Source organism: Mustela erminea, chromosome 12 (genome assembly GCF_009829155.1).
Source record: "Mustela erminea isolate mMusErm1 chromosome 12, mMusErm1.Pri, whole genome shotgun sequence".
NCBI classification, from domain to species: domain Eukaryota; kingdom Metazoa; phylum Chordata; class Mammalia; order Carnivora; family Mustelidae; genus Mustela; species Mustela erminea.
This window is the reverse complement of record NC_045625.1, coordinates 60,759,593-60,903,771: the sequence shown is the minus strand read 5'-3', so window position 1 is coordinate 60,903,771 and position 144,179 is coordinate 60,759,593. Positions and strand designations below refer to the sequence as shown.

The following is a 144,179-nucleotide window of genomic DNA, read 5'->3' as shown; positions in this document are numbered from 1 at the left end:
TTTTCTTTATGCTCATTGTTGCTGGAATGAACATGTGAGATGTTTCCCTAAACTATAAGTCCATCCTTCACTTAGCATAGTGTCCTCTAGTTTCATCCATGTTGTTGCATATGGAAGGATTTCTTCCTTTTCTTGTTTTTATGATTTTATTTATTTATTTGACAGAGAGAGATACAATGAGAGAGGGAACATGAGCAGGGGGAATGGAAGAGGGAGAAGCAGGCTTGCCAATGAGCAGGGAGCCTGATGTGAGGCTGGATCCCATGGTGCAGGATCGTGACCGAACGGAAGGCATCTACTTAATGACTGAGCCACCCAGGCACTCCTCCTTTTTTATTTTTAAACCCAAATACATTCCATTGCATATATATACCACATTTGCTTTTTCATTCATCCATTGATGGACATGCTAAACGCAACAAGCTAGTTACAAAAACAGAAGGACAGATACTGCATGATTCACTTGTATCAGGTGTCTAAAATAGTTAAAGTCATAGAAACAGAGGGTTGAATGGTGGTTGCCAGAGTAGCTAAGGGGAGGGAGAAATGAGGAGTTGCTTTTCAACAAGTATAAAGTTTCAGTTATGCAAGATGAATACATTCTAGAGATCTTTTGTACAGTATTATGCCTAGACTTAACAATACTGTATTGTGTACTTAACAGTTTGTTAAGAGGGTAGATCTCATGTGTTTTTACTATAATAATAAAAATGTACATATGGAACAAATAATGAAAACATTCAAAAAAAGTGTGCCAACAAAAGCTCACCTTAGGAAAACTATCTGGTACCCCTTGGGGAAGAGGAGGTTTGAGGTTTGGAGAGTAAAGAAATACAATTTTCAAAAAGAAATTGCCTAGTTTTATACATGTTTATCTTCAGCCTTGGATCTTGGCTAATGAGTCACTGGTAGGCTCCCATCCCCTTAGGCTTGTGGATTACTCTAAGCATCCTGGAGCTTCTGCCTTCTTCCTGAGTTCTTACTGCCACATGACTTGCTGTGGCTCCCCACTGCAGGCAATAAATAAACCCTCCTGGTTATTGGGATGGTTGACTTGGATGGATGTGATTGCTTCCCATGTGAAGAGTTAAGAACTCGGCATTATAAAAACTGCAGAGAAGTAGAAGGGCAGAGACAGAAGGGTTTAAACCTCTTTGTTGGACCTTTTCAATTATTCATGGAAAATCTATAATCTCTGTTATTGGCTTTAAGTAAAGCAACTTTGTTGTTTCTATTGATCATGCAATTTATTATCTTTATTTAAACTCTTCAGGCAATAAATAAATAAAAAGCAGTTGGAGGGAAAGAAGCTTTTCAGAGAAAGCAATTTCCTAGGCAAGTAGTTTAATCCTTTTAAAATTAGGCTTATAAACTTAAAGATGGCATCTGATTATTCTATTTGACTCCCCTTTAAAAAGAACTTTGGTCTTGGTTTCTCTGTTTTAGCTGAGATCTTTCAATTTTCACCTCTTTTTTCACCAAAGTCTCTTTCCATTATACTCATAAATTAATATACAAAGAAAAAAATAGAAAATGTATTACAGCTGGAAATAAGAAAGCTTCTATCTGAGTAATAGTCTCATTTCTCTATCATCTACTGGTGAATACAGTTTATTTAACCTCTTTAAGCCCAATTTCTATCATTGGCAAAATTAGGACACTAACATTTGCCCTTTCTTCTTTGTGGTCAAATGAAGATTGACAAGATAACCATGGTGATGAAAACACTTTTGTATAGTAATTCACTGTTTATTAAATTATTTACCACTTTTATTTTCTCTAGGTCTTCTGATATCAAATCTAGTTGCTTTTTTTTTTACAATATAGAATTTACACTATTATAAAATTAGAATGTTTGAGACATTCTTGAATTTTTTTATTTAAAATTCTGTGATTTTATTATAGCTTTTCATATAGAATTTCTATCAAGCCAGAGATTCTCTATAATTTCTGTTGCACTTTCTCCTTGAATCCTGGGTAAAATTGTCATTGGTTGAGTCTACTTCTTGGGCAAGTGAACATTTTATCATCTTCACATGTTCTTCTTCCTCTGCCTTTAGGTCCCTGACTGTGTTTTTTGGGGAAGTGCTTCCCTTTTCTTCTCTGACTCAGTCCTGCCAAGATGAACAGCCTCTCCTGTGCTCTGTGTTGTATTACTGTGCCTCTTTTGGAGCCATATTGATAGTTTCCTTTTTCATTTTATCTGTGCCTCCTGGCCTTACTGTTCATTACTATAGTGGAGTTCCTTAGATTTACTCTGTCCTTTGCCCTTGCTGGATAAATGTCTCCAAGTTATCTTATCTGTGAGAAATTCTCATTTTCTGGATTGAATCTCTTTTGCTTAAAAACAAAAACAACCAAAATGTGTCTCTTCTTGAAGATAAACATTGGCTTATTCTGTATAGTAATTTACAGGAACTTCAATAGGCTCTATGTGGGCTTGAAAAAAATCAACAGGTGATGATCTGGTTCTTTTCTTGGGGTGTGTTTATAATTATAATTATGTTCTTTCCCCTTAGGAATGTAACACAATATCCCCCAAGATAGGTTTAATATCCTCTAGAAACCCCCTGATTATTATCTAAAGCAGCAGAGGTGTTTTGGAATTTAAATGCATCTTAAAACAAAATCCTCTGAAGATTATTATAAATGATACTACTGAACCACAAAGAGGCCATAGTTCTGTTCCATGCATCAGCAGCATGGTACTGGTGAATGCTGACACGTTTTGGGGTTAGATAGGCTTAGGTTTGCCTCTTGTCTCAGAAACTTACTAGCTTTACAAGCTTGGGAATGTTATTTGGCCTCTCTGTGCTTTAATCTCCTTATCTCTAAAATTGGGTGATGATAATAATACCAACCTCATTTGTTTGTTGTGATGGTCAAGAGATTGTAGCCATGAGTGGGCAATCCCAGCTAGACTCATGGAGGAAGAGAATTAATTGCCTTATTAATGCCTGAGTAGATTGCAAACAAGAGGAAGAGAGGAAAGGGATGGGGAGATGAAGGACAAAGGCACTGAAGAAATTACCAAGCCTTACAGAATTTAGCAAAGAAAGAGCAACAGCAGGGACAGCTCAGGAAGAATAGATTATGGCGGTTTTTTACTCTGAGCATTGGGCCAGCTAATTGGAAGAGAACTTCCAAGAAGAAAGAGAGGGACAAGTTGAAAAGGACAAAATTGAGGAGAAAAAAGGAAAAAACAATGAAAACAGATGAGAAGAGAGGAAATAGGGGCCAAGAAATTCTCTGTGGCCTTTTGGGTCCAGAAGAGGGAGCTGGAGGCAGAAAAAAGTAAGATATTTATTGAAATGAGGAAGTTGTCTTACAGTTTTCCAGGAATAGATTGTGGTGAATCCAAGGAATCTCAATGCATGAATCAAATATTGAAGAAATCAAGAGTTTAGGTGAGTGTCAGTTTAGCAGAAAAACAGCTTATTTTTAGAATATCTCAATGAGAAAGATTGACTGTTGAGGGGATAGTATGAAAATGTGACCTGTGCTAATGATCTAAACAATCTATATAGTATCTTCAGGGATATGTCAACAACCTGCTATTTTTTTTTTTTTTTTTTAAAGAATGGAATGGAGGATAGATGTAGCAGATTATGTGACCTGATTACTGTTGTAACAAATACGATGCATATGGTTAGCATTCCTTCTAAGAAGTGTGAAAGAGGATTTTGATAAGTGAAAGGTGAGAATGATCATATGCTAAGTGTCCTTCATTCATGAATAGCACCAAGTTTTAACCAGTACAAGGAATAGCCAAAAAATCTCACCCATATGGATTATGTCATTTCCTATACATGGTGTGCAGTTTGAGAGACTTCTTCTGCAAAGTGAAATAGAATACCTGCTTAGGGGTCTCTGGTGGGCAAAGAACTTGAATTACTAATGTGAATAATCTTTGGCCTGAAGTGAGATTGCAAAATACCCCATTGTTGTATGTTCCTATTTTTTCCTTCAGCCACAAGAAAGAAGATAGAGTACAAAATAAGATTGCTTTAAAATCAGTATGTTTAGTTATATCAGGCATTCTACTAATTCTGTCTTTGGAAGAAATTTCTTCTGAAGACCTGAACCTATTCTAATTTGGAATGTATTCTCTGCTGACATTTATCCTTATTACCATACTGTGGATTTCCTTCATCTTTCTCTTTGCTGATCCTAGATTTTGTAATGACATTTCCTTTTGCTTTTCTAACTTATGTTCTGTTTCTGGTGGCACACATGCCCCAGGAGTGTCCCGAAAAAGGGTACTTAGAAGGAAAATTTTTTGAACCCCTCCATGTCCCCAAATATCTTTCTCCTGATAGCCTAATTGATAGTTGACTGAGTATAGAGTTCTGGTTTGAAAGTAATTTTCCCTCAGACTTTTGAATGTGTTGCTCCTTTATCAGTTGGCTGCCAGTATTGCTGTTGAGTACACTAAAGTCAGCAAACGATGTCCCAGTGGCTTGTTTTGTATGTTCCATGAACTGAGAATAGGTTTTATGTTTACAAAGTGTTGTAAAAATCAACCAACCAACCATGTCTTGGGATAGATTCTTCAGAGAAAATTCTCTCAAGGTATTGTCTAGAGAGTAATGGACTTATTACCACTGTTCTGGGAACAGTGAGGGAAAAGAACTCTGGGTTTCAAAATTCAACATATAAAAATTCCCTTAGCCCTGTTTTCAATATGATTCCTCCTATACTGGATGTCTTCTAGTAGAAGGACCCTCTGTTTTACCTTTCTCAGGGAATTAATTTAACAGTTCTCAAGTGAGAAGAGAAGGGCATTAACTCCAGCTCCTTGAAGAAATTTGTATGGAATCAGAAGAGACCCCAAATCGCTAAGGAAATGTTGAAAAACAAAAATAAAACTGGGGGCTTCACATTACCTGATTTCAAGCTTTATTACAAAGCTGTGATCACCAAGAAAGACACATAGACCAGTGGAACAGAGTAGAGAGCCCAACCCAATATGAACCCTCAACTCTATGGTCAATTAATCTTCGACAAAACAGGAAAAAATATACAGTGGAAAAAAGTCTCTTCAATAAATGGTGCTGGGAAAACTGTACAGCTATATGTAGAAGAATGAAACTTGACCATTCTCTTACACCATACACAAAGATAAACTCAAAATGGATAAAAGACCTCAATGTGAGACAGGAATCCATCAGAATCCTAGAGGAGAACATAGGCAGTAATCTCTTTGATATCAGCCACAGCAACTTCTTTCAAGATATGTCTCCAAGGGCAAAGGCAACAAAAGCGAAAATAAACTTTTGAGACTTCATCAAAATCAAAAGCTTCTGCACAGCAAAGGAAACAATCAAAAAAACAAAGAGGCAACCCACGGAATGGGAGAAGATATTTGCCAATGACAGTACAGACAAAAGGTTGATATCCAGGATCTATAAAGAACTCCTCAAACTCAACACACACAAAACAGACAATCATATCAAAAAATGGGCAGAAGATATGGACAGACACTTCTCCAATGAAGACATACAAATGACTGTCAGACACATGAAAAAATGTTCATCATCACTAGCCATTAGGGAGATTCAAATTAAAACCACATTGAGATATCACCTTACACCAGTTAGAATGGCCAAAATTAACAAGACAGGAAACAGCATGTGTTGGAGGTGATGTGGAGAAAGGGGAAGCCTCCTACACTGTTGGTGGGAATGCAAGTTGGCACAGCCTCTTTGGAGAACAGTGTGGAGATTCCTCAAGAAATTAAAAATAGAACTTCCCTATGACCCTGCAATTGCACTCCTGGGTATTTACCCCAAAGATACAGAAGTCGTGAAAAGAAGGGCCATCTGTACCCCAATGTTTATAGCAGCAATGGTCACGGTCGCCAAACTGTGGAAAGAACCAAGATGCCCTACAACGGACAAATGGATAAGGAAGATGTGGTCCATATGGAGTATTATGCCTCCATCAGAAAGGACGAATACCCAACTTCTGTAGCAACATGGATGGGACTGGAAGAGATTATGCTGAGTGAAATAAGTCAAGCAGAGAGAGTCAATTATCATATAGTTTCACTTATTTGTGGAGCATAACAAATAGCTTGGAGGACATAGGGAGATGGAGAGGAGAAGGGAGTTGGGGGAAATTGGAAGGGGAGGTGAACCACGAGAGACTATGGACTCTGAAAAACAATCTGAGGGGTTTGAAGTGGCAGGGGGGTAGGAGGTTGGGGCACCAGGTGGTGGGTAATATAGAGGGCACGGATTGCATGGAGCACTGGGTGTGGTGAAAAAATAATGAATACTGTTATTTGAAAATAAAAAAATAAAAAAAAAAGGGCATTCACTAAGCTGCTCAGAGAGGGATAGGAATCTAATTTTCTCTTTGCCTTTAAAACAGACTTTCAGCCCATCATCGTACTTTAGCTCCACTTTGACCAACACTTCCAGTGTTTCCTATCACCGTGTTTGAACATTTTGGGGGCTTAAAGTAAAAATCAAATTGTTTTTCTCCTTCCCTACTGTCAGCCTAGGATTCCCTTTTCTCAGTTCTCTGAAGTCAGACATGCCACCTGCTTTCCAGCTTCCCAAATTTGTTTCTATTGTTTTCTTTCTTATTATCTTTATCCTTTTAGATTTATGCCTCAAAAATACATTTATTATCATTTTAGTGAACTTCAGGAGGGAAAAAAAGTAAATATGTGTTCTCAATCTGCTATCACCCAGTTTAAACAAATCTTAACATTTTGCCATAGTTGCTTAAGAATTCTCTTTCTTAAAAAACAAAACATTACACAATCAGTTCAAACTCCTTTTGGCCTCTTTCCAGTCTCATTTCTCTTCCTCCCTTCACCAAGAAAACCATCATCTTGAAGTAAGCTTATACTTTCTCTTCCTTAGCTGTCTACCTTCATTGCACATGGGTGTTTCCATTAAAATGCAGGCTGTTGTTCCAATGTCTTAAAGTTTGGATAATTGGTGTTATATTATGTGTAACTTTATGCAATTTTCTTCACTCAACCTTAACTGAGATATAAGCATGGTGATAGAGTTAGCTCTAGTTCATTCATTTTTACTATTTAAGGATATTCATTGGATAAATACTGCCAAATTGCACTCCTGTGTTTCTACTAATTTATATACCCACTAGCAATATATAGGAGTTCCCATTTCTCCAAATATCCCAATATCTGATATTATAACCTGATCTTCAAATGTTGGGTAGTGATAACATGGCTTGTGTTTTGTGTATGAAAATATCACATTGGAACTCTATCTTTTCAAGAGACACACAGACTAAAGCAAAAATATAATATAAGGTCTGGGGACGCCTGAATTCTATTTGGTCTGACTTCTTTGTACCTTAATTTCCTACAGTTCTCTTTGATCATGACTACTGCTATTCATGAGAATACTATGCTTTTACTTAAGTGAACAGAGTTTGAGATGTGATAATTTTGGGATTTGGGTACATAATGTAGAATGTAGGGGAAGTGTAAAAGTAGTAGTCTTCGGACAGATGGTGATGCTGGTTCTAGCAGTTCTACTGTCTCTTACTATCTTTCAGCTTTCAGATTCTGATGCCAAGGGACTCATTAATCAGTGACACAGGGCTAGGAGACTAGTGCTCTTAAGAGGCTCTCTGTTTGACTTGTGTTATTCCTGGTGTGAGCACGTCTCCAGAGAGACAGTGCAATCTGGCTGCTGTGATAACAAAGTTGGTGTGTAACCTTTATTAACACAATCAAATCACCATTGCTAAGGTGGAAGTACTTTTCCTTCACTTTCCTCATCTTAAGCAGTGCTTTGCCCGCAGAATGTAACAGAAAGTCTGACATGGCTCACCCATACTTCATCCCTTTCCTTGCTAATAGCAATGAAGTTTCAAGGCCTCTAGATATTTTGCTAATATGTTTTTTCTTTCCAGAGATCACTGAAAAAGCATCTTTTAAATTTAATGTATATCTGAAAACATGTAAGAAAGTGAAATATAGGGAACTTAAACAACAGGCACACCTTGTAAGGGAATCACAGTCATAAAGCAAAAAATACTTTCAAACTTCCTAATTACATTTTTCCTTTTTAATATGATCTTCAGTATTACATTCCCAGCATTATTTATTTATATGTTCTTTCCTTTTTGTTATTTTCCTTTGTAACTGAACTCACGATCAGCTGGCTCATGTCCAGCAGGAATGCAATTCAGGTAAATGATTTTCTGCCATTGACATGTCTGATGAGTTCCCTCTTTGTCTCAACTGAATTAAATTTATGAGAACAGTACCTTTTACAGCTAATGTCAGCTGTTTAATTATTTTTTTTTGTTTACCCTTACTTATAAAATAATATGGAAAAATACACAGGTTGTGGGGTTGGATCCCAGGATCTTGAGATCATGACTAGAGCTGAAGGCAGACACTTAACCAATTGAGCCATCCAGGAACCCCCACAAATTTTTGAATAATTGCATAAATAGTGTTGTGTACACAAATATTACAAGGCTTATGAAATGGAAACTTTAGCTGAGAAGCGACTTGAAGAAGTTTTTTGTCACCTGAGTTATGAACATCCAAGTTTGGCAATAGGATTACGATATATGTACACACACACACAAACACACACAGACAAACACAAATACGTGAGATGTTTGAAAACTGAATGCATGAACATTGAAACCATCAGGACTACCTTTCTTTTACCCTTTTGTTCCCTTTTGATCTTCTTAAGCCCTAAGTATTTCCCTTTCCAATCCTTGATATCCAGTTTCACCCATTTCATTTCCATGAAAAAATGTATTCTTGTCTCTGCTCTTCCAGGTGCCTTTTACATAGAAGCCCAGTTGACTATCCCATATTGGTCTTTCCAGTCACCCCCCTTGTGAACTTCAGGAAAAAGTGAGAGACTCACAAATACCCATGTGAGATCATCAGTGCACCTTGCGTTCCAAAGGCTTAAGATAGGCTGTTGACCTTAATTTTCTCTGACTCTTGGATGCAAAACATCAAGCATAGGAAGGCTGAAAGGATGCCAAGGGTCTTAAATGCCCAAAACAGCACAAACAGATAGCATTTCAAGTTCCAATATGTATAATAAGGCATCCTCCAAGAATCTAGAAATAAAAGAAATAAGATTGCTGTCTGAAGATTAAACATGTAAGACAAACAGGTAATGAATCTTTCTAAAAGAAAGAGAATATCTCTTTGTCTATAAGACCAGACAAAAAATTTACTGAAACTAACATATCAAAAGAAAGTCTATACCAAGGTGTGAAAATGACTAAAGCTATTTTAGAAGAGAGAGGGAGGGAGAATGAGGAGGTGCATGCTCACACAGGTGAGGGGAAAGGAGAGGGGAAGAGGATGGGAGAGTAGGAGAGAGAGAATCTGCCCAGCGATTTCATATATCTGGTCTCATGATCTTCCTATTATAGAGATAAAAACATATCATTTCAAGCTGATGCTATTAAGCATCCATTTTGATTTTATGTTCACCAAGTTACTTTGTTACTGCTATTTAGTTCCCTTGGTAGTTAGTGTATCTATAGGAAGAGAATACTTGGCCCGGTGGACTGATGTATAAGCCTTTTGGCATTTTGTTTCACTATAAATAAATAAATTGGTATTCTGGTTTCATATATTCTGGTTTTAGACTTAGAGTTCAGTCAATGTAAGCCCAGCTCTGAGTAGTGGATTTTGGAAATTCATTAGGACAATGCCACTCTGTGAGGTCACTTCCAAAATGGTTGACTGATGACACACCCCTCAGATCATGATTATAGTTGAGCAAGCATACCTATTGAGCACAATAACTTCAACCCTGAAGGAAGAAAATACAGCAAGGGAAACAAATTGCCTTTGAGGAATCAAGATTTAGCTCTTTTTTCAACAGGACCAAGATGTGCTGTATACATGCAGTCTCATTGTCACATCTCCACTCTTCATTCTTCCATGTTTTCCCTACTCTATTTTGGTTATTGCAGTCATTTCCATGTGACAGGCTCTCTCAATACTGTCTTCTTTTCCTTCCCTGAAAGCAGTTGTTAAGGTAACCACTGATTTCCATAAAGGACCTCTATTCAAAAGGCAAATATCAACTCCAGGGAGTTCTAGCTTTCCCTTTCATAAGAATTAAGGCTTCTTGGGATTCAAGGAAGCCTAATTCCTTTTCTGAGGCAGGGTGTAAAGGTCTGAGAATGTGGCAAAGTTCTGCCGTTGATTGGCTTTTCTGGAGTAAAAGGGAAGGCTGGAGGCAGTGAGAACCTCCGGGCAGCCTAAGGCAACAGCTGCTCCGTTCCAGTCAGCTTTTTGGGAGAACCATGCATGTGGGGCCAGATCAGTGAGAAGGATTCTTTCAAGACAAATGAATATCTACTGATTTCTTCCTACCTTGATTCTAGCATCATTAGTACCCCTACAGATATTTTTGAAAACCTAAACAAAGGGAGAAAGAAAATAAAGGTAAGAAAAAGTTCCCAGGATAATAACAATAATCATTAAAGAAGATCAGAAAACACAACCTTCCCCCAAAATAATAAAAGAAAACAAATTACATGTCAAAAATATGCCAGACATTAAAATTAGGTAATTTTTACCCTGAGTGTTGAAAATAGCCCATTTTCCTAGGCTCTATGTCTATCAGAGTTTTGGTGTGTTTTTCTTTGAACTTTTAGGGAAGATCACAAAAGTAGAAAGCTCAGACTGAAAGTCCAGGTGTCACACCCGGGTAATGAATCTCAAGTGCAGTTGTGATGCTGGTTCTGGGGCAAAGTGCTGACCACTCGGCTTGGGGGCTGTAATTTCATATTTTCATCATACAAGGTACTCTAGCCTTCATTGGCAAAATCTCAGGGTCTTTTAATAATAAAGCAAAAGCTTCTGTGTCTCAGTTTATTAGTAATCGAAAGAGCAAAACTGTATGGATGCTAGTCTTACAAATGCTACCATTCATTCAAAGGATGTGTTCGTGGATGGTATGACATCCAAGTTTGATGCCTGAAACTTAGTGCTGCTGTGAACAACTGTCCATCCTCAGGAGGTCATCTAAACATATAGTAATTAAAAAAAAATAATTTAATTTTATTTTTTTCAGTGTTCCAGAACTCATTGTTTATGCACCACACCCAGTGCTCCATGCAATACGTGCCTTCCATAATACCTACCACCAGGCTTATCCAATCCCCCACCCCTCTCCCCTCCAAACCCCTAAGTTTGTTTCTCAGGGTCCATAGTCTCTCATGGTTTGTCTCCCATTCCGATTTCCCCCAACTCCCTTCTCCTCTCCTTCTCCCTGCAATTGCAGGGTCATAGGGTAGTTCTATTTTTAATTTTTTGAGAATCTCCACACTGTTTTCCAAAGAGGCTGCACCAACTTGCATTCCCACCAACAGTGGAAGAGGGTTCCCCGTTCTCTACATCCTCTCCAACACACGTTGTTTACTGTCTTGTTGATTTTGGCCATTCTAACTGGTGTAAGGTGGTATTTCAATGTGTAAACATATAGTCATTTGCTTGTTTCTCAAGCTCTGCATCTGGGTTGTGTGAGCTGCCGGGCAGAGAAAGCAGCTTTGAATTTAGAGAGAGTTCTGGACATGAGCTTGGGGGACAGACTGCCTAGCCTGTGAGCCGCTATCTCCTTTGTGAGATTATGTCCCCCTGCTTTGCATTCACATGGTAGGTCCTTGGAACCATATCTATATATGTTGTCCAACTTCCCCTACTCCTCTCCCCTCATACCCAAGACATAAGGGACATTTAACTTAGAAAATAAAATTTCTTTCCTGGTAATGGGGGCATTTGAATCTAGAGAAGTAAACTTTATAGTGGTGGTCTAATACTGACATATGGATGAGAAAGAAAGAAGCTTGTCTCCAGAAAAAGGCAAGGATAAAGAAGTTCTGCAGAAAAGGGCAGTCACAAGAAATGAAGAGAGGGTACTTCCTCAGATTCTCCAATTTTCCAGTTGCTAGCTTCTGTCTCATTAAGATCTGGCTATGTTTTTGTCTTTGGATTTAATGAGACATCTCTATATATCCTTATAATAAAATCTTCCTTTGGTTTAATGCTTAAATTAGTTACTTGTAATGCAAAGTCTTAATTAATAAAAAAGAATAAACAGAAAATGACAGACTATCAATGTTTTTAGCCTTTCTCAGTAAAGTCATTTGGGTTGACTCTAAGAGAAGTTTTTTTTTTTTTTTTTTTTTTTTTTTTTAATGTTTTATCTTCAGGAATTTGGAGTCCATTTTAAAAGCAACATGTTCATTTGAAATGTTTCTTTTGTTTGTTTGTTTCTATGAGAAGCTGTTAATAACCCCAAGAGGCATCTGATAATCAATAATATCTCAGAATCAAGGAAATGCTGCATATTACTGCAACATACTTCATGTCTTTCTTTTTTATACAAACATTCCTAGATTTCCAGATTCTTAGACTATAAGAAATGGCTGACCTACTTCGAAGACTCCTGTCAAAATGATTGTGCTTGTGGAATGGTTTGTTTTATTTCCCCAAAATACCTTATTTGACCTGGACAAAGTTTTCTTGTTGTATTATTTACTTCTTGTAAAGTGAAGGCAAAAAAAAAGGAAGACACCTGGCTTGAGAATCTTTACCCATCGCCAGAGTCACTGCTGCTGAGAGAGAGTCAGTTGCCTTCCTGGACCTCTCGTAAGGTTTCCCACTTAGTGACTCCCTTCTTACATAGTACACCTGCATTTTCATTTTTGCCTGGCCCACAGATGGTAACAAAAAAACCTGTGGCTTTTCAGTGTCACTTTCCTTAAAATTAAAAAAAAAATCAGAAAACTTCAAATATGATATTGTTTAACAAATACAATGACAATTCTTTGAAATCTGACTGCTTTGGTCCTTAAATAGATACCACTTACCTCTCATTACTTAGAACTGCCTCTGAAGATGGTTTGCAATTTAAATACATAAAACCACTAGAATGAGTAATAAGAAAATCAATCTTTATTCTTTCAGATTAAATAAACTTGCTCATGAAAAATTTCTTATGTGGACACCAAAATGTATCAAGAGCTGTGTTTTTGGAGGTCATTAGACATCAGTAGATTAATCTTTTAAAGTGGTTGATTCCTTTCTATGGGAAGGCTGATCATCAGGACCCTGGAAATTCTTGGGTCTAAGTCTGCTTTCCATTTCAAAGTGTTACAGTGCGGAGGTGGTGGGCTTGGGAAGCAGAGAGGCATTTTATGAAGCTGGGCCTCTGCATTAACTGGCTATATGTTTTTACACAATTCACTTAACCTTGAAACTTCAGATTTCTCAACTGTAGAGTGGTAGTAATATTGCTTATTTTTCAGGGTGCTCATAGAAAATAGAGAAAATGAGAAAAACTGACCAGGGTACCACTTATTCTACATTCTATCTCCTCAGATCACTCTCTTACATGTGGGTCTGTGTGGTAGGACCTAAACCACAAGTCTGTTCTCTGATAGAAAATGATATTAGGACAGGAGTTTTTAAAATTCTATGTTGAGAAGGTAGGTTTCACAATGTGGAGAATTATCAAGATTTTGGCAGCCACAGATAGATGTCCATTATTTTAGGTATGTTAGAAATCTCTTACTTCTATCTCACCAAGCCATCTGGGCATGAAGGCACTCCTCGTAATAACAGTAATGGCCACTGTCATCAAGATTTCCAGGGTCTATTTTCATCATGTTGTCACCCAAATTACCAAGACATAAAATGAAAATATAACACATGTTTTATGTGTGTTATGATTTATGAAAGTCTTTTCACATTATTGCACCTTTTTCCCTTTAGAAAACCCTGGAAAATAGTCATTATTATTAGTTCCACTTACATATAAGGAAGTTGATCACCAATGAAAGTATATTTTGCCAAAGGACATCCAGCTAATGATTGCTTGATCTAAGGGTGCTATAGAGGTTTTATCTTAACTTGCTGTTTCTAACTAAAAATTTACAAATGGTTAAGAAAACAGACTTTTGGATATGACACATGTGGGGTTCAGATCCTAGTCCTAATATTTATGTTTGCCACTTAACCTTCTTGAGCTCAAGTTTTCTCATTTGTGATTGATGGTAGCAGCTACCTTGTAAAATTATTGTGAAGATTAAATAAGATACCATAACCAGAGCATCTGTACAGTGTCATGGTAGGAAGTGAGTGACTTCTGTGTGATATTATTTTTGACATCAGGATAATCATCATTTGTATTGTCCCACATCACCTGAAGAGATTTGTATGTGTTTATCTCTCATTTTCTCATGAATGTGTACTCTAAACAGTCTTAGATAGAGGGAGAAAGCTTGTTCATAAAGTGTCCAGGCATACAGGACTGGAGCTCTACTTACTTTTATATAGCTGTCATTTTAGAGTTGTAAGCAGTTTTGTTTCCCTAGGAGAGAAAATTTGTTCACTCTTGGTCAGATTCACTTGGTTCTGGGATGGGCTGCCAATTGACTCCTTTAAGGTATTTAGACATCTGGCAAAACCCTATTCTATTTGTATGTCTCCACCAATTTACAAGGCTTCCCAGGAGACTATGAAGTTCTGATGGACTGTGGTAAGGCCCTTCTAGTTTAGAGCTCCAGAAATGTTGGCAAGAACTTTAAGAAGAAATTGTCCTAAGGGAGGAAGAAATGTGAATACACAGTCCCAAGTCAGCACGAAGGCAGTGACTCTTGGTGAGTGAACTCCTGGGTACAGTTCCTGATTCATGCCAGAAACTGCTCCAGGATACAGTCTGCACTGGGGAAAGATGAGATGAGAGAACTAGGAGTATAACAATTGGAACTCCTGAGTCAAGATGGCGGAGAAGTAGCAGGCTGAGACTGCTTCAGCTAGCCGGAGATCAGCTAGATAGCTTATCTAAAGATTGCAAACACCTGAAAATCCATCGGCAGATCGAAGAGAAGAAGAACAGCAATTCTGGAAACAGAAAAACAACCACTTTCTGAAAGGTAGGACCGGCGGAGAAGTGAATCCAAAGCGACGGGAAGATAGACCCCGGGGGGAGGGGCCGGCTCCCGGCAAGCGGCGGAGCAACTGCGCACAAAATCAGGACTTTTAAAAGTCTGTTCCGCTGAGGGACATCGCTCCAGAGGCTAAACCGGGGCAAAGCCCACGCGGGTTCAGCGTGGCCTCAGGTCCCGCAGGGTCACAGAAGGACCAGGGGTGTCTGAGTGTCGCAGAGCTTGCGGGTATTGGAACGGGAAAGCCGGCTACAGAGACAGAGCCGACAGTAAGCTCGCAGCTCGGGGTTACCTTGAACCGGCCACAGGCTTGGCGAGCTCGGAGCGCGGCCGGAGGTCAGGCAGACGGGAGTAACCGGGCGCTGTTCTCTAAGGGCGCACTGAGGAGTGGGGCCCCGGGCTCTCGGCTCCTCCGGGCCGGAGACCAGGAGGCCGCCATTTGTATTCCCGTCCTCTGGAACTCTACGGAAAGCGCTCAGGGAACAAAAGCTCCTGAAAGCAAACCCGAGCGGATTACTCACCCCGGCCCCGGGTAAGGGCGGTGTAATTCCGCCTGGGGCAAAGACACTTGAGAATCACTACAACAGGCCCCTCCCCCAGAAGATCAACAAGAAATCCAGCCCAGACCAAGTTCACCTACCAAGGAGTGCGGTTCAATACCAAGAAGAGCAGCAGAATTCCAGAGGAGGAGAAAGCCAGCACGGAACTCATGGCTTTTTCCCTGTGATTTTTTTTTTAGTCTTGCAGTTAATTTAATTTTTTTCTTTTTCATTTTTTTTTTTTTTTCCTCGCCTTCGGGTAAAAATTTTTTTTTTTAACTGTAACCTTTTTCTTTTTTAACGATTTTTTACTAGTTTATCTAATATATATATTTTTTCTTTTTTACATTTTTCTTAGGTGTTTTCCTTTTTTTTTTTTTAATTCTTTTCTTTTCTTTTTTTTTTTTTTCTTTTTTCTTTTTTTTTTCTTTCTTCCTTTTTGAACCTCTTTTTATCCCCTTTCTCCCCCCTCACGATTTTGGATCTCTTCTAATTTGGTTAAAGCATTTTTTCCTGGGGTTGTTGCCACCCTTTTAGTATTTTACTTGCCCCTTCATATACTCTTATCTGAACAAAATGACAAGACGGAAAAATTCAACACAAAAAAAAGAACAAGAGGCAGTACCGAAGGCTAGGGACCTAATCAATACAGACATTGGTAATATGTCAGATCTAGAGTTCAGAATGACAATTCTCAAGGTTCTAGCCGGGCTCGAAAAAGGCATGGAAGATATTAGAGAAACCCTCTCGAGAGATATAAAAGCCCTTTCTGGAGAAATAAAAGAACTAAAATCTAACCAAGTTGAAATAAAAAAAGCTATTAATGAAGTGCAATCAAAAATGGAGGCTCTCACTGCTAGGATAAATGAGGCAGAAGAAAGAATTAGTGATATAGAAGACCAAATGACAGAGAATAAAGAAGCTGAGCAAAAGAGGGACAAACAGCTACTGGACCACGAGGGGAGAATTCGAGAGATAAGTGACACCATAAGACGAAACAACATTAGAATAATTGGGATTCCAGAAGAAGAAGAAAGAGAGAGGGGAGAAGAAGGTATACTGGAGAGAATTATTGGGGAGAATTTCCCCAATATGGCAAAGGGAACGAGCATCAAAATTCAGGAGGTTCAGAGAACACCCCTCAAAATCAATAGGAATAGGCCCACACCCCGTCACCTAATAGTAAAATTTATAAGTCTCAGTGACAAAGAGAAAATCCTGAAAGCAGCCCGGGAAAAGAAGTCTGTAACATACAATGGTAAAAATATTAGATTGGCAGCTGACTTATCCACAGAGACCTGGCAGGCCAGAAAGAGCTGGCATGATATTTTCAGAGCACTAAACGAGAAAAACATGCAGCCAAGAATACTATATCCAGCTAGGCTATCATTGAAAATAGAAGGAGAGATTAAAAGCTTCCAGGACAAACAAAAACTGAAAGAATTTGCAAATACCAAACCAGCTCTACAGGAAATATTGAAAGGGGTCCTCTAAGCAAAGAGAGAGCCTACAAGTGGTAGATCAGAAAGGAACAGAGACCATATACAGTAACAGTCACCTTACAGGCAATACAATGGCACTAAATTCATATCTCTCAATAGTTACCCTGAATGTTAATGGGCTAAATGCCCCTGTCAAAAGACACAGGGTATCAGAATGGATTAAAAAAACAAAACCCATCTATATGTTGCCTCCAAGAAACTCATTTTAAGCCCGAAGACACCTCCAGATTTAAAGTGAGGGGGTGGAAAAGAATTTACCATGCTAATGGACATCAGAAGAAAGCAGGAGTGGCAATCCTTATATCAGATCAATTAGATTTTAAGCCAAAGACTATAATAAGAGATGAGGAAGGACACTATATCATACTCAAAGGGTCTGTCCAACAAGAAGATTTAACAATTTTAAATATCTATGCCCCCAACGTGGGAGCAGCCAACTATATAAACCAATTAATAACAAAATCAAAGAAACACATCAACAATAATACAATAATAGTAGGGGACTTTAACACTCCCCTCACTGAAATGGACAGATCATCCAAACAAAAGATCAGCAAGGAAATAAAGGCCTTAAACGACACACTGGACCAGATGGACATCACAGATATTTTCAGAATATTTCATCCCAAAGCAACAGAATACACATTCTTCTCTAGTGCACATGGAACATTCTCCAGAATAGATCACATCCTCGGTCCTAAATCAGGACTCAACCGGTATCAAAAGATTGGGATCATTCCCTGCATATTTTCAGACCACAATGCTCTAAAGCTAGAACTCAACCACAAAAGGAAGTTTGGAAAGAACCCAAATACATGGAGACTAAACAGCATCCTTCTAAAGAATGAATGGGTCAACCGGGAAATTAAAGAAGAATTGAAAAAAATCATGGAAACAAATGATAATGAAAATACAACGGTTCAAAATCTGTGGGACACAACAAAGGCAGTCCTGAGAGGAAAATATATAGCGGTACAAGCCTTTCTCAAGAAACAAGAAAGGTCTCAGGTACACAACCTAACCCTACACCTAAAGGAGCTGGAGAAAGAACAAGAAAGAAACCCTAAGCCCAGCAGGAGAAGAGAAATCATAAAGATCAGAGCAGAAATCAATGAAATAGAAACCAAAAAAACAATAGAACAAATCAACGAAACTAGGAGCTGGTTCTTTGAAAGAATTAATAAAATTGATAAACCCCTGGCCAGACTTATCAAAAAGAAAAGAGAAAGGACCCAAATAAATAAAATCATGAATGAAAGAGGAGAGATCACAACTAACACCAAAGAAATACAAACTATTATAAGAACATACTATGAGCAACTCTACGCCAATAGATTTGACAATCTGGAAGAAATGGATGCATTCCTAGAAACATATAAACTACCACAACTGAACCAGGAAGAAATAGAAAGCCTGAACAGACCCATAACCAGTAAGGAGATTGAAACAGTCATTAAAAATCTCCAAACAAACAAAAGCCCAGGGCCAGACGGCTTCCCAGGGGAATTCTACCAAACATTTAAAGAAGAACTAATTCCTATTCTCCTGAAACTGTTCCAAAAAATAGAAATGGAAGGAAAACTTCCAAACTCATTTTATGAGGCCAGCATCACCTTGATCCTAAAACCAGACAAGGATCCCACCAAAAAAGAGAGCTATAGACCGATATCCTTGATGAACACAGATGCGAAAATACTCAACAAAATACTAGCCAATAGGATGCAACAGTACATTAAAAAGATTATTCACCACGACCAAGTGGGATTTATTCCAGGGCTGCAATGTTGGTTCAACATCCGCAAATCAGTCAATGTGATACAACACATCAATAAAAGAAAGAACAAGAACCATATGATACTCTCAATAGATGCTGAAAAAGCATTTGACAAAGTACAGCATCCCTTCCTGATCAAAACTCTTCAAAGTGTAGGGATAGAGGGCACATACCTCAATATCATCAAAGCCATCTATGAAAAACCCACCGCAAATATCATTCTCAATGGAGAAAAACTGAAAGCTTTTCCGCTAAGGTCAGGAACACGGCAGGGATGTCCATTATCACCACTGCTATTCAACATAGTACTAGAGGTCCTAGCCTCAGCAATCAGACAACAAAAGGAAATTAAAGGCATCCAAATCGGCAAAGAAGAAGTCAAATTATCACTCTTCGCAGATGATATGATACTATATGTGGAAAACCCAAAAGACTCCACTCCAAAACTGCTAGAACTTATACAGGAATTCAGTAAAGTGTCAGGATATAAAATCAATGCACAGAAATCAGTTGCATTTCTCTACACCAACAGCAAGACAGAAGAAAGAGAAATTAAGGAGTCCATCCCATTTACAATTGCACCCAAAACCATAAGATACCTAGGAATAAACCTAACCAAAGAGACACAGAATCTATACTCAGAAAACTATAAAGTACTCATGAAAGAAATTGAGGAAGACACAAAGAAATGGAAAAATGTTCCATGCTCCTGGATTGGAAGAATAAATATTGTGAAAATGTCTATGCTACCTAAAGCAATCTACACATTTAATGCAATTCCTATCAAAGTACCATCCATCTTTTTCAAAGAAATGGAACAAATAATGCTAAAATTTATATGGAACCAGAAAAGACCTCGAATAGCCAAAGGGATATTGAAAAAGAAAGCCAACGTTGGTGGCATCACAATTCCGGACTTCAAGCTCTATTACAAAGCTGTCGTCATCAAGACAGCATGGTACTGGCACAAAAACAGACACATAGATCAATGGAACAGAATAGAGAGCCCAGAAATAGACCCTCAACTCTATGGTCAACTAATCTTCGACAAAGCAGGAAAGAATGTCCAATGGCAAAAAGACAGCCTCTTCAATAAATGGTGCTGGGAAATTGGACAGCCACATGCAGAAAAATGAAATTGGACCATTTCCTTACACCACACACAAAAATAGACTCAAAATGGATGAAGGACCTCAATGTGCGAAAGGAATCCATCAAAATCCTTGAGGAGAACACAGGCAGCAACCTCTTTGACCTCAACCGTAGCAACATCTTCCTAGGAACAATGCAAAAGGCAAGGGAAGCAAGGGCAAAAATGAACTATTGGGATTTCATCAAGATCAAAAGCTTTTGCACAGCAAAGGAAACAGTTAACAAAATCAAAAGACAACTGACAGAATGGGAGAAGATATTTGCAAATGACGTATCAGATAAAGGACTAGTGTCCAGAATCTATAAAGAACTTAGCAAACTCAACACCCAAAGAACAAATAATCCAATCAAGAAATGGGCAGAGGACATGAACAGACATTTCTGCAAAGAAGACATCCAGATGGCCAACAGACACATGAAAAAGTGCTCCATATCACTCGGCATCAGGGAAATACAAATCAAAACCACAATGAGATATCACCTCACACCAGTCAGAATGGCTAAAATAAACAAGTCAGGAAATGACAGATGCTGGCGAAGATGCGGAGAAAGGGGAACCCTCCTACACTGTTGGTGGGAATGCAAGCTGGTGCAGCCACTCTGGAAAACAGCATGGAGGTTCCTCAAAATGTTGAAAATAGAACTGCCCTATGACCCAGCAATTGCACTATTGGGTATTTACCTTAAGGATACAAACGTAGTGATCCAAAGGGGCACATGCACCCGAATGTTTATAGCAGCAATGTCCACAATAGCCAAACTATGGAAAGAACCTAGATGTCCATCAACAGATGAATGGATCAAGAAGATGTGGTATATATACACAATGGAATACTATGCAGCCATCAAAAGAAATGAAATCTTGCCATTTGCGACAACATGGATGGAACTAGAGCGTATCATGCTTAGCGAAATAAGTCAAGCAGAGAAAGACAACTATCATATGATCTCCCTGATATGAGGAAGTGGTGATGCAACATGGGGGCTTAAGTGGGTAGGAGAAGAATCAATGAAACAAGATGGGATTGGGAGGGAGACAAACCATAAGTGACTTTTAATCTCACAAAACAAACTGAGGGTTGCTGGGGGGAGGGGGTTTGGGAGAAGGGGGTGGGATTATGGACATTGGGGAGGGTATGTGCTTTGGTGAGTGCTGTGAAGTGTGTAAACCTGGTGATTCACAGACCTGTACCCCTGGGGATAGAGTATTATGCCTCCATCAGAAAGGATGAATACCCAACTTTTGTAGCAACATGGACGGGACTGGAAGAGATTATGCTGAGTGAAATAAGTCAAGCAGAGAGAGTCAATTATCATATGGTTTCACTTATTTGTGGAGCATAACAAATAGCATGGAGGACATGGGGACTTAGAGTGGAGAAGGGAGTTGGGGGAAATTGGAAGCGGAGGTGAACCATGAGAGACTATGGACTCTGAAAAACAATCTGAGGGTTTTGAAGGGACGGGGGGTGGGAGGTTGGGGTACCAGGTGGTGGGTATTATAGAGGGCACGGATTGCATGGAGCACGGGGTGTGGTGCAAAAATAATGAATACTGTTATGCTGGAAATTAAAAAAAAAAATTGGAACTCCAGGTTGAGTTTGGATGGGGACATCCATGGTTGAACCTGATAGTGGGGTCTAAGGAGACCCTGTAGGGGATGGCACTGTGGCCATCAACTTTAAGAACCTCTCTGATTTGGGTGATGACATAGTATTCTAGAAACAACAGTGACAGTGGGAGGAAACGGGCATTGCTTCTAATTCCCAAGTTTTTCTAGTGCCAGTTCAAATGAACAAACCTTTTGTTTCATCGTAGCGCCTTCCTGGTTTGGTAATAGTGTCAACATTGACAGTGAACAAGGCAATTCTTGGTTTGATTAGGCCATCACTTTCACTCTTACAGCAAGAGAATCCAGACTGAATCTAAAGACTGAGTAAGCTTATTTGGGAATTCTGATCACACACAGGAGGGAGGTTCTTTGTATGAATGTAGAAAACTTAGATTTTCTGCTAATCTGGGTATGTGGAGAATCAGTGGCACTGTATGTAATTTGTATATGAAAGAAAAACATAATTTCTTGTTTTGAGCCCAGTTTGGTAAAGTCTGGGTTACATATATGAATAATGATTGTGACTATGCTTGGTAAACAATCAAGTGCTATTAATATTGAAGACAGTGGTGTATCAAAAACCAAAGAAAGTTTGCAGACTTACAGTAAATAGTGAAAGTGATGCTTTTCAGCACACACAGGCTAAGTGTCACCTGGAATTCAGAAAGTGGCTAAATTATCTTTTTAAGGCTCAGCTGCTAAAGGGAAGGCTCACAAGGTGAAAGGGATCACACTGCCCTACCTCTCTGCATTCCTGGTAGAGCCCACAGCTTGTGGGGTCTACTAAAAAAAACATGGAATTGTAGTCTGGATTCCACCTAACATTTATGAGCCTCACATAACTCTTCTTAGTCCCATCTGCAGAATGGGAATAAACAAACTACTTCCTCCCCCTCCCCCTCCCCCTCCCCTCCCCCTCCGCCTCCTCCTCCTTCTCCTCCTCCTCCTTTCTTCTTTTGAGAGAGGGAGACTGCTGAGGGAGGAGCAGAGAGGAGACGGGCAAAGGAAGAGGAAGAGAGAGAATCTTAAAATCTTAAGCAGACTCCACATCCTTCATGGAGCCTGACACAGGCCTTGGTCTCATGACCCTGAGATTGTGACTTGAGCAGAAATCAAGAGTCGGACACTTAACCAACAGAGCCACCCAGGCACCCCTAAATATACCTATTTTATGGTGCTGTTATGACCCTGGTGTAGCATAAGACAGGAAGGGAGTCTAGTATGGTATCTAGCACAATTTGATATCTTTCATCCTTTTCCTCTTTACTGTGGTCAGTGAGTGTGAGGGAAAGGAGTGGGCCAGAGACCAGCGAATGTTTTCTTCATGCTGCTGTCAGATCTCTGACAGACTTTTCTGTTGATGATTTGATAATTTCCCCCAACTTTAAAAAAGTACCTACTCGTTTGGTGGTTGTATCATTTGAAAGTAGCTAGTGAAATTTTGGTGATTTGGATTAATTTATTGTTGTGTTGTAGGACAGGGCTAATGAGATCATGGGCTCCATTTCCACATTGGCAGTTTGCTTGTCATAAAACAAAATCTGTTTCAGGCCATTGTCTGCCTTCTTCATTCTTGACAGCTGTGGGCCTAGAGTCAGTTGGTGGGGGCACTGCAGTGAACTTGCTGCATGCAGTGAAATTTCATTTACCTTAAAGGGGAAGTCTGGGGAACAGTGAGTCTGCATAGCGAGGCCAGGCATGGGGCAGCCTGCCATTACCAACAGACTAAGTGAACCATGACAGGCCCTCTAAACCTGTCATTAAATGCCAATCCAGGAGGAGGGATTTTTCAGCTCCATTTTGTAAAAGAAAAAGCTGAAGCTCAGTGTGGTTAAATGACCTGTTGAAGAAAATCAGGAGCAGAAATAGATATAATTCCATGGCTTTGGATTCAGAGAGTTGTCTACAAGGCAAGAGCACAAGGCCACACCTCCCTCTTTTCCATTAAGGCACACTCTTTCACTGCTAAATTTGTCTTGCTTCTTTAGACTTGCACTGAAATTAATAAAGGTCTACTTTCCTAATTGCACAATCAAAATAAATTATGTCCACAAATTAGAAGGCAAGGAAATTGCATGTGCATTTTGGGTGCTCTGATAATGTCCTGTAGTAAATTGTTTTCATATAAATTGCATGCTTAATTAATCGCTTTCAATAGTGCCCATGTATTTTCCTGCAAATACATCTCTGCCTGCAATTCATAAAATACAAAGACAAATTAAATTGCTGATCCCCATATAAAAGTGTCGCCCTTGGTGTATCCTGGCTGTGCTCAGTCATTCTGCCCTTTTTCCAGGGAATGCAATAAACCTGGTGAGCCTCTTCCTTTCTGAGTTGCCCCTGGGTATCTGATTCAACAGATTTGAGGTCTATCTTAAATTACAGCCAGACAAGGCAATAAAGCTAACGTGTGCTCCATAACTGGTTGCGTTGAAAATCTGGCTGGCTCAGGTGACTCTTGAGACCTCTCTCAGCCTGAAAGACAGCTCGAGACAGTAAGCTTTGGGACATGTAGCCACACTAAAAGTAAAAATAAATAAAATGCCCCCCAACATCCAAAATTAAACAAAACAAAACAAAACAAAACAAACCTTTCTACAAAAATGCATGCACTGTTTTTTTGATAAAATTAGAAAAGTATGAAAAAAAGTTGCCTTCTGTAATCCCAACACCCAGATAAAATCACAGATCACCATGTCTTCTTTGAAAAGAACACTAAATGTTAGAAAAATGAAAATGATCATTCTGATTGAGTTGATTTGTTTAGGAAATTACTTTTAGGGATGAGTTTAGGCTTGCGCAGTTTTCATTAGTTAGAGAATATGTCCTCTATTTCAAACTCCCACATATGGTATGCCTCAGCAGGTAAAAGTGAATGTTTAGAAATGACCCTGGTGTGGCCTGCTTGCTACAAATCCTCTACTCTGATTTCTAGAAAGGAATTGTGCTAACAGAAAGTGAAGGCAATGCTTTGCTAGATATTAGAATTTATTTGTCAAAAAGAATTAAATGCTGGAAAGTTTTGTTTTTAAAATATTTCACTGCATGTTTTTGATACAGAAGCCCTTCCTCTGGCTTCCTCTTCAGGTGACTGCTTGGCCAGTGTTATCTCAGGTGAGAGGTGACCTAGCAGAGCCACCCTCATCAGCCAGCACAGCTTGCCTTCAGCTGATAATTCTTGCAGTTGGGACTAAAGGGCTTGTCTTTGAAAAGCAAAGAAAACACAAGTCATAAGGTGCTGAGATGATTCAGTTTGTGGTCGTTGGGGCTTAGGTGCCTATTCATTCTTATGGAGTCATGACCTGTTGAGCAAAATTGTAATGGAAGAGTCAAAATAAGGGTTGATATCCACTGAAGTGTTATTTCCAGTGATGGCCAAAACCAACAATCAAAACAAAACTGGATACACTCCACGGATATGTTTTTGTAGATATTGTGAGCTTGGCTGTACTTCTGACTCCAGTGCTAATTCTGGATGCATCATGGGAAATTCAGCTTCTACAGGGGCTCTCTCAAAAGGCAGCATCTGAGCTGTGGTTTGCAGTTAAGAAGCTGCCATCTCCCCACACCCTGCCAGGGCTCTACTGAGTGGCTGACTCAAGCACCTATGGAGGTAGAGATCCTCTCAGGCTCTACTAAGGCCTGAAAAGGAAGTTGTTTTCAAGCTAATTCTGCTGTGGGCCCTACAAATGTACCGAAGTGAGGAAAAATGTGACCAGAGGACATGTGTGACCAAGTTACATGTAATTCTCATCCCTTCTCATTGTTGCACATCAGAAAAAGAACAAAATGAAAAGCCAAATCATTTAGTACTATTTCGGTAAATTATGTTGTCATAAGATGTTAAAGAGTATAAAGAGATATTCATTTGAGATTTATGCATGTGGCATGTGCCTAAACATGAGTACACACATATACTGAAGGGAGTGTTAATTCTTAAAAAATTTTACATTGAAGTATCGTTGTCACACAATGTTACATTAATTTCAGGTATATCATGATTTGACAACTCTGTATGCTATGCTCTGCTCACAAGTGTAGTTACCATCTGTCACCAGAGTGTTAATTCTTGATAAGCTTATGAAATCAGCAAAATTTGTGTTGGGTATTTTTCTAAATCATCTTTTTTTTGTCATTCCTTGCTTTTCTTAGCCTGTTAAACCCCATATCCCTATTTCCTTCTCCAACCATAATTTCCCACTGAGGCTTATTTTTTGTTTGGTGCCGGTGAGTACCCTGTAGATGAAACGGGTGTTGAATGAAAATGCGCTCTTCTTTGGAAATTTAAAATTTGTAAGCATGATGTTTTATAAATAATCTGTGTAAAACATCCAGCACAGAAGCACACTAATGCCCATATAAATCCAGTGATTTCCAACTTGGTAATATAGGTCCTTTTTACAATCTAAACCCTCAGGCCTCATAAGATAAAATGATGAAATTTTCTTTGACTCCTCAAAGGTGGAGGAGGTGACTCTCTTTTCATTTTCCCTTTCTTAGGGTGTCTCCTTGAAAACATAATAGGCTCAACAAGAGGCTTGACCTTTTGATTTTACAATGCAAAATCATGGGCCTTCTGACCTTTGGAACTGTAAATACATACCTCTGAAATTACTCCCTCCCAAGGTGTACAGGAGAAAATGACAAGGTGCATTCATTTACCTTTCAAGGAGAGAGAAGAAATTGTTAATGTTCTTTTCCTTTCCCTTCACTGTATAAATTTGTGTGAAATTCTATCTATACTTTGTAGTCACTTTTATCCTATTTTACATATGTGTGATTCTGATAATGCCTACTTTTTAATAATTATGACTATTCTCTTTCATATTGATATGGACAAGTCTTTTGTCGGCAGGATTGTTTTACTTCCCCCAAAGCCTGTAGCTTCTTTCTAAGTATAGCTATGCCTGTGGGCCTCTGGGTACTTCTTTAGAAAAGAGATGTTCAAGTGTGGAATGATTAATATTACATGCATTCAGATGGTGATATAGCTGGAAATATAACCCTGTGGTTACCCGTGACTGCTGGCAGACTCTTACGCTTTGGAAGGAGGGATGATGCCTAGGATTTGTAGAGCGTGTAAAGAGAACCAGTGCTTTAGAAAGCTGAATTTCACTTATTTTTTGTGCACAGTACATACTCAGTAAGAATTTGTCAAGTGAATGACTGGTGAGTATGAGGTGGTTTGCTAGAACTCTGCTGGGGGACCTCTTGGGGAAAAAGGCACTGGTGTGAAGAGCGTGGCTTTGTTGTACTCAAGCGTTGGTTGTCAGAGGAAAGGGATGTTCCAGGTAAAATCTGAAGGCTGCCAAATCAAATCTATCTCTTTCTGGCCCAATTTCAGGAATTTATTTCTGGTTCATTGGAGATAGAGGGATGTAGGTGAAATGGAACAAATTTATTCCACTAAAAACACCACAAGGCAGAGGAGCAGGAGAGATACTGTTTACTGGCTCTTCTGAGTGGGTCTTGCATAGCAGAGACATATGTGTCATCTTTTCCTTCAGTTACCATAGGCCAAGGTGTAGCAAGCTGAAGGCTCTGGTGTGGTGACAGAGGTGACAGAGCTTCCTGGAAGGAGTGTACTAATTTGTGAGCACATGTAAGACCTTCCCTGGGACTCCTAGAGATAGATGGGATAATAAGGGATTATTTCATAGAGGACTCTGGCCCTGTAGCAACAAGTGAAGTGTGGTGACTTGAGTTGTCATTGTCACAGTAGCTGTTATAATACTTTCAGATGGATAAGCCCTAGGTGAATTTTTATTTTAAAAATAAATATCACATTTCTTCCATTATTATCTATTACACAGAAAACCTTACACCTGAACTCAGATTCCCTCATATCAGTTTAGAACTGCTATAACAAGATAAAAATTCAGGTTTTTCTCAATCCCAAGACCATTATGAGCACAACAGTGTAGTCTTCCTGCACTGAAAAATAATATATGTGTACCCTTTTCCTTAGACCTTTAGATTTCACTGTTTTTAACAGGGACAAAGGAATATGATATCACTGTGATTCTCTACTGCTTCCAAACCAGAAACTCAAGGCAGCTAGTTTATGGCCTTTTCCTCTATCTCTCCTGCTCCTACTATCCACTCCCATTCCTTGTTAAAATTTCTTAACTCCACTACCAGATACCATATGAAACTGAGGCTCCATGCATCTGTTTTTTGTCATCCCAGTGACAGTGTATTTTCAGAACTCTGGAATTTCTCTCATTGCTTAATCTTATATCTGGAAGCAGAATCTATGAAGCTAGGGCAGGAAGCAAAGTCTGTATACTCTCTGGGATCCTGTCTTAAATTTTCCCTTTTGGAGGGGTGGGGCAACTGTCAAGTATCTGTCTGTCAGACAAAGCCTGGGACTTCCAGCAAAATGGAACAGTGACTTGTTAGGTCTCTGAAGGTGGTTGAGACTAGAAAGCTGGGCGAAACCAACAAAGAAGGTGTCTGGTTTTGAGTGAGTCTAGGTTTTGAAACAGGAAGTAGAAAATCAGAACCAGATAATAGTGGAAATGCAGGAAGCATGGCACAAGTGTAAAATTAATTGCAGGAGTTTTAGTTGCTCAGTTGTGTAAGTCAGCTTTCTGAGGCCCATAAATTATTGCTCAGAGAACACAGAAGAGAAGGCAAATTATTATCAGGCAGGCATATAGCTCTTCAGACATATAATCAATTTAAATTGTATTTTCTGAACAATATGCAATGCTGTCCTTCATTCTCCAAGAGGGTATTTCTTACTGGGAGTGGGAGTGGGTTGTAGAGTGCAAAGCATAGGCTTCAGTGTCAGAAGTTCCAGGTTTTGTCGTGATTATGCTGGCTCATGGAAAAATCTTAATTTTTCCTGGCCTCGGCTTCCTGATCGACAAGATGGGATTGAAAACCACCATATTATCTATTTTCCAGGATTGCCATGAGGATCAAATAAATTCTTATGTGAAGGAGACAGATGGCAGCAAAATAGCTGACCTACCAGACTTGGTCAGGTCACACCTAGCTCCGTACCCCCCACCACATTTGGAGGCCTCAGGAATCATTGTTTTACTATTACCAGGAAGTTCCAGGGAGACTGGTGCATGACAGATGGAGACTTAACAATTTCTCCTGCCCTGGTGCAAAGCAAAATTTCAGATAAGAATTCAGAGAGTTCATAGGCTTTGCTTCCTGTTTCATAGACTTTGCTCCTGGATGTCAGAATAAACACCAGCAGAAATAGTAAAATGCTTCTCTAAATGTGGTTCTGTGATATGTTGTGCTCATGCATAGAGCCCAAATAGTACTCAGATGCCATCTACTCACTTCTGGTATCAGCTTCTTGAAGAATGTGGTATTGTTGTTGGCTTTGCACCTTTCAGGCCTTTGACCAAATAAAGAAGAGTTTTGTGGCACGTGTCAACTTGTCATCAAATAAACTGTCCATGAAATTGCTTATTGTTCTGATCATTCTATTTCCCAGAGCCTGTTTCCTCACTTGTAAAATAGGCGGGGTAATGACCACATGGCAGGCTTACTAGGAGCATTAAAAGAGGTGCTTGGCAGGTAAGTATGTTCTGTAAGTATTGGTTTCAGTTTGAATATCTACGTAACTTTTTTCCCTTAGCACTAAATTTTTGTTATGCTTTATTTTCAGTAGTTAATGAGTGTTTGTAACTCCTTATGTCTGTAGCTCAAAGCTAGATTATAGGTTAGTTGTGATAAATATACTTACCCTAGATTTTCTGCTACAGTGATCTCTCCTCCCAATATTATCTTGGTTCCACATCTCCTGTTCTTTTTTTCCTTGTTTTAATGATTCTGCTGTATGTACCATGGGGATTTATTTTTTTCTTAGAAGCCAGCACAAGCGTTAATAGAATCAAGGACATAAAAGTAGCAAGTAAAATGAAGGAAGGAGAAAAGGAAGGACAGAATGGAAGGAGGGAGAGGAAGAAAGGAAGGAAGGAGGGAAGGGGGAGTGGAAGGAAGGAAGATAGACTGATCTGTCTTTTTGGCTCCCTGTGGTCCTGAAGTCTTAGGAATATTTTTCAGTGAATGTTTATACTTTTCTTAAAAAATTTATTTATTTTCAGCATAACAGTATCATTATTTTTTCACCACACCCAGTGGTTCATGCAATCTGTGCCCTCTCTAATACCTACCACCTGGTACCCCGACCTCCCACACCCCCGCCACTTCAAACCCCTCAGACGGTTTTTCAGAGTCCATAGTCTCTCATGGTTCACCTGCCCTTCCAATTTCCCCCAACTCCCTTCTCCTCTCTAACTCCCCATGTCCTCCATGCTTTTTGTTATGCTCCATAAATAAGTGAAACCGTATGATAATTGACTCTCTCTGCTTGACTTATTAGTGAATGTTTATACTTGTAATCAGCTGCTGGGTCCCTTGACAGTGGCCTCTGACTCCATGTGTGGCTGTTTTCTTGGACAGTGTGTTGGAAGGTGGGCTTTCAGCTCTCACTAATAGGATTTTTCCTGTCCTTCTACCTTGGGCTCCCTTTCCCTCAGCCAGGCAGGCTTCTCTGTCAGTTGCTTTGAGGGCAGTCTGTCCTTGGGCCTTGTCCAGCCTGGCAACTCCAAGTTAAGATTACCAATCTTTCCATCTCCCTGCCCCCTCACACTATTTGTTGATGGATAAGTGGACTGACTGATACAAAATTAGATTTGAATATAGCCTTAAGTACAGATTAATATATGAGATCAGATATTCTCTGCTAAAGGTAAATGACTCTTTTTAGCCAAAAGATGTCTATTATTTCGTTCTTAAAGTGGGATGTCTGTCCTTGAGAAAGGGACAGGAACAACTATTTGGCTTTGTTGTAAGCCAGTGAACTCAGAGAAAGAGACTTCTCTCTTCTTCTCAAACTCAAATAAGGTGATTGTGAAAGGAAAGGATAATGCGTTTTTCCTTATATGGACACATAACTCATTCTACAGTTTGTAAATGTTGCATTCATTTCTCCTTTTATTTTTTTTTTTCCAGTATAAGTATTGAATGGATGGGTCTTGGCAGGAAGAGGGAACCAAGGTGGCAGATTTTTCTGGCTGCCAGTATCAGGCTTCTTAATGATGGAAATGGATTAGGGAGAAGCATATCAATACACAAATGCTGAGTCTAATATAGAAACTGGAGCAAGTTGCCAGAGCGCCCTGGGTTGTGTACTCTTGGAACAGAGCTGCCAAGCCCTGAGGGGCTTCCTAAAGGAAGAGTCAGAAATAGAAGCAGACACGCTCTCTGTTGGAAGGCACAGAGTTCTCTGGGGAATGCTGAAAGCAGCAAGCAGGGCAACCTATTTTTTCCACTTTGTTTCAGGTCTTCTGGTAAGGGTCCTGGGATTCTTGTCCTAAATCCACTTGCCATTTGATTAGAAGTGGGCAGGGGTGGAATGGTGGGGATAAATACATGTGTGTGTGTGTGTGTGTGGAGAGAGAGAGAGAGAGAGAGAGAGAGAGAGAGAGACAAGAGATTTGTGTTCTATACTTCCTTAGTGACTGTTAATGTTTCACATTCTTCATTTTGCCTTAAGGATACTGTGTGTTTGCAGGAAGACCATTAACTACCCAAGGACCATCTCCATTAATCTCCTTATGAAAGTATGGCTAGCAGGAAATACCACTTACAAAGAACGTAGTATCTTAAAGGCAAAATGAAGAATGCGAAACATAACAGCCATTAGAGAAGTAGAACACACAAATCTCCTGCTGTCAAACACACACACACACACACACACACACACACACACACGTTGTTAAAGTTAGGGTCTGTTTATATATATTATTTCATTGTGAAATAAAAAAACGGTGGCTACGTAGTGACTTGAGCTTGAACACAGCATGTCCTGCCTATTTTTCTACTTGTGGTCTCCTCCATAATTAGCCCCACTAATAGCCATATTATGCTCTCAGTCAAAGAAGATTCACTAACTGTCCATTATATATTACCATGTACAGGTCCATACACACATACACTTAGCCAGTCACAGAATCACCTGCTCATTCATGTCAGAAATTCCTTTAATAAGACACAAAACCTGAAGGGGTTATGCATTAACTTCTATCTACCTTGTGTGAATGTGTGAAATAAGCAGCTTTCCTGAGAGCAGTTCCTAATGGGGAGAGATGGGCATTTGAGTAGTAATAATGCCTTCCATTCAAATAGCATTTTATAATGTACAGAACATATTCACATTTCTCACTTACCGTCAACTGCTAGATTGGGTCTTTTTGGAGGCTCTTCCCATCTTCCACTAGACTCACAGAAGCCCTTCAGGAATTGCTGTGATTCTTGAAAGGTCCTCCATCCTGGAAGGAGACTTCATTGTTTTTAATTCCATAAAGCTGCTTTAGCCTTTGTCCATTTGTTGGGTGTTTTTTCTTTCTAATCCAGACTACTAAAACGCCTTCACATTGACCCTCTCCACTAAAACCATGGTGAAAGCTCCCTCCCTCCCCCAAGTCTTAGACCATAGCATCAGTGTAGGCCAACATTTTAGGAAGAGGTAGAGGGATTACTTTTTCAGTTTTTTTTAAGTGCCTTTTAGAGAAACCAATGCAAGATAAGAATTATCTCAATAGTTTTTCCTACCACAACCCTGAAAAGGTAGTCATGGTAGGCATGGAGAAATTCCTTCAAGTTAAATCAAGTATCAGAGGATAGCAATGAAAGGCTATGACTCTGCAGGCTTAGCCTGCAAGAAACAAAAATGTCCATGTTGCCCGCATTATGTGGGCCCAGAAAATGATTCTATAAACTCCATTGCTAGACTTTATACACACACTGTACCCAAGAGAGTGCAAACTAGATTCTCAAGACTGAGGCCTCAATTTCTAAATGTCATCTGGATAGCATCAAGTGGATAGAGTAAGGGACTTTATATTCATTTTGAACTGAACTAATTTCCCTCCCAAATTTGCTTCTTTATGCTGCTTTATCATGGTGATGGCATCATTCCTTATTCAGAAAATTGATATAAAAGCTGCGGCATCACCTCTGTCATTTTACTTTTCTTCCAAGTATCCTTTGAAAACCCAACTTGAATTTCATCTTCTCCGTGAAGTTTTCCATTAGTACACCAAGAAGTTTTTATACTCCCATTAACAGGTTTGTTAACGAGGCTGCTATGTATATCTTGATTTCTCTTTCCCTATTGTCTTCCTTCCACTTGAGCTCCTTTGGTACAAGTCTTAATTCCTTCTTCACTTTTGTATTCTTCTGCCACCAAGTCCTTAACACAGTGTCTTATACATAGCATGGGATCATGAACTTTTCTGCTGTTCCAGCAGCAGGTGTTAAGATAAATAAAACCGTTCTCATTGTTATCTTGGCAACACTCTGAAATGGTTTTCTTTGATAATCCAGCCTCTCAAAATGAAATACTTTCTGTAGAGTTTAGGTTGAGGGTGCCCCCATGATGACCAGTGCTCCATGTTCACACTGTCCCCTCCCTGCTGTATTGGTTTCTCACTTTCTTCTCAAGAGTTGTGAGGTTTACAGCAAAGGGAGGAGAGAGATAGGAAGGGCATGACTCATTAGTTGTCACAGTTGTACAATGATTCCACGAAATGTGTTGTAGGGCTTCCTGTGTTACCTTACAGGAGGTGGCTTCCATTACATGCCACCCCCCCGGATAAACTGTTTGCTGTCTTGTAGACACACGTTTTAAAGAATTGTATTGTACATTCTTAAAGGTATTTATACAAGATGGCCTTCTGGATCCTCAAGATCATGTTAAATGTGCCATCTTTGAGCTCAACTCAGCTGGGAAATCTTTTCTTTTGTACAAAGTTGGAAAAATCAATATAAATGGCTGTGAGATACTGAAATGAATCCCCACTCACCCATGCTGTTTCTTTACATGCCATCTGATTGCTCCTGAAATAAAAACGGTTTTCACTTTCATGGAACATTTTACAACACTAGCTACAATGGGAACAATTATTTTTCTCTTGGAGGAAAGTGAATGATAATTTGTGAATTATTCAGATAATGAAGGTGAAAACTTAGTTTCTGGAAGGCCTAAGAGCTGTGGGGTTTGGGTAAAAGGATTCCCTGGTAGGTATCTGGTGACATCTTCCCACCCACCTGGAATGTGAGGGATGCGGGTGGGAAAGTCATGGGCTTCTCACAAAATAATGAGACTCTGTAAGCATTGACGTCTAATACAGCTCACTGAAAAAAATTCCTTTTCACAGAATGTTTACACAGAGAGTACTTGGCTGTTAAGCAAATACAGTATTTAATAGGCCCAGAGTGATCTGATTACATGGGAGCCTATAACGATCACAGAGAGACCATGCCAGAACATTAAGAAATTAATACGTGGCTTAGACAAGCAATGATCCTTGAAGAGAACAACAGTTTGTGGAAGTCAAGACAAATGCCACCTGCCACAGTGACTCCAGGGGAAGATCCAGGGTATGGTCTCCTCTGGAGCAAAAGCAGTTTTCCAGTACCTTGAACAGCCAGCTGAGGTGGAACACTGGAAGAAAGAGTCAACTATTTGGTTGTTCCCTGGGTAGTCATTTCTTATATCATTGGAGATGGTATTGTGCAAGTTGTAGCAGCTGGTGTTTTCATGCCACCCAGCACACTTCCAGTTCTGTAGCACCCTATAGATCTATGTGGAACCTCAGAGATCTGTGAGAACCACATTTCTCATTTGTTATGTACTTACTTTGTGCCAGCCCCAGCACTCATGTTCTTTATGTACGTTATTCCATTTAGTTCAATGAGAGGTATGCATATCTGTAATCTCCATTTTATAGATAAGAAAATGGTAGCCCACAGAGGATAAGACACTTGTCTGAAGTCTCACAGCTTTTCAATGGTGGAACTAAGACTCAAACACTGAATTTTTTTTTTTTTTTTTCTAGTTTAAAGGAGCTCTCACTCCATGGTGATCAGAGCAAGGTCAGAATCGCTGGATTAGCACCTTCATATGAACGAGTCACTGTGGGTGTACAGATGTGCTAGTGAGATTGAAGAGCATCAGCTTTGGTGATCCCCTGGGATGTAGCCTTTCTGAGTTGATGTGAATTTCCCTGACCCTTGCCACCACCACGGTGACATAGAACAGCAGATACTTCAGCAAGCATTTGTTGATTTGAGATGTTTGCCTTCTAGCCCTACTCCCATGTGACCCACTACTCACATGAAACAGTGGAAATTTATAATATATTATTGCATTCTAAGGCTAGAAATAACAGTGAGGGGCAAAAAATTAACATAAATTTCCCCAGGTGTGATACCCTTCTGTTAATTTGTTCAGGTCCCAGACTTTGTTTTGCTAGTGGGAATAATGGATGAAGGGGAAACAAACTAAACTTGAAGAGAGTATTTGAGAAGAGGCCAGGATAGGTGGTCTGAAGCTTGGTGGGATGAAGACAGCAGGTTTGGAGCGGTGATGATGGTGCATGGTGGGGCCTTGGAGAGGAAAAGAGAACCTTTTAGACATCAGTTATCTCATGACCATCTAAGGATTTTTTTTAATTGATTTTAGTTTCTCTTGGATATGGAATTCCTACAATTTGCCTGTGAGGCATCCAGGTTATGGTTATTTAAGCTTGATTATTAAAAATGCTACCCTCAGGGTGCCTGGGTGGTTCAGTCGGTTAAGTGTCTGCCTTTGGCTTAGGTCATGATCTTGGGGTCCTGTGCTCAAGCCCCATGTTGGGCTCCCTGCTCAGCAAGAAACCTGCTTCTTCCTCTCCCTCTGCTCCTCTCCCTGCTTGTGATCTCTTTCTCAAATAAATAAATAAAATATTTTAAAATGTTACCCTTACCTGTGCACAGTCCTTTATAATTTAGTAAACATTATCACACTTGATTTTCACAGTAAGACTAGGATGTCAGGAGGAGCAATACAAGCAAGCTCATTTCATCGGGATTTGTGGAGGTTTTAGAGACATTCCTGCAATCACACAGCTTTTAAGAAGCCAGGCCTGTACGAGAGTCCAGTTCTCTGATACCTCTGCCAATGCGTGCCTCTGAAGGCCTCCTTTAAGAATAAAAGAGCAAAAGAGAGACCATATAGGGTCAGTTCAATGGTTCGCTCCACCATTTGAACAGGCTGGACACAGGGATGCTTTGCAAAGGAGGATGGCAGCTGCCTTTGTAATATCAAAAGTTGGGAGTGCACCCAGACACCTCAAAACTCTCTTCAACAACCAGTAAGATATTGGGCATCATAAGTTTTCCAAACCCTTCTTGAGCCTATTTACATTTCTTGGCTTGTTCAAGTCTTTGGGAGTAACAAGTTCCACATGTTTACCACCTGCTGGGTGAAGAAGTACTTCCTTTTGTTATTATTTTAAATGACTGCTTTCCAGGCTTAAATGCTCCTGTACCCAAATTCCTTTCCCAACCAGTTATAGTCCCCAGGATGCAATGTGTGTCTGGCTCACAACTCCTGGCATGCACTCTTCTGCTGCTGTTGAGGTGCATGTGGTGGTTTTATCGGAAGTATCACAGCATGAGGAGGTATGTGTCCATGGGCTTGCTTTTCGGGTGCAAGTACTGTCTATGTGCAGGAGTAAAAGTTGGAATGTGACTCTCCCCCATAGTGTCCTGACAACTTGAAAAGGTAAAAGAAAGATGACTGTTTTGAAACTTTCCCCTTTCTGTGACTGTGTCCTTCTGAAAACCTTTCACTGTTCTAAGGAATTCCATGCTACTCCAAATGAAATAACTACAAAATCTGCTTGAGTGAATGTGCTATTCCGGTTTGAATCCTTTCTAGCGACTGACCTTGCTAATGCGAACATGTTCATATGGTTAAGATTAATGAGTCAATTATTTTTATACAAGCTATCCCTCATGTAGGCTGTTTTCCTTGACTTGACTATGTTAATTAATAAAAAGCATTCAATCCTCCTTCCGTTGCAGTTTGTGGTTAATCAGGTGCAATTATCAATAAGGTTATGGTGAATGTCTATGTGCTGAGGCAACTCTAATGAAAATAAGATATATTTGGCTATGAAAAGAAGTACTTAAAGTTTCTCCTCAGTGAGTGCTTCCAGAAGGAAATAAGGCTATGGATCTTGGAAGGCACAGGCTGCCATTATAAATATAGCTGTGTTTTTAATTAAATAAATACTGAAACAAATGTGATTGAATATGAGATAATCCATTCATGTGGATATTATTTCATGTCATGCCTTAAATTAATACTTCCTAGGGCTTGGCCTGGCTCTTGCTAGTTGAAGAGTGGAGTGTGCAATAAATACATAAACACACAAAGGCTTGCATGCTCTCAGTCTACCTGCACCAGAGCTGTGAAATGACAACCTTGCTTTAGAAAAGTCCAAGACAAAATTTCAAAGTTGCAGAGAAATTTGAGTAGCAATTATTTATGTCATCAAAGGTTTCCTTGCTCTGTGGTTGGTTGTAAAGGAGTAAATTTACATAAAGCAATTTCCTTAGTGACTGGCATATAGTAAGCAGTTAGAATGTTAATCATTTTATTTTTATTACCAATGTGGGGGTTTTTTTGCTTCACAAAAATTTAAAATTTATTTCTCACAGTTTTGGAGGGTGGGAATTCCAAAGTCAAGGTGTTGCCCAATTTGGTTCCTGGTGAGGGGCTTCTTCCTGGTTTGCAGATGGTCATCTTCTCCTTGTATCCTCCCATGGTGGAGAGAACGATCGCCTCTTTGATGTCTCTTCTACAAGGCCACTAATCCCACTCATGAGAGCTCCATCTTCATGACCTCCCAAAAGCCTCACCTCCAATAGCATCACATGGAGGATTAAGATTTCAACATATGAATTTCACTGGGACACAAACACTCAGTCCATTACACAATTATTACCAATGTTCCTTCCTACCACTCTTAATATGTGACTTGATTATCAGATCATTTGTCAAGGACACATCTCTTATATGAAATGAAACATGCTTGAGGATGGTTTTATTTTTAGGATGAGATAGTTAAAATAAGAGTTTCAAGATCCCTGTGTGGTTGGTAGATACCAGAGCTTTAAAAAAGGAGCAAGTTGAATTAGTGTATTTCTGGACTGGTGCATTTTAGGATGGAAGGTGATTTCAGTGAGTGGTCAGTTTGTCTTAGTTTACAGAAAAATGCTATGGATTTCAAAATGTCATTAGCTTTTGAGACTTCAAAAATATTTGCAGGGCGCCTGGGTGGCTCAGTGGGTTAAGCCGCTGCCTTCGGCTCAGGTCATGATCCCAGGGTCCTGGGATCGAGTCCCGCATTGGGTTCTCTGCTCAGTGGGGAGCCTGCATCCTCCTCTCTCTCTGCCTGCCTCTCTGCCTGCTTGTGATTTCTCTCTCTGTCAAATAAATAAATAAATAAAATCTTTAAAAAAAAATAGTTGCAAATACTAAATTGATATTTTTCAGGAGAGATATTTCTTTAAGGTTATTTCTATATGCATGCAAAATGAATGGCTGCCACTAAATTTTTACTCCTGTTTCCTGCCATTGAAATTATCCTAATTAAGGACAATGATTCATTGTCCAGGGAGAGCTAAGGCAGGGCATGTTTGGAAACAAGACATTCAATCCATTCAGAGGTATAAATGACTGCTGCTAGAACATTTCCTGGTTGCCCTTCATGATGGAAGAGCAGGAAAGATAAAAAGGACATAGGAAGTTAAAGAAGAGTTTGGGCAGCTAAGGCCAAACTTCATGAACTTAATAAGACCAGTTCCTTATATCTCCAAGACTGCAGGATTGCCAAAAAGGATGGAAAGCTTCCTATGACATCACTCACTCAAAAGGCATTCACTGAAGACCTACTCTGGGCTAAGGTGTATGCTGCATGCTGGAGTTACAATAATAAAGCATTGGTAGAGTTCCTGCCTTGAAGTAACTTGCAGTTTATTGGAGGCAGATGGGATAGACATCTATTTAAATGCTGCATTGGATAGGGCAGTGCCAAGTGTAGTAAGACACAAGTGAAAGAATTGTTGATTTGACATGAGGTCACAGTGGTGTGTTGCAGTCAGCTTCTATCACCTCATGAGAGCTGACTGTGCAAATCTTTTCCCAACTATGTGTTCAGTGCTGTCATGTAGGTAACTTAAAGTCAGCCTTGGAAGGAATATTAGCACTATATCAGCTGGGAAACACTACAAATTAGGGTTCCCCCTCCACGATCTTCAGAGAACTAGTTGTTAAACATTTATTAGCATACTACTGCCTGGGGGTGTGGAGGGGGTATATAAGGAGAGGTATTACAGAAAAGGGGATTCTTGGGCTGAATTTTGTAGAGCAATTAGACAAATAGCCATTATTAGATTTTTAAAGAGGAGTTTGAGATTTTTTTGTGGGGGTGTGGGAAGGGGTAGGTTTTTTGTTTTTGTTTTTTTTTGTTTTTGTTTTTGAGGATTTCTATCAATACATTTCTGATGATTATAAACTGTAGCCAATTTTTTTTTTAATTTTTCTTTTGTTTCAATTTTTTATTTAAACTCTAGTTAGTTAACATAAATTGCAATAATGGTTTCAGGAGTAGAATTCAGTGGTTTATCACTTACATATACCACCCAATTGTAGCCAATGTTTTAATCATCAACTGATCCCTGAGGTCAGATTCTAGGTCTTATTTACCTTTGTGTATATATGTGTGTACAACCTTGCACACAATAAGCAGACAATAAATGTGTCTTGCATGAAGGGAATACATGTTGATATTCCTTAAGCCTTCTTAATTACCCTTTCTGGATAGGCTCAACCATTTTCCCTCACTATATGCCAAACAGTGTGCTAGGCACTTTATATAACTTTATGTATACATTTTAGAGAAGAAACAAAGCACTGGAGAGGTTAAGAAATTTGTTCAAGGACATAGAACTAACAGCAATAAAAACAGCATATAAACTTAGGTTTTTTGCTCCCAAACCCCAGTTTTTTCAGCTGTCCCATATTTCCTTTCAACTCAGGAGCCATTTGTTATGTGTGGATGACAATAAGTACTTTGGGAGTGAGAGATCATCAGGGACTGTGGACATGAAGTAGATGGTCTTTAGCTTAAAAATTATTGGTTTAGGGGATATTGCATCCTCTGTATTTGACTCCTTTGGTGACATTTATGTTAGCACCTTGGCTGATCTATGATAACCTTTTCCATGGACTCCTAATCTGAAATGCAGCTTGACACACTTATATAGTACACCAGAAGGCTGAAGAATGAGGTTTGGATTTCTTTTCCTATCCCACCTTCAATTCAGTTACCAAGAAAAGATCTTTTAGATCAAAACACTGTATTTCCCCACCCGCAGAAAAGATGTCAGACAAAAGTGTTGGAAGATAATTTTGGATGTGGTGCACTTGAATACTGCATCCATGGACCAAATATGACAGATATAGAGTTTAGGATTATCTATAAGACAAAAAAATGGAATACTAAATTTTGGTACTTCAACAGCTTGCTTCATGCTACTTAGCCCATCTTATGACCTCTGAGTTAGACTGTACCCTATTTTTGTTTCCATTTTTCAGACTAGGAAATTAACTCTACTTCTTAAATCATAACTTGAAGTGATTCACTCACCACTTGGGTATATTGCATCCAAAATTCTCATAGTGGTGGAAAATAATAGAGAATAAAATCTGCACAGAGTTTCATTTTGCAAGTGAGGGATTAGAAGCTGGAGAAGGTATAGAGATAATATTAGATATTACCATAATATAAAAATATGAATTGTATAAGGACCTTGTGGGTAATTTCTGGTTAACTAGTAGTTAAAGGAGCAACAATTGGATCCCCTTATATCACCCTGCACTAATAGAGTTCTTGGTTGGAAACCATAGAAGACTACTTTGTTTACATTAAGGAAAAGAAGAGTTTCTTGGGAGGCAATGACGATAGCTTATGGAATCCAGCAGGTTGGATAACAGGTTCAGGTGTAATCAAGGGGCACAAGGCATGGCTGAAGCACTATCTTGGAAGGATCCTGCTGAGGACACTTGTTTGCCAGCTGGAGACTCTCTACTACTTCTGGCACCATAGTCAGTGGACACTTACCATGCTGTGGGTTATGTCTCTCTTAGACACATGTTTCACTGTTTCTGGATCCTCTAATCTACCACAGCCACCACGAAAAATCCCTGGACAGATTCCACACTCTTATTCACCCATCCATCCATCCATCCATCCAGTATTCATTCATTTTTTACATTCTTCTCTTAAAGACATATGAAAGCATGGGGTGGGAGCATCTGTTTGGCGAAGTCAAGTCACGCAGCCACACTCTAGCTTCCTGGGAGGAGAAAGCAGGATTATCTTTCTCTAATTTCCCCAATAGGAATTGAACTCTGTCTCCTATCAATTCTGTGATTTACCCAAATCAGAGTGGAGTTTTGATGCTGGGCAATCCTAAATGAGTGATATTTCCTCTACATATCTTAATTTTTGCCTAGAAATGTGCTTAAGAGAAGCTGAGACAACTTTATTTACATGGAGCACTGTTCAAACAAAGCATGCTGTTATACTAATGGCAATGAATCTAATTATGACATATTTATTTCCCTAAATCCACAGCCCTCTTGAACCTATTATGTACACAAAGTGAATTTGTCCAGGCTCTGTATTTGTCTGATTCAAGCACAAATGCTCACATGCAGGCTAACTTCTTTTTCACTGTGTGGCTTTGCAATTCAGAAGATGTAAAGAGGTTTTCTCTGGCTTTATGCCTCCCTATCTATTTTGATCATGGAGGTTAATAATGCTGAAAGACACTCAGAGTATATAAGGCTGCTGAGGAAATGAGAGCTCTATGGTTTATAGCTGGGATATGACTAATTATGTATCTGCCAAGAAAGTTGCCATTCAGAATTCAGCAATGAATATTGGATTCCATCAGTACTTTACCAGTTCTCACTTCCCCCATCTCACCCCACCTCTTTGCTTCCCACTTGGGAAGGGAGCATTCGGAACCCATATCTGAGCATCCTGGGAACTTCTGTCTTTGTAGGGCTCTGGCAGTGTTGCACAGTCACTTACCATCTTGGTTGAGCATTGGGGTCACCTGGGAATTATTAAAAAGCCTTATGCTCAGGTGTTACCATAAACTAATCAAATTAGAACAACTGGGGGGAATCCCAGTTGTCAGTTTTTTAAAGCTCCGCAGGCTGTTCCAGTGGGCATGAAGGATTGAAAACCACTGTGTAGCACAAGCCCCTAATGTCTAAATGAACCAGGCTGACTTCAGAACAAAGGCAGTAGAAATGGACACCCTCCACACACAGTTCCTTCCCTCCGTCCGTCCTTCCTTCCTTCCTTCCTTCCTTTCTTTTTCTTTTTTTGTGACAGGATTGAAGTGGCCATTCCTGAAACAAGTACTATGCAGCAGGACAACAAACATGATTGCATTCCTGTTTACTAACTGTGTGGTGCTGGGCAGGTTATTTTAGTATGCTTGCTTTCAGCTGTTTCACTTGTGGTAATTTCTGCCTCACAGTTATTTGGGGGAGGATTATATAAGAAACTTCATTTCAATTTCTTAGTGTAGTACCTGGAACACAGTAAGGGTTTAATAAATCCTAGGTTGCTTTATTATGGTACAGCACTTAGAGTCTTCAGTGCATTCCCATATCTACTCTTTCCCTAGAGTTTAGGCATCATCTTTGTTATAAGCTAATGTGGGATTTATGGCCCCATTTTAGAGATGAAGGCACAGTGATCCAGAAGTGTGAGTCAATTGCTCACATTCATTCAAGTGGCATCATGATAAAGTGACCTCACGTTAGGTGCTAAAATGCTAAGGAACTTAGGTGCTACATCTAAGAATCAGCACTTTTGTATATCATGAGTCATCTTGCAGAAGTGGTCAAATGAGAAGGAAAATGAGGATAACGTGGAATAAGTGAGGGGTCTGTGTGGGACGTCTGTTGACTTAGTTGGCAGGAGAAGAGACTGATATAGGGAAGCTCCCATATCTTGGATTTAGCTTCCATGTGTTGATGTTATAATAGCTGTAGAATTTATTCAAGCAACTCCTTGATTTGACTCATGATTCACTCTTGGCACATTTAGAGTTTAGGAGTTGAGGGGAGGGTAATAGAGAGCAGCCATACCTCACCTCTGGGAATAGGACAGGAGTGGGAGAGTAACTAAAAAGTCCATTATGTTACTTTTAGCTTGAATCAGTGAATGTGCCTATGATCTGGGGTGTGAGAGTGTGTGTGTGTGTGTGTATGTGTGTGTGTGATAGCCTTATACAAGCTTAAGAAAAAAGAGGAAAAGAAAAAATAGGAAGTTTAGGGACAGTTGTCAGAATAGCTAAAGTTCAGTCTTCAGAATCAGTCAGAGCTAGATGATTCATTAGCTATGCTTGAGAAAATTACCTAATTGCTTTGACACTTGGTTTCCTCATCTGTAAATTGGGATAATAATAACATTAGCCATAATATTTTATGAAAGGTTAAATGAGTGAAGTATGTTAAGCACTTGGTCTAGTATAAGATGCATGGTTAACACTCAATACACGTTGGCATAATCAGTCAATCAATCAACCAAGCCATCAGTCAGTTAGGGATTGGAGTTCTAAGACTGGGTACCTGGACACTGGTCCCTGTTTCACATAGTTTTGAGACCTCATCAATGTCAGGTTGACCTGATCTCTATCAGTTTCCCCACCCATGTGGCCATTAAAACTTACCATTGTTAGAAATCGTTTCACTTTTCTTAAATGCCACTTGAGAAAGAAAAGTTTAAGGTGAAGTTATCTTTGTAGGAGAGAGGAAGATCTCAGGAGTTATTAGAGTTATTATTTAAACACAAATTCTATAGCCCATAAAATGGCCTGAAACCAGACATTTCTTTTTTACAGTTAGAGGTTTTTCTTCAGTTTAGTTTCCCATCTATTCAGTTAAAAAGCACAATTTTTTAGGAAAAAAATATGTGATATTTGTGGAAGACTATAAGGTCATATTGACATACTGTTCATTTCTGGGCTTTCCAGACCTGTTGTTTTATTCACTCTGTTGCAACGTCTCTTGGCCTTGTAGCTCTTTCACAAAGTATGCTAATGGCAGACAGCACTCTATGGGATGGACTCCAAATGTAACATCTTTTTCTATCAGCCTGCATGCTAGACAGTGGTAAGAGCACCCTGAGAGTGAGGAAAAAGAGATGGTCGACAGTGAATTATGACCACCTCCATGTTAAGGGTTATTTCGAGGAGGAGGTTGAGTTAGGTGTACATGGATAAGGGTGAGGGCCTTGAAGTTAGCTTTCTCTGGACCTTGTATCCTGGCATTGCCACTTACCAGCTGTGGGGACTGGACTAAGATACTTCTCTACACCCCAAATTTCTCATCTCTAATATGGGAAAATAATAGTGAAATCCTTGTTGAAAATTAGATGAGTGAATCCTTTTAAAGTGCCTAATGAATTTCTTGATAAATAGAGAGTATTTGCAAAGTTGCTTAATTGTTAACACATCTAGAAAGTGATAACTTGTTCTTTGTTTTCTGGCACAGAATCAGAACAGAGGTGGGGGGATCTAATATTTACTGGCCATCTTTTAGGTTTTAGGAACTTTACTTATTATTTCTTCAAATAGTCCCCCAAATATTGTGTGATACAGATTCTTAGTCCTATTTTACAGATGAGCAAATTGAGACTCGGAGAGGTCAATCCACTTGTTCAGGGTCAACACAATTAGTAAGCTGTAGACTCTAGCTTTAAACTCGATATATGTGACCTTAAGGCCCATGGTTTTTTTTTTTTTTTTTCTCCGTAATTGAATAGCATGTATTGAATGAGACTAGAAAAACCCATCTACCATTATGTACCAAATTGAAGACATAGCTGATAATTTTATTGAATAAACCAATGATAGGGATCATGTAGATGAGTAATGATCCCACCAAAAAAGTGCTTACTTCTCCTTGAAATTGAACAGCCTACCTAGAAAGGTAGTAGAATCGTCTATAAAAATTCTCTAAAACATGGACAGGTGATTTGTCTCTGCCTGTTTTATCACTGGCCTTTGAGAGGACAATGGAAGAAAAGAACCTCTTGGAATTTCTTCCTTGTCTACTCTATCTTTGCAATATTTTGCAAAAGGCATTTCTGGGAGTAACTCAGTACATAAAACAGTATAATTGAAAGGAGTCAAAAGAAATAACTAACATTTGCATAAGTATTTTAGAACTTCCAGAGGCTGCTTGAAACTCATATCAGCTATGGGAAGGAAAGACGGACAAGTAGTATTTACTATTTGCCTTACTTTTCATGTAAAAACAGAGGCCTCAGAAATTAAAGAATTTATGTAATATGCTAAGGGGAATAAGTCACCAAATTCAAACCTGAATCTGTCCAACTCCAAAGCCAGAGCTCTCAACCCAAGACCTCTTTATTTGCTTCATGTATGGTCTCTGGACTAGGAGTACCCACTTCTCATGGGGGCTTGCCAGGAATGCAGAATCTTTTTTTTTTTTTTTAATTTTTTTATTTTTTATAAACATATATTTTTATCCCCAGGGGTACAGGTCTGTGAATCGCCAGGTTTACACACTTCACAGCACTCACCAAAGCACATACCCTCCCCAATGTCCATAACCCCCCCCCTTCTCCCAACCCCCCTCCGCCCAGCAACCCTCAGTTTGTTTTGTGAGATTAAGAGTCACTTATGGTTTGTCTCCCTCCCAATCCCATCTTGTTTCATTGATTCTTCTCCTACCCACTTAAGCCCCCATGTTGCATCACCACTTCCTCATATCAGGGAGATCATATGATAGTTGTCTTTCTCTGCTTAGTGAAATAAGTCAAGCAGAATCTTTGATTTCACCTCAGACTCATGGAATCCAACTCTATAGTTTGGTAAGACCGCCATATGATTGGAATATTTGAATAATCTTCTCTAAATCGAGCTGATTCTTGGTCAATACCACTCCCACATTTGTGACATTAGTATTAATCATATTATCTTGAAAACACAAAGCTGGCCATAAGAAAGCTTTCCTCTGAACATTGCCCTCTCTCCACCCTTTATGTAATAGGAAGTGATTTACTTTTAAGCATAAGGCAATCTTGGTTTTATTTTCTCTTGCATGTCTTTGAGTCATGTTTTGGAAGTTTAAAATGACTAAGTTTGGGTGATATGGTAGAGGTTGCTCAGATACAGAGTTTGCTTGACACTGGTGGAAAGGGAGCCCAGGCTACTGGGTATGGAATCAGGAAGTACTCTGCTCCTGCAAAGCATAACCTGGGAGGGAACACAATCCCATAGCTGGATTTATCTGAGAACCTTCTCCAGGTTTCAAAGAAGTTATTTCTGGCTCACTTAGAAACAGGATGTACTGAGGCAGATGCCCTGCATGAGGGGGACCTCTTCAAATAGTATCTGGCTAGCATCATTCGACCCCAGTAAAACCCAGAGAGCCTGAGCTGGTCTTTCCTTTCCCAATGTCTGCCTGGGATTTCTTTTCTTTAAAGAGCCAGCTGTGTTTCTAAGAAACGTGTGCTGTCCAGATGGGCTCCCTCAGTTAAATAGCACTACCCCTACTCCTGGGAGATGTATCCAAGGATGGCCCAGCAGCCTGCTGGCATTGTGACCCTAGTCAGCAGGCTGTTTTCTTTCAGAGAGGATGCCTCTCCATCCTCTACCAAGATTATGTTGCTGAGTGAGGAAGAGCATGCTTTTGCACATTTTTTGCCCTCGCTGTAAAACAAGGAATTTATGATCATGGTGGTTTGAAAAGAGGGCCTGGGGAATCATTACTGAAAACATAAAAGACTAATTTTCCCCATAAAGTGGCAGCAATAAATGTCCTGTAAATATAGGCCTCCACTGACTCCTTCTTCAAAAGCATATTTTTACCCTCAGTCCAGTAGAGTCTATTTCATGTTTAAGCAGAGTAAATGACATAATCTCAGTGACTACTTTCACACACCCAAAGTGAAGGCATATATACTAAAGCAATGGAGAATAACCCAGGGGGGCACAACTGCTCTGGCTGCTTCCAGTCTGGGAAAGAAGGAAGGGAAGAAGCAACATGAGGAGGAGAGGCTGTCGAAGGAGTAGAGAAGTGTGTGCAAGTCCAGAAAAGTAGCAATGGCATTACCCTCCTGAAATTCTAGGAATCTAGAGGATTCCTCTGATTCAGGGAGGATTTTTCTGATTTTCAAACATCAGGAAAAACAGTATTTTCATAATATCCATTTATGAAAATTAAGCCAAATTAAGCAAGAATGTAAGTTCTGTAGATTCTTGCCATCCCCCAGTGTGTGGATTTGACAAAGTATTTGAAATTGTTTTGGAAAACTTTAAAATTTTCACTTATGTTTTCATGGTCAGCTGATCAATGAACAGATGCTGAGGTTTTTGGGATGTTGGGCCGGAAGAGGATCCTTGCTTTCTGAGCTCTTGAGAGATTTCAGTGGGTCCATGGGGAAGAGATACTTTCTCATAGGCCACATCCCTGGGAGGTGAGGGTAGGGAGTGAATGCTTTGCCAGCTTGGTGGACAAGGAGAAGAAGGAGAAACATGTCTTTCATTGCCAGTAAGAGGATCTCTATCAGCAGTAATAATGATTTAAAAAAGAGTTAGCATGGAGAATGTTCAAGATTATTTATCTACACTATGCCAATAAACCTATAAAATTCTTTCTCATATTTTGCTTTCTGGGAGTAGGACATAGAGTTGACTAAGGAGTTCCAGATTGAGATGACCCAGGGAACTAGGCTCTGGATGTTGGTTGTTGGGTTAGGGGACATAAATGGCAAATAAACTGCTGCTGCTGTTGTCATCTCTACGTCACCTGGCTATAAATTCCACTTGATAAGCAAAATGACACCGGGTTGGGAAGAAACAGCTAAGACTAAGTACTGTGGAGTCAGACATGCTGGGTTCAAATCTTGGTCCCATCTGGGTGACATTAGGAGAGACATTTACTTTGCCAGTGCTTTAGATTCCTCATTTGTAAAGTGGGGCTAATCACAGGGTTGGTGTGAGTTAAGGAGTCAATATTTGCAAATGACTTACAACAGTGCCTGGCACATTGTAACTTCATAGGCTATTGAAGCTGGCTTCATATACATGTAGGCTAATAAGTTATTATTGGCTAATAAGTTATGATGGGTAATATAATATACAATGAGTTATTTACAAGTTATGTATCCTACTTGCTATGCATCATCTACAGGAGAATACCTCTTATAATAAATGGGATGTGTTTTTTTCCACACATAATTTGGAGGCATTGATGACACAGATTGTGTTTATTTTTTAATTTACTTTTTAAAAAAGGTTTTATTTATTTATTTGACAGAGAGAGGGATCACAAGTAGGCAGAGAGTCAGGCAGAGAGAGAGGGGGAAGCAGGCTCCCTGCTGAGCAGAGAGACTGACACGGGGCTCGATCCCAGGACCCTAAGATCATGACCTGAGCCAAAGACAGTGGCTTAACCCACTGAGCCACCCAGGTACCCTTATTTTTTAACCAATGACAAACACATTTTTTAGATGAATCAATGACTGATAATATGATTCTGGAAAATTGGCTTCTTCCTCCCTTACTCTATCATACTTGTGCTTTTAAGGTGACACGACTTGAAATGACTATGGATCAGGCATGTCCTACTTCATGGGTTTCTGGTGACTGTTCTTAAATTCCTGATGCTTGAATTTTGATTTCTTCTACTTTCCAATTTTCTAATGTCCAAACTATGATCTGTCCTCTTCTCTAGGTGCCTTCATTCATGGGCACTCTTCCAGCTGTCTTGCAGATTGTCCTTGCCCTGTGGGAGTCACGTTTCCTCTTTCCACAGTGGGAACACGTCTTAGCCTCCACATTCTTTGTCACTATCTTTTTCCTCTTCTTCCTCTGTGACTCCCTGAGGCTGGAGTCTTGCTTGGTCTCCTGTGTTCTTGCAGGACGAATCTCTGAAAGACTGTCTCTGAGAGATAGATGAGATGTTAAGAGGTGAAGTAGGGCCGAACCAGGCATGGTGGAGGTTAGTTCGATGCTGGGGCAAGTTACTTTCCTTTCAGGAACTGCCACACCCACACTTGCTTCTAGGTGTGAAGGAGGGAGAGATAAGCCTGCCACTCTGGAGTCCTGGGAAACAGGCTGTGTTAGTGTTAACAAAAGTTTCTAACTGTTTTTTAGGATTATAAGGGGTTAAATAAAGGGTAGGAGATGTCCCTCAGCTGCAAGAATGTAAACAATCACAAACTGTTTTGTTAAGAATGAAAAAATTAGTAAAATCATGTTCTAAATTATTAGTCATGGTCTATAAGAATAATAGGAGCTTAGAGTTGGAGTGAGGGCTGGTGACTTTCAAAGAGAATGAGATTTGAAGGATGAACTTGGTTTAGGTACGGGGACTTGGGTGGAGAAGAAGAAATGTTCTAGGTGGACAATGGAATGTGTAGGGTGTTTAGAACAGTGTCCCTGCTGGTCTGAAGGGCTCCAGGGGGTGTGAATGGTTATAATAATAGCAAAAACTACTTAGAGAAATATAGTACTTCCCTGTTTCCTAGAAAATTCACATGCAGTATCTACTTGGAAATGGAATTGATTCAGTTGGAGATCACAGAGTTGTGCTTAAGTGAGATCACAGATCTTGAGAAATGGAGAGCTCTACCTATCCCCAGGGGGGTCAGGAGATTGGTCTGTCTGGGTCTCTCACCCTGAATTAATGGATTTTTCACCAGAGGGACTGGTCCTAGTTGAACTATTCTTTAGTTATCTGGGATTCCAGACTCAGTTTATTGGCTCTATGTTTCTTTTTTCCCTTCCAATGGATAACCCAGACTTCCTTTTGCTTTGCATCCGGTAACTCACCTTGAGTCCAAATGTGAGCTCTTGTGGAGAATAGGAAAGAGCTGTACCAGTGCTTTTTTTTTTTTTTTTTTTACTTGCTTAAAAGAAGATAGGCCCATCTTTTTATAGACCATTGGAAAAAATGAACACTTTTCTTTTTCTAGGTAGAAGCACCTGCTAGTATAATGGGCCTTTTTAAAGAAAAAAAAAAGAAAGAAGAAAGATAAAGAAGAGAAAGAAAGAAAGAAATGCATGTATTAGTTTAACTCCATGCGTTATTATTAGCCATCATTTTCAACTTCTCAGAGTGCTGTCACCCACCCCTGAGGACCTTCATTGGGCTGATATTGGCACTGATTCAGATTACATTAGTGTAAATTTGGGTTTTCCACTGCCTGCTGCTTAATAACTATCAGCAGTTCTGTCCCCATAGTATCATTAGCACCTTCTTTCCTCCAGGTGCTGACTAGGGGCTGCAGAAAGCCCCCAAGCCTACAGCAATTTACACCTATTGACTCTCCCTGCAGCTAATTCATCTTCATGATCTGTCAAATTCTTCACTCAACTCTTAACTCTCTCACTACTCTTATGGAGTTGGCTTGTCCAGAATCCATTGATTTTTGAGATTTGTAATAAGGTTAGGGAGGCAAGGGGACTTTGCAGACCATCTTGTTGACATCTGCTTTCTGGATGATATAAGTGAAGGCCAAAGAAGTTAAGTGATTTCTCTAAAGTCACACAGGAGGGAGTAGAAGCAGAGCTGGGCCTATACTCTGTTCGCCCTAATCCTCATTGCATATTCTTCCAATTGCCTTGACTGTAGCTTGGGACTCTGCAGGCACTTCCCTGACCCAGTCAGCTCTTGGACATGTGATCCCATGAGATGGAGGCCACAGCATGAAGGATAGTCTATAGATTGAACTGTCACATTTTATTTTTTTTAGTTTTTATTTTATTTTTTTGAACTGTCACATTTTAAAAAAGCTACCATCAATGGTTGTAGAAATTTTTATAATGTTGTAACATGTGTTATCCTCACCAGACTGTACACATATTAATATTTTTAAAGGAATTTATTTATTTATTTGACAGAGAGAGATAGTGGAAGAGGGAACACAAGCAGGGGAGTGGGAGAGGGAGAAGCAGGCTTCCTGCTGAGCAAGGATCCCGATGTGGGGCATGATCCCAGGATCCTGGGATCATGACTCAAGCTGAAGGCAGACGCTTAACTGACTGAGCCACCCAGGCGCCCCCCATATTAAATTTCTATAGAGTATGTTTATTTATCATAATGGGTTAAAACGGTCAGTCTTTACTTTTTCTTTCCTTTTCTCTCTTCATCTGGTCAGTCATCAGTCCAGCTGAGCACTGACCTTTGAAAGTATTTCTCAGATTCTTTCTCAGTTCCTGCTCTAAAATTTCCCTCCTATTTCAGATCCCGCGACTGCAATGTTGTCTTAGCTGGTATCCCTGAACCCTCCACTCTTGACCCCATAAATCTGTCTTCCATACTCATTCCAGAGTTATGGTTTAGAACCAGTGCTGTTCTTTCACAGCTATCTTATAGGTGATGACTTCCCACTTAGAGAAGAGTCTCCAAATGCGGTTACACAGACTCACAAAAGGGTACATGTGCATGGATGGATTTTAGTTTACTTGTTTATTTTTTACTTATTTATTTTTTAAAGGACTTATTTACTTATTTAGAGAGAGAGAGAGCATGAAGGGGAGGGGCAGAGGGAGAGGGAGAGAGAATCTCAAGCAGACTCCCTGCTGAGCATGGAGCCTGCTGCGAGGCTTGGTCTCATGACCCTAAGATCATGACCTGAGCCAATATCAGGAGTTGGACACATCAACTGAGCTACCCAGACACCCTGAATGGATTTAAAAAAAATCAGTTTCTAGGTCTTTAATATACAAATGAGCCTGCAATCACAAGATTCTTCTACCTCTTATAAAAGAAAGATAGGTTTTTTTTTTTTTTTTTTTTTTTTTAACCCACCCTGAATCTTACTTTGGTACATTGTCCTAGGATGTAAAAACCTCTGAAGATCAAATAAAGGAAAAAATTGAAATATTGGTTTTTAGAAAAGACTTCCTTTAATGGTTAATCACTGTATTTTTATCATCAGCTGAAACAGTAGAAGGTTTAATGATGTTAACTCTTCTGAAGGAAACTGGAAAGCCATGGGGGCTATCACATTTTCCCAGACAATAGTATACAAACTAAGGATGCATATTTTATGTGATTTGTTTCAGATTTAGTATGCTTTATCAACAGGGTAGTTAAAAATTATTTATCAAATCATAAGGTATAATATTTGTTTCATAAATAGTCATTTCTCACTTCATTTTATATGATGTTTAACATTTTCTATGTCCTTTTATTTAAAAATAAATCTATGTTGAAAAGTTTAAATATGTGTGAGGGGCAATATGGATTTTTCTTTCCACAAATTTTTATTGTGACAAAATTTTAAACCCAAAGGACTTCAAAGAATTATTATATAGGGGTACTGGGAAGATCAATCATTAAGCACCTACCTTCAGCTCAGATCTTGATCCTGGGGTTCTGGGATCAAGCCCTGCAATTCAAACTAAATTGCAGACATGAGGCGCACAGTTTTTAAGTTATTTTAGTGGGCATATAAACAGATAAAGTTTGAAGGCCATGGAATCATGAAGAGAGCCCAAACTCTTTAGCTGACTATCCATGGAGGGCAGGACTGAGCCTGTTGGCAGACAGTGGTTTTCTTGTGCTTCTCTTTTGTGCTTTTTTCTTGGCATTTGCTGCATCCAGTGCTCCAGTAACATGAAGCTGGTTGAAGTTCCTCTGCACCAAGCTGATTAATAACTCTGTTGTGGTAACATAGACTGTTCTCTCTGCCTGCGGTTTCTTCCCTGCCTCCAGGCTTCCCTGTCTCACGTCAGTGTATTCTTTAGGACTCAGCCCATGGGGTACCTTCTACATCATAGAGGCTTAAAAAAAATTAGTAAAAGCTTGTTGAATTCTATTGAATATGGTACGTTGAAAATTGTTTCCTGTGTGACATATCAGATGATCCAAGAGTAAAACATTTCCCTTAAAGTTTTTTTGGTGCGTCTTTATATTTTGTTCCAGTGTATTTCTCCTCTTTCTCTTATTAGCATGTAAGAACTACCCATGGCCTGAATCCCTTGTAATTAATATTTGTATTTAATTAAATATATTAATTATTATTAAATATATTTAACATGTTTGTATTGTATATTGTTATGTTCCTGGTCTTTTTTGGGAAGGGAATCCAAAGTCCAGGTCCCATCAACACCAACTGTGTGGCTTTCCAAGGTCACTTTATCTTGCTGGATCTTAGTTTGCTTATCTATTAAATGGAGGTAGAAATACCTGCTCTACCTAGCTCATGAGTATTTCTTGAGTATCAGATATATGTGAAATCATGTTTCCAAGTTTTTGGAAATAGGAAGTGGTAGATGAGTGTATGATAGTCCAGGTGTTTACATGCCATATGCCAGGAGGAGACATTGCTGCTGAGGGTCAGGGGTTTAGACACCATGGTTTTGTTCATCATCCTGTGCAATCATTCTGGCCACCACTTCACCTCTCTTTTCTTCTCAGTTCTCCTACATGGTGGCCCTTTTCTGTCTAAGCTCAGTGCCAGCTGAATTCCGTGTGAGAGTCCTCCATATCCATAAACCTGTAGACAAATGACAGGTGAGAGATGGCAGAGAAGAGTGTGGAGGACTCTGATTATAACCAAATTTGGGCCTCAGTGAGAAGTTGGTGACAGTGAACCATATCCTAGAGATATGAACAGATCAAACAGATCAAAGATATAAATCCTGGTATCAGTTAGGATTCCCTCAGTAGAAGTAACAGAAATGTGGAGCACCTGGCCGAAGTGGTAAGAACATTTATTTTCTCATACAGCATGAAGTGGAGAGGAGGGACTCCAGGGTGGGTTAGTTCATTGGTGAAGTTGTGAGTCCGCCTTCTTATATTTCCTGCTCTACAAGGAGCTCCAAGTATCAAATCCCGACAAGATGATATTCACAGAAAGGGAAAATAATGGTCTCTTCTGTTGCTCCAATTCCTGTAGTATCATTGACCAGAATTGTGTCACATGTTCATTCTTGAACAAACCACTGGTTGGGGGAGGGCTGAGGCAACTTGAAAGGCTGGGCCAATCAGAATCACTCCTGTGGGTCTGGATGAGGCGGCTGTGTTAAGGGTCAGAGCTACTTGAACAAAACAGGAAGGAAGAGGACAGATGTAGGAGAGTTAACCAACAGTGTCTGCTAAACCTCCTCTCTCTCTAAATTGGCGAGTAACCTGAGGGTAATTGAGGAGATTCATACTGCCTAAGCTTGGTGCAGCTAATTGGTGCAAGTATGTTTTGCTAATCTATTTTTTTCTTCCCTCCTTTCCTCTGTCCTTACCCTCTTCTTCCTTTCTTTCTGTTTCTCTCTCCTTCTTTCTCTCTCCCTCTCTCTTTCTATCTTTCTGCCCCCCTCTCTTTTCTCCTTTGCCTCCTCTTCCTTCTTCTATGGCTGGGCATTTTAACCAATTATTGGTGTTTTAGTTACCCAAATAACTAATCTCTTGCAATTTCATCAATTTGTGGTTATCCTTTCATTTTATCATCTTAAAATAATTCTCTTCAGTCTGCTCTCTCAGATTTCTCAAAATTAATGTCTGTCCCCTATGTACTTCCATAGCATGTTTTGATAACTCTCAATATAGACTCCCTTCTGCAAAGCTATTTTGGTTTTCCCAGTGCATAGTGAACAAATAAAGCACAGGGGTTATCTATTCTCATTTCATTTCCCTGAGAACCTTTCCACTGTTTCATATGTAGCAAGTGCTTATAAACGAGTTCATTTGAGAAAAGGGCTTGTGTCTGTGGGCCTCTTGTAGATGTGGTCAAGAAGTAGTCTCTTCATGTCTGTTTAAATGAACTTAACCATGATATGGTTACTTTGCTTCTAGAGGCTTTTGTCAAAGCTTTTTTTTTTTCTTTTTTATTTATTAGCCTACAACTCTTCTAAGGATTAAAACCAAAGATTAAAATGCTCTGTTATTTTCTTTGGCCTAAGGGGAGATTATCTTCATTCATCCCTTTCTAACAGTGCGTTTCAACCAGATCCATCCTTCATGATAGTCTCCTCCAGTGGCTCTAGGCTCCAGTTTCTTAAAAAGCTTTCTTTGAGATGAAAACAACCATTTTCTTTAGTTTGGGTGTTGTTTTACTGCTTCCTTTTTCTTTTTTTTCTCTCATTGAAGAGTGGTCTCCCTTGCAGGAGTTAGGGCTACCTTGACTCAAAAGGCAGTGACACATGTCAGTGGAAAAGTTTTCCATTTCTCTTTGCTTTAGCTTCTATTTTCTTCAGAATGCTCATGACTGCAAACACTTGACACCTGATATATCCTTTCCAAGTAAAGATTTGGTTTGTGATATAGTGGAAGAGTAATGGATTTATTATGGGGCCCTAGAGGATCAGGAGGGTCCTTTGAACTGGTATGTTTTCTTTTTTGATCCTAAAATTTGGTCAGTACCTGTTGAGTTCATTCTTTCTTGGAATGTAGCCTCATTCTTTTCTTGGCTGGACACTCCTATAGGTCATATGGAAGAAAAAGGAAGAAACAGAGAGAGGAAGTTATATTCCTTGATACCCTAACATAGTGTGGTCTGCATAGAAAGTGTACATAATGGTTAGGTTCAGAGATTAATCCAGAAAATTCTTCTTAATCCATAAAATACCCAAAATTGTAAAGTATCCCCAAACAGTGTAAAACGATAGTTATGGAATGCTTTTGTGTATAGTATGTGTATAGTACTTATATAGTACTTTATTTGACCTTAATAATACTGTATGCTATATTACTATCCCCTTTTATGGATGAGGAACTTCCTAGCTCACAGTATCCAGCACATAGTAAGTGTTCATTAAATGTCTATTGGATAAATAAGCAATCAGAGATAGTATGGTCAGTGTCACATGGTATGTGATGAAGCTGGGCCTTTCACAGTTCTTCAAAGTGTCCATTCTGTCCAGGGATCTTGCCATCTCCATATTTTTCAGGCTTGCTCATGGAAAGACTTCAGTGTTGGAGGGGAGCCAATGAATCGACTGTGTCTGGGGATACAGCCTGAATTTGTTCTGTGAGAGATTTCTTAGAGAAATTTCTTAGATAAAATAGTTATTGACTTAAAATTGTATTTTTCCCCCAAATAAATGTAGACATATTTTTTGGGAAAATCAACTCAAACAGTACAAATTTATATAAAGAAATCATGGTAAACTGCTATTTATAGTTTTTGTGCACCTGCAGGTTTTATTTTAAAGGTTCATGTGAATTTAACCTTCCATCTCATATACCATATATCATGTTTGAAAATAATTATCAAGTACAACAGATTCAGGGAAGACATCCATGTGTATCCCATGACTCTAGAGTCTTGGTACTTTATGGCTTGTTCCTGTGGGGACAGAGAGTATCTTGTTTTGAGATCAATGGAGTTCTGCTACTGCTTCTGCTTCTCAGGATTGAACATGGATTATGAAGTCCAGTCTGGAATTAACTATACAAAGGACACTGTTCTTACGGGAAAATATATATATTCAGTTCTCAACAAATGAATGTTTAGAACACTAGCTGGGGACTCTGAGTCTGTGAGGTTATTGTTGATCTTAGAGTAATTTCTTTCTTTTTTTTTTTTTCATTTTATTTTATATTTTATTTTATTTCTTTTCAGTGTTCCAGCCTTCATTGTTTATGCACCACACCCAGTGTTCCATGTAATACATGCCCTCCATAATACCCACCACCAGGCTCACCCAATACCCACCCCCACCCCTCCAAAACCCTCAGTTGATTTATCAGAATCCCCAGTCTCTCATGGTTTGTCTCCCCTTCCAATTTCCGCCAACTCACTTCTCTGTTCCATCTCTCAATGTCCTCCATGTTATTCCTTATGCTCCACAAGTAGTGAAATTTTTGTGAATTCAGATTCCACAGGCAAGCTATAAATTCCAACTTTCCTACCTGTCTCTCACTGACCATCTCTGAAGATCAGAAGAGTAAGCATGTGGTGGTGCCCTTGTGATGGCCATAACACCACAGGCTCATGGCTCTGAAAGCTGCATGCTACCATTCCATGCCTTGATTCTCTTACCAAACCTCTCCTTCAGCTTCTTTGAGTTTGAATCAGCTTTGGTGATTCCACCCTCATCTTCTTCTGCCTGCAACTGCCTTTAAGGTAGAAGGTAAAGTTTTACAGAAAGCAAAGAGGGTTATTAGCTGTTTCCAGTCACAGTCGTGTGGTCAGAACAAGAGGCTCTGGCTTTGAGTCAGGAGCCAGTGACAGTGGAGCTTCCTCCTTTTCTCCCCACTTTGTTCTTACCTGCTCTAGCTGAGAGTCAGCTTTCTGAGGACAGAGCTCACATTTTCTCATCCCTCATTTTCTCCCCCACATCATCCCTCAAACCGCATGTAGCAAACGGATGGTCTGACTTCACTGGGAGAGGAAACCACTCTTATTTAGATTTTGAAAGGGGTGGAGGGAATGGGAAATAAATTGAGAAACATCCCCTCATTCCTGACTCAAGAAGATAAGTATTGTGCTCATGATGGAATTTTGGATAATTCCCCTGCTTGATTATGTTCCTGCAGATTTCAGGAAATGGCTTATTTGTCTAGTCAGAGCCTCCCTATTGTGTTAGGCCCATCACCCAGGCATGACTTGGATGATTAAAAGCAGCACATGTACCAGGTCAACAATAATACAGCTCTTCTAAAAATATGCATGCATCCACTATGGTGTCATTGTATTGGGAGCCAGGAAAATGAACTCGACTCCCAGGAGAAATAAAAGGGAAAAAGAAGCAACAGTGTGATTATAACTCACTTTCCTGTTAGTCCCTCTTGTATGCTTTAGTTTCTGGCAAATATTTTTCCTTCTTTACACTGTCTTGGTGTTTTTCATTAAGAAAAGCCAGTACCTGCTGAATGGTGGTCCTGTGATTAGAAGAGTACAATTTCCTCTCATCTGTTTTACAAGGAAGCTTTTGAAGACAGGATAATTTGTGTTTAAATTAAGATGTCAGTGACAGGCATGAGAAAGTATTTAACTAATGTAATGACCTTCTGTTAATAAGGGGAAATATGACCTAAGAGTCATTGGAAGAAGCTACCTGAAACATAGTGAAGTCCACTAAGCAAGCTGGCTCAGAAATAGTTACTGAACTGGAAGGAGAAGAATCAAGAGTACATCTAACATTCACTGAGCACTTAGTACATGTGAGGCACTGGATTTATTTAAGGATAAAGTAAACCATTAAAGTTAACCATTAAGTCTGTAACTCATCCTGTGAGGGAGGCACTTTATAGATTAAGAACTGATACTAGGATAGTTCAATGACTTGCCCAAATCACATAGCTTAAAGAGAACAGAGTTGAGTTCTGTCTTACTATTCCCATTATAACACATAGAAAGGCAAGTGTTATTTTAGTATTTGTGATAACTTGAACATCTATAGACAAATTTTATGTGATGTAATTTGAGGATTCACAGGAGAAGCCATGTTACAAAATACCTTTTCTATTTTTTCCAGTTTTAGTATTAACTCTGGCTTAAATGTTAACTCTTTAAAATAACTGGTGAAAAAAAAAAAAGCCTTGATGATTTGAAGTTTGATGCTTAGTGCTCTTTTAAGAAAAGACTAGATCTTGAGAAAATTAGGAGCTGACAGTAGGCTGTGATGGGGTGTGAAGATGGTTGGTATTGGCAAGGCTGTGCCAACCAGTGATAAGCAGGGGAAGGGACCAGCCATGTCACTTCACTTAGCCACTGGAAGTCACAGTAAATCTGTAAGAAACATGGAGGTAGAAGTTTTATAACTACTTATCACGAAATTCCAGGAGCTCAGAGTCCTCAAAGATGTGCCTTAAATGCTGACAAAAAGAGTTGAGAATTTTTCCCACTAGGGGCTGAGACTAAGTGTGTTGGTGGAAATGGAAGACAGGGTTAGGGTGCGCTCACCCTTTCTCCTAAAGCCCTCTTCTGAATTCCCCAGTGTCTGTCACCAGTACTCTTCCAGCCACCTTCAGGTCCAGAATTCTAATCACTTTTTTCTCCTGGTCTGTCACTTGCTCCTTCCCCCAGTAAGCTCAGGCACGTGTGCATGTGGTGGGGTGCGTGCACGCGTGTGCGTGCGTGCACATACACACACACTCCTTCTTTGCCAGTGATACTTTGAGATCTACTAGAATTTTGTAAAAGTGGCTAGAAATGGCTTTCTTCAGATTTTCTAATACACATTTAGCACTAAAGTGTCTGTAGGTGGCACTCTTAGCTCTAATCACAATTCTCCCAACAGGAATTTAAGCTGGCTGTGGATAAAGTACAGCTGAAAGCTCAGTTTGGCCAGTTGGCTCTAGGACAATGAGGCCAAAGTAGGGCTCAGTATCCCATTGGCACCCAGAGGGGATTTCATCAACCAGTTGGTATTCCCTCAGGCTAGACTTCCTTCACCTAATCTCATTTATCAATATAGCCTCTTCTGCTCCCAATTTCTGAATCATTAGTTAACAGTTGTGTGTTATTGTGGTTTAATCTTAGGGCTCACCCTACTAAGCTATCCCTTGGTAGAAATTCCTCAGTGTTCTAATACACTGTGATTGTGGTTTCCCAAGGAGATCCTATAGGTGGGGCTGCAACCCCTTGGGTACACCTCCCTCTCTGAGAAAAAAGTTGAGTAAGCACAATCACTATGGATCTGTACCATGCTCCTGATGCCATTGGTGACTTAGTGGAGTTTCTAAGCCAAATCTTGTGGAGAGTAGCTCTCCACCTCCCTTTTAAAAACCAACCAACCAACAAGCAAACAGCAACAAGGAACCTCAGAAAGGAGTAGAGGGGGAAAAATCCTCAATTCTCTCAACTGCCTTTGTGGTTCAAATAGAAGCAGGGAATGCTGTAAATGTTCTGACAAGGATTGAAAGTATTTTTTATGTTGACAAGATGCGCATGTGGAACCACCTGTGGCACCACTTTTGAAGGAAGACTCCCAGTTGCCCAGGTCATTAAAGCCAGGTGTTCTTTCTTGCTTGAGTCTTAATCTACATTTGGGGAGAAACCTTATATTCTGCTCAGACCTGCAGACCTGTAAGAAAAGGATTATGATTTTCTGGAAAGAAAGACTATCCAGGTTTCCAGGTTTTTTTTTTTTTTTTTTTTTTTTTTTTTTTTAAGCCTGGTGTTTTATTGTGAGCTGATGTCACATTGTTAGGTGATGTCAATGGATGTGGCTTAGACCCCTAGTTCTGCTTCTGTGAGCCCAGAAGACCTGGAAATGACCGTTAGAGTTTACAAACTGCCAGAGGCCCAGTGGTCCAATTTGGGGCAAGTAACTGGAATACTGAGCAAGATGATGCATAACAAGAGAGAGTAGTATTGTGAATTCAAGTTCAACACAGGAAAAAAAAATGAACATTTCTTCTCCATACCTTTCACTGTTCTGATTGTTTTGTTTCTGTTTATGCTACTAGCATTTCCCCAAGGCCATACATCTCAATTTCCTGTATCCTCGTTCACCTTCATCTTTTTTATCTGATCAGCAGGCACATCTTGACAGCTTTATTTTGTCCTGTAAATGCGTGCGTGTGTACACACACACACACTCTCACACACATCCCTTTCCATTCCCCATCATCACCACTCTAGTGAAGGCCCTTTTTAAATGTCTTTTCATGTCAAATATCTCTGCCAGTCCATGGCACTCACCACTATGAGACTGATGGTCCGGTCAGGTTACTTACCTCCTCATAAGTTTTTTTTTTTTTTTTTTTTTTTTTTTTTTTTTTTTTCCAGCATAACAGTATTCATTATTTTTGCACCACACCCCGTGCTCCATGCAATCCGTGTCCTCTATAATACCCACCACCTGGTACCCCAACCTCCCACCCCCCGTCCCTTCAAAACCCTCAGATTGTTTTTCAGAGTCCATAGTCTCTCATGGTTCACCTCCGCTTCCAATTTTCCCCCAACTCCCTTCTCCACTCTAAGTCCCCATGTCCTCCATGCTATTTGTTATGCTCCCCAAATAAGTGAAACCATATGATAATTGACTCTCTCTGCTTGACTTATTTCACTCAGCATAATCTCTTCCAGTCCCGTCCATGTTGCTACAAAAGTTGGGTATTCATCCTTTCTGATGGAGGCATAATACTCTATCCCCAGGGGTACAGGTCTGTGAATCACCAGGTTTACACACTTCACAGCACTCACCAAAGCACATACCCTCCCCAATGTCCATAATCCCACCCCCTTCTCCCAAACCCCCTCCCCCCAGCAACCCTCAGTTTGTTTTGTGAGATTAAAAGTCACTTATGGTTTGTCTCCCTCCCAATCCCATCTTGTTTCATTGATTCTTCTCCTACCCACTTAAGCCCCCATGTTGCAATCACCACTTCCTCATATCAGGGAGATCATATGATAGTTGTCTTTCTCTGCTTGACTTATTTCGCTAAGCATGATACGCTCTAGTTCCATCCATGTTGTCCGCAAATGGCAAGATTTCATTTCTTTTGATGGCTGCATAGTATTCCATTGTGTATATATACCACATCTTCTTGATCCATTCATCTGTTGATGGACATCTAGGTTCTTTCCATAGTTTGGCTATTGTGGACATTGCTGCTATAAACATTCGGGTGCATGTGCCCCTTTGGATCACTACGTTTGTATCCTTAGGGTAAATACCCAATAGTGCAATTGCTGGGTCATAGGGCAGTTCTATTTTCAACATTTTGAGGAACCTCCCGTGCTGTTTTCCAGAGTGGCTGCACCAGCTTGCATTCCCACCAACAGTGTAGGAGGGTTCCCCTTTCTCCGCATCCTCGCCAGCATCTGTCATTTCCTGACTTGTTGATTTTAGCCATTCTGACTGGTGTGAGGTGATATCTCATTGTGGTTTTGATTTGTATTTTCCTGATGCCGAGTGATATGGAGCACTTTTTCATGTGTCTGTTGGCCATCTGGATGTCTTCTTTGCAGAAATGTCTGTTCATGTCCTCTGCCCATTTCTTGATTGGATTATTTGTTCTTTGGGTGTTGAGTTTGCTAAGTTCTTTATAGATTCTGGACACTAGTCCTTTATCTGATATGTCATTTGCAAATATCTTCTCCCATTCTGTCAGTTGTCTTTGAATTTGGTAACTGTTTCCTTTGCTGTGCAAAAGCTTTTGATCTTGATGAAATCCCAATAGTTCATTTTTGCCCTTGCTTCCCTTGCCTTTTGCATTGTTCCTAGGAAGATGTTGCTGCGGTTGAGGTCAAAGAGGTTGCTGCCTGTGTTCTCCTCAAGGATTTTTGATGGATTCCTTTCGCACATTGAGGTCCTTCATCCATTTTGAGTCTATTTTTGTGTGTGGTGTAAGGAAATGGTCCAATTTCATTTTTCTGCATGTGGCTGTCCAATTTTCCCAGCACCATTTATTGAAGAGGCTGTCTTTTTGCCATTGGACATTCTTCCTGCTTTGTCGAAGATTAGTTGACCATAGAGTTGAGGGTCTATTTCTGGGCTCTCTATTCTGTTCCATTGATCTATGTGTCTGTTTTTGTGCCAGTACCATGCTGTCTTGATGACGACAGCTTTGTAATAGAGCTTGAAGTCCGGAATTGTGATGCCACCAACGTTGGCTTTCTTTTTCAATATCCCTTTGGCTATTCGAGGTCTTTTCTGGTTCCATATAAATTTTAGCATTATTTGTTCCATTTCTTTGAAAAAGATGGATGGTACTTTGATAGGAATTGCATTAAATGTGTAGATTGCTTTAGGTAGCATAGACATTTTCACAATATTTATTCTTCCAATCCAGGAGCATGGAACATTTTTCCATTTCTTTGTGTCTTCCTCAATTTCTTTCATGAGTACTTTATAGTTTTCTGAGTATAGATTCTGTGTCTCTTTGGTTAGGTTTATTCCTAGGTATCTTATGGTTTTGGGTGCAATTGTAAATGGGATTGACTCCTTAATTTCTCTTTCTTCTGTCTTGCTGTTGGTGTAGAGAAATGCAACTTGATTTCTGTGCATTGATTTTATATCCTGACACTTTACTGAATTCCTGTATAAGTTCTAGCAGTTTTGGAGTGGAGTCTTTTGGGTTTTCCACATATAGTATCATATCATCTGCGAAGAGTGATAATTTGACTTCTTCTTTGCCGATTTGGATGCCTTTAATTTCCTTTTGTTGTCTGATTGCTGAGGCTAGGACCTCTAGTACTATGTTGAATAGCAGTGGTGATAATGGACATCCCTGCCGTGTTCCTGACCTTAGCGGAAAAGCTTTCAGTTTTTCTCCATTGAGAATGATATTTGCGGTGGGTTTTTCATAGATGGCTTTGACTGATATTGAGGTATGTGCCCTCTATCCCTACACTTTGAAGAGTTTTGATCAGGAAGGGATGCTGTACTTTGTCAAATGCTTTTTCAGCATCTATTGAGAGTATCATATGGTTCTTGTTCTTTCTTTTATTGATGTGTTGTATCACATTGACTGATTTGCGGATGTTGAACCAACCTTGCAGCCCTGGAATAAATCCCACTTGGTCGTGGTGAATAATCTTTTTAATGTACTGTTACATCCTATTGGCTAGTATTTTGTTGAGTATTTTCGCATCCTGTGTTCATCAAGGATATCGGTCTATAGCTCTCTTTTTTGGTGGGATCCTTGTCTGGTTTTAGGATCAAGGTGATGCTGGGCCTCATAAAATGAGTTTGGAAGTTTTCCTTCCATTTCTATTTTTTGGAACAGTTTCAGGAGAATAGGAATTAGTTCTTCTTTAAATGTTTGGTAGAATTCCCCCGGGAAGCCGTCTGGCCCTGGGCTTTTGTTTGTTGGAGATTTTTAATGACTGTTTCAATCTCCTTACTGGTTATGGGTCTGTTCAGGCTTTCTATTTCTTCCTGGTTCAGTTGTGGTAGTTTATATGTTTCTAGGAATGCATCCATTTCTTCCAGATTGTCAAATCTATTGGCGTAGAGTTGCTCATAGTATGTTCTTATAATAGTTTGTATTTCTTTGGTGTTAGTTGTGATCTCTCCTCTTTCATTCATGATTTTATTATTTGGGTCCTTTCTCTTTTCTTTTTGATAAGTCTGGCCAGGGGTTTATCAATTTTATTAATTCTTTCAAAGAACCAGCTCCTAGTTTCGTTGATTTGTTCTATTGTTTTTTGGTTTCTATTTCATTGATTTCTGCTCTGATCTTTATGATTTCTCTTCTCCTGCTGGGCTTAGGGTTTCTTTCTTGTTCTTTCTCCCAGCTCCTTTAGGTGTAGGGTTAGGTTGTGTACCTGAGACCTTTCTTGTTTCTTGAGAAAGGCTTGTACCGCTATATATTTTCCTCTCAGGACTGCCTTTGTTGTGTCCCACAGATTTTGAACCGTTGTATTTTCATTATCATTTGTTTCCATGATTTTTTTCAATTCTTCTTTAATTTCCCGGTTGACCCATTCATTCTTTAGAAGGATGCTGTTTAGTCTCCATGTATTTGGGTTCTTTCCAAACTTCCTTTTGTGGTTGAGTTCTAGCTTTAGAGCATTGTGGTCTGAAAATATGCAGGGAATGATCCCAATCTTTTGATACCGGTTGAGTCCTGATTTAGGACCGAGGATGTGATCTATTCTGGAGAATGTTCCATGTGCACTAGAGAAGAATGTGTATTCTGTTGCTTTGGGATGAAATATTCTGAAAATATCTGTGATGTCCATCTGGTCCAGTGTGCGTTTAAGGCCTTTATTTCCTTGCTGATCTTTTGTTTGGATGATCTGTCCATTTCAGTGAGGGGAGTGTTAAAGTCCCCTACTATTATTGTATTATTGTTGATGTGTTTCTTTGATTTTGTTATTAATTGGTTTATATAGTTGGCTGCTCCCACGTTGGGGGCATAGATATTTAAATTGTTAAATCTTCTTGTTGGACAGACCCTTTGAGTATGATATAGTGTCCTTCCTCATCTCTTATTATAGTCTTTGGCTTAAATCTAATTGATCTGATATAAGATTGCCACTCCTGCTTTCTTCTGATGTCCATTAGCATGGTAAATTCTTTTCCACCCCCTCACTTTAAATCTGGAGGTGTCTTCGGGCTTAAAATGAGTTTCTTGGAGGCAACATATAGATGGGTTTTGTTTTTTTTATCCATTCTGATACCCTGTGTCTTTTGACAGGGGCATTTAGCCCATTAACATTCAGGGTAACTATTGAGAGATATGAATTTAGTGCCATTGTATTGCCTGTAAGGTGACTGTTACTGTATATGGTCTCTGTTCCTTTCTGATCTACCACTTGTAGGCTCTCTCTTTGCTTAGAGGACCCCTTTCAATATTTCCTGTAGAGCTGGTTTGGTATTTGCAAATTCTTTCAGTTTTTGTTTGTCCTGGAAGCTTTTAATCTCTCCTTCTATTTTCAATGATAGCCTAGCTGGATATAGTATTCTTGGCTGCATGTTTTTCTCGTTTAGTGCTCTGAAAATATCATGCCAGCTCTTTCTGGCCTGCCAGGTCTCTGTGGATAAGTCAGCTGCCAATCTAATATTTTTACCATTGTATGTTACAGACTTCTTTTCCCGGGCTGTTTTCAGGATTTTCTCTTTGTCACTGAGACTTGTAAATTTTACTATTAGGTGACGGGGTGTGGGCCTATTCTTATTGATTTTGAGGGGCGTTCTCTGAACCTCCTGAATTTTGATGCTCCGTTCCCTTTGCCATATTGGGAAAATTCTCCCCAATAATTCTCTCCAGTATACTTCTGCTCCCCTCTCTCTTTCTTCTTCTTTGGAATCCCAATTATTCTAATGTTGTTTCGTCTTATGGTGTCACTTATCTCTCGAATTCTCCCCTCGTGGTCCAGTAGCTGTTTGTCCCTCTTTTGCTCAGCTTCTTTATTCTCTGTCATTTTGGTCTTCTATATCACTAATTCTTTCTTCTGCCTCATTTATCCTAGCAGTTAGAGCCTCCATTTTTGATTGCACTTCATTAATAGCTTTTTTGATTTCAACTTGGTTAGATTTTAGTTTCTTTTATTTCTCCAGAAAGGGCTTTTATATCTCTCGAGAGGGTTTCTCTAATATCTTCCATGCCTTTTCGAGCCCCGGCTAGAACCTTGAGAATTGTCATTTCTGAACTCTAGATCTGACATATTACCAATGTCTGTATTGATTAGGTCCCTAGCCTTCAGTACTGCCTCCTTGTTCTTTTTTTTTGTGTTGAATTTTCCGTCTTGTCATTTTGTCCAGATAAGAGTATATGAAGGGGCAAGTAAATACTAAAAGGGTGGCAACAACCCCAGGAAAAAATGCTTTAACCAAATTAGAAGAGATCACACATCGTGAGGGGGGAGAAGGGGATAAAAAGAGGTTCAAAAAGGAAGAAAGAAAAAAAAAGAAAAAGAAAAAAAAAAAAGAAATGAAAAGAATTAAAAAAAAAAAAAAGGAAAACACCTAAGAAAAATGTAAAAAGAAAAAATATATATATTAGATAAACTAGTATAAAATCGTTTAAAGAAGAAAAAGGTAACAGTTAAAAAAAAAAATTTTTACCCGAAGGCGAGAAAACAAAAAGAAACAAACAAAAAAAAAACAAAAAAATGAAAAAGAAAAAAAATTAAATTAACTGCAAGACTAAAAAAAAATCACAGGGAAAAAGCCATGAGTTCCGTGCTTGGCTTTCTCCTCCTCTGGAATTCTGCTGCTCTCCTTGGTATTGAAACCGCACTCCTTGGTAGGTGAACTTGGTCTCGGCTGGATTTCTTGTTGATCTTCTGGGGGAGGGGCCTGGTGTAGTGATTCTCAAGTGTCTTTGCCCCAGGCGGAATTTCACCGCCCTTACCCGGGGCCGGGGTGAGTAATCCGCTCGGGTTTGCTTTCAGGAGCTTTTGTTCCCTGAGCGCTTTCGTAGAGTTCCGGAGGACGGGAATACAAATTGTGGCCTCCTGGTCTCCGGCCCGGAGGAGCCGAGAGCCCAGGGCCGCACTCCTCAGTGCGCCCTCAGAGAACAGCGCCCAGTTACTCCCGTCTGCCTGACTTCCGGCCGCACTCCGAGTTCTCCGAGCCTGCGACCAGTTCAAGGTAACACTGAGCTGTGAGCTTACTGTCGGCTCTGTCTCTGTAGCCGGCTTTCCCGTTCCAATACCCGCAAGCTCTGCGACACTCAGACACCCCTGGTCCTTCTGTGACCCTGCGGGACCTGAGGCCACGCTGAACCCGCGTGGGCTTCGCCCCGGTTTAGCCTCTGGAGCGATGTCCCTCAGCGGAACAGACTTTTAAAAGTCCTGATTTTGTGCACCGTTGCTCCGCCGCTTGCCCGGAGCCGGCCCCTCCCCCCGGGGTCTATCTTCCCGTCGCTTTGGATTCACTTCTCCGCGGGTCCTACCTTTCAGAAAGTGGTTGTTTTTCTGTTTCCAGAATTGCTGTTCTTCTTCTCTTCGATCTGCCGATGGATTTTCAGGTGTTTGCAATCTTTAGATAAGCTATCTAGCTGATCTCTGGCTAGCTGAAGCAGTCTCAGCCTGCTACTTCTCCGCCATCTTGACTCCTCCTCTCCTCATAAGTTTTTGGTGGCTACACATGAGACAGTAAAGCCAGACTCTTCTTAAGAAATGTATCATAGTTAATTCATTTTTTCCTTTCAGAATTTTTTCCATTCAGATGAATGGAATACAAGGTCTTTGGTGTTGCTTCATTATTTGGTGTTTTAGCTATACTCCCTGTAGCAGATTCTATTAGTGGCTCTCCCTTGTAGGGTCATCTACAGCTTCAGTAGATCATTCACTCTACACCAAAAAGGCTTCTTGTCTCAACCCCTCATGTCTCATTACCTGAGGGCTTTCCAAGCTGCAGGAACATGCTTAGCTGTAAGTGCCATGGAGTTAACATCCCTGAAAGATTAACCCTCAACCACTGAGAGAAGGGAATTGGTGGATAGCTATCTCAGCTTCCTTGTCACTTGTGAGGACAATTCTGACCAATGTTCTACATGGTCTTTCAGTAGGTCTTTAGATGGAACATGTTCCAGTTGTCCACCGTGACAAATGATAAGGACACCCTTCATTGTCTTTCCCTCCCTGTTCTGGCTGGCTTCACTACTCCCTCTCCTGAGTTTCCTGGAATCACTCCAAATTAAGCTATATTAACCCAAATTCTTGTCTCAGGTTATCATGTAGGAGAAATCATGCTTCCACACACAGCTCTAACATTGCCCCCCAGCCCAGTGGATTACAGAGTGTAGTCTGAACAAATCCTGTACTTTTCCACCTCTTCTGAGTTGTTCTGAGGAGTGCACCTTACTTTCCCTTCTGTGGATAAAAAAATCCATTATCTTTTAAGACCTCACAATTTATACTTCTAAGATCTAAATATATCCTCCCTTACATTATTTATTTTTTTTAAAGATTTTATTTATTTATTTGACAGACAGAGATCACAAGTAGGCAGAGAGGCAGACAGAGAGGGAGAGAGAGAGGAGGAAGCAGGCTCCCTGCAGAGCAGAGAGCCCGATGTGGGGCTCGATCCCAGGACCCTGGATCATGACCTGAGCTGAAGGCAAAGGCTTTAACCCACTGAGCCACCCAGGCGCCCCCCTCCCTTACATTATAATCTTTATGTATTTCCTTCATTTCTTCTAGAAGGCTAAGAGCTCACTGGAAGCCCACTGTCTTTATCTTTGCATTTATCATAGTGCCTGGCACTAGGAGGTGCTCAATAAACACATGTCGACTAATACTTAAGTGAGTGGTCAGGGATGGATGCTGTTCAGTCTGCACATGTCTGGCACCTTACTGCCTGACACACTGGAGGTAGAAATTTCTAATTTTCAAGACTCCAGCATACCCAGCCGTGATTCTCATTCAGTTGGTTTAAGGATTTCAAGTATTTTATGGATGCTTTTGTAATTCTAAAAGCAGAGAAACAGTGTCTGATTATTTTGGGGCATCTTGAAACCAAGAAGTTGCTACACCTGTAGTATCCAGAGCCCCTTGTGTTACGGCTGGAGCTGACCTTTGGCAAATGTATTTTTCATGATCTTAGAACCCATTACAACCTTAACTTTCAACTGTAATTCTTTCACACCATCTTGAATGAACCAGACTGGTTACTACAGCTATTACAGAGAGAAACCTCAGTGGGGTTAGATAGAAAGGACTGATGGAATATGTGTGACTACTGTGCATGTCCTTAAGGGGCCAGTCATCCCACAGATTGTCCTCACTTCTAAAGGCTAGAATCACTGAGATGGTCCAAGCCCTGATTGCCAAGACTGCAGACCTGCGACATTAGAGTATCTCTTGCCTGAGTTGGGCATTATTATTCTTGCTTTTCAGCTTGTGCTAACGTTCATAAAAAATGATTGACTGGAGGCCAGGCTTCTTCGGGTGATTTTAAAACACCACAGTGAGATGTTCATAGGGTTCCCAGATTCCTCAAGTTGGGAATAGGAGACAAACTTGAACTTGGACTTTTAACACCCCTATCTCCAACTTTTGGTGTCTTATCTACCTAAAGTGAGACTTTATGTATGTGTGTGTGTTTATATGGTATATGATGCTAAAGCCTCTTGGGACATAATAGGATTATAGTTTCTAAATATCCTCAAGAGAAATAAAATGATGTATCTAATAATCTTAGTCCATACATACACATATCAGAGCCAAATGGAGGCAGTTTTATTTTCCCTCTATTATTACTATTATTTATTTTTCACTGCTGCCAACCTTTGTATGCTTCTGGGGAAGTGAAACTTGATTCCCAGTAGGACTAGAAGTTCTATTTCTTTCCTCAATCTAGACCTTCAATTATGTAGCCAAAAGGAGACTTCATATTTAGAATCATGGGTCTGTTTCCTTCTCTTTGAATTGTTACACTTTAATTTATAAGATCCAGTTACTGGGTTGTGATCTACACAGCTAGTGTTCCTTCCCCCCTTTAGCTTTATTTAAGATATAATTGACATATAATAATGTATAAGTTTAATGTATACAATGTGATGATTATTCATCATGTGATAATGCAAAATGATTACCACAATAAGGTTAGTTAACACATCCATTACCTTAAATAGTAACAGTTTTTCTTTTTTTGTGGTGAGAAATTCTAAATCTACTATCTCTCAGCAACTTCCAGGTATATAATACAATATTATTAACTTTAATCACCGTGTTGTACATTAGCTCCCCAGAATTTATTTCATTTTGTGACTTTGTACCATGAGCAGCAACATCTTCCCTTTTCTCCTACCCACCACCCATCACCCCTGGTAATGACTCTGTTTCAATGAGTTTGATTTTTTTAGATTCCACATATAAGTGATACCTTACTGTATTTGCTTTTCTTTGAACTTATTTCAGTTCGCAAAATAACCTCAAGTTTTATTCATGTTGTTACAAATGGCAGAATCCATTGTGACTTAACAATAATCCATTGTGTGCATGTGTGTGTGTATGTGTGTATCAGTCATTGTTTTTTTTTATCCATTCATCTGTGGATGGACACTTAGGTTTTTCCACAGCTTAGCTATTATAAATAGTGTTGTAATAAACATGGGAGTGTATGTATCTTTTTCGAGACAGTGATTTCATTTTTCTTTGGATATATATTGAGAAGTAGAATTTTCAGATCATATAGTAGTTTATCTTCCATTTTTTAAAAAAAGATTTTATTTATTTACTTGACAGACAGAGATCATAAGTAGTAGAGAGGCAGGCAGAGAGAGAGAGGGAGGAAGGCAGGCTCCCTGCTGAGCAGAGACCCTGATGCGGGGCTTGATCCCAGGACCCTGAGATCATGACCTGAGCCGAAGGCAGAGGCCCTAACCCACTGAACCACCCAGGCGCCCCCTTATCTTCCATTTTTAAAGGACCCTCCATAATTTCTTCTAGAAGTATTTATGGTTTCAGTTCTTATGTTCAAGTCTTTAATCTGTTTTGAGTTAACTTTTGTGTCTGGTGGAAGATAGTGGTCTAGTTTTATTCTTTGCACATGGCTTTCCAGTTTGAAGAGACTGTCCTTTTCCCTATAATATATCTTAAATCCTTTGTTGTAGATTAATTGACCATATATGTATGTGTTTATTTCTGGCCTTCTATTCTGTTCCATTGATCTATGCAGTTTTTTAAAATGCCAATACCACACTGCTTTGATTATTATAGCTTCGTAATATAATTTGAAATCAGGGAGCATGATGTGTTTCAGCTTTGTTCTTCTTTCTCAGGATATGCTTTGGCTATTCAGAGTGTTTCATGGTCCATATGAATTTAGGATTATTTTTCCTATTTCTGTAACAAATGCTATTGAAATCTTGATAGGGATTGCATTGACTCTATAGATTATTTGGATAGTTTGGATGTTTTAACAGTGTTAATTCTTTCAAGCCATGAACATGGGATATCTTTACAGTTATTTGTGTCTTCTTCAATTTCTCCCATCAGTTTCCACTAGTTTTTAGCATATAGATTCTTTCACCTGTTGGTTAAATTTTTTCTTGAGCACTTTACTATTTTTGATGTTATTGTAAATGAAATTATTTTCATTTCTTTTTCAAGAAAAGAAATTTCTAATTCATTGCTAGTGCATGCAAATGATTCTTATGTATTGATGTTGTGTTCTTCAACTTTACTAAATTTATTATAAGTTCTAATAATTTTTTTTAGGAGTGTGTGGAATCTAGAATTTTCTAGTAATATAAGTTCATATCATCTACAAACAGAGACAATTTAACTTTTTCTTTTCTTATTTAGATGTTTTTGTTTCTATTTCTTGCTTGATTGCTCTGGTTAGGACTTCCAGTACTGTGTTGAATAGAAGTGGTGAAAGTGGGTGCCCCTTGTCTTGTTTCTGATCTTAGAGTGAATGTATTACTTAGAGTAAATATTTACTTATTTGGAGATAATATATAAATGGAGAGAAGCAGACTCCCTGCTGAGCATGAAGCCTGACTCAGGACTTGATCCCAGGACCCTAGGATTATGACTTGAGCTGAAATCAAGAGTCAGATGCTTAACCCACTGAGCCACCCAGGCACCCCTTTCTGTATCATTAAAGATGATCTTCTGACTTTTATCTTTCATTCTATTAATGTGATATATCATATTTATTGATTTGTGTATGTTGAGCCATCCTTGAATCACAGGGATAAATTCTATTGATCATGGTATATAATCCTTCTAATTTGCTGTCAGATTTAGTTTTACTAGTATTTTGTTGAAATTTATCCATCTATATTTTTAAAATAATTAAAAAATTTTTAATAAACATATAATGTATTATTAGGACCAGGGGTACAGTGTCTGTGAATAGCACATTTACATACTTCACAGCACTCACCATAGCACATACCCTCCCCAATGCCCATACACCCACCACCCTCTCCCTTCCTGCCTGTCACCCTCAGTTTGTTTTGTGACATCCAGATCCCATCTTGTTTCATTATTCTTTTCCTACCCCCAAACCACACACATTGCATCTCCACTTCCTCCATATCAGGGAGATCATATGATAGTTGTCTTTCTCTGATTGACTTATTTTGCTAAGCATAATACTCTCTAGTTCCATCCACGTCGTCGCAAATGGCAATATTTCATTTCTTTTGATGGCTGCATAGTATTCCATTGTATATATATACCACATCTTCTTTATCCATTCATCTGTTGATGGACATCTAGGTTCTTTCCATAGTTTGGCTATTGTAGACATGGCTGCTATAAACATTTTGGTACACGTGCCCCTTTGGATCACTACATTTGTATCTTTAGGGTAAATACCCAGTAGTGCAATTGCTGGGTCATAAGGTAGCTCTATTTTCAACTTTTTGAGGAACCTTCATGCTGTTTTCCAGAGTGGTTGCACCAGCTTGCATTCCCACCAACAGGGTAGGAGGGTTCCCTTTTCCCAGCATCCTTGCCAGTATCTACCATTCCCTGACTTGTTAATTTTTAGCCATTCTGACTGGTGTGAGGTGGTATCTCATTGTGGTTTTGATTTGTATTTCCCTGATGCGGAGTAATGTGGAGCACTTTTTCATGTGCCTGTCTGTGGATATCTGGATGTCTTTGCAGAAATGTCTGTTCATGTCCTCTGCCCATTTCTTGATTGGATTATTTGTTCTTTGGGTGTTGAGTTTGCTAAACTCTTTATAGATTTTGGATACTAGACCTTTATCTGATATGTTGTTTGCAAATATCTTCTCCCATTCTGTCAGTTGTCTTTTGGTTTTGTTAACAGTTCCCTTTGCTGTGCAAAAGCTTTTGATCTTGATGAAATCCCAATAGTTCATTTTGCCCTTGCTTCCCTTGTCTTTGGCAATGTTCCTAGGAAGAGGTTGCTGTGGCTAAGGTCAGAGAGGTTGCTTCCTGTATTATCCTCAAGGGTTTTGATGGATTCCTGTCTCACATTGACGTCCCTCATCCATTTTGAGTCTATTTTCGTGTGTGTTGTAAGGAAATGCTCCAATTTCATTTTTCTGCATGTGGCTGTCCAATTTTCCCAACACCATTTGTTGAAGAGGCTGTATTTTTTCCATTGGACATTCTTTCCTGCTTTGTCGAAGATTAGTTGACCATAGAATTGAGGGTTTATTCCTGGCTCTCTATTCTGTTCCATTGATCTATGTGTGTGTTTTTGTGCCAGTACCATACTGTCTTGATGAGGACAGCTTTGTAATAGAGCTTGAAGTCCGGAATTGTGATGCCACCAACTTTGGCTTTCTTTTTCAATATTCCTTTAGCTATTTGAGGTCTTTTCTGGTTCTGTATAAATTTTAGGATTATTATAAATAATAATTATTTATTATTATTCAAAGAAATTGTTCCATTTCTTTGAAAAAAAAAAAAGGATAGGATTTTGATAGGAATTGGATTAAATGTGTAGAATGCTTTAGGTAGAATAGACATTTTCACAATATTTGTTCTTCCAATCTGTGAGCATGGAACATTTTTCCATTTCTTTATGTCTTCCTCAATTTCTTTCATGAGTATTTTATAGTTTTCTGAGTATAGATTCTTAGCCTCTTTGGTTAGGTTTATTCCTAGGTATCTTATGGTCCTGGGTGAAATTGTAAATGGGATTGACTCCTTGATTTCTCTTTCTTCTGTCTTGTTTTTGGTGTAAAAAAATGCAACTGATTTCTGTGCATTGATTTTATATCCTGACACTTTCCTGAATTCCTTTATAAGTTCTAGCAGACTTGGAGTGGAGTCTTTTGGGTTTTCCACATATAGTATCATATCATCTGCGAAGAGTGATAATTTGACTTCTTCTTTGCTGATTTGGATGCCTTTAATTACTTTTTGTTATCTGATTGCTGAGGCTAGGATTTCTAGTACTATGTTGAATAAAAGTGGTGATAATGGACATCCCTGCCATGTTCCTAACCTTAGCGGAAAAGCTCTCAGTTTTTCTCCATTGAGAATGATATTTGTGGTGGGTTGTTCATAGATGGCTTTGATAATATTGAGGTATGTGCCCTCTATCCTTATACTTTGAAGAGTTTTGATCAAGAAGTGATGCTGTACTGTATCAAATGCTTTTTCAGCATCTATTGAGAGTATCATATGGTTCTTGTTCTTTCTTTTATTAATGTATTATATCACATTGATTGATTTGTGGATGTTGAGCCACCCTTTCAGCTCAGTAATAAATCCCACTTTGTCGTGGTAAATAATCCTTTTAATGTACTGTTGGATCCTATTGGTTAGTATTTTGGTGAGAATTTTTGCATCTGTGTTCATCAAGGATATTGGTCTGTAATTCTCTTTTCTGATGGGATCCTTGCCTGGTTGTGGGATCAAGGTGATGCTGGCCTTCTAAAATGAGTTTGGAAGTTTTCCTTCCATTTCTATTTTTTGGAACAGTTTCAGGAGAATAGGAATTAATTTTTCTTTAATTGTTTGGTAGAATTCTTCTGGGAAGCCATCTGGCCCTGGGCATTTGTTTGTTTGGAGATTTTTTATGACTGTTTCAATCTCCTTAGTGGTTATGGGTCTATTCAGGTTTTCTATTTCTTCCTGGTTCAGTTGTGGTAGTTTATATGTCTCTAGAAATGCATCCATTTCTTCCAGATTGTCAAATTTGCTGGCTCATAATATGTTCTTATAATTGTTTGTATTTCTTTGGTGTTGGTTGTGATTTTTTTCTCTTTCATTCATGACTTTATTTATTTGGGTCCTTTCTCTTCTTTTTGATAAGTCTGGCCAGGGGTTTATCAATCTTATTAATTCTTTCAAAGGACCAGCTCCTAGTTTCATTGATTTGTTCTATTGTTTTTGTTTGTTTGTTTGTTTTTGGTTTCTATTTCATTGATTTCTGCTCTGATCTTTATGATTTATCTTCTCCTTCTGGGTTTAGGCTTTCTTTCTTGTTCTTTCTCCAGCTCCTTCAGGTGTAGGGTTAGGTTGTGTACCTGAGATCGTTCTTGTTTCTTGAGAAAAGCTTGTACCGCTATATATTTTCGTCTCAGGACTGAGTTTGCTGAGTTTGTTTGTCCCACAGATTTTGAACCACTGTGTTTTCATTATCATTTGTTTCCATGATTTTTTTAAGTTCTTCTTTAATTTCCTGGTTGACCCATTCATTCTTTAGAAGGCTGTTTAGTCTCCATGTATTTGGGTTCTTTCCAAATTTCCTCTTGTGATTGAGTTCTAGCTTCAGAGAATTGTGATCTGAAAATATGCAGGGAATGATCCCAGTCTTTTGATACCGGTTGAGACCTGATTTATGACCCAGGATGACCTAGTCTGGAGGATGTTCCATGTGTACTAGAGAATAATGTGTATTCTGTTGCTTTGGGATGGAATGTTCTGAATACATCTGTGATGTCTATCTGGTCTAGCGTGTCATTTAAGGTCTTTATTTCCTTGTTGATCTTTTGGTTGGATGATCTGTCCATTTCAGTGAGGGGAGTGTTAAAGTCCCCTACTATTATTGTATTTTTGTTGATGTATTTCTTTGATTTTGTTATTAATTTGTTTATATAGTTGGCTGCTCCCACGTTAGGGGAATAGATAATTAAAATTGTTAGATCTTCTTGTTGGACAGACCTTTTGAGTATGATATAGTGTCCTTCCTCATCTCTTATTATAGTCTTTGGCTTAAAATCTAATTGATCTGATATAAGGATTGCCATCCCAGCTTTCTTCTGATGTCCATTAGCATGGTAAATTGTATTCCACCACCTTACTTTAAATTTGGAGGTGACTTTGGGTCTAAAATGAGTTTCTTATAGGTAGCATATTGATTTTTTTTTAATCCATTCTGATAATGGATTATCAGAATCCCCCCCTTTTTTTTTTTTTTTGATTGGGGCATTGAGCTCATTTGATTGGGGCATTGTGTCTTTTGATTGGGGGGCATTGAGCTCATTTACATTCAGGGTAACTATTGAGAGATATGAATTTAGTGCCATTGATTTGCCTGTAAGGTGACGGTTACTGTATATTGTCTCTGTTCCTTTCTGGTCTATTACTTTTAGGGTGTCTCTTTGATTAGAGTACCCCTTTCAATAGTTTCTGTAGAGTTGGTTTGGTGTTTGCAAATTCTTTCAGTTTTTGTTTGTCCTGGAAGCTTTTTATCTCTCCTTCTATTTTCAATGATAGCCCTAGCTGGATATAGTATCTTGGCTGCCTGTTTTTCTCATTTAGTGCTCTGAATATATCATGCCAGTTCTTTCTGGCCTGCCAGGTCTCTGTGGATAAGTCCACTGCCAATCTAATATTTTTACCATTGTATGTTACAGACTTCTTTTCCCGGGCTGCTTTCAGGATTTTCTCTTTGTCGCTAAGACTTGTAAATTTTACTATTAGCTGATGGGGTATGGACCTATTCTTATTGATTTTAGGAGGGTTCTCTGCACCTCCTGAATTTTGAGGCTTGTTCCTTTGCCATATTAGGGAAATTCTCTCCAATAATTCTCTCCAATATACCTTCTGCTCCCCTCTCTCTTTCTTCTTCTTCTGGAATCCCAATTATTCTAATGTTGTTTCATCTTATGTCTCAAATTCTCCCCTCATGGTCCAGTAGTTGTTTGTCTCTCTTTTACTCATCTTCTTTATTCTCTGTCATTTGGTCTTCTATATCACTAATTCTTTCTTCTGCCTCATTTATCCTAGCAGTAAGAGCCTCCATTTTTGATTGCACCTCATTAATAGCTTTTTTAAATTTCAACTTGGTTAGATTTTATTTCTTTTTTCTCCAAAAAGGGCTTTAATTTCCCTGGAGAGGGTTTCTCTATTATCTTCCATTCCTTTTTGAGCCCAGCTAAAGCCTTTAAAATCATCATTCTGAATTCTAGATCTGACATATTACCCATGTCCAAATTAATTAGGTCCCTAGCCTTCAGTACTGCCTTTTGTTCTTTTCTTTCTTTTTTTTTGTGGTGAATTTTTCCATCTTGTCATTTTTTCCAGACAAGAATATATGAAGGAGCAAATAAAATACTAAAAAGGTGGCAAAGACCTCAGGAAAATGTGCTTTAACCAAATCAGAAGAGACCCCTAATCATGGGGGAGCGGGGGAGAAGAAAGGCGGTAAAAAGAACTTCAGAGAAAAAAAAATAAAAAAGAAAACAAATAAAACATACACAGAATAATATATATATATATATATATATATATATATATATATATATATGACTGGTGACTAGAACTAGGTCACCCACTTAATTTGGGGAATATTTTGGTCTTTTAGAAGAAACTATTTCCCAAAATTTTAAAGAATGAAAAACATATATAAGGGTAAACACAATGAAGGGATGGAATATTACTATAAAGATAAATTTTTTTTTAAATTTCTAAAAAAGGAATTGATAAGGTAAGTTGGTTAGGAGAATAAAGAAAAAGAAGGTGGAGATAATTTGCTTGGGCTGGAGACCAGAGCAAGCCCAGTGTGAGATTTAGGGTATATTTTGATCTATTAGAAGAAGTGGTACCCTAAATTTTTTAGAAGAAAAAACCCTATGTGTATATAAAAAATGAAGTCAGATACAATGAAGGATAAAATATGACTCTAATAATGAAGGTTCAAAAAAGATTATTTTTTTAAATGAAAGGTATTGTTAAGATAAACTAATTAAAAAATGTTAAAAGAGGAAAGGGTAAAAGTTAAAAAAAATTAGCAGAAGAAAAAAATAAAATTAAAAAAATTAATTAACTTTACAAGACTAAAGAATCATGGAGAGGAAAGCCTTGAATTCCATGCTTTGCTTTCTCCTTCTCTGGAATTCTGATGTTCTCCTTGGTAAGTGAACTTGGTCTTGGCTGGTTTCTTGTTGATCTTCTGGGGGAGGGGCCTGTTGTAGTGATTCTCAGGTGTCTTTGCCTGAGGCAGAATTGCACTGCCCTTACCAGGGGCCAGGCTTAGTAATCCGCTTGGGTTTGCTTTCTGGAGCTTTTGTTCCCTGAACGCTTTCCGTAGAGTTCTGGAAGACGGAAATGAAAATGGCAGCCTCCCAATCTCCAGCCTGAAGGAGCCAAGAGCTGGGGCCCCAGTCCTTAGTGGGCCTTTAGAGAAAAGCGCTCAATCACTCCTGACTCTCCGGCGTCTGGTCCTGCTTGGAGAAAGTGGCTCAGTCACTCTCGTCTCTCTGGTTGAGCTCACCCAGCCTGTGACCAACTGTCTCTGTCTCTGGCACACCGCTCTGCCTGGAGTCTCTGAACCCCAGAGATCCCTGAGCTCTTCTGTGGGGGGTCTCCCCGAATCTTGTGGGGACCCCACTCACAGAGCAGGGGTCTGTGCCACAGATTACAGTTCAAGGTAACCCCGAGTTGAGAGCTCACTCCTCAGCTCTGTCTCTAGCTAGCTTCCCCTCTCTAATACCTGCAAGCTCTGCAACACTCAGACACCCCGATCCTTCTGTGACCCCGTGGGACCTGAGGCCACACTGTCCCCATGTGGGCTTCACCCTGGTTTAGCCTCTGGAACAATGTCCCTCAGTGGAGCAGACTTTTAAAAGTCCTGATTTTGTGCTCCCTTTTTCCACTGCTTGCTGGGAGCCGTCCCCTCCCCCCTGTGGTCTATCTTCCTGTTGCTTTGGATTCACTTCTCTGAGGGTCCTACCTTTCAGAAAGTGGTCAGTTTTGTTTCTAGAATTGTTGCTCTTCTTCTCTTCGATCTCCTGTTGGATTTGTAGGTGTTCACAATGGTTTGATAAGCTATCTAGCTGATCTCCTTCTACCTGATGTCCTCTCAGCCTGCTACTTTACTCCTCCTTATCAATCTATATTAATCATGGATATTGGCCTGTGGTTTTCCTTTTCTTGTAATACCCTTATCTGGCCATGGTATAAGGGTGATGTTGGCCTCATAAAATGAGTTTAGTAGTATTCCCTGCTCTTTAATTTTTGGGAAGAGCTTGAGAAGGATTGGCATTAATTAATTCTTTATAAATGTTTGGTAGAATTCACCAGTGAAACCATCTGGTCCTGGACTCTTTTTGGTGGGGGATGAGATAGGTTTTTGGTTACTGATTCATTTTCCTTACTTAGTCTTTTTATATTTTGTATTTCTTCCTGATTCACTCTTGGTTGGTTATGTTTCTAGGAATTAGCCATTTCTTCTAGATTTTGAGTATAGTTGTTTATAGTAGTCTCTTATAATCCTTCATTATAGGTTGTAACGTCTCCTTTCTTTCTTTTTTTTATTATGTTCAGTTCACCACTGTATAATTTTACTTATTTGGTGCTTTCTTTCTCTCTTAATTAGTCTAGCTAATGGCTTTTATCTTTTCAAAGAATCAACAGTTGGTTTTTAATCTTTTATGTTGTTTTTTGATTCTTGATTTTTTTTATTCTGATCTTTATTATTTCACTATTTTTGTTCGTTTGTTTGACACTCAATGAATGCTAGCTCTATTCTTATTACATCTTGGGCATGAAGGTGACAAAACCTTGATAAAACATGACTATACTCTGACATCATGGAGAATTTTGGAAGTCATTTGAAGATTAACCTTTCCTAAAAACCTCAAAATAATCTTACATAGTAAAATAATAAACAACTTTATATTCCAACTGCCAAATGCTGTTTCAGGCCCCAAAACTATCAGAGAAGATATGTTGAAATTTATAACAGAGTTCTCTCATTGAGCCTGAAGCCCAATTTTTTTTTTAATAATGTCCAAAAGCAGGAAAAAGCTGGAATTCTGAAGGTTTCAGCAAGATTTCTGCTTCTCTAGAGGTTTGCATTCACATTTGAGAGCAGATATCGTTATTGTTTGGGGAAAACAACAGCCAAAACAACAAAGATAGACATTTTCTGAAACTTGATTGTGAAAAGGTAAATAAAAGATCCTTTTAAGATATGGGAGACTCCAGGTCAGAGATCTCAAACAGTTTACTCCCATCAATATGTTTGATCAATTAGTGTTGTTTAAAAACATCTAACATACAAAAAATGGGAGATGTCACATAAAGCTTTACATTTTCCACGAAAAGCCAGAACAATCTGGCCACATATCCTCATGCTTTCACATGGAATCAATGACCTTGAAGCTAGATAGGGGCCACTCCCTCTTTGGTTGCCTTCTTGAGTTGCATGGGCATCACTGAGCCTGTGTCACTGGTTTGTATTATCTGTCCTGGATTTGTAAGAATGTGAGGTAGCTTCTACATCTACACAAGAAGCAGGTAAAATATGTTGTACAATAACATAAAACATTATAGATTATATCTCCTGAAGTACATCTCAGAACCCTCTGAAAGCCCTATAAGTCTCTCCATTGCCTACCAAATAAGGCTCCAAATCCAGTGCTCCATGATCTGGATACTATTCTTTTATTTTTTTTTTCATTTCCTTTTCCCCTCTATTGTTTTCATGATTTACAATCCCTCTTATACACCTCTGAATTTCCCCACATCCATGACTTTATTAAAAATTAATAGCAGCCAGAACAATTGTTACTGGGTGCTTATATACCATGCTTAAAGACTAGGGCTTGCCTTATTCCATTCAGGCTACTATAACAAAACATCACAGTCTGGGTAGCTTATGAACAGCAGAATTTCTTACAGTTCTGGAGGCTGAAAGTCTAAGATCAGGGTGCCAGCACAGTCGAATGAGGGCCCTTCAGGGTATAGACTTCTCACTGTGCCTCCATATGGCAGAAGGTTGGAAGAGACCTCTCCAGAGCCTCTTTTGTGAAGCATTAATCCTACTCATAATCTAATCAACCCAAAGGCCCCACCCCTGAATACCATCACATTAAGCCTTAGGATTTCAATATATGAATTTGGGGGGCAACACAAATATTCAGATGATTATAGGGCTAGTATTCCCATGTTACATATCATAAAATTGAGAGCAAGAGGAGTGAGATAAATTGCCAGGATCACACAGTATAAAGTAGTGGTGTAGGGATTTTAAGTTTGATATGTCTGATACCACAGCTTACTCCATTTCTTTCTTACTTTTTTTTTTAAGATTTTATTTATTTATTTGACAGACAAAGATCACAAATAGGCAGAGAAGCAGGCAGAGAGGGAAGAGGAAACAGGCTCCCTGCTGAGCAGAGAGCTTAATTCAGGGATCATGACCTGAGTTGAAGGCAGAGGCTTTAACCCACTGAGCCACCCAGGTGCCCCAAACTTACTCCATTTCTAAGATACCATATTGTTTCATTCTGTTTTCTGTTAGGACAATCTTCCTCCTTGCCACTGCGTTCTTGCTAATGTATCAGCTTTCTAATTTGGGTCAAATGCCAGTTTTTTCACGAAGCCTTCTTGATTTTTTCTACTTTTCCCACTTGCTACATCCATCCTCCCACTGCCACCACCATACTTCCAAACTAGGCTCAGCTTAGTTGTGTCTTCCTTTCCTAAATAACCAGAGAAATTGGTATTTATCTTATGGTGCTAATTACATTTGGTAATGTATTGTTTTGTTTTTAAAGAACAATATCTGTGTCCATGTAATCCCCAAATACTTAGTGCTGTGTTTTGTAGGTAGCAGGGCTCCAGTATATGTTGGGAAAAAAAAAAAAAAAAAAGGTTGAAGGTGTTGTTACTCTCTTCTATGTCTATTGATTTTGTCTGGTAAATGTCCTAAATTATGGGCAGCTCAGTTTGTTTGCCACAGCCCAAAAGAGCTTATTGGAAATGATAGCCAATTCTTCTGGATATTCACCATACCAACAATTAGGCACAGAGTTCACCTGCTTTAAAGGAAGGCAACTCCATAGTGAATAGTCTAAGTTAACAATGACTTAAAGTTGTTATAGCAATTATATCAAACAAGGCTCTTTGTATCTTTTGTGGAAACATGCCTGTGTCCTTTGCCCTAGAAGTACAAGATACCTAATCCCTTCTCTTTACCTCCAACAAAACAACAAGGCAACCCATTGCTGTCCCTATGGATTTTCCAGGCAGTAAAATATCACCTGTTAGGAATATTTTCACCATTTTCCCAAGCTACAAAGCCCATGTCCTTGAGATAGGGGGCAGGCACCTTTCTACCTCTGCATTGTTTGGGGGTTGAGGGTGAGAGTAGTTGGAAGTAGAACTGACCAACCTTTATCTTTACAAACTATTTCTGAATAACTTTTGTGAGGACTCTCTTACAAGGTTAGGATGCAACATTTCTTTTTTCTTTTCTTTTCTTTTCTTTTTTTTTTTGCAACATTTCTTTATATCCACCTCTCTCACAAGAAGAAAATGTAAACCATGTAGAATTTCTCTCTCCAAAAGAAAATAACTTACCCCAAATAACTTTTTCTCCCATAGTTTTCTATTTAAAGCTTCCATTCCCTTTTATATGTCCTAAATGTGATGAGGAGTTTTGGAATCATGAAGTTAGTTTGTGCTTATATCCTGTGTAGATCCTGTGTCATCTCTTTTTTTTTTTTTTTTTAAAGATTTTATTTATTTATTTGACAGACAGAGATCACAAGTAGGCTGAGAGGCAGAAGAGAGAGAGAGAGGTGGAAGCAGGCTCCCTGCTGAGCAGAGAGCCCGATGCGGGGCTCCATTCCAGGACCCTGGGATCATGACCTGAGCCGAAGGCAGAGGCTTTAACCCACTGAGCCACCCAGGCACCCCATCCTGTGTCATCTCTTATGTGTGTATGCAATAACCCTTATGTTAGGTGGTTGTACAATAGAACTCAGATGCTCAGTTCATACTTTGTTTTGTATTTCAGTTTGGATAATTTTTATTTACTTGTAGTCAAGTACAACAATTCTGGTATTTAGCTCTTAGAATAAGTTCTTCCTTTCTTTTCTTGTGTTTTCTTATTTTTGGTGTTTCCATTTTTCAAATATAATCTCCATGCATCTTCTGAAATTCTTATCTTTTAATTCATTTTTTTCACATTTCCCCACATATTCTTTTAAATATATAACATAACTATTTAAAAATTGCCTGGGTGGCTCAGTGGGTTAAGCCACTGCCTTTGGCTCAGGTCATGATCTCAGGGTCCTGGGATTGAGTCCCGCATCGGGCTCTCTGCTCAGCAAGGGAGCCTGCTTCCTCCTCTCTCTCTCTCTGCCTGTCTCTCTGCCTACTTGTGATCTCTCTCTGTCAAATTAATAAATAAAATCTTTAAAAAAAAAAAGATGTATCAGTCTTTAAAAAAATATATTATTTCCTGGTAATTCCAAATCTTTATTATTTGGGAAACTGCTTCTAATGACTATTTCCTCTCTTAACCACGAGTCAAATTTATCCTTTGTTTATATGTCTTATAATATTTGATTATATGATGGATATTATAAGAAAAAGAATAGTAGAGACTGAATTAAATAATATTTACTGCCCCTCCCAAAGGTACCTCCTTTTTTTGTCAGTTTTCTAGGATGGGAAGTTGAATAAATCCACTGTGTAATTGTCCAGTTTTACCTATCTAGGCCTGGGACTTGTGGCAACTTTAGTTAAATTCAGTTTCTCATTGGCTTCAAATGTTTTGAAGACATTTAAAAACTTATTGTCAGATCCTGAGACCTGAGTATTAATAAGATTCTAGTGACTTTCCTCTGCTTTGGAAACAGTACCAGATTTCTGAACTGTGATTAATATCTCTATTTTACCTACCTAAAGCAGATTTTTGCATCATTGGAGGATTCCCTTTGTTCTTTAGTCCCATTCCTGGCTTTTTGAATTCTGGAGAGCTCTCTCTCTTTCTTTACCTGTTCCTAGCTTTAGGGGGATTGAGGGTACTAGCAAAGGCTTGGATTGCCTCTTGAAGCATCTTGAAATACTTCTGTTAGCTCTCCTGCCTATTTATAGCCTTCAGTAAGCCACCAACTTGGACCTAAGAAATGTCCCATGTGCCTCATGTAGGATTTAACTTAGCTCTATCTCCCTCACTCCAGCTATCAGCATAGTAAATCTTTGGTTTTGAGAAGGCTGGTAAAAGAGTTGGCAGCTGGGTATGGCCTTACTCTGTGGCTGGTACTTCATCAGGACTTTAATTTTTCATGGTAGCTCACATGCAGCCATTAAGCTTGTTAAAAATACAGCTTGTGTCTCCTCACCCTCATGTAAGATAGCTTCCTATTCTTCCTGCATCTCTGCAAGGATGAATGCAGCTGTAGGCCTCTCTCTATTCTTGTAGAAAAGGCCATTGCTTTCTAACATTTAGTGCATTTTAGTTTCTTTTTAAATATTTTAAGTTCTTTAATACATTTTTCAAAACTATGATTTTGTAGTTTATCTGTTTATTTCTTGTTAGAGTAAGAACTAAGCTCTTTTCACTTTTTGTATTTGAATGGGAGGCCAAATGTGAATATTATTCTGGTCTATAACTCTACCATGATTAATTTAACCGTTCTCCAAGAGGTGAGTATTTAGAATTATTCTAATTATTCACTATAATAAATAACTTTGTAATAAACATATCCATCTGTAAGTCACTATCTTTCTTTCTGAATATTTCCTTAGCATTGATTCCTACAAGTGCTGATTAGAAGGGGAATGAAGGGAACTTTGGAAGTGCTGGTAATGTTCTGTTTCTTAATCATTGAGGTGGCTTTTTGAGAGTCTTTATTCTGTGAAAATTCCTTTAGCTATATGGTTATGATTTCTTTCCTATTTTTCTTTTTAAGCCTAAATAAAAATTTTTAAAATATTATTGGGTTGAAATTTTTTATTAAATTGTGTTCTTTCTGAGAATTATCTATCAGTGTTTTATAGATTAGTGATTTAGACCAAATCATTGAACATTTTTATACATCATTTACCTCATCTATAAAATGGAACAATGAACTTTATCATATATACATTTGAAAGCACTTAAAAATGCTTTGAAGACTTGGAAGTTACATAGAAATCTACGAAGCATTTTTATACTTAACTATTTACCGATGTGATTCATACACAATTCTGTGTAACGTGGAACGTCTGTGAAAAGAGAAGTGCCCCAAAAGAGTGATTGTATGTAAACTTTGGGAAAATCCAGAAATAAATAGATCAGTATTAACTCTTTGCACAACTTTGCAGTCATTGAAATCTGTATTTAGTACATTGTCTATCCTGGAAACTCCATCTGCCTTCAAAGCCAACGTTTCTCCCATGCCTCCTTGCTCCTCATCTCTAGTAGAGAGAGAAGTCCCTCTGCAATAGTGTCTGCCCTGACTCCAGATTGTAAAGTGCTACCATTTTGCTCATTATGAGCTTGTACACTCCTTGCAAAATGGTGGTTTCACTTGACTCATTTACACTGAGAGAGGGAAAGACTGGTTAATGGAACCAAATGCATATAAAATAAAATCCTAGTAAAGGGAGATACAGAGCAGTAGATTAGTCTGTCTTATAGAGTATTTTAGTAGTAATTTATGAGGAATTAAGTTATAATGAGTCAAACCAGGTGAAAATATCAAGTATTACATGTGGCACACCTTAAGCCTTCAGTCAATGGGAATGCTCTTCTTTATTTTCCTAGGACCATGGTTACTTTTTTGTCAGTGGAAATGTGCTTCTTAGAGTTCTCTTCCTAGCCTACTTGCCCTAAAAAGCATTCCTGCTGATTAACTAACCATGGAGGAAGGGCAAAGCAGAGGAGGCCAGACAGTACACCCTGCTAGGAAAGGACTGTGTTCTACAAGCTGGTAAAGTACTTTCAAGCACACTCTTCAGAATGCACAGGGCTGAGTGTAAGGTATCATTACTGTAAACTCAAGCAAAGTGCAGCCTAATCATAGTTTGCAAAGGAAAGAGGACAAGAAGGCTGCAATTCACTTTTTAAAAATTGATGGTGTTTTCTCTGAATAACACGTTTTTCCTTCCAGGTTTTTGTCTTAACTACACCTTCTCAGTTGCTGCCACCAACTTTATAAACTATCAGAATCTTTGCACTAGGTGAGTATTTAAAAGTCCTTTAGGTCAGTTGACTGAATATCTGTCTTTACTAATGGAGATGATATGGTCTCCATTTGGGGACTTGACAATATTTATGAACCTTCTAAACTGAAACTGCTTCTTGGAATCATAACCAGAAGAGTTAGAAAGAAGTCTTTGAGATAATTTAATTCAGTGTCCTAATTCTCTGGATGCTGTACCTAAAGCTCAGAAAGGTCAAGATATGGGTCCAATGTTTCTGAATTAGTCTGGGCCCAGGGATAGAACCCAGTTCTAAACACTCCTGATCCTGGGCATTTTCCAGAACTGGCAAAGAAATCCTGTTACTTGGTGATTATAATTGTCAGCTTGGGCTGACATAATAGATTACCACAGACTGGGTGACTTAAGCAATAGCAGTTTATTTTCTCATAATTCTGGAGGCTAGATGCCCATGATCAATGTACTGGAAGATTCAGTTTTTTGTAAGATCTTTCTTTTGGGTTTGTGGATGGTCACCTTCTTGGTGTATCTTCACATGACCTTTCCTCTTTTTGTGTGTGAAGAGAGAGTGGGATGGGGGTCTTTCTGGTGTCTCCTCCACCTTTTATAAGGACATGAATGCCATTGAATTGGGGTATCGACCTTATGACCTTATTTAACACTAATTACCTTCCAAAGATTCCATCTCCAAATACCATCATACAGAGGGTTAAGGCTTCAATGTTAGAAACACTGAAAAGGATGGGGAAGCAACTCTGTAGAAAGCAGAAAGACTATAAAAAATAGAAAAAAAAAAGATTAAAAGAGGAATGTACCATATGTCTAGCCAATGATGGAAGAAGACCAGTGGCTAGCTCTGACTTGAATTCTGACATTTTCTGGACAGAACTGCTTCACTCCCCTTGCCTTCCTTCCTGTCCTACTTCTCACTTATTTTCCACACTTAGAGAACTGAGGTTGCCCAGAGGAACCTCTCAAACCTCCTTTCCTATTTTCAAATGTTTCTGTCTATTTTCTGAGTGGGCCTCCTTCTTGCCAAGGTTAACACCTCCACCTATATGCTATTTTTACACTCACTTGCATTTCCAATTTTTCTGTAAATTAGCCCACTTCTTTTGTCTGTTCCATTTAATCAAATATTTATTCCCTTTGCTTCACATTCCCTTGTAAGCCTAGGATTTACAAGAGTTGCATATTGCATATTGAGTTGCATATTGGGAGCCCAAAGGTAGAGAGAACATGGCCAAAGTTCTTGAAACATTCAGAGATGAGGGTGAAATATGCAAGTAAAGGCACAGATCAGAATGTTATGTTATAACAGAACTCATAGAAAGTAGCATTAAATCTTTCTAACCACCCAATTAAGTTACCCTTTCATTCTATGATTTTATTTTTGCTAAAAATTCTCTGAAATGTCACTAGATACTCAGATCACCTCATGGAGCAGGCCTTTCTCCGTCTTCATTCTACTTAAACTTTGCGCAGCATAATATACTTTACCTTACAGCCTCATCTGGGAATGTTTGCAATAGGTCCTGTTGTTCTTCTGCTGCTCTGTCCTCTCAGTCACTTCAGCTAACTCCTAGTCCATGCTTAGCCATAGGATGCAGAAGTCACCTGAGGTTGTGTGTTGGGCCCGTTTGTTATCTCCACTGGTCTCTCCCTCTCTCTATGGCAAGCTCCCATTGATTCAATTTTCACCTCTCTACCACTCTCAGACCTGAATTCTGACTATGTGCTAGAAGTCTCCATATAATGCCTTAGAATTTTAAAACTGATTAATCTCTCTCCTCAATATATTCTGATAAACTCCCACTTATGTCTGAGATTCTGAGTTATTTTCAAGTTTGCCTTTATTTCCTACTTGCATCCAATCACTCAGAAAGTCCCTTAGACTCTACCTCTTCAATGTTTATATTATTATTTTTCTTCCCCTACCTATAATTACTCAATTAAACTTAGGGCTTTAGTGCATTTAATCTTGCATAATATATTAGTCATCTAAATGATCTTTTTTCACTCCAAACTGTTCTAAAAATGATTTCTAAAGTAATTTTCTGATTGTCTCTTTCTTGTTAAAAAACGCCACAACTTTCAAAAATCCCCATTGACTAACACTAGTTATCTTACCTTGATGCTCAAGTCCTTTTAATAATGTCAACCAAATCCATCATTACAACTTTTTCTCTCCCTGCTTTGTATATCTCCTTGTGTATATTCCAGGCTAAAGGCGACTCAGATGCTCACACTTTGAGTTCTCCTTTCTTTATGCTTTTATTCTTGCTCTTCTCTCTATTAAGATTGTCTCATCTCCTAGCTTTTCTTGTGAAAGCCTATTAAAAAGGTGGTGTTTTTGACACCCTAGCATCCCATTCACCTTATTGTATAACGACAGAACATTATATATTATATAGGAAGGATGGAATGGATGAATGGTGATTGGTTCATGGACCAAAGTGACCAGAGTGGGTATGATGTGACCCACTTTGGTATAATAAGGAAGAAAAGAAGTAATTCTCACCTATCATTGGAATAGAGGTACTTATTTCCCACTGTGAACAAGGAAGCTCCAGTTGTTATCATCTTATGGGCAATGCACTTAGAAAGCAGGTGGTAGTGAGGGCAGTGGAATAGAAATATTATTTTAATGTAATAGTTGACACTGTTGAGCCACTGAGCCAACCAACTGAGAAGTCTTCTTTACCTCTGGAATTTTGTTGATGAACAAAAAATTTTCTACATACTTAAACCAGATTGAATAGGACTTTTTTGTTGTTTGCAATTAAGAATAACATTAAAAAAAACTATCTAATCTAGTCTTAAATGCATCTTTGTCCATGGAACATCTAACCAAACTGAGCTCTTTTAATACCCACAATAGTATTTACCTTTTTTTGTGTGAGATGGCATTTATCTTACCATACTTTTAATTATACTATGTAAGTTATTGATTTATCCATATATGAGACCCTGATATTTAGGGAATGTGTTTTCCATATTGTTTCCCCTGAACACCTATTGCAGAACACTGTGAAGGTTGTTGAATGGGAGAGATTTTGGTGTAGTGAAAGGATCTCTGTCATTCACTAGCTGTTTAACCTTGGGAAAGTCAACCTAATATCTCTAGGTCCTAGTTTCTTTGTATGTAAAATTAAAGAATTATGAAATAATCTCCAGTGACCAAGATTTTCTCCTTCAATGAAAATTTGTAAGCAAAGACAAAAAAGAACAAGAGGAGTTGATTTTTTTTTCTCATTCTTCACCCAGACTAGACTATAGCTATACATTTAATAAACACAGGTTCCCCATGAAAAGAACATTTTTTTCTTCAAGGGAAATTCTGCTGTCCTCTGAGAGCATCTGGCTCAAATAGCAGCCAACTTTTAAAATAGCATTTCCCCTGCATAACACAAGGAAGATAATTCTTATAATGTGGATTCAGTCTAAGGATTCCATGAGATATCATTACTTAGTCCAAGTATGGAAGCAGGTTATATGGCCATATGGAATTAGCACATGGGTTAATGAGACTCTACCTGGGATTAAGATCACAAGAGAAGTACCAGTGACTCTTCATTAAGTCTCTACAGATCCACTATATACCTTGTGTGTGTGTGTGTGTGTGTGTGTGTTTGTGCATAAGCACTCATGCACAACTTACAAATTATTGATAACTTTCCACAGTTTTCTCTTTTTCAAAACAGAGATTTTGCCTCCTGAGAAATGTTGTGAGGATTAGATGAAATAATTAATATGGAGTGTCTACCATGTCTGGATAAGTCGTGATTACCTTTGGTCATTTTTTTTTTTTTTTTTACCTTTGGTCATTTTTAATGCGTTTATACTCAAAAGGGAAAAAAATGGAAGGTTGCAGTGGACCTTATGAGATTCAGAAAGTAGAGCCAGTACTTTGCCAAGAAACCACACAAATGGATCGTCCAGACTTCAATCTATTTCAAGGAAAGGGACAAGAAACAGAGCATTGGGAAAATCTGTTTTAGGATCCACTTCAGGGAATCATGGTGGCCAAAGTCTTTGTACTTAGAAGTGAAATGGAAATTTTTGCTAGGTTAGGCAAATGGGAAAGCACAGCCTGAAACCCTGCAGTCACCCAACTACCGTGCAACTAATGAAGAAACCAGCCTTATGCTTTGCATGGGAAAGAGTAATGTTAATGAACACATGTGGCTCATTCGACAGTTTACAGAGCTCTTCCTTATTTCATTTTGAGTTTCACTCAGCCTTGTGAAGTAGATACAGCAGGAATAAATACCTTCCCTTTACCATGTGATAAAAAGGACAATGTGAGGATAGGGGATTTGGTAATTCCCAGATGTTGGTGAAATATGTTTGATCTTGACTATCATCTTATAATTCACTGGCTGAAGCTATTCTTCATCAGTTCTGGTTTCTATGACTTGCCTATTTTGAAGAAATAAGGGAAACCCAATTGTTGTCTTCTTATTTATTTTCCTTCCCTTGACTACTTTAAGTTCTGGTTGAATTTATAACAGCTTTTGGGTGTGGAGTGTCTGTGTGTGTGTGATTTAGAGATAAGATATGTTATTACTTCCTGTAGATGCTAACCTAATCCATGTGTTTCTTCTTATTTTCTCCTGAGCATAGGGACTCTTTTTCATGTCATGGACTTTAAATCTTTAAGCAATAGCAAAACTGTATTTTCCACTATTCTTTCCAGGAATCTTCCTAGTCATTTTTAGGAGAAAATGTGTAGTTCCTAATCATAGACTTGCCTTCCATATGGAGGAACCTCCATTCTTTGTATCCCTTCTGGACTCTCCTCCTGCCTCCTTCACTGACTTCTCACATGATAATGTGGAGAAGGGGTGACTTATAAGACCAGTGATTTTAGAAAGTGAAACTGAGCATGTGTAGCCCAGGCTTTCTAGTAGAAATCTTATTGTAGGAAGGACACATTTCACTTTCCCCTCTAAACAGCTACCTAAGCCTGCTGAAAACACTTCCCTACACAGGCTGCAGCATGAATATGAGTCATTCAGGTATAACTGAAACCAATTCAAGAATATAGTGAGAAGTGTCTTTTCAAATACAGACTTTTTAGGCACTGGAAGCAAAACAGTATCTGCTGTTTGTAAAGAAAAGCCAGCTGAGTTCTGTATGTATTTTAGAATACCAAAGAAGCTGCCTTTAATCTACCAGTGCCTTATGTTTAGATAGACAGCATATCACTGCCCACAGTTCCATTCTGAAGTCAGGGCTGAGGAGGTTGATGTGAGAATGCTACAGTTGGGTTGGAGTGGTTTGTATGCAGTCTCAAGAGTCATCAACCACCATTTTGTCCCAGGTTGACTCTATGTTAATCAATTACAAATAAGGGAAACACATTAGCTGGGAGTTTGTTTCTTAGGCCTTAGGAATTCTTTTTTTTTTAAGAGTCAGAAAAAGAAAAAGCAATACTGTGGTATAAAACTGAAAATGACTACTCATAAGAGAGCACAGATTCTGTGTTATTAGATAGAACCTCTATTCAGTCCATTGCTGGAATGCCAGAATATGAAGCTTCAAAGGGAAAAAGGAAATTAGGAGACTTTGAATATACCAGATAGAAAAGAAACCTTCTTCAAGTAACATCTGGTGGGTGCCTGGGTTAAATCTCTGCCTTCAGCTCAGGTCATGATCTCAGGGTCCTGGGATCAAGCTCCACATTGGGCTCTCTGCTCAGCATGGAGACTACTTCCCCCTCTCTCTCTGCCTGCCTCTCTGCCTATTTGTGATCTCAGTCTGTCAAATAAGTAAATAAAATCTTTAAAGAATAAAAAAATAAAAACAAACAAATAACATCTGGTGACAGTAGTTGCAGTTTTTCAGAGAAAACTGTTATATCCCCTAAGGGAAAAGACAATGTATTTTTCAAGATATGGTTGAATATATCGTGCCAAATGTATAGTGTCAAAATTAATCTCTTGATGAATTTAATGTCCAAATGAATTTAAGTTCATAGATCACATATTTCAGACACCTGGCATATATTTGTCAGCATCTTGGCAAGACTAAAACCGGTAAGGAGAGCATGGTGGGTAGAAGTGCATAAGGGCAGCCTGCAAAAGATTTTCATCTTGGTGCTGCTCTTGACTAGCTAGTTAGATGACCTTGGATAAATTCCTGGAGGGGGCTGGCTTTTTTTCTAAACATGGTGGGTATAAAGCCAGTGCATGGCCTACTTTGAGAATTCAGGTCCAATAAAGACTTAGCATTGAATTAATATAAAGTTGGAGGTCCTGAAGAAACTACATCTATTTCAGTGAGAGTCACCATGCTGTCAGTATTAAGGGGCTCTTAACTCTACCCAGGCATTGAGAACTCCCATGCAACTCAACTGATCAGTAGAGGAAATAGAGGGACACCTCGGTGGTTCAGTTGGTTTACAGTCTGCCTTTGGCTCGGTCATGATCCCAAGGCCCTGGAATTGAGTCCCCCAGCAGGTTCCTTGCTCAGTGGGGAGCCTTCTTCTCCTTCTGTTCCGCTCCCGTCCCTCCCCTCACCCCTGCAGTTGTACTCATTCTCTCTCTGTCTCCTCTCTCTCTCTCTAGCTCTCTCTCTCTAGTAAATAAATAAATAAAATCTTTAAAAAAAAAGAAAGAAAGAAAGAAAAGGAAATAGGGGAGAATGAATTACAACTAGTATAGTTTTCAAGGACCTTTACCTCATAAGGGAAAAGTAATATAACTTCAAGCTTAATTATTTGAGGTTTTAACTTCCATGGAAATTTGATTTTTGGACTTTAATTACTTTTTAAAACTTGGCAATGGGAATTTATATTAAAATTTGGGGCATATTATTGCTGAAGTTTTAATATTGTGGTATCTTATTTGTTTTAGTTTTGTAGTATCATGTTAATTGGACTTGGGGAACAGGAAGTAGAGGGTATTCTGGATGGTTTGGTAAGACACATGCACACAGTTGGATGGGAGATAAACTCTACCCAAATCAAGTGTACCACCTACCTCTAAGATCTAGGCATGAACTTGGTAGGCAGATTTTGAAGACAGCACAGACCAGATTTTGAAATGTTCCAATGCATTTGTCATGCAATTCATGAGGTTGCCAGTTTTGAATAGGGTGCAAAGAAAAAGGGGTCTCTATAGTAGTATCAGTTTTTAGTACAAGTGTAGCTGATTGGACCATATGACTCAACAGATCCCAAATTATTAGAGGTATCTCTGACAAGGTCTCTGGCAAGTCACAATAGGAGAGTCACAGCACAGAACCCTGGAGCTAAGCCATGCCATCTGCAGTAGAAAAGTATTCATTGTTTGAGATGCAGTTCCTGGCATGCTTCTCAGCCTTATGGAGGACATTTAATGATTATGTAATTGGAGCTTCTCATGATGAGTTGGATATTGTCAGAACTATTAGGTAATAATGTCAGGAAAACACAACAGCAAACCATTGTATAATGGAAATTATATACTCAGGATCAGGCCCGAGAATGTCCAGCAGACACAGCTGAGTGTACAGGTGGCCCAGACCCCCATGTTACCTAGTACTGATGTCTCTTTAACTCATGCTTATGGCTTCAGGAGTTCACAATAACCAACTAATATAGGAAGAGAGTATACAGGCCTCAATTTGGTATGGACTGTTGCTGCACTACAGCCACATTCAGGTATAGTCCTGGAAGACAGTGCTGAGGGGAAAGTCTCTCAGTGGGCAGAACTTTGAACACTACATCTGGTTATTAAATTGGTGGACAGAGATAAATGTCCTGAAGTAAGGATCATAAATTCCTGGAAAAATTATCAGTGTTTTTTGTAGATTAGTCAGGAGCCTAGAAGGAGCAAGATTTGAAAACTAGGGACAAAGAGATGTAGAAAAGAGGCATGTAGATAGTTCAATGAGAGTAGCACAAAGTGTTCAAAACTTTGTGCCTTGTATCAATGCCTACCAGACAGTGTCCATCATAGAGGTGGCACTAAATAACTTGGTTGAATAGATGTCCATTAGAAGTAAGCAAAATTTTGTTTTTGTGGCCATTCATACTTGCATAATATACAAAAGTAGTGATGGTGGCAGAGATGGAGTTTGTGGGTTGGCCCAACAAAATGAGCTCCTTTTACCTAGCCTGATCTGACTGGTAGTGCAGATTGTCCAAATTGTCAGTAGTAGAGACCAAAGCTGAACTCTCATATGGTACCATTCTCTGAATAATTCAATTAGCCACTTATTGGAAATTTGACTACATTGGACCTCCTTCCAACTGGAGAGTATAGAAATTCATTCTTCTGTGGTATGGTATTATATTGGTATATGTTATAAATATAGGTTTGCCCTTTGTCAGTATAGGCATCTGTAACAAAATACACATTAGGTATCTTATAAACAACAGGAATTTATTGCTCACAGTTCTGGAGGCTGAAAGTCCAAGATCATGACTGCAGCATGGTCAAGTGAGGGCCTTTTTAGTTCATAGTTGGCAGCTTCTTGCTTTGTCTTCAGATTGTGGAAGGAGCTAGTGACATCTGTGGAATCTCGTTAACAAAAGCACTCATCCTAATCATGAGGACTCCACCCTAATGACTTAAGTATCTCCTGAAGGTCTCAACTACAAATACCATTACTTTTGGGGTTTAGTAGTTCAATATATACATTTTTGGGGGACACACTTAGACTATGGATCTTTTCTGCTATAGTGGCTTGGTTACCACTTTTGTCTGAAGACTAAGAGGGATCATGTACTTACTGTCTGATTTACCATCATAAGATCCTTCATTCCCTTGAATCGAATAATCCATTTTAAAGGGAAGATGTAACAATGAGCAAATGACCACCATAGGATCCACTGGCCTTAAAATAGATCACCTCACTCAAGAGATACTATCTGGTAGAATTGTTGCAGTGCCATTTTAATACATAGCTGAAGAGCCACCTTGATGAATACACACTTCAGTACTGGGTTACTGTCTTTCATGATGTGATACATATTTTGAACTAGTGTTTGTTATATGGTGTTGTGTCCTTGATAACTAATGAACATGAGTCTGGGAAACAAGATGTGGAAGTAGGCATGGTTCATTCCCATCCATTCCCAGTGACCTTTGTGGGGAATTTGTGCTTCTCATCCTCACAAATTTGGTCTCTAGTGAATTAGAGGGCCTGGTTTCCAGTGGGAGTAGATAAATGACACTTCTTCTGGGAGACACATTAACTGTTCTACTAATCTTAAAGCTATGATTGCACCCTGGATACTGTGGGCTCTTCATGCATGTAGACAAGTGAGCCACCAAATAAGTTATATAATTCTCTACCCTACTCTACTATATCATACTACATTATACTATGCTGTCAAGCATAGATGATGCTGATTATCATGTAGAGAAGAGATTGCTGCAATGTAATAGGTACAAGGAGGATTATACCTGGAACTTAGGGAATTTACTGGCTTGCCTCTAGATGTAGTCAAGTGTTCATTGTGAATGGGCAGGTAAGCCTGGTAATAAGAGCTTATTAGAGTATGTTAACCAGAAGTTTATACTCTAAGGGATGAAAGTGATCTAAATTAACAAAAGTTGCTAGCTAAGGGGGAGGAGAATTCACTCTGGGTGGTGGAAGAGAGGGATGAAAATGTCATTTGTGGAAATAGAAACATTAGTTTCTCACCAACCCTCCTGGTTGTAAGTTTGGTTTTAGAAATCAGATGGCGGTACTGTTGTGGTAGTTGTTGTATGCAATATACAAATGTATTAAATCAACACATTCATTATTCACTTTAAACTTATACAATGCTAAATGTCAACGATATCCCAATAAAACTGTAGAAAATAAAATAAATTGTGACTACCTTGGAGAAGCAGTGATGGTAAAGAGTTCATTTAAATTGTGGAGCATCGTAAGAGATGGAGTATTACAGATGTTCTTAGTGCCCACCTGTATCTCTTCAAACCACTAGCACCTACATTTTGTTGTCTGGTGTCTTCCTCTGATGCCTAGAAACCACAGGTCTGCAGGTGTGCTTACAGGCTGGAAGTTGCAGAGAATTATGTTTCTGGAAGCAGCCTTCAACCAAATCTGATGAGAGTTGTGTCAGTCCCTTTTCCTCTTTGCCTCACATGTAGAATAACTTTAAGTGCCCATCCCACACCAGTTGGTGCTCCCCTGCAGGTTAAAACTTCATTTCCCTACAATAGGAAACTTGCATGATAACACACCCTGTATTGGCTGATACCCTAGCCTACCTCTCTCTCTCTACCTCCTGTGATCACCTCCCACATAAACCTCTTGCACATGAATCTTTGTCTCATGGCTTACTTGTGGGTGAACCCAAATTAAGATAAGATGCCCAATATATATCACAAAATCAAATATAAAACAACTTTCTTTCATTTTATGATTTGTTTACACTATAAGTAAAGATAGATGGCAGTGGAATTTAGATATTTGACAAGGACCTAAAAAATGGAGGGATGTTTATTTGGCTAGATCAGTGGTGGGAATATTTTTCTGTAAAAGGCCAGATGGTAAATATTTCAGGCTTGTAGGTACATACATTTAGTGTCACATATAATTCTTTGTGTGTTTAAATTTTTTATTTTTATAACCATTTAAAAATAGAAAAACCATTCTTAGTTCATAAGTTATACAAAATAGGCAGTGTGTCAGATTTATCCCACAGGTTATCATTTGCTAACCCTGGCTTAGACAAAAACAAATAGAAATAAGGAGATGTTGATTTCACGATATAACCTTGCCTTACATGTGAGGATTTGAGTTTCAAACAAGTTCTCATTATTCGATTTGATTTGTTTTTATGAAGATAACTAAGTGTCTTGGCTGTGGGACAAGAAACACCTAAAACCTGTAATGATCTGAGTTTAAATAAGGCAAAAATATATGGACTGAATTTTCCTCCAAAACCACATGAAAGGAGAGAGTGTTTGGCATAGCTTTTGGCGGAGGGAGAGAAGAGGGATATTATTTTAACAAAAGCATTTGTAAAATAGTTCTAGAGACTCAACAAACCAGAGGTGATTGACTTTGCCCTCAGGAGTCATTCTGTACCATAAGCCTACACCCCAAATATATTGATGTTTCAAAGTACAATTTTAGCTTTTAAAACCTTCACCAATGTGTTTCTAACACTAAATATATTGAGGGAAGAAAATCCAAATGGGGAGATTTATTTAAAAATTTCCCAGATTAAGGGAAGGTGTCTCTTGAAATGGTGGCCTCAGGGAAGGAGTATATTATGATATACTTAGTAAATGATGTTGAGGGAAATTGCAGAGGACTATATAAATTGGGGTTGGAGAGGGAATAGAAAGAGAGAAAAATATTTTCCTTGAATGAGATTTATGAGCCAAGAAACAATTTGGGAAAGAAAGTTTTTCCTTTTGTTCCCTAGCCCAGATAGGCTAATAGCCTTTGGAAAACGGAGTTAGAGCATGATTTTCACCCTTTATGCTTTTGCATAGCTCCTTACCATTTCTCCATAGTATATAGCATGGTGATGTATTTTCCTGTTTCCATTCCTAGTTCGTCATATAAAATAATCTGAGTTTCTGAACTCTGTGCTTGCAGACAAGTATGGTTTGTAATCACATCCATTCCTTTTAGAAAGTGTTTAGCCATATTGGCCCTCCTGGGAATGAGTACAGTTGTCCACAGCTTAAGTGAAGATACTATGTTTCTGCTTAGGAGTCTTGATTTCTGAGGCAAAGGGAATTATAATTTGAAATCATTTTATTGACAAGGCAGTCTGAAGTCCTCTTGGACTTCAAAATGTTTAGCTGACTCATTTCATCCAAAGTAATGGAGGTGGGGAGGACAGAAGAATATGATGGCCAAAATTCTCAGAAAACGCAGAAATCACTGGTGAGTTTGATATGCCTTTATTCATCTCTTATCTCAAAGCTGTTACTGTACCGCAAAGGGATGAGCTGGATGTCTGGCTCCTAACAGATTTTCTGAGGCAAGTGATATGATCAGGTAGCAAGACAAAAAGGAATAAAAGAGGAAGGAGAGAACACTGCAAAGAATATGAATTTCTCATTACTAGATAATCAACCTGTGAGCAATTGAAGACTACCTACATGTGGTTCTGGGGAGGGAATTTCATGATCTTAACTTCCTTTTCCTCCTAATGTAAGAATCTTATTACTTCATGGAGTACTGGAATGAGTCATGGGGTTTGTGCTCTTTGGAGGTTGGAATAATTCCTGCAGATCACTAGAGAGAACTATTTATTGTTAATATATCTTATATTTGTGAGCCTCAAAATTTGTCAAGAAATATTTATGGATAATCTTCTATCCATAACCTTGGATAAAGTGCACTAAGGAGGCAAATCAAGTATATTGCCCTGGTGGACTTTATGGTTTTCCTGAGATGCTTTGATATTGTTTAACCTTTACAAACACTGTTTCTTTTGCCTGTCTCTTCCCAGCTGCCCACCTAGAAAATGCTTGCTTATTTTTCAACCCTCATGTCCCTTCCTCTTTGAGGTTTTCCATAATCCTTTCAGAAACAAATGCCCTTTTCTTTGTGTTCTCAGTGTGTTGTCAGGCCCTGGTTATACCTTACAGTTATCATCTGTTTTCTTATCAGTTTCCTCTGGGCCTAGTATATACTCTAGCACCTGGCACAGAGTCTGAAATAGTATCAGTTCAGTTAATGGCCAATAGCCTAGAGGCCTAATGTAACTCACACCCATTTGGTTTTGTCTGTACACCGTGGAGCTACATAGTGTTTTAAACTGTTTTAACCTAATTGCCAATTCAACACAAAGATCCAAATTTATATCACTTGAAAAATTGGAAGATACAGCAGTGTTAGACTTATTCTCCTGCATGATGCAGTTGGTTGGAGCTGAGAAGTGGCTTTCCCATGTAAAAAGGAACAAGTGCTTTCTAGGTAGCCACAGTACCCAGTAGTACCCTCTCACAACAACTTGACCTAGAATGTTTCAATTTTTTTTTTTTTTTAATGTGACTTGCTTGGTCCTTGTACATATTGGAGATTGTACCTTGCTTCTCAGAACTAATTGTCATTTCCTTCCTAAAGTCATCCCAGTCCCTATTCCCCGATCCAGGAAGTAATCTGTATCCTTTGAACTGCTCTCATTTCAGTGATTCCTTTTTTTTTTTTTTTTAAAATTAAATTAATTTATTTATTTTCAGAAAAACAGTATTCATTATTTTTTCACCACACCCAGTGCTCCATGCAATCCGTGCCCTCCATAATACCTACCACCTGGTTCATTTCAGTGATTCTTAAAGGGAAAGGGGGGATGCACATATCAGAATCATTTGGGAAGCTCTTCCAAAATATGATTTTAGAAACTTAAGGTAGTAGAAACATTTGAAAATCTTTCACATATAAACCTCTTACCTATTTTAAGGACCATTAAATCTTTCTTTTATCATTCTCTTCCTTATATTACAGTTATTAAGCACATGGTTTATAGCCTCTACTAGATGGTAAAGTCCTAAGGTCCAAATGTTGATTTATTTCATCTTTGTCCTGGAAAGTGTATTGAATATAGCAGATAATCAGTAAATATTTTTGAAAGAAAACTTGAAGTACAGTAAAAAAAAATTCAGAGAAAGAGGACCTGAATTGGCAGAGGTGACTGTGGTATGGGCTTCATGGGGTATGATGGACTTGACCTTCACCAAAATCACATTATCTTTGTGGTGAATTCCAGAGGACCATTCCTTTTGAATGAAACTCCAATATAATAGTCTGCCTACAAAGTTAATTTCAGAAGGGAGAGTTAAGGCATTGGAAGAATCTTATTTCCTCAAAGAAAAATACTCTATGAAAGAAACTTCATATCATAAAATATTTGACATCTCTGCATCTTTATTGAAATATTTGTACTGAAAAAGGAGAAAAATCATCAAGTACCAGAAGTCACTGAGAGCAAAGGACTCACTAGAATTTTTTTTTAAGATTTCATTTGACAGAGAGAGAGATCATAAGTAGGCAGAGAGGCAGGCAGAGAGAGAGGGGGAAGCAGGATCCCTGCTGAGCAGAGAACCTTATGTGGGGTTTGATCCCAGGACCTTGAGATCATGACCTGACCCGAAGGCAGAAGCTTAACCTGCTGAGCCATCCAAGCACCCCTAGAATGTTTTATGTATATTTTTCTTATCTGTATTGTTCAAGACTAAAACTCTAAGGAGACACAGATAGCAAAACTTGTTGGATTAATTTACTTCAAACCACATGAATGTTGCAGCTTTTTTTTTTTAAATGAAGAGTGCCTTGTTTCTATTAAATTCTAATTATGACTATTGTAAAAGAAAATGAAGTCTCTCTATTACCACAAGAGGGAGATATATAAATAACAGACTAAGCACTTGACTTACTTCTGTTTGGTACTTAAGCTTGATGAGTTCCACATTCTAGAGTCCTCTGAGAAAAGAGAGTAAGAGAGGTTTTATGCTTATATTATCCCCTTATTATGAGATATCAACTCTCTTTTCTGTTCTGTAATTACTTTTTTCTGCTCTAGTGGATTCAGCATTCATAACCTGTTTATAAATGTATTAGTGTATATAGGTCTACCTCACTTTATGAACGAGTCTGATTTGAAAGAATTCTAGCTCTGCTCAACAGATTCATTTTGCCAATATACTTTTGTTGTGTATTTTAGACCCTGGGCTAGATAGATGAGATGTAAAAGAACAAGGGTGTGCCAACACCATAACACAAGATGAATAGATTTAATGACAGTGGAATAGAATAAATGGTTAAAGGATTCAGGGAAAATGAAGTAATTATTTCTGAGAATTTCAGAAGAGGTGAGCTATGAAGAACGAGTGGCAGTTGCATAGTACGAAAATGAAGGAAAGGACATTTCATGGGTATTGTAGGCAAATTTAGAGAGATTCTAAAGTATTTAGCCTTTTAGGAGAAAAACAAGTTATCGGCATGGATGAACTGAAGGATGTAAGGAAGGAATAATGGGGAGAATGACTAAGAAGTCTGGAGAATTAGATGGATATTTTTGGTACATATGGGAGAGTAGTTTTATTTAATTCTAGCCTCCTTTAGTAACCCTCTCTCTACTTCAGAGTCAAAGAACCTGAAAATCTGAATTTCCTGAATCTCCTGCAATAGATAGATTCACCAGTAAGATGTCTTCCCATGAGATTTGGAAAGCAGAACTGAAATGGAACCTATATTTCTGCTGCTTCTGGCTGTATCTCTTTGCAGTCATGATGGTGAATAATTTGCATTTTTTCCAGGGTCTTATCTCTAGTTTTTTGTGGGTATTGAGAGCCTCTCATGGTAGTAGAGATTTTCTGATCCTGAAATTACAATTACAGTAATATATTTTGAAGTCAACAGTTTGAGTTGGAGCCTTGGCTATCTGTGTTCTTGTTTGTGGCTGAGGCAGCAGTAGCTTTGGTGGGAAAATGCTGTTGTATCTCTGAGAATAATTCCTGGAGAACTGGGCTAGAGCCCACTCCTTCAGTCCTAATTAATTTGTAAGCCTTTAATTTCTTGGATTAAAACTCTGTCTGTTTAAAATAGGTAGTATGTGTTATCTTTCCTGCAATTCTCATGCAATTTTATTCTGAAAACAGGGGGAAATCATTTTCAAGTAGGAATTATATAACCAGACTTGTGAGTCAGAAAGCTTGGTCTATTGACAGAATGAGTATGGATTAAGTGGGAGAAAAATTGGATATGGGGTTATTGAGACATGGTTTTATATCATGAGGGTGATCAAGAAGCTGGTGTGAAATGCTAACACAGTGGTGTGTTTCCAGGAAGGGCCAGCTTCATAGACTTGTCACATGGGAGTATGTGCATGGAAGGACCCTAAGCTTGGGTTTAATTTTCTGTTATCACTGTCTTAAAATTCTTAATGATTTTTGTCTTTGAGTTTGGGTTTTACAAGTTATGTCTGATGAGAAAATGGAGCATAAAAGCCTCGAGATTTCTCAAAGCCTTAGCTCATGTTGGCTCTGTTACCTCAGTTTCCAGGAATAGGTCCTTGGTGGCCCAATCTTTCTGCTTCTTGGTGCCTGAGACTTACCCATTCTTTGCTTCCTCATTACTGCTCAGTTGCTGCTGCCATTTCCTATACCTCCTTACCTGGGGGCCTGGGTTTAGGGAAGGCAGGATTCTGGTATGCAGAGTGCCATGATAGTGTGGTAGGCAACTTAGGAGGGTGAGCCTCCTGGCCACCTCTTATTCAGGTACTAAATGTGTCATGGCATGAAGGATACAATACATTCCTATAGGAAGGGAAGCTTGACTTCCTTGTCTCCATCCCAAGAAGATCAGTCCAGTGACTGGCAGGAGGGGAACCCAAAAGTTATTAGGTTGTGTCATGATTCATAGGACAAGGTCCCTGGGAATCTGTGAGGGTTTATACACTCCCAATGAATATCACTGTGCCTAACAGACAGTTACATTAAATAATAAGGAAAGCTTATAATACAGATCAGGAAAAAAAAAAGCCACTGAAGAAAGGAAAAAGTTTTATATTTTACTACCTTTTTTTAAAAAAAAGATTTTATTTATTTATTTGACAGAGAGAAAGATCACAAGTTGGCAGAGAGAGAGAGAAGGAAACAGGCTCCCTGCTGAGCAAAGAGCCCCATGCAGGACTCAATCCCAGGACCCTGGGATCATAACCTGAGCAGAAGGCAGAGGCTTTAACCCACTGAGCCACCCATATATTTTACTACTTTTAATAGTACTTTTCCTCCTGGCTTTTGGACAAGGCATCTACATTTTCATTTTTCACTGGACTCCACAAATTAGGTAGCTGGCCCTACCTCTAGGTACAGAACCTACAACAAAATCTGACCTTTAGCATTGAATAATCCCTGCCTTGTAAAGGATTTGTGGCTCATTACGCTAAAAGAATGGTTGTCTCCTCTTCAGATTTGAGTTTTTTCTTATATCAGGTCATGTTCTACTACCAGAAATAATAGGAGAAGAAGAAAATAAAATTTCTTCAATTTTATCTGTAGATTGTGTGTGCAGAGGTGTGCATGTGCATATGAGGGGCAATATAAAGAGAAATACAGAAGGAGGGGAAAAAAGGAGAGAAAGGATTCAGGGGAGAGCCAGGTTTACCTCCTGTGCAGAGATGTAAAGGAGAAAAAGGACATTGGTCAAGAGCCTGGGCGAAAGGTTTGCATATGGTGAAGAGATGAGGATGCTCCTTCAAAGAAAGGAGGTTGCATATGGTAAAGAGGTGAGGATCCTCCTTCAGAGAAAGAAGGGAAGGAAGTGATAATGGATGAAAAAGGTAGCTGGGGTATATATTTTTCTATTTCTTAATTTTGGTTGCATGGAAATGAGTAAGATTGGCAATTACTGGATAGTAGAAACTGGATAAGTTTAGCTGTGGGAAACGGGAGAAGGAACAAGCTGGAGATAAATAAGACTAGGAAGGCTGTTTGAGGCAATTTCTTGATATTAAAGAAGGGGTAATCCTGACTTACTACAAAGAACCAGTGCCTTTTATGCATTAGAAATAATTTTGTTTCCACAGATTTCATGTGATACCACTTCTTTTGGAACATCTATTGCTTAAAGCAAAGAATTTTTAAAATTTTATGTTTCTTTTAAAATTTCACTTGGATTCAGGGGATTCCTAATTTGTACTTTTGGATCTCTGCTTTTCACTCTTTGCTTTGTCTTGTGTTTTCCTTGCTTGAATTTCCAGGGACTGTGGGTCACAGCATCTACTAACAGCTTCCTTTCGCTCATGATGCATGCTTATTAAAAACAAACTTAAAGGCAGGTTTTAGTTGATGTAAATGGGTAGAACCTTACCCTGGCTTAGCCACGCTGGGACCCATATCCTGGAACTTTCTTATTTGTCAACACTGCAGCTTTGATTCTTCTTATCCAGGCTCTATTCCTGAGTGGTTCTTATAAATTGTTTCTGCAACAAAATAGACCTTAGCATATCTTATGACGCTTTCTGAGCTTTGCTCTGGAAGAGGACAAGCCTCTGCTTTTTGTGGTCATTTAATGTTTCTCTTGGGTTCACAGTCCTATTGTTTTTGACCTTTAAGAAGAAAAATATCTGTATTATGCAAGACATTTGTTTCAGCTTCCAGGTGTCAACATGGGGCCATTTTTATACCATTAGGAATTCCATCACCACTATCTTTAAAAATCAACATTTTTTTTTTTAAAGATTTTATTTATTTATTTGACAGAGAGAGATCACGTAGGCAGAGAGGCAGGCAGAGAGAGAATGGGAAGCAGGCTCCCTGTTGAGCAGAGCCCGATGTGGGGCTCAATCCCAGGACCCTAAGATTATGATGTGAGCCGAAGGCAGAGGCTTAACCCACTGAGCCACCCAGGTACCCCCCAAACCAACATTTTTATATAATGGTAGAGACCAGCTTGATTGTTTTTCCTTTGCCTTCAAGGAGTGGGTAAATAAGATAACTTCGTAGTCTGTGTCTTTTTGTGAGTACTAGCATATCTTCACAGAAGGTAGCATAGTGTCTCAGTTGGTACTCTTTGTATTCAAACATAAAACTTCCCTGCAGTTAACTGAGGAGAAAAAGGATATTTGTACCAAGAACACTGAGTAAACACCAGAATCTAAGCATATCACTCCCTAATGGTTAATTCAAAGGGAAAGGGGATGTTTGTAGCAAGGAGACTGGGTAGGTTTCAGATTCTAAGGCAAAACTGGATAGTTGGATCTTGTCAAGGGCAGAATCCAGGATTGCTCTGCAAAACCAGATATGAGGAATTAAAGGACAGACAAGCTCTTCTTTTTTTTTTTTTTAATTTTTTTAAAATTTAATTTTATTTTTTCAGTGTTCCAAGATTCATTGTTTAAATACCACACCCAGTGCTCCGTGCAATACATGCCCTCCTTAATTCCCTCTACCAGGCTCACCTAACCCCCCACCCTCCTCCTCTCCAAAACCCTAAGTTTGTTTCTCAGAGTCCACAATCTCCATGGTTCATCTCCCCTCCTGATTTCTTCTTCCAGGAGCTTTCATTAGAAAGACTTACTTTCTGCTGTTTTCATCTTTTATGACACACATGTTTCAGATTTCCAGGAAAGAAAGAGTGCAATTGACCTCACATTGCACACATAGCTACCATGGGACAGTTTTATTGACAGTTCCGCCATGATTGCATCCAGTAGGAGAGGTGATATTCCCAATTGAAAATGAACACCAATTATCTGTCAGGCATGTTTACATATGTTGCCGCATTTAACTCTTATCATGAGCCCACACCCTATGGGGTGTGTATTATCAGTGCTTTCCAAAGAAATTAATTAAAGCTCTGAGAAGTAATCTTTGAAAGGATAAACAAAATTGATGAACCTTTGGCCAGACTTATTTAAAAAAAAAAAAAGAGAGAGAGAGAGAGATGAGAAAGAGAAAGAGATGACTTAAATATATAAAATCAGAAATGAAAGGGATGCCTGGGTGGCTCAGTCATTAAGTGTATGCCTTTGGCTGAGGTCATGATCCTAGTGTCCTGGGATAGAGCCCTGCATCAGGCTCTCCACTCAGCGTGAAGCCTGCTTCTCTGTCTCCCATTCTTCCTTCTTGTGTTCCCTCTCTTGTTATCTCTCTCTCTGTCAAATAAATAAATAAAATATTAAAATAAAATTAAATAAAAATTTAAGAAAAAGAAATAAAAGAGGAGAAAAAACAAGTGATACCATAAAAATGAAAACAATTGTAATGAAAAATTATATGTCAACAAATTGGACAACCTAGAAGAAATGGATAAATTCCTAGAAACGCATAGCCAAAATGAAGCAGGAAAATATAGGAAATTTGAACAGGCTGATTACCAGCAATGGAATTGAATAAAAGAAACTTCCAACAAACAAAAGTCTAGGACCAGATGGCTTCACAGGCAAATTCTACCAAACATTTAGGGAAGAGTTAATGACTATTTTTCTCAAACTATTCTGAAAAATAGAAGAGGGAAGAAAGCTTCCAAATTATTCCATGAGGCCAGCATCACCCTGATACCAAAGCCAGGTAAAGACACTATAAAAAAAAGAAAACTGTAGGTCAATATCTCTTATGAACATACATACAAAATCCTCCACAAAATATTAACAAACCAAATAAAACAATATATTAAAAGATTATTCATCATGATTAAGTGGGATTTACTCTGGGGATATAAGATGGTTCAATATTCACAAATCAATCAATGTGATACATCACATAATAAAAGAAATGATAAAAACCATACTATCATTTCAGTAGATGCAGAAAACACTTAACAAAGTACAACATCCATTCATGATAAAGACCTTTGATAAACTAGGTTTGGAGGGAACATATGTCAACATAATAAAATCTTTATATGAAAAATTCACAGATAATATTATATTCATTGGTGAAAAACTGAGAGCTTTTCCCCTGTGATCAGGAACAAGACAAGGATGTCACACTCACCACTTTTCTTCAACATAGTACTGTAGTACTGAAAGTCCCAGCCACAGCAACCAGACAAATAAATAAATAAATAAATAAATAACATAAAAAAAAATAAAATGCATGTAAATTGGTAAGGAAAAACTGAAACTTTCACTGTTTGCAGGTGACATGACATTTATACAGAAAACCTTAATGGCTCCACCCAGAAACTACTAGAACTGATAAATGAATTCAGTAAGGTCACAGGATACAAAATCAATGTATAGAATTCTGTTGTATTTCTATACACCAATAATGAAGCAGCAGAAAGAGAAATTAAGAAAACAATACCATTGTTTTCATGGAGCAATAGGAAAAGTTGTATCAAAAATAATAAAATACCTAAGAATAAAAACCAAAGAGGTGAAAGACCTATACTCTATAAAACATTGATGACAGAAATTGAAGATGACACAAATGGAAAGATGTTCCATGTTCATGGATTAGAAGAACAAATGTTAAAATGTCTATACTTGTTGCGCTCTCCCTGCCTGCAGGGATGACGCAACACCAACACACACACAAGTCGATGCACAAGCTCTTGTTTATTCCCTGGTCGATCTTTCTCCTCCCTATCTTTCTCCTTCCCCTTGCAGGGAAGTTCCCTTGCCTTATATAGGGCATAACAGCCAATCACAGGGGTGTTCACATGAACAGGGAGTATACAGCCAATCACAGAGGCATTCACGTGAACAGGAGGTATCTGGGGCTCGTAGGCAGTGGTGGCATATGGTGTTCATGTGACGAGCATGAGGTCACGTGTGGCCAGGGCGGATATTTTTTAGGCTGCCCGTACTGCTCCGGCGCCATCTTAGGGGCACGACCGGTGCTATCTTCGGGGCGCGACTGGCGCTATCTTGGGGGCACAACCCCGACAGCTCCCCCTTCTTTATTTATTTGTATGGATAAGGGACCGTGCCTGTCTTAGGTTAGGACAATCAACTTGTGCCCTTACCCGTCATCAAATACTGCAGAGCATGCTGCAGCTTCTGTCTTAGGTTGGTACGCCGTTATCGTCCTCATTACCTGTCATTGACTACCGGTCCAGCATGCTAAGCCATACTTGGGGTGAGCTACCATGCTCTATGGCTACCAAGGCTTGATGTACAGCCTGCCGGTCTCTGGCTAATGTGCCTTGGAGGGCCCTTATCCAATGCAGCGCCAGGAGGAGGACGAAGAGCACAATACAGCCGAGTGCAATAGTCCCAAACCAGAATTTCCCAAAAGCCACCACTGCTGCATAGTTTGTAGGAATTGGGAGGCCGTGAGAGGGTTTACTCTCGTGGCATTGATCTGCAGAATCTCCATCCGGAGGGAGGCTGTCAGATTGTGGAATTTGGCTGACCAGGTGCCATTGAGCATCTGAGATAATTCTTGGAAGAGGTTCGCTGCTCAGGAGAGATTAGAATACAAGTTAGATGTGATGCATATGCCCGAAAGGGCTGGATACAACTGGTGGAGAGAATTTGCGACATTAGGTTCATTTGTTTCTGGAGGAGATCTACCCTTTGATTGAGGATCATTATGAGTGATATACAAGGGGGTTGAAAGGAAGAAGAATAGTTAAAATGAACAAAGAAGCAAAGGCTCCCGGGAAGGAGTAAGGAAGTGATGTTGTAAGCTGCTTCGGTGTTTTCGTATGGTAGAGATGGAAAGCCAGTACTTGCATTGGTAGAGAAAAACAAAGGAAAAACTGTCGAGTCGTTATGCTTGCTTCCTTTTAACCTTTATTCTGATCATGACCACTCATTACAAAATCCATTCGCTTTATCTCTAGCAGAAGCAAATTACTTGATTATAACCCTCCATTACCTCAATAAACTTCTCATCCCTAGACCTGCAAAGTTAGCAAAGTCAAGTACAGAATACCTAAGACAGTAGAAGAGGTAAAAAGGCATAGAGATGTTGGGTAGTCCCTCAGTTCTGGATACTGCTTAGCAGCACAATATCAAATGAGCAATGACAGACAGCAACTATCCTAATCTAGGTCAGTACAACAGCCAAAATACTTTGTAAACTCTTTCTTTGGTTCTTTCTGGAGATCAAATCAACACTCTTCTGATTAAACAGCATGTGAGGAGCTTAAGAGCAACTGAAGTGTTTAACAATATTTACTTATCTAACATCTTTTACCAAAAAATTGTACTAAAAATAATACTAATCATAACTCATAACTGAGAAAAGTACTAACATGAACTGGTACTAACATAAACTGCAAAGGCCAAGAACAAATATTAGGAGTTGTGTGATACTGAATAGTATATGTGAACTGAAGACTCTGCTGCCTTGTATAGCACCAAGTATACTTTCCTTTAATAAACCCAAACTTAGGCACAAGAACTCAGTGTTAACAGGATTTCACCTTTTCTTACTATGTTTTATTTGTATTTGTACCTAATTTTTACTGAAACTTAATTTATTGAAATTTAATTTTTAAAAGATACTATTTAGAAAATGGTCTTACCCAGAGAAAATTATATTGACACATATTTTAGATATTACATTATTATGTTTAATTTAAATATTAGATTAAAAGTCTATAGTATCACATATAACAATTATTTAAGCTGTCTTTCCATTTGAGATGAAAGGCTTATGCTAAGCTATACTCCTCACCTTCCCTGTTACTAAGAGTTGAATTGCGAGATATATACCTATAAGAAGTGGCAATCTGTAGCTATGAAGAGTTCTGTGTAAGTGTGTAAAGTTAAGGGACCTATAAAAGGATTGAACTCCCATCCTTAGCCACATTAGCACCATGCTCCAACTGAGTTAACTGGTTCAAAGTGTTAGATAAGACAGTGATAACTAAAGAAATAGGAACAAAGAAAGGTTCTATTTCATCATCTTAAGGTTTCACAGAGATGACGCAGGTTTACTATTCAAATTCCCATCTCCTGAAAAACAACTTCTTAAATAACTCTCAAGAGGGGTTCCATTAATTTTCAGAAGTGCCCGCAAGGGGCTCTCCATTCGGAGTCTAAAAATTTCCGATCCCATTATCTTTACCTTTACAGTCGCGATCCGCGAACATACAGCTGCTGTCCCTTTGTGGTTGCTCTTCAGCAAACTTCTAACCTTTCCTTTGTGGTCGTCCTAGTGACGAACGTGCAATATGACGAGAGGGAAAAGGTACTCATGTATTGCCTTCTCTCACCTTCTCCCTAAAATGCTAAGTTTAAAAAAGCTGCACAACTTCTATTCCATGAAATCTTCCTGTTAGAACTACCACTTCTAAAAATCAAGTAAATAAAATGGAAACATTGTATTTCACTCTGACAAAACTGTTCAATGTGAGATCAATGCACATAAAATTAAAAGGTTAAATATACCTCAATATTATCAATAAATCAGAACATATCTCAACCAGTATCAGAATTTCTACCTTCACTGTATCTTTGCTATTTTTAAATATACTCACAGTTCCCGGGTTTCGGCACCAAATGTTGTGCTCTCCCTGCCTGCAGAGATGACGCAACACCAACACACACACAGGTCAATGCACAAGCTCTTGTTTATTCCCTGGTCGATCTTTCTCCTCCCTTTCTTTCTCCTTCCCCTTGCAGGGAAGTTCCCTTGCCTTATATAGGGCATAACAGCCAATCACAGGGGTGTTCACGTGAACAGGGAGTATACAGCCAATCACAGAGGCGTTCACGTGAACAGGAGGTATCTGGGGCTCGTAGGCAGTGGTGGCATACGGTGTTCATGTGACGAGCACGAGGTCACGTGTGGCCAGGGCGGATATTTTTTAGGCTGCCCGTACTGCTCCGGCGCCATCTTAGGGGCACGACCGGCACCATCTTGGGGGCGTGACCCCGACATATACTACCCAAGACAATATACATATTTAATGCAATCCCTATAAAAATACCAATAGCATTTCCCACAGAACTAGAAGAAATTATCCTAAAGCTTTTATGGAAGCACTAAAGACCCCAAATAACCAAGGAAGTCTTGAAAAAGAAGAACAAAAGTGCAAGTAACCCAGATTTCAAGTTATCTACCAACCTGTAGTAATAAAATAATATGGTGTTGGCACAAAATCGACACATAGTAATCTATTGAACAGAATAGAAAGTCCAGAAATAAGCCCAGAAATAATAAATAATTATATGGTCATTAATCTTTGACAAAGGAAGCAAGAGTATGCAATGAAAAGACAGTTTCTTTAACAAATGGTGTTGAGAAAACTGGACAGCAACATGCAAAAGAATGAAACTGGATCAATTTCTTATACCATACACAAAAATAAACACAAAATAGATTAAGGACCAGTGAGACCAGTAACCATGAAAGTCTTAGAAGAGAGCGCAGGCAGTAATTTCTATGACATTGGTGGTAATAATGTCTTTCTGATATGTCACCTGAGGCAAGGGAAACAAAAGCAAAAATAAACTATTGGCACTTCAAAAAATAAAAGGTTTCTGCACAAAAAAAGAAACAACAAAGCTGAAAGAAAACCTGCTTAATGGAAGAAGATATTTGCAAATGACATATCCGCTAAGGATTAGTATCCAAAATATACAAGTAATTTGTAAAAAAATAATAATTTGTACAACTCAAAACCCAAAAAACAAAAATTCCATTTAAAAAATGGGCAGAAGACATGAGTCCATGAAAGCCAAAGAAGACATATGGATGGCCAACAGACACATGAAGATGCTCAACATCACTAATCACCAGGGAAATGAAAAACAAAACAACAATGAGGTATCACCTCATATCTGTCAGAATGGCTAAAATAAAAAACACAAGAAGCAAGTGTTGGTGGAGGATGAGGATGTGGAGTAAAAGGAACCCTCATGGAGGTTTTTAAAAAAATTAAAACCAGAATTACCATATGATCCAATAATTCCAATACTGGGTATTCTCCCAAAGAATTCTCCAATTAATTTGTAAAGCTACATATACCCCTATGTTTACAGCAGCATTATTTACATTAGTCAAATTATGAAAGCATCCCAGTTGTCCATTGATTGATGAATGGCTAATGAAAAAGTAATATATATGAGATGATATATTATATGCATATATATATCATAAATGTCATATAGATTACATATATATGTAATGGAATATTACTCAGCCATAAAAAGAGTGAAATCTTGCCATTTACAACAACATGTATAGCTATAGAGAGCATAATGCTAAGTAAAATAAATCAGTCAGAGAAGACAAATATCATATGATTTCACTCATATGTGGAATTTAAGAAACAAAATAAGTGAACAAAGAAAAAGAGATACCCCCCCCCCAAAAAAAAGACTCTTAACAATAAAAAAACAGACAGTTACCAGAGAGAAGGTTGGCGGAGGGATGGGTGAAATAGGTGATGGGAGTTAAAAGCATACTTATCATTATGAGCCCTGAGTAATGTATTGAATTGCCTAGTCACCTGAAACTAATACTAAAACACTGTGTTAACTATAACTGGAATTAAAATTTTGAAAAAATTAAAAAAAAAAAAAAAGAAACATTAGATGTCTTACTTTAAAAACAAAAAAGTTCTGAGAAGTAAACTTTCCATGGTGACAAAAAGTAAGAAGACTAGAACTAGGGGGCTCCTGGTGGCTCAGTCCATTAAGCGTTTGGCTCAGGTCATGATCCCAAGTCTTGGAATAAAGCCCTGTGGTGAGCTCCCTGCTCAGTGGGGAGCCTGCTTCTCTCTATCCCTGTGCTGGTCCTCCTGATTGTGCACTCTCTCTGTCAAATAAATAAATAAAATATTAAACAACAACAACAATAACAACAAAACTAGAACCGGGATTCAAAACTAAGGTGAATGACTACACATACTGGGAAAAATCACCTCATGCTACTAATTATTAATTAGTAGAGATAATGATGATGATGATGATGATGATTTTAGGGTCATTATAAATGTTTTTCCTTCCCTTCAGATTTGATTGGTTACTTAATAAGAGTCACTTACAAGGGTTTACCTGCTGAAATGGTCCTTCTTCCTATCAACTAAAGCATTATCACATGCCTTTTTTCATAGAAAAGGGCCTTAAAGCCTCACTTTGGGTCCCCTTACATTTGACAGAATTCTAGAAGAACCAAATTTTAACTTCAGAAGTGGACCTACTTGAATTAGTCATTATCAAAAACTGATAGGAATAATAATTGCTGGTCTGGCAGAAAAATGGATCCAATTAGACACCAGAACTCAAAAGACAGTAAGAGGGAAATATTAAACCTAAGGGCAAATGTCATTTGTATCTTAGTACACGTAGAAGGATTCACTGTTATTAAACCACAAGACAATCACCAGTTTTAAAAGAGTATTAAATTATGTTCAGTGTCCTCCATCTAAAATGCATGGAAGGACAATATTTATTCCCACCCGAAGTGGAGGTGCCACAGTAGCTCCCCAGTGTGCTGCTCTTAGCTGAGCTCCCACATGGAGCCACCAAGCACAAAGCTTTCCTATAAAGATGACCTTTCAAATGAATTATTCCCATTTGTCCTCCTCTGCCATAGCAGAACAGCATCGAGGGCCAACCCCATGATAATATACTGTGGTTTCTGTAAACACACAATGGATTTTTAAAAGCATGTATCTTTCTTTTTTAGTGTTGAAAGTACTCTGTACACATATCGTGAATTTATCTTTTGGTGGGACTGAAGATGAAGTTTCAAACCTTATTTTCTATGATCTGAAGTTTTTTACTCTCTATATATCATTTTTAGTAGCTCCTCATCTTTTAGTGAAAGCCTTTGGCAGTCTTTACTGCATTCTTCCTAGACTATAAAGTTACTTGTGAGGAGAGATCACATTTTGGCCATCTTTTTTTTTTTTTTTCTTCTTCACTACTTTCTTACTTTTCTCCCACATATTTCCTTCTCTGACTCTACCATTGGAAGGATTTTAAATGCTGTCAGTTGGCCTTGGGAAACAAAATAAAGGTGCCATGGTGGGACGCCTGGGTGGCTCAGTTGGTTAAGCAGCTGCCTTCGGCTCAGGTCATGATCCCAGCGTCCTGGGATAGAGTCCCACATCAGGCTTCTTGCTCGGCAGGGAGCCTGCTTCTCCCTCTGCCTCTGCCTGCCATTCTGTCTGCCTGTGCTCGCTCTCTCCCCCTCTCTCTCTCTGATAAATAAATAAAATCTTTAAAAAAAAAATTTAAAGGTGCCATGGTGACACAGTTGTCAAATATTCTATCATGTTGTAAAAGGATCAAGTTGATCATACAAAAGAAAGGATGGTGCTTTGGAATGGGATGAAGTTAAGTATGAGCTAAGTGGGAAGAACAGAGAGAGTGATGTGGAAAAAACTGGCCTCAAGGGAAATGAAAGTAAATGGACTTGGGAAGCCTGGAAGGAACTGTGGCAAAAACAGAAGAAAAGAGAGTAGGAAAATAAAAGTCTTTTTAGATGAGAACATAACAAAGGGACCCAAATTTAGTTGTGAATTACTGTAGATCGGTCTTCCTGGCTACTATAGTTGGGGTAGACTAAACTACTCAACAAATAGATACCAACACAAATTGGTCCCGGCAAAGTAGAAGCTTATTTCTTGCTTATGTATAAGGCCAAAGTAGATGTTCAAATAAGCAAAGAGCTCCTCTCTATTTAGCAATTCAGAGATCCATAGTCCTAACTTCTTGTGGCCCTGCCATCCATGCCCTGGGACTTACTGGTCACTGCCTGCACCCACATAGTGAAAATAGCAGGAATGTGAGAAGTCTTTCTGCTCACCTGGAAACTCCAGCCCAGAAGGTACACACATGACGTCTCACATTCCACTGGAGACAACTGAGCCATTTGGCCTACATTTGTAAGGGGGCAGGGAAATGAAGTCCAGCAGGGCTTCAGAAGAAGTCCAAGTATTATGGAAGAAGGGAAGAATAGGTTTTCATGGAGAGCTTATGGTTTCTGCTACTGTGGTTCAGGGAGTAAGATCATAGCTATAGGGTTCAACAGATCTGTTTTAGAATTCTTACCTGGTGTATAGTATGGAGATAATAATAACATCTACCTCATAGGATTCTTATGAGGATTAGATGAGATAATTAGTATAGCACATTTAGCACAGTGCATGACAAACCATAAACATTCAGTAAATGTTTGCTATTATTCTTCATAGCCATAACCCAAATAAGGGAAAGTAAGCGACATTTATTCTGTACCTACTTTAGTTCCAAACTGATGATAGGCAATTTACATATGTTTACCATATAATTCTCAAAACAGTACCTTGAGATAAGTATTATCTGCTTGTTATAGATGAGTGGCTTAAAGCTCAGAGAGGTAGCAGAGCTAGGATATAGGAAAGCAGGATTTGAGCCAAGGTTTATTTAATTCCAAACCTCATATTATTTCTACTAAGCATACAAATGGAGGGGAAAAACAAATGTGGGGTGGGATGAGGCAGATCACTGGAGAAACAGCTAAATCCAGGACAAAAGGATGGACTTTTTTTTTTTTTAAGATTTTATTTATTTATTTGTCAGACAGAGATAAATAGAGTGAGTGAGCACTGGCAGATGGAGGCAGAGGGAGAAGCAGGCTCCCTGCTGAGCAAGGAGCCTGATGTGGGACTCGATCCCAGGATACCAGGATCATGATCTGAGCTGAAGGCAGCTGCTTAAAAAGGGTGGAATTTATTTGAACTCAGAACAGGGGCCTTAGAGAAGAGGGACTCAAACCATAACCATCAACCTCTAATTTTAACCCACAGTTTAGAGGAGGGACCTTTAAATCAACAAGGAAGGAAGAGTATGTGCTTTAATAAGAGTTAAGATCTGTGCAAAACTAGCATGCAATTGTTTTTTGTTTGTATTCTACCTCTAATGTGTTCAATCTACTGTCTGAGACTCCCAGGTATGGGTCAATAATTATATGCTTGCAATTGTTATGTGCTGTCTTTATTAGGACCATTTTCAGAGAAGATGCTGCAGAGGAAGTTTGGCACCCAGGTATGTAGTCATATGGTGATTGAAGGGGAAAAATCTCTCAGTCACTTCTGGAGGTAAATGGGTGGATTCCAACTTCATTTGTCAAAAATATACTCACCCACTTCATCTTTAGGGAAAATAATTCAGGTCACTTTTCTGGAGTTCCCATTCCCATAAACCCTCATAAAAACCCCTTTAAATGTGTAAGTCAAACCCAAACTGAACATGTTATTTATTGCAGAGCTTCTCAGAGACCTTGCTATGCTAACTTGCATTAGAGAAAATTACACTGTGAAGATACAGCATGCAATATTTCCCAAATCTATTTGCCTATATTTTGCCATAGGGAACATTGCTTCAGAGAGCACACTTTGGGCAACACTGCTCTAATGTATTTCTTTAGCTGGTGATTTAGAATGACCTAAGTTTTGAAATCCTTAAAAAGGATTTGCTGTGTTCTTAGAAAAACACACTATCCAAAAGTTTGTGATATTTCTTCCACAATACTACCAAGGCAAATATCTTTAAAACACTTCTCAAGCTACCACATATGGAGGCACTAGTTACCTTTGCAGCATTTCCCACTTTTTTTCCTTCTTAAGTGAACAGTGTGTTCTCTTTTAGGGGATGAATCATGAAGAGTTTAACCAAGTACTAGCAGTCATCTTTCCATGTGTAAGTATTGGTCTAGGGGTTAGGCATAGGACTCTGTTCTGGCCAATACAGCAAAAAGAATCCTGGTATCTGCAAATTATATATATATATTTTCACTAACAAGATAGACTAGGGAGAAGAAAACCCCATTTCTGCCTGTTCCCTTCCTCCTGCCTTGAACATTATCAGGTAAGCATGTGCAAGCATCACAGTATGGGATGAGATGTTTAGGAGAGTTGAAGACATTGCATCAATAGCTTTGCTGCATTTGATCCAATCCTAGAACCATCCACCTCTGAGATACCTGTCAAGTGGAATCACACAGATCTGTTTTGCTTAACTCACTTTTATCTGGGCATTATCTTTCTTGCAGCAGAAAGAATTCTGATACCTAATATATATGTGGAATGACAAGCTACACACTCCCCTGGCACAGCTAGTGGTGTGTTGATACCTACAACAGTAACTGCAGGGCCCTTTCTTTTCTTCCTCTCTCTTAAAAAACTATGTTAGAATGAAAGTGAGAGTAATACTATTGCATGAATCACTTTGCACTTGCTCTAATTTAGAAAACAAAATTATTTGCAAATTTTATTACTTTAAATATTATAAGTATCAAATTATGTGGGATACACGTATTTTTTTAAATTTTATGTATTTATTTGACAGAGAGAGAGAGAGAGAAATCACAAGTAGGCAGAGCAGCAGGCAGAGAGGGGGGGAAGAAGACTCCCTGCTGAGCAGAGAGCCTGATGCGGGACTTGATCCCAGGACCCCAGGATAACAACCTGAGGTGAAAGCAGAGACTTAACCCACTGAGCCTTAAGGCTTAACCCACCTTATCCCAGGTGCCCCTGGTTTACATCTTATTACTCAGTGTAAGTATCAGGGCACTATAACATTGTGCTTGAAACCTCTGATACAAACAATCCCCTCAAAGATTGTGCTTGTCAAATTAGCCTTGTAGGTAAAATCCTAAATGGTCTAGTCCAGAGGTTAGCAGACCTTCTCTGTAAAGAGCCAGATAGTATTTTTTTTACTTTGGTGGCTATATAGTTCTCTGCCGAAACTACTGAACTCTGCTTTTGCTTTGTAAAAATAGTTACAGACCATCATTAATGGGCATGGCTATATTCCAATACAACTTGATTTACAGAAATAAACAGTATGCTGATTTTGGCCCATGGGATGTAGTTTGCTAATCCCTTGTTTAATCTGCCTTTTTTTCCTCCTTACTACTTTGTATTCTTTGGCTGGTATTTGAAAAATGGTTCATGGTATAGATGAAGAATTTAAAGCTTAGAGAAGTTAAATGACCTATCCATGGACAAATCACAGGAAATTTTGGATTCAACCCTAGTTCTGGTTGGCTCCCAAGCCATCCCTCACACCTTGCCGCTATACCACATTTGGACTCTTCTCTGCATATCAGACAGGCCCATGTTGGAACCAGAAGTCCACTTTGGTGGTATAGCAAAGGTACCCAAAGGACTTCTTGTGAAGAATGAAATTTCAACCTGCTCATTGAAAATTGAAGAGCTACATTATGGGCCTTCTTCCTCCACCTGGTAATTATTTTCTCAATTTATTTCCAGAAATAAGAAGGCTGTGTTTTTTTCTTCCTTGGACCTGCCTGGCTAGTATGTTTTTAGGTTTGTCAAATGCTGACATGGGCTTTGCCTTTGAGTCTCAGCCCAAGGAAACCAGCTGTCTTTGCATGCTAACAAGACAACATTTTTCTTGGATCATTTGTTCTCCAACCTGGACCACCTCTGAGCCCATTTCTGACAAAGATTCTCCTTCCCCACAGGCCAGCTCCTATCCTACAAACTCTGAAAGGGCCTCTGAAGCCAACACTGTTTACGAATTTGTTCTTAAAAGTGTCAGAACTGTAATCAGATGAGGTCAAGCAACAATTCTCACAGCTGTTATAAAACATTGCTAATTGCTCTACAGGCTTAATAGAAAACACAGCACTGCAGCCTGGAAATGGTAATTATTGTTACTCAGGTTTCTTGGCCTAAATTTCCTGGCTGCATGTTCCCTTCCAGCCAAAGGCAGGTGGAGAGCAAAACACTAAATATCCCAACTTTAATAATAATACAGAACCACACAAAGTATTCATGATGTAAAGAGTCTCCCTGATTACTAAAACTGGGATCCTTTGTCAAGAAGGCTGTGTAGATCTCAGGAGTGGAAAGAAACTCTGAAGATTTGGATTCTCTATCTCATGTTAAGAAATATTGATTGCAGGGGCACCTGGGTGACTCAGTGGGTTAAGCCTCTGCCTTCTGCTCAGGTCATGATCTCAGGGTCCTGGGATTGAGCCCTACATCAGGATCTCTGCTAAGCAAGGAGCCTGCTTCCCCCTCTCTCTCTGCCTGCCTCTCTGCCTACTTGTGATCACTCTCTCTCTCTCTGTCAAATAAATAAATAAATAAATAAATAACCTTTAAAAAAAAAAAAGAAACATTGATTGCAACCCACGAGAAGAATTTCCACATTTTAAAAAGACTTAGCCACATTTTATAAAGCTTTCATAAATATTGCAATAAAGTGAAATTCATTGCTACTTAAACTCTAACACCAGCATGTGCTTATTTATCATACAGATGACTGAGTTGCTGGGAAGAGGAAACAGAGGGACAGTAGGGGATTTATATAGCACATCTTGAAATATCTTTCTGCAAGGTAATAAAGGCCATGCTCCACATTTGAATATAAAGGCCAATAAACAATTTTCAGAAAAAGAAAAATAAAGGTGGTAGAAATAGAGTACACTGGGAAATTCTATTTACACTATAGTCAATTATTGCAGTGTTCAGCTTTATTATAAACTTTTTTTCTCCATTAAGCATAAGCTTGTCAGAAATCCTATACCAAGGGAATAAAATGTCAGGATGGTGTCCAAATCATTATAGCATGTTCCTCATAACAGATTCCTACTTCTAGAAACTCTAAATGATTTGTGACAGTGTTCATGGCATTTGAAAGTGAAATTAGTCAAGTGAGATTTTTTAATGAAGAATCTTTGATAAGGAGAGCTGTTTGAGTTAAGCCTGCTGACACATACACCTGATTTTTTTCCTGCCATGATTTCATTTACAAAGTGAAAAGTCCTTTCCAAATCTGTGCCATGTATATCTTTGAATAGGTTTCTGCTTTAATAGAGTTTATATCCCTAACATCCTCAAAATAACAACAGTTTAAAAGGACAAAGAAGGAAAAATCACTGGTAAAGAACAGAATTTCCATTTCATTTGAAGTGCCATGAACTTTTTAAAAAAAGCTTTTATTTATTTTATTTATTTGAGAGGAAGGGAGAAGGAGAGAAATATATATAGAGAGAGCAAGAGCAAGTGAGCAGGGGGAGGGGCAGAGAGAAAGGGAGAGAGAATCTTAAGCAGACTCCTAACACTGAGCAGGAAGACTGATGAGACTGAAGACTGATGACTCCGAAGACTGATGACTCCATTCAGGATCCTGAGATCATGACCTGAGCTGCAATCAAGAGTCAGACACTTAACCAACTGAGCCATCAAGGTGCCCCGAAGTGTCATTAACTTTAAAGATGAAATGAAAAATAGTTGAGGAAATCAGGTTAGAGGGAAAACAAAGACGGAAAATTATAAAACAGAGAGGAGTCGATATACAAACTATACATGCATTAATACATACATACATTAATTTTCTAGAGTCCACAGATTTTGGTCTGATCTTCCTAGTTTCCCAAACAAAAAGGATAAATAGTCACATGATAAGTAAACATCATATAAAGCAATTGTGCATGATAGACCTAGGTTTTTGGTACTATGACAGAATGGTAAGAAATTTGTCCTATGAGAGCTTATAAAGAAACTGTTGAATAATAAACTGTATCCTCAAAAACATTAAGGCAGTAAGTGTAGTAAAGTGTCTCATCAAGCTTACTCTCCTAATATCTTTGAGTCTAGGTCATTGGCAAACTGGCATAGCACCATTTGGTCAAAGCAGCTGTAGAAGAGGAGGCCTAAACTGTTGCTCTGTAACTGATGAGATTATGGTTTCTCTTTGTTCCTGTTGCTCTTTTGTTCTTTCTGCCTTATTACCTGATGTATCATTTTTCATATTTGTTTAATATAGTCCCTTAGGCTTAACAAATAGAACCTGTCATAGAAAATACAAGTAGAGAACCCACTTTCCTTGTAGAGTTATTGTTACGTTGGGGCCCAATTTGCTTAAGTATATATATGTTGTGTGTGTGAATATAGTGTGTGTGTGTGTATCTGGAACTTTAGGACGTCAACATAAGCAGCTAGAGTTCTTGGGGATATAAAGAAAGTTTAGGCAGTACAGTATAGCCCTGGCTTATGCCTGTCATCCTGGCATAATTACAGTAGTGCCCTCTTTCATGATTAAAATTATGCCAGTTTTGGAAGCTAAGTAATATGGTCACCTTAGCTCTGGATGCACTAGAATCAAAGGAGGGAAGCTAGTGATGTTGCCAATTATTTCCCGTTAAGGCCAATGGGCCAATTACTGGGGAACATGTCAGAAATTTCATGACAGAGGAGATAGTTAACCTGCAGGTTCAAAGCTACCTTTGAATGAATGTAAAGAAGTGGAGTCACTGGGCAGCTGGACTATCTATATCATATCAGAGGTTAAGTCACTTTCCCCTGGGAACAGAAAGAGTTCTGTCTTTGATGGAGATATGAGAACTTGGATCCTGCAGCTGATTAGGAACTGCAGCACCATTTATAGCATCATCAGCACAAGAGGAGATGGTATTGAGAGGCAGTTGAGATAGAGGAAGTGGCATTTAATGTCTGAAAGCAAGATCAGAAAGGGCATATGCCAAGGGAGATATTATGGGAAGAGAAGAAGATAATCTTTCTTGAAACTGTATACATCCCTGATTACTACTTAAAGTAAGAACTATAGCTAGTGCCCTTGATTTGAATGTGTGTGTGTGTGTGTGTGAGAGAGAGAGAGAGAGAGAGAGAAATTGAGAGTGAGATAGAAGAAAACTGGAGTTGGAACAATGATGGTTTGCTGGTAATGAATTTGGAGACCCAGGAAAAACACTGAGATGGGTAAACATCTCTGAGACTACCAACTGGAGTGAAGGGAATAAATGCTAGAAACATACTTGACCTTTAAAATTAGTTTAACAAACAATGCGACAAAGCTTAAGAGGAAAGAATTTTACTATTTTATTTAGAATCCTGTGTTAAAATCCTATTTTTTCAAGTGTAAGTTTACTGCCTTGTTCTCACCTAGCAAAAAGGATGAGAGAAGTAAAAACTCAAGTGATAAGTAAAGCAGATATAGATATAGACCATAAGGATGGGTCATGCTTACATGGAGCAGATGACCTTGACCTAGATAAAGCAAAAGACATGAATTTGTGTCACATACATAAGGATCAAAATTACTTAGTGAATGTCTGGGTAAGTAGATGTTTGCTGGGCTCTTTCAAGGGGATTTATTATGTCAAAACAATTTTCCAGCAGAAATCAGAATCCAAGGCTTTTAGCCTGGGTGAGCAAAAAGTTTGAATTTACATAGCTCATGTTGTATAGGAACTCCAGACAAGAAATTAACATAAAAACATACCCAAGAAAACTGATAAGTTAGGGATCTTAGCAGAAGGAAGTTAGAGTGGTCCTATGAGACATACTCAGAGTACAGGGCTCATAGGACTCCCAAATGTAAGCAACCCATAGTGAAATTGAGTTCACAATTAAAAAAACTCAACCAAATCTGAGTTCACACATGGTATGAGAGAAGATAATCAATACCCTAACACAAAGGAAATAATAGAACATGTTGGGACAGATTATATAATATAATATATATAATTAATATAATTATAGAATATAATTTAGAATAAAGAAACAGGGACTAGAAACTATTAAAAAAAGAGTGCAAAATAATAGAGTATACATTAAATGAGTAGGCAAAAAAAAAGGTTGAAGGAAGCTAAATAGAAATACTATTTGAAATTAAGAACTCTGTGAATGAGTTAAATGACACACTAGATACAACTGAAGGAAGATTGAGAGAATTGGGAGATTAATATGAGGAAATCACCTGAAAATGCAAATCTCAGAGATAGAAAATATGGAAAAGCAGCTAAGAGATCTTAGAGAGACCATGAGAAAGTATAAAGTGAATCTTATGTGAGTTCTTCTAGGATGGAACAGAAAGAGTAAAGAAAAGCTCCATCCTCCCCACCCCCGTCCCGCCAAATAATATCCTAGAAGAAATTTTCCATATTTGAAAAAAGAATTAAGTCCTCCAATTGACAGGGAACCCTAAGTCCTGAACAGGATAAATAAAAACCTACAAACAATGTAGGAAACTAGAAACATCAAAGAGAAAGATCTTAAAATCAATCCAAGGAAAAAACAATTTTCTCTGACAGAGGAATCATAATTAGATATGTGTACTTCTCTACAGGGGCAATGGATAGCTCAACACAATGGGATAATATCTTCCAGTTTTCAAGGGAAACATTATACCTCACATAAAAATGAGATAAAATGAAGATATTTTCAGAGAAAGAATTAAAGCATTTATTATTTATAGACTTCTATAGGGAGTTATGAAAATCACTCTTCAGTTAAAAAAAGAAATGAATCCAAAAAGAAGGATATATATTAATATACATATGAATAAATCTAAAAAAATCTAAAGTGTTAACTGCAAAAATAGAAATCTTGTTGGAGAGCCTCGTTTTAGGAATAGAAAACCAGGTGGAGCCAAAATATTAAACAACAACATGGAAGAGGAGTGATTTGAAATGAAGCATTCCTAAGTCCTTGTAAAATGAGAAAGAAGGGGTGCCTGGGTGGCTTAGTGGGTTAGGCCTCTACCTTCAGCTCAGGTCATGATCCCAGCGTCCTGGGATTGAGCCCCGCATCAGATTTTCTGCTCAGCAGGGAACCTGCTTCCCTCTCTCTCTCTGCCTGCCTCTCTGCTTCTTTGTGATCTCTGTTGGATGAATAAATAAAATTTTAAAGGAATTAAAATGGGAAAGAAGATAGTGATTAGTTTTAGAGTTATTGAGTCAAATAAACAATATTAACTCAAGTTATTGAGTTAAACATAAAAAAAATTAAGGGTAACTCAAAATAAAAATAAAATGTTTGTTTTGATACCAATAGAGAAGGTAAGAAGAAGAATAAAATGTTATCATTCAAGCAGGAAGACTGGAAAGAGAGAAAAAAGCAAAGGGAAAGAAAATTAATGGAAAACATGAAATAATTTAGCAATCACCACAATGAAAGTTATATGAATTCGTATGTCAAAAGAAAATGTCTTACATTATTCAATAGTTGAACAAGAAGAAAAACCAAATAGTAGTAAGATGTTTATAAGAGGCAAGCTAGTGACACAAATGGGAACAAAAAGTATAGAAAGATCTGCCAGGAATGCCAACAGGTTTTGATTGGCTACTCTGCAGTCATTTTATTTTATTATTATTATTATTTTTAATTTATTTAAATTCACTTAATTAACATATAGTATATTATTAGTTTCAGAGGTAGAGTTCAGTGGTTTCATCAGTCTTACATAATACCCAGTGCTTACTTCACCCAGTGCTCACATACTTTCTTCAGTGCCCAACACCCAGTTACCCCATCCTCCCCCAGCAAACTTTAGTTTGTTTCCTGTGATTAAGAGTCTCTTGGGACGCCTGGGTGGCTCAGTTGGTTAAGCGGCTGCCTTCAGCTCAGGTCATGATCCTGGTGTCCGGGGATCGAGTCCCACATCGTGCTCCATGCTCAGCGGGGAGCCTGCTTCTCCCTCTGCCTCTGCCTGCCACTCTGTCTGTCTGTGTGCTCTCTCTCTCTCTGACAAATAAATAAAAATAAATTAAAAAAAAAAGACTCTCTTATAGTTTGTCTCCCTTTCTGATTTCATCTTCTTTTATTTTTACTTCCTTTCCCCTATGTTTCTTAATGTGATTATTGTCTTTCCTTGATTGACTTACTTCACTTACCTAATCCCCTCTAATTCCATCCACATCATTGCAAATAGCAAGATTTCATTTTTTTGATGGTTGAGTAATATTCTATTGTATATATATATATATATATATATATATATATATATATATATCTCACATCTTCATCCATTTATTCATCTGTCAATGGAAATGGACATCTGGGCTCTTTCCATAGTTTATCTATTGTGGACATTACTGCTATAAACATTGGGTGCAGGTGTCCCTTTGGATCAATACATTTGTATTTTTGGTTTAAATATCTAGTAGTCAGCAGTCATTTCAGATGCCTTTCTCAGCCCTTTTGAAACCTATGGATTGACCTGTGCAGGTCTCCTGGTCTTCATGTATATAAATCTTGCCTAGATCATTAAGTAACCTTGTCCATTCTGACATTATGATACTTCCCTCCTCCTCCCTCATTTAAAAAAAGTGGAGTTCTATGTTTATTATATTATTTTGATACCAGAAATTTAATGTTTACCTTTAACTGTGCTGTTTTATTATAATTAGTTTCATTAATATTGTAGTTGCTATATACTTCTACTGGATGGAGCTTCTAGGAAAGCCAGTGCTTCAGTAGGCAAAACTTCTTCCTGTTTGGAGCACAGGTGCCTGTAGGTGGGGGTCACTATTTTGTAACTATGAGGATCAAAGCCACATGCTAAGGATTGTAGAAGACACTAGAAGGAGCCAGTATCCTTTTGAATTCCTCAAGCAATGGATCTAGCCTAGAGCTGTCTGCTTCTGGATTTGATAAATGAAAAAAAAATTAAAAAAAAAAATCTGGTTTAAGAAGATGGCGGAGAAGTAGCAGGCTGAGACTGCTTCAGCTAGCCGGAGATCAGCTAGATAGCTTATCTAAAGATTGCAAACACCTGAAAATCCATCGGCAGATCGAAGAGAAGAACAGCAATTCTGGAAACAGAAAAACAGCCACTTTCTGAAAGGTAGGACCGGCGGAGAAGTGAATCCAAAGCGACGGGAAGATAGACCCCGGGGGGGAGGGGCCGGCTCCCGGCAAGCGGCGGAGAAACCGCGCACAAAATCAGGACTTTTAAAAGTCTGTTCCGCTGAGGGACATCGCTCCAGAGGCTACCCGGGGCAAAGCCCACACGGGGTCAGCGTGGCCTCGGGTCCCGCAGGGTCACAGAAGGATCGGGGGTGTCTGAGTGTCGCAGAGCTTGCGGGTATTGGAACGGGAAAGCCAGCTACAGAGACAGAGCCGACAGTAAGCTCGCAGCTCGGGGTGACCTTGAACGGGTCGCAGGCTCGGTGAGCTCGGAGCGCAGCCGGAGGACAGGCAGACGGGAGTAACTGGGCGCTGTTCCCTGAGGGCGCACTGAGGAGTGGGGCCCTGGGCTCTCGGCTCCTCCGGCCGGAGACCAGGAGGCCGCCATTTGTATTCCCGTCCTCTGGAACTCTACGGAAAGCGCTCAGGGAACAAAAGCTCCTGAAAGCAAACCCGAGTGGATTACTCACCCCGGCCCCTGATAAGGGCAGTGCAATTCCGCCTGGGGCAAAGACACTTGAGAATCACTACAACAGGCCCCTCCCCCAGAAGATCAACAAGAAATCCAGCATAGACCAAGTTCACCTACCAAGGAGTGTGGTTTCAATACCAAGGAGAGCAGCAGAATTCCAGAGGAGGAGAAAGCCAAGCGTGGAACTCATGGCTTTTTCCCTGTGATTTTTTTTAGTCTTGCAGTTAATTTAATTTTTTTTTTCATTTTTTTTTTTTTCTCGCCTTCGGGTAAAATTTTTTTTTTTAACTGTTACCTTTTTCGTTTTTAACGATTTTTTACTAGTTTATCTAATATATATATTTTTTCTTTTTTACATTTTTCTTAGGTGTTTTCTCCTTTTTAAATTCTTTTCTTTTTTTCTTCTTTTTTCTTTTTTTTTTCTTTCTTTCTTCCTTTTTGAACCTCTTTTTATCCCCTTTCTCCCCCCTCACGATTTTGGATCTCTTCTAATTTGGTTAAAGCATATTTTCCTGGGGTCGTTGCCACCCTTTTAGTATTTTACTTGCCCCTTCATATACTCTTATCTGGACAAAATGACAAGACGGAAAAATTCAACACAAAAAAAAGAACAAGAGGCAGTACCGAAGGCTAGGGACCTAATCAATACAGACATTGGTAATATGTCAGATCTAGAGTTCAGAATGACAATTCTCAAGGTTCTAGCCGGGCTCGAAAAAGGCATGGAAGATATTAGAGAAACCCTCTCGAGAGATATAAAAGCCCTTTCTGGAGAAATAAAAGAACTAAAATCTAACCAAGTTGAAATCAAAAAAGCTATTAATGAGGTGCAATCAAAAATGGAGGCTCTCACTGCTAGGATAAATGAGGCAGAAGAAAGAATTAGTGATATAGAAGACCAAATGACAGAGAATAAAGAAGCTGAGCAAAAGAGGGACAAACAGCTACTGGACCACGAGGGGAGAATTCGAGAGATAAGTGACACCATAAGACGAAACAACATTAGAATAATTGGGATTCCAGAAGAAGAAGAAAGAGAGAGGGGAGCAGAAGGTATACTGGAGAGAATTATTGGGGAGAATTTCCCCAATATGGCAAAGGGAACGAGCATCAAAATTCAGGAGGTTCAGAGAACGCCCCTCATAATCAATAAGAATAGGCCCACATCCCGTCACCTAATAGTAAAACTTACAAGTCTCAGTGACAAAGAGAAAATCCTGAAAGCAGCCCGGGAAAAGAAGTCTGTAACATACAATGGTAAAAATATTAGATTGGCAGCTGACTTATCCACAGAGACCTGGCAGGCCAGAAAGAGCTGGCATGATATTTTCAGAGCACTAAACGAGAAAAACATGCAGCCAAGAATACTATATCCAGCTAGGCTATCATTGAAAATAGAAGGAGAGATTAAAAGCTTCCAGGACAAACAACAACTGAAAGAATTTGCAAACACCAAACCAGCTCTACAGGAAATATTGAAAGGGGTCCTCTAAGCAAAGAGAGAGCCTACAAGTGGTAGATCAGAAAGGAACAGAGACCATATACAGTAACAGTCACCTTACAGGCAATACAATGGCACTAAATCCATATCTCTCAATAGTTACCCTGAATGTTAATGGGCTAAATGCCCCTGTCAAAAGACACAGGGTATCAGAATGGATAAAAAAACAAAACCCATCTATATGTTGCCTCCAAGAAACTCATTTTAAGCCAGAAGACACCTCCAGATTTAAAGTGAGGGGGTGGAAAAGAATTTACCATGCTAATGGACATCAGAAGAAAGCAGGAGTGGCAATCCTTATATCAGATCAATTAGATTTTAAGCCAAAGACTATAATAAGAGATGAGGAAGGACATTATATCATACTCAAAGGGTCTGTCCAACAAGAAGATTTAACAATTTTAAATATCTATGCCCCCAACGTGGGAGCAGCCAACTATATAAACCAATTAATAACAAAATCAAAGAAACACATCAACAATAATACAATAATAGTAGGGGACTTTAACACTCCCCTCACTGAAATGGACAGATCATCCAAGCAAAAGATCAGCAAGGAAATAAAGGCCTTAAACGACACACTGGACCAGATGGACATCACAGATATATTCAGAACATTTCATCCCTAAGCAACAGAATATACATTCTTCTCTAGTGCACATGGAACATTCTCCAGAATAGATCACATCCTCGGTCCTAAATCAGGACTCAACCGGTATCAAAAGATTGGGATCATTCCCTGCATATTTTCAGACCACAATGCTCTAAAGCTAGAACTCAACCACAAAAGGAAGTTTGGAAAGAACCCAAATACATGGAGACTAAACAGCATCCTTCTAAAGAATGAATGGGTCAACCAGGAAATTAAAGAAGAATTGAAAAAAATCATGGAAACAAATGATAATGAAAATACAACGGTTCAAAATCTGTGGGACACAACAAAGGCAGTCCTGAGAGGAAAATATATAGTGGTTCAAGCCTTTCTCAAGGAACAAGAAAGGTCTCAGGTACACAACCTAACCCTACAGCTAAAGGAGCTGGAGAAAGAACAAGAAAGAAACCCTAAACCCAGCAGGAGAAGATAAATCATAAAGATCAGAGCAGAAATCAATGAAATAGAAACCAAAAAAACAATAGAACAAATTAACGAAACTAGGAGCTGTTTCTTTGAAAGAATTAATAAAATTGATAAACCCCTGGCCCGACTTATCAAAAAGAAAAGAGAAAGGACCCAAATAAATAAAATCATGAATGAAAGAGGAGAGATCACAACTAACACCAAAGAAATACAAACTATTATAAGAACATACTATGAGCAACTCTACGCCAATAAATTTGACAATCTGGAAGAAATGGATGCATTCCTAGAAACATATAAACTACCACAACTGAACCAGGAAGAAATAGAAAGCCTGAACAGACCCATAACCAGTAAAGAGATTGAAACAGTCATTAAAAATCTCCAAACAAACAAAAGCCAAGGGCCAGACGGCTTCCCGGGGGAATTCTACCAAACATTTAAAGAAGAACTAATTCCTATTCTCCTGAAACTGTTCCAAAAAATAGAAATGGAAGGAAAACTTCCAAACTCATTTTATGAGGCCAGCATCACCTTGATCCCAAAACCAGACAAGGATCCCACCAAAAAAGAGAGCTATAGACCAATATCCTTGATGAACACAGATGCGAAAATACTCAACAAAATACTAGCCAATAGGATGCAACAGTACATTAAAAAGATTATTCACCACGACCAAGTGGGATTTATTCCAGGGCTGCAAGGTTGGTTCAACATCCGCAAATCAGTCAATGTGATACAACACATCAATAAAAGAAAGAACAAGAACCATATGATACTCTCAATAGATGCTGAAAAAGCATTTGATAAAGTACAGCATCCCTTCCTGATCAAAACTCTTCAAAGTGTAGGGATAGAGGGCACATACCTCAATATCATCAAAGCCATCTATGAAAAACCCACCGCAAATATCATTCTCAATGGAGAAAAACCGAAAGCTTTTCCGCTAAGGTCAGGAACACGGCAGGGATGTCCATTATCACCACTGCTATTCAACATAGTACTAGAGGTCCTAGCCTCAGCAATCAGACAACAAAAGGAAATTAAAGGCATCCAAATCGGCAAAGAAGAAGTCAAATTATTACTCTTTGCAGATGATATGATACTATATGTGGAAAAACCAAAAGACTCCACTCCAAAACTGCTAGAACTTATACAGGAATTCAGTAAAGTGTCAGGATATAAAATCAATGCACAGAAATCAGTTGCATTTCTCTACACCAACAGCAAGACAGAAGAAAGAGAAATTAAGGAGTCAATCCCATTTACAATTGCACCCAAAACCATAAGATACTTAGGAATAAACCTAACCAAAGAGACACAGAATCTATACTCAGAAAACTATAAAGTACTCATGAAAGAAATTGAGGAAGACACAAAGAAATGGAAAAATGTTCCATGCTCCTGGATTGGAAGAATAAATATTGTAAAAATGTCTATGCTACCTAAAGCAATCTACACATTTAATGCAATTCCTATCAAAGTACCATCCATCTTTTTCAAAGAAATGGAACAAATAATTCTAAAATTTATATGGAACCAGAAAAGACCTCGAATAGCCAAAGGGATATTGAAAAAGAAAGCCAACGTTGGTGGCATCACAATTCCGGACTTTAAGCTCTAATACAAAGCTGTCATCATCAAGACAGCATGGTACTGGCACAAAAACAGACACATAGATCAATGGAACAGAATAGAGAGCCCAGAAATAGACCCTCAACTCTACAGTCAACTAATCTTCGACAAAGCAGGAAAGAATGTCCAATGGAAAAAAGACAGCCTCTTCAATAAATGGTGTTGGGAAAATTGGACAACCACATGCAGAAAAATGAAATTGGACCATTTCCTTACACCACACACAAAAATAGACTCAAAATGGATGAAGGACCTCAATGTGCGAAAGGAATCCATCAAAATCCTTGAGGAGAACACAGGCAGCAACCTCTTCGACCTCTGCCGCAGCAACATCTTCCTAGGAACAACGCCAAAGGCAAGGGAAGCAAGGGAAAAAATGAACTATTGGGATTTCATCAAGATCAAAAGCTTTTGCACAGCAAAGGAAACAGTTAACAAAATCAAAAGACAACTGACAGAATGGAAGAACATATTTGCAAATGACATATCAGATAAAGGACTAGTGTCCAGAATCTATAAAGAACTTAGCAAACTCAACACCCAAAGAACAAATAATCCAATCAAGAAATGGGCAGAGGACATGAACAGACATTTCTGCAAAGAAGACATCCAGATGGCCAACAGACACATGAAAAAGTGCTCCATATCACTCGGCATCAGGGAGATACAAATCAAAACCACAATGAGATATCACCTCACACCAGTCAGAATGGCTAAAATCAACAAGTCAGGAAATGACAGATGCTGGTGAGGATGCGGAGAAAGGGGAACCCTCCGCCACTGTTGGTGGGAATGCAAGCTGGTGCAGCCACTCTGGAAAACAGCATGGAGGTTCCTCAAAATGTTGAAAATAGAACTGCCCTATGACCCAGCAATTGCACTATTGGGTATTTACCCTAAAGATACAAACGTAGTGATCCAAAGGGGCACGTGCACCTGAATGTTTATAGCAGCAATGTCCACAATAGCCAAACTATGGAAAGAACCTAGATGTCCATCAACAGATGAATGGATCAAGAAGATGTGGTATATATACACAATGGAATACTATGCAGCCATCAAAAGAAATGAAATCTTGCCATTTGCGACAACATGGATGGAACTAGAGCGTATCATGCTTAGCGAAATAAGTCAAGCAGAGAAAGACAACTATCATATGATCTCCCTGATATGAGGAAGTGGTGATGCAACATGGGGGCTTAAGTGGGTAGGAGAAGAATAAATGAAACAGGATGGGATTGGGAGGGAGACAAACCATAAGTGACTCTTAATCTCACAAAACAAACTGAGGGTTGCTGGGGGGAGGGGGTTTGGGAGAAGGGGCTGGGATTATGGGCATTGGGGAGGGTATGTGCTTTGGTGAGTGCTGTGAAGTGTGTAAACCTGGTGATTCACAGACCTGTACCCCTGAGGATAAAAATATATGTTTATAAAAAATAAAAAATTAAAAAAAAATTATAAAAAAAAAAAACCCGAAACTGTAGTTTCCTAGAGATATTTCTGTTTCAAGAAAGCGAAACTTTTCTCTTCATTTATGTTTTTTTCTTATCCAGGGCCATATTTTAATTTTGTATTACAGCTCAGTTAGCTCATATATTAATAAAAAATTTTGGCAATCATAAAAAAAAAAAATCTGGTTTAAGCCATGCTGGTTGAGTTTCTCTTATAGTCAACTGAATATAATCCTGATACAAGCAATATATTCTAAACACAATTAAGCATTAATGAATAATAATTTGTATTTTGATAGAGCTCAAGGACTTTAACATCCCCCTTTAAACTTGATCTTCCACAAAACTCTGAGGTGAGTGTAATTCTTGGTACTCTTCTCATTTACAAAAATATTTTATATATTTGAGAGAGAAAGAGAGAGTAATAAAGAGAGCAAGAGTAAGGTGGAGGGAGAGGGAGAAGTAGGCTCTCATCTGAGCAGGAAGTCTGGGGCTAGAACTCAGAAACCCAGGATCTTGACCTGAGCACAAAGCAGACACTTAACTGACTGAGCCACCTATGCTCCCCTTATTCTCATTTTCTGAGTTGGAGGAAGAAAGAAGTTGATTCCAGAACCCTCTTAGATATGTCAGATGTTTTGCCCAAGGTTACATGTCAAGTTAATGGCAGGCTCTACCTTAAAGTCTAAATTTTGTATTGCCCACTTAGACTGGGACCTTTCTGCATTCATTGTTCTGCTGTTTAGCAAATTTATGAATTTTCTTTACTCTCTTCTAGGATATAACAATAATTATATAATATATATTATATGTAAATATATACAGTACTGTTTATACACATATATAATGTGTGTACATATTTGTAACTTTCTAGCAAGATTTATGATTTGAATTCAATTTGAGCATATTATGTTGATAAGGCAAACAAATAATTCCAAGGCTCAAAATGAGTTTCAAAGTCTTTTGTGCTTTGAAACAAATTAATAAGAAAAATACAGTTTCCCCCCTTTTTAATTTCCATCATTGTACATCTGAACAATGCTCACCTCTGCTTAGTGTTGCTCTCTTGCAATCCTTTTCTTCTAAAAGATGAACACTAGGAGTATCTTAGATGAACTTATGTTTTTACTAAGATACCTGAGTAATGCAAACACTTTTTTAAATTATGTCGCATTAGTCACCATACAGTACATTATTAGTTTTTGATGTAGTGTTCCAAGATTCATTGTTTACATATAGTTCCCAGTGCTTCATGCAATACTTGCCCTCCTTAATAGTCACCACCAGCCTCACCCATCCCTTCCCCCCAAAACCCTCAGTTTGTTTCCCAGAAATCAGAGAAGGAGATGAACCATAAGAGACTGTGGACTCCGAGAAACAACATATCTTACTAACCTAAACATTGTTGTACTTCTCAGCAGGTAGCAAGTGATTCCCTAAATCAGGGGTCAGCAAACATTTTTTTCTGTGGAGAGCCAGATGGTAAATATTTTAGGCTTTGTGGGCCATGCTGTTTTTGCCACAGCTACTCAACTCTGCTGTTGCAGTGTGAAAACAGCTATAGACAATACATAAATAATGAGCATGGATGTTTTCCAATAAAACTTTATTTGTGGAGACTGAAATTTGAATTTCATATTTTCACATGTCACAAAATAATATTCCTTTTTTTATGTGTTTTTTTTTTTCATGCATTTAAAAATGTAAAAGTCATCTTTAGCTTATGGGCCATACAACAGGCAGCAGGCTGATTTTGGCTCTCAGGCTATAGTTTGCTGACCACTAAATCCAAGCTCTTCCTTACTCCCTCCTTCTCTCACAACTTCTTTCTTCCCCTAGTGGGTTTAGGGGCCACAGTACATTTCTTTTTTGTCATTCCATTTCTGGTAGTTAACATGTAAAAGAAGTTTCAACCTGAAACAAACTAACACCACAAGGAGATATCACACCAATTTTGCAAAGATAAGGTATAGGAGTGGTTACAATCAATGCTAAATCAGGGGCACTTAAAAAGAGCTCTTTCATATTGGTGAAAATTGGTACATATCCAGAAAGCATTTTATTTAACTGTATATCTCAGAGATTTTAAGAAGTTTATATATTTTACCCAGGTTATTTCAGAAAAGAATTCATCCTAAATAAATAATCAAGAATAGGGACAAAGGATAGTTGTTTCCTCACAAAAAAAGATAGGGGAAAATATCTTATGGAAGTGTTATTTGTAATAATCAAATATTTGAGAAGAATGGGGCAAGATGGCTGAGAAGTAGGAGATGTAAATTTCAACTGCTCCCAGGAATTCAGCTAGATTGTTACAAACCATTCTGAACACCTACAAACTCAATAGGAGATTGAGGAAAAGAATTGCAGCAATTCTATTAAAGGAGAATTGACCATCTGGAAGGCAGGACTTGCAGAGAAGTGAATCTGAGATGATATTAGGGAAGATAGACCACAAGGGGTAGGGACCTTCCATCAGCCAGCTACTGGGAGTGGAGCACAAAATCAGAACTTCAGAAGTCTGCCCAGGTGAAGGATGTCACCCACATGGCTAAGTTGGGGGAAGAGAGGTGGTGGAACACTTGCTGGGACAGTGTGGTCTCAGGACTTTTGAAGTCACAGAAAGACTGGGGGTGCCTGAGTGTGGCAGAGCTCCCAGGTATCAGAGTGGGGAAACCAGCTGCAAAGATGGAGCCAAGGAGTGAGCTCTCAGCTTGGGGTTGCCATACACCATGATCTGTGGCATAGCTGGACCACTACTCTTCAAGCAGGAACAAACAAATGGAAGATCTGGGAAGACCCCCCTTTCTCCCCTGAGAGGAGCTGTGTTGGAATGCATGTCAGGAATCTGCTGGGTTTGGAAACTCCAAACAGTTCATATGCCAGAGATAGAAACATTCAGTCACAAGCCAGGTGAGCACGGAGTGTGGGTGGAGACCAGGGAGACAGGAGTGATTGACTGCTTTTCTCTGAGGACTTACTGAGGAGAGGGACCCCAAGCTCAGGAGGTCTGTAATCTACAATGGTAGAAATTGATTGGCAGCAGACCTATGCACAGAGACCCAGCATGCCAGAAAGGACTGGCATGGTATTTTCAGAGCACTAAGCAAGAAAAATATGCAGCCAAGAATTCTCTATTCAGGTAGGCTGTCATCAGAAAATGGAGAGATAAAATATTCCAGGACAAATAAAAGCTAAAAGAATTTGCAAACAGCAAACCAGCCCTACAGAAAATCTTGAAAGGGGTCCTCTAAGCACAGAGAGAGCCTAAAAAGTAACATATACCAGAAAGGAACAGAGACAACCCTCAGGAACAGTCACTTTACAGACAATGTGATGACACTAAATTCATATCTTTAGATAGCTATCCTGAATGTAAATGGGCTAAATTCCTTAATCAAAAGACACAGGGTATCAGAATGGATAAAAAAGACAAGACCCATTGATATGCTGTCTGCAAGAGACTAGTTTTAGACCCAAAGATGCCCAGATTTAAAGTGAGGAGGTGGAAAACAATTTATCATGCTAATGGACATGAAAAGAAAGCTGGGGCAACAATCCTTGTATCACACAAATAGGATTTTAAATCACGACTATAATAAGAGAAGAGGAAGGACAGTATATCATACTTAAAGGGTTTGTCCTACAAGAAGATCTAATAATTTTAAATATCTATGCATCTAACATGGGAGCAGCCTATTATATAAGCCAATTAATAACAAAATCAAGGAAACATATCAACAATAATACAGTAATAATAAGGGACTTTAACATTCCCCTCACTGAAATAGAACATCTAAGCAAAAAATCCACAGGGAAATAAAAGACTTTACATGACACACTGGACCAGATGGACATCCCAGATATATATTCAGAACATTCCATCCCAAGGCAGCAGAATACACATTCTTCTCTAGTGCACATGGACCATTATTCAGATAGATCACATATGGGGTCACAAATTAAGTTTCAACTGGTACCAAAAGATTGGGATAACTCCCTACATATTTTCAGACCACAGTGCTTTGAAACTCAAACTCAATCACAAGAGGAAAGTTGGAAAGAACTCAAATACATGGAGGCTAAAGAGCACTCTACTGAAGAATGAATGGGTCAACCAGGGAATTAAAGAAGAATTGAAAATTTCATGGAAACAAATGAAAATGAAAACACAACTGTTCAAAACCTTTGGGATACAGCAAAGGCAGTCCTGAGAGGAAAGTATATAGCAATACAAGCCTTTCTTAAGAATAAAAAAAGGTTTCAAGTACACAACTTAACCTTACATCTAAAGGAGCTGGAGAAAGAACGACAAATAAACCTAAACCCAGCAGAAGAGAAATAATAAAGATCAGAGCAGAAATCAATGAAATAGAAATCAAAAGAACAGTAGAACAGATCAACGAAACCAGGAGCTTGTTCTTTGAAAGAACTGATAAGACTGATAAACCCCTGGCCAGACTTATCAAAAAGAAAAGAGAAGGGACCCAAATTAATAAATCATGAATGAAAGAGCAGAGATCACAACCAACACCAAAGAAATATAAACAATTATAAGAACATATTATAAGCAACTATATGCCAGCAAATTTGACAACCTGGAAGAAATGGATGCATTCCTAGAGATGTATAAGCTACCAAAATTGAACCAGGAAGAAATAGAAAACCTGAACAGACTCATAACCAGTAAGGAGATTGAAGCAGTCATCAAAAATCTCCCAACAAATAAGAGCCCAGGGCCAGACAGTTTCCTAGGGGAATTCTACTAAACATTTAAAGAAGAATTAATACTTATTTTCCTGAAACTGTTCCAAAAAATAGAAATGAAAGGAAAACTCCCAAGCTCATTTTAGGAGGCCAGCATTACCTTGATCCCAAAACTAGACAAAAACCTCATGAAGAAGGAGAATTACAAACCAATCCCTGATGAACGTGTATGCAAAAATTCTCACCAAAATACTAGCCAATAGGATCCAATAGGATTATTCACCACGACCAAATGGGATTTATCCCTGGGCTGCAAGGGTGGCTCAACATCCACAAATCAATCAATGTGATACAATACATTAATAAAAGAAAGAACAAGAACCATATGATCCTCTCAATAGATGCAGAAAAAGCATTTGACAAAGTACAGCATTCTTTCTTGATCAAAACTCTTCACAGTGTAGGGACAGAGTGTACATACTTCAATATCATAAAAGGCATCTGTGAAAAATCCACAGGGAATATCATTTTCAATGGTGAAAAACTGAGATTGTTCCCCCTTAGGTGAGGAATATGACAGAGATGTCCACTATCACCACTACTTTTCAAAATAGTACTAGAATTCCTAGCCTCAGCAATCAGAAAACAAAAAGAAAGAAAAGGAATCTGAATCAGCAAAGAAGTCAAATTCTCACTCTTTGCAGGTGATATGACACTTTTTGTGGAAAACCCAAAATACTCCACCCCAAAACTGCTAGAACTCATACAGGAATTCTGTAAAGTGTCAGGATATAAAAATCAATGCACAGAAATCAGTTGCATTTCTCTACACCACCAACAAGACAGAAGAAAGAGAAATTAAGGAGTTGATGCCATTTACAATTGCTCCCAAACCCGTTAGGTAGCTAGGAATAAATCTAACCAAAGAGGCAAAGAGTCTGTACTCAGAAAACTATAGAATACTCATGTAAGGAATTGAGGAAGACAGAAAGAAATGGGAAAACTTTCCATGCTCATGTATTGGAAGAACAAATGTTGTGAAAATGTCTATGCTACCTAGAGCAACCTACACATTTAATGTAATTCCTATCAAGATACTATCAACTTTTTCAAAAAAATGGAACAAATAATCCTAAAATTTGTATGGAAGCAGAAAAGACCCTGAATATCCAGAAGAATGTTGAAAAAGAAAACCAAAGCTGGTGGCATCATGATTCCAGACTTCAAGCTGCACAAAAACAGACACATAGATTAATGGGACAGAATAGAGAGTCCAAAAATGGATCCTCAAGTCTATGGTCAACTAATCTTTGACAAAAGAATGTCCAGTGGATAAAAGGCAATCTCTTCAACAAATGGTGTTGGACAAAATGGCAGCCAAATGCAGAAGAATGGAACTGGACCATTTCCTTACACCACACACAAAAATAAACTCAAAATGGATGAAAGATCTCAATGTGAGACAGGAATCCATCAAAATCCTTAGGAGAACACAGGCAGTAACCTCTTCGAATTCAGCCACAACAACTTCTTCCTAGAAACATCACCAAAGGCAAAGGAAGCAAGGGCAAATATGAACTATTGGGACTTCAACAAGATAAAAAGCTTTTGCACAGCAAAGGAAACAGTCAATAAAACCAAAAGACAACCAACAGAATTGGAGAAGATATTTGCAAATGACATACCAGATAAAGGGCTAATATCCAAAACTTATAAAGAACTCATCAAACTCAGGGCACCTGGGTGGCTCAGTCATTGGGTGTCTGCCTTTGGCTCAGGTTATAATCCCAGGGTCCAGGGATCAAACCCCACATCAGGCTCCCTGCTCAGTGGGAAGCCTACTCCTTCCTTTCCCACTCTCCCTGCTTGTGTTCCTCTCTTGCTGTGTCTCTCTCTGTCAAATAAATAAATAAAATTTTTTTAAAAAAGAACTTATAAAACTCCACACCCAAAGAACAAATAATCCAATCAAGAAATGGGCAGAAGACATGAACAGACATTTCTGCAAAGAGGGCATTCAAATGGCCAACAGACACATGAAAAATTGCTCAACATCACTAGGCATCAGGGATATGCAAATCAAAACTACAGTGAGATACCACTTCACACCAGTCAGAATGGCTAAAATTAACACTTTAGGAAATGACAGGTGTTGGCAAGGATGTGGGGAAAGGGGAACCCTCCTACACTGTTGGCGGGAATGCAAGCTGGTGCAACCACTCTGGAAAATAGTATGGAGGTTCCTCGAAAAGTTGAAAGCAGAGCTACCTTATGACCCAGCAATTGCACTAATGGGTATTTACTCCAAAGATACAAATGTAGTGATCCGAAGGGGCATGTGCATCAGAATGTTTATAGCAGCAATGTCCATTGCTATGGACATATGGAAAGAGCCTAGATGTTCAACAACAGATGAATGGATAAAGAAGTGGTATATGTATACAATGGAATATTATGCATCCATCAAAATACCCCTGAAATCTTGCCATTTGCAGTGATGTGAAGGGAACTAAAGGTTTTATGATAAGCGAAATATGTCAATCAGAGAAAGACACTTATCATATAATGTCACTGATATGAGGAATTTGAGAAACAGGACAGTGAATCATGGGGGAAGGGAGGGAAAAATGAAACAAAGCAAAATCAGAGATGGAGACAAACTATAAGGGAGTCTTAATCTCAGGAAACAAACTGAGGGTTGTTAGAGGGGAGGGGATTGGAATGGATGGGGTGACTGGGTGATGGACATTGGGAAGAGTTTGTGCTATGGTGAGCATTGTGAATTGTGTAAGACTGATGAATCACAGACCTGTACTCTTGAAACAAATAATATATGTTAATTTTTTTAAAAGTTAAAAAAATAAAAAAATCGAGTGTGGATGAAACAGCAGGGTTCGGTCTAGGGGTTCCCCAACCCTGACCAAAAAAATCCAGTGTTCCTTGAGTGTCTCCATAAGAAAAGAAAAAAAAAAGGCAGAAACTCTACACCTCTTGAATAGGATATCTCACAGGAATGGAGAGGGAGAATGCTTACTGAAAGGAGAATGCTTACTACAAAGAGTTGCAAAGCCCAAACTAAGGCAGTCTGTGCTAAGATGGACCCCAGCACTGATCTTTCAAGGACTTTTTCCCTCATTATAATACTAAAAATTTCATCCGAGGGTGGAGATTTAACATGTTAATTAGACATGAGACTCAGGAAGAACATGACCTTTAAATACACAGGTGTTTATAAATCTCACCTCTACAGGCTTAGGTATCACCCTTTTCCCAACTAAGTGTCTTTAAAAAAATTTGTGACCTCTCATCAGAGAGCCAGTCTGAGAACAATTCCCTTTGTGCTGCCTCCCTTGTGCTGGCCATAAGCACTGACAAAGCCTTGTCTGAAACTCTGTTTGGCCTCTAAGTTAGAAAGCTCAGAACCCAGTTCAGCATCATAGGGAACTAGCAAATAGATCTTAGTTTATCCATGCAATATTAAGAACGACAATCTTTGTGTAGTATTAAGGGTAATGTTTTTTGTTTTCTGTTTTTTTTTTTAATTTTTGTGGTTTATTTTTCTTTTAAAATTTTGTTTTATTTTATTTTTCAGTGTTCCAAAATTCATCGTTTACGCACCCAGTGCACTGGGTGTGGTGTGTAAATGATGAATTTTAGAAGGGTAATGTGTTTTTCTTGTTTACACTTTTCCATTTTCTTCAGTTTCCCACAATGAGTATGCATGTCTTTTAAAATTAAGCAAGATTATAACAAATAACAAATATATAGTTAACAAATTATAGTTAACAAGTTATATTTAATTTGTTAACAAATAATAACTATATAACAAATTATAGTTAGTGAATAACAAAAAATTCCATATAATAATAAGAGCTAATATTTTCTGTGCCTTCAGCTTTTTTGTTTGGGTTCATGATGGCAAGTGTGAATCTGAAGGCCTCCCAAGTCCTGCATGTACCTTATCCCATTGGCACATATGTGAACCTTTCAAAGTGTTATACTTGTTTTTCCACCTTGATGTCCCGACTCCCATCTATCTTCATGGCTCTGCTGTAGCAATTCCTGTTGCTTATGGCTGGAAGCACCTTTTTCCCACCTGGCGGTACAATTCTTCTCCTGGGATTGAGGTGCTCTTCTGTTCTCAGTTCTTGAGATGTTCCTGGTGTTTGCGGCTCTTTTAATTTGAGCTGGTTCTTTCATTTGCTATAGCCCTTGGTTTTTGAGGAAATCCAGTTTCCTGATGCTTGGGTGAAAGGAAAATATAAGTATCCACATACTTCTGTTTCTAATTGATCTCTTCCCTCTGCAATTGAACATTCAGTCCCTACTGAACGTGAGCTCCTCAGTTTACTTGTTCTATAGAGGACAGGATACCTGCCTGGCTTAGAACCTTCCTAAGAGTTAAGTGGGAGCCCTTGAATCTACTCTTTATTTCTTCTAATGTTTTATTGTGTTATATATAGAGAGATATGGTTAGGTTTCCATGAAAATGAGTCCCTCAAGGGAATAATTGAATAACAGGGTTGAAAGAGACTTTAAACCAGTGTTTTCTAACATTTTTTCACATCACAGCAAACATATAAAATGAAGGTAATTTTACAACATCCTGGAATAAATGGAGAAACATGCTTGAGGTTGGAAATCTCTGGCCTAGAGGCTCTTGCTGTCCAAGACCATGCCCAGTCATCATGAAGGTTGATGAAAGTCATGGCACACTTGTGGCCTATTTGAGACATACCAAAGTGGCATGGTACAGCAGTTGGGATGCTCTGCCTTAAAGATCATCTAGTCCTTCCACTCTCACTCCCTCTGCCTTATAGATTAAGAAAATGAGGCTTATTTTCAGACCTCAGTGGCACCATGGACCTGAGACTTTGAACCAGTGATCTGAGGAAATAGAAGAGCTGGGGACGGGAAAGCACTCTATCTCTTTACTTTCACTAATTCATTTAACCTCATATTTAGAATTTCTTATTTTTTGTTTTGTTTTGTTTTTGTTTTCCCCTAACAAATACTTGTCTTATTGTAAGGATAGACACCAAGCTACTTTTAAAAGGAAATAAGGGTAAGTGGACCTGTTGAAATCCTATAATGTTCCTCCTGCTGGCAAGGTAAGGTAAAACTGTCGTGCTTATTTCTTATAGGTTTGGTAGCAGAAACAAGATTTGTCTCAGTTGTATATCTTGGGTACTTATACAAAGTATATGGTTAATACAGAATGCAAGATGAACTTTTTGTGAGGAGGAAAAACGAAGGATTACTCACTTAGGATTACCAGGCTTAGAGGGTTAGTTAAAAAGACCAAGTGACCTCTGCTCCTGACCAAAGTGCCTGCTCTCTGGAACCTGACGGAAGGCACTGAGAGTAGCTGAGAAAAACCCCAATGGCAGTTCTCAAATGACTACTAATGCCTTTTCCTGCATGGTCTGGAAGACACAGAAAGCAAAGCTGAAGCTCCAGCTCTTCTCTCTGGAGATCCAGTCATTGAACCAGAGACTTTGGCTTTTGCAAGCATCACTTGAGGTTTTTGAAGTACATTTCAGATTCTATGCCTTTAAAAGCAGACAGATGATATGCAGAGGGGAAGGGGAGGAGGTGTGAGTCTCAGGCTTCAAGTGAATGAGATCATTCTGCAGCTTTCCCATTTCCCAGACTGCAGATGTCACAAGGTGAGAATGAATCCTCAACTTGTTTTGGTTTCTAAGTTACAATCCCTCTGCTTTTTTCCTACTTCCCTTAGGGAATCTGTGCAGTCTGCAAAACCACTTGACAGACAATCATTCTTACAGGCAGCAGATACACACATATTGCCCCACTGAAACTCTCTTACCCAACAGTTGAAAGCTCTTACGCATAACAGGTTTAAGTATAAACATGTGTTTTTGCCATTCATCACTCCCTCACCACCCCTTTAAAGAAGCCATATGTGATCATATTCTGGGAGGCAACACAATCTACAGCAGGTGGGCTCTTTAATTGGCCTGCTAGGGGAGTAGCTGAAGTTGGGTTCAAAAGGTATTGACCTTCTGGGTTTGGTTAGCAGGAGTTTGTGCATGGGGTTATAAAATCTAAGCAGAGAGCTGACCTGCTTCTCAGACCCATAGAGGAACAGTGGAAGACAACATGAATATTTCAGGGGAAGTGATAGAATGTGAAGAGGTTGTGATATTGAAGGCCAAAAATATTTAGCTATAAAAATATTCTTATTTATCCCCATGACAGTCCTGTGTATGGCTCCAAGGATTCACTCTGGACCTTTACATTCAGTCTTGATCTGCCTTCTGGGAACATGCTAGGGGAGGGTGGACAGTGACAGAGCACTTGGAAGCTTGAGGGGGGCGGTGTCAAGTAAGCCACCAAGGTTAATGGCAAAGCCAGTACATTCTTGCTCTCATATCTTGGTTGTTCCTGTTTTGATCAGAAACTAATCATAAAAAGATAATGTCAGGGCTGTGTCTACACAGCAAAGGAAAGTAGTGATAAGGTGATGGCTGATAAGTTTTATCAAAAGCAAACCCTGTAATCCAAGGCCAAATTATCCTTGTAGGTAGCCTACATCATTAAAATTAGCCGGATGATGAACAATTTGCTTTGTACTCTTGGAGAATCAGCTTATCTGCTGTGAATGCTTTCAAGATGGGATTCCTGAAACTCATTAATTCAACTAATTTGTATTGTGTGCTTGCTCTCTGCAAGGTGCAAACAAAACAGAAAGGCAGATTTAGGCCTTGCTCACAGCAGTGTATGGTCTAGAAAAAGAAACAGATTTGTTAAAAGGTCATCTAGATTCTTTCTGATTGTTGTTACAGGAACACACAGGACGAATACTAAAACCAGTCTTGGTTGTGGTGGTCAGTGGTGGGAGGCGGTAGTTCAGGAAGGTTTTCTGGAGAACGGCTAAGCTGAAAGATGAAAGATAGATAAGAGTTACTTGGTTGAAGACAGAGGAGAAAAAATGTTCTAACATTGGGATTATGTTCAAATGTCTGAGAGTGGAATCAAGGAGGATTCCTTTCAGGACCTACTGAGAGTTCAAATATGTGAGGCAGAAACAGTAAGGGACAAAATCATAAAGGATTTTTGCGTCTAGTGGTTACTTCCATTCTAGCTTAAACTGTAGACTAATCCCCTTTAGCCTAGAAAACTGTATTTGGGATTTACTACATATTGTTTCTCTGCCATGTTTTTAAAGCTCTGTCCAATTTTCTTCGTGTAAGGAGATATGCATTAATGGTGTGGGAAAGGAGACATTGATTAACCACTTTTCCCAAAAAAGAAAATAAACACTGATGGAGACACTTGAAACAAAGACAGAGATGAGAGCTCTTGGGTATCCCCACGGTACTGAGACAGGCGGAGAATCTCAGGACGAGACAGCAGAAAGTTTCAAATGTTTCACAAGCAATAATTGTCAAGAACGTAGCTCAGTCCCTATTTTATTATATCGCGTTTTCAGATTGCATGCCGGTATTAATTTCTGGAGGAAAATACTAAGCTCTCCAAATGGTTACAACGGTAATCGGCATGAGTTTTATGTAAGTGAACCACATTTTTGCAGTTTTCTCTTCCTGCTTTTGTTAGTACTTTAGGAATAATAATCATTGTTATCGTTGGCAGATTTCCCAGATTCCACCTTTAGTTTAACAATAACAACAATAATAATACCCGACATTAGTAGAACACTGTACAGCAATACAGGTTTATAACCTAGCATTCTAAACTCTCCCATTTCCATGATGCAGGTCACCTACATGTACATGTGATTAAAAGGTAGTCTTGGATCTAGTTTCTCAGAAAGTGTCCAGAGGATAGTAACATATTTAAATGTGTCTTGGATTTGAAAACAAGGTCAGTGATTTTTATTTTCTCATCTAAAAGTTTTGTTTCTCATGATGGCAAATTGTTGGCTTCCTCTTTGAGAAGCATCAGTTTCTACTACACTGCCATTAGTTGCAAAGCCTCTGATTTATCCAAGAAGAGTGGGAAAGGAGTAAAAAGATGGTTTGAAACTTCTGGGATATGAAGCGATTTTTACCAATATCTTTGAATTTTCTGATTCCTTATAAGATCTACTTACATGAACCTTGCAACCATCAAAAGAACAGAAAAAATAATCATGCTTTATTATTACTATATGTGGACCACTTTTTGAACTATATGTTAGACATGTGAGAGGGATTATTATAATCCTTACAATAAGGCTGCGGGTAGTTCTGTATTTCCATTTCTAATGAAACACTTTCAGAGATTAATTGCTGACATCTATACTGGCATCCTAATCGACACATGTGTTTTTCAAGCCTCTTTCCACCACGCCATCCTCAAAGGTTTCTCACTCCAAGGTGACTTGTTTCAAATCATCCAAAACATTTGATGTGCTAAAACTTATTGGAACCTCTGAACATCAGGTTGGAGGCTGCCGAACTAGAGCAAAGGGAAATGCAAAATCGCTCTATTAAAATGACAAATATTCCATATGTAGCTAATTAGTATGATAACCTATGCGTAAAAGAGAATTGTAAAATTTGTGAGACCAGCCTTGCAATGCCATTAACCATATTATAACTCTTCATATGATTTTCCCCCCACAATGAAATGGTCTTGCAAATGCCGGATCTCAATTTGCTTTATCATATGGTGCAGCTCATCAGTGCCACACGCTAGTGTGAATCTGTGGTTCTCACAGTGGGATATTTTTTATCTCTGCAAATAATTTCACCTAGGGCAATCCTGCACCAAAAATATGCTGGTGACCTTCACAGCAGCT

At 38.8% G+C, this 144,179-nt stretch overlaps 1 long non-coding RNA gene across 1 annotated transcript; it reads left to right on the top strand.

Annotated features, from left to right (window-relative positions):
* The first annotated feature begins 28,980 nt into the window (after positions 1–28,980).
* LOC116570804 lies at positions 28,981–115,584 on the top strand. The gene is made up of 4 exons (XR_004277572.1): positions 28,981–29,064; positions 85,523–85,592; positions 114,887–114,930; positions 115,534–115,584. It is a non-coding gene; the product is annotated as an uncharacterized LOC116570804 (long non-coding RNA).
* The last annotated feature ends 28,595 nt before the right edge of the window (positions 115,585–144,179 follow it).